Source organism: Pinus tabuliformis, chromosome 8 (assembly GCF_031772625.1).
Source record: "Pinus tabuliformis cultivar Carrire ecotype Pingquan chromosome 8, CPIR1, whole genome shotgun sequence".
In the NCBI taxonomy this organism is placed as follows: domain Eukaryota; kingdom Viridiplantae; phylum Streptophyta; class Pinopsida; order Pinales; family Pinaceae; genus Pinus; species Pinus tabuliformis.
This window is the reverse complement of record NC_142294.1, coordinates 661,624,637-661,768,815: the sequence shown is the minus strand read 5'-3', so window position 1 is coordinate 661,768,815 and position 144,179 is coordinate 661,624,637. Positions and strand designations below refer to the sequence as shown.

Here is a 144,179-nt window from a genome sequence, read left to right as displayed (position 1 = left end):
GAGAATATGATCCATCTTAGGTAAGGGATAGTTGTCTTTGAGGGATACTTGGTTCAGATTCCTTAAGTCCACACACAGCCTAATTTCACCGGTCTTCTTTCTTGTAGGGACTAAGTTGGAGATCCATTCAGAGAATCTGATTGGTGCTATGATGCCTGCCTTAAACATTTTTTGTACTTCTTGTTCCATTGCTGGGAGAAGCATAGGATTGATTCTCCTCAATTTTTGTTTAAAGGGCTTTTGATCAGGCTTGAGAGGGATAGTATGCTGGATAACAGAGGTGTCATAGGACTTTAGGTCCTCATAACTCCATGCAAAGACATCCTGGAACTCTTTGAAGAGGTCAATGTATTTTGGCTTTTGGTCAGGAGGTAAGGAAGCAGATAATTTAATTATCTTGGGTTTGTCAATTGTACCTATGTTGCACTCTTCAATGGCTGCATTCAAGGGCTGCATTTTTGGTTTTCTGGGAATATCATTTGAATCAAAGATGTCCTCTAGGGGAGTTAGGCCTGTTGGTAGAAAGTTGTCTTTCAGCTCTATGATTTCAGTTTCAGCATTGGCCACTTCCTCACAATTGATTGATTGAATTTGCTGAATGTTGTCCTTGTCGAAAATAGTTGGATTTAGCATTTGTTTTGCTGTCCTGGGTGATATTGGGTGAGTAATCTCCTGAAACTGTATTTGTGATTGACTTGCTTTGTCAAGTATTTGTGATTGACTTGCTTTGTCATTGTCAATATTTAGTCCTGAAAATTCTTGCTGCAAAGTCAAGAAATTGTTTATTTGCTTGTCATCATCAAACACTTGCCAATCATTGACATTGTTTGGGACAGATGGTCTGTGTTTTATCTCAGCTGTAAAACAATGATGGGACTCAAAAGGCAGCTTGCAGGTACTTGCAAAGGTGGCTAAACTATGAGCATGTAGATTGTGGGTCCTAGAAATCTTAGTGATCTGGAATTCAAAGAAGGAGTTTAGTACATCAGCAACAGCAGACCTATAAGACCTCAATCTTTTATCATTGGTGACAAAATTTCCCTTTACTTGTTGGATAACTAGGTCTGAGTCTCCTAGGATTGACACTTTTATCGCTTGTAGGGACTTTACTAACTTGAGACCTAGTAAGAGAGCCTCATATTCAGCCATGTTATTAGTACATCTGAAATTCAATCTGTAGGCTCTGCCTTCTACATAGCTATTTTCTTTATTGTGTACCCAAACTCCAGCCCCTGCTCCTAATTTGTTAACTGCACCATCAAATTCAAGGAACCATAGAATATCCTGTTGGGAAGGAGTTTTAATGATCTTTTCATGGGCTGGCAATGTGAGTAGAAGTTGTGGTTTTTCCTTTAGGTCGTCTTCTAGGACAGTTTCATCATTTGATTGGGTATGCTTGAGATTTAGAACAGCAGCAGTATCTAGTGTTTGATTAACTGCTGTTTCATGGGTGGTGATACTTTCATTTGAGTCTTTCTCTTGTATGAATATCTTGGTTTCAACTTCACCTTTTGAGGGAGTTGTGGTGTCATTGAAGAGAATGTATGAGTCTATGTCTGAATGGATAGCGTATATGGGAAAGTTTTGAGGCTTTTCCTCACTGCTGACCATGTATTTCATTAGTGTTTCTCTGTACAGTCTTTTTGGTTCCCCAAAAACAGAGATGGTGGCATATGACATGTCTAATTGTAGGGAACCTTGGAGTTTAGCTCCCCATGATCTTGATAACAGCATCCCATACTTAGGTGGGATATCAGCAACTACCACATCCATTAGGATTGTCTTATTTGGGTATTGAACCAAAGACACACATAAATCTTTTATGAGACCTAGGCACTTGACTTGGCTGGAATCAAAGGAAAACAGGTCCTTGTATGGTCTAGTTATGTCCAAATTCAGTCTTTCCATGACTGCTTTTGGCATGAGGTTGTGAGAAGCACCTGAATCAAACATTGCATTGTGTAGTATTTTGTCATGAATATGTAGGCTGACATAAAACGGTAGTACCCCTGTGACTATTGTTTTTCCATCCACTTCTAGGCCAAATAACACTTCTGGAGTGTCATCCAGCACATTGACATCATCTATGTTGCTGGTGAGTTGAAGGGACCTTTTGATCTGTAGTTTATAGATGTCATGCTTGGCTAGTTCCACGAGAGGAATAGCTATCTTTATTTTGCCAATTTCAGTTTCTAGATCAAAGGATTTTTCAGATTGGGTCCTGGGGTTATAGGTGACAGTCCTCTCCTTATTCATTAAATCTTCTTCTTGATTTTTATCTTGATTTTGGGACTTATCCTTTTTACTCATTTCTTGAGGAGAAATAGTTGAATAAGGATGAGAGGGGGAAGTGACCATAGGCTGCTGTTTTATGGACAGTGGTTCGGTGATCTCTTCAACAATCACCTCTTGTGTATGTGAAGTCATTTTGTCATTAGGTTCAATGACTATAACTCTTTCAGGCTATTGATTATCCTTTTTCTTTTCAGGCTGGTTAACATTTACAGTTCTACTCCTCAGCTTGTATTGTTTATGGACTTCATAAACAGCAGTGTCATAGCCTTGTTTGAAGTCAAAGGATTCACCTGATTTAGTTTGGAATAGTTTGATTTCATCATCCTCATGATCCTCTTGTGTTAAGAAAACTTGACTTTCACCATCCAGACCCATTAAATTAATCTCAGGATCTTCATTGGGCTCAGTTGATGTGGAAGTTTCTGCATAATTTTCTTGGAAAGGGGGTCTTATGTCTTGGTCAGCACTGGCCTTGCCAATGTTTGGGTTTGGATTTCTCCTAAAATTTGGATTCCTAGGAGGATTGTTTTGTGGTGCTTCCCATGATGCTTTTCTTTCCACTGATTCTACCCTATAACCCAATCTCTTCATACCATTAAGTATTGCATCAAGTTTTTGATCAAGGGCTGTAGGTTCTTCTTTGTATATGCTTCTCTTTTCTAACCTTGCCCTGTTTCTTTTGGCAATCAGGTTTGCCTCCACTGTGACAGCAGCCTTTTGAGCGTCTTCAAGGGTTTCAGGTTCTCTTTCCTTCAACTGATATGCCATGTCAGGATCAAATCCATCAGGGAATTTGTACAAGGCCAAATCAGGAGGAGGTCTTAGGTTTTGTGGTATTGCATTGTACACATTGTTGAATCTAGCACAATAATCCAGAACGGTCTCTTGCGGGCCTCTCTTGATTGTTTCATATTCAGCAAGTATGTGCAGGGGATCTTTCTTCTTCTCCCATCTGGTAGTAAAGGCTTGATACAGTTCATCAGGAGTTGCAATGGAGTTTGCATTCAGGGATCTAAACCAAGTTCTTACATCCCCGGTTAGGCTTTGGACAAACATCCTCATTCTGACACTGTCATCATCTATTTCATAGGTCTCAAAATGGTCTTGCATCTTCTTCGCATGCTGGACAGCTGTTAGAGAGCCATTGGAGTCAAAATACGAGATTTTGCTTTGGTAGTCTTGAGGTAAAGCTGCAGCATTAGCTGGTATCTGCAAGGGTGCATATCTGTTAGCCATATTTACAGGATTTAGAGGATTAACAGGGGTAGCTAGGATAATAGGAACAGCGGGTACGATAGGGGTGATAAGTGAGGATGAACCTAGAGTGTTGGTCAAGGGGATATGAGCAGTGGATGAGGAGGTGAGAGGAGAAGTTTGAGATGTGGACGGTGAGCTAGGGGAACTAGGGGTGGACCGGAAAAGGACCTTGCATGGAGTAGGGATGAGGCTGGGATGATCTGACTCTGAGGTCAAATCAGCAGGTTGCTCCTGCCTTTGCTGCCTCCTAATATTTCTAGGGATGGTATTTGGATTATCAACAATGATGGGTGGATTAGGGTTAGGATTTGCCCTGGTGTGCCGTGGATTTTTCTTAGGAGCCAGTTTCCAACCTGTTTTTTTGGGATTTTGTAGGAAGTTTTTATATCTGCAAGGACTGAGTGGAGATTTTAGAATGGCTATATATTCTCAGAGCTAAGATGAAGATTCCCTAAACAACCTCCTTCTTAAAGCTGTTAATGTGATGCAGAAACAGATTAAAGGCCTCTTCGCTGATTAGAGGCTTGATAGTAGCTATGAAAATATATGGTAATTGAAAAAACTCAAGCACTCCCCAGCGAAGTCGCCAATTATGTTAACACCCAGGGTGTTCCCTATGACTCCCAACGGAATACGGCCGGGGTAACCACTAACCAATCTTTGGATCACGGCTTCTAGCCAAACTGTGATCAGAGAGGGCTCTCTCTTTATGATTTGTCTCTGTTATGATGGTGTTTTAGGCTAGCTATTATGCTCAGGTTTTGGTTTATGTTTTGGTTGAAGGATTTCTTTTAGGTCTTATGATATAGTGTTTAGATAGTGTAATACCATTGGGCAATGGAGTCTGGAGTTGTGAAATGATCTGATACGCTGGATTGGCGGTGTTCAAACTGCAGGGCCTATTGTGTATTTTAGACAAACAAAATTAGCTTAAATGGTGATGTATGTCAACCAACAGAAAGCAATTAAGAATTTTCTATTAAGTTGGTGAGGTGAAGGTGAACACACTGCACAGGAGCAAAACTTGAATTCCTGTGACAAAGGCCACTGTGAAAGGTGTATTCTGAAAGTGCAGCAATTAAGAATTACACTTATCTAGATTACAGCTGAAGAAAACATTCATAAACAACACAGATTGAACTCAGGGTACTCAGTGAATAAATCCTGAAAGTTATTCTTTTTCCTTGTTGCTTAGTATTGAAATCAGATAACATATATGGATTTTAACAAAACAACTAATTGACAGAGAGAGATACAGAGACTTATTGTATGGTGAAATACACAGGAATCCAGCAGTTATCAACAGACACCAGAACGCATCCAACACCTCAGAAATCCGAGAAATTCCATTGCTTTCTTTATTAACTTCTGAAAGGATTACAGCATAAGAACTTCTTCAGGAGAAATCAACAACAACCTTTGCAAGCTCATGCGAAGGGGGCTTTATAGGAATGCGTATACAAAATATCTCAGGCATTGAGTCATCTGAGAGAGAAAATATCTTCATAAGTTTGTTCAGAAAGTAGAGAAGAAGTTATTACAACTTTAAATGCCGCATAAATGCCTTTTATGTCTATCAGAGGATAATTTGACCTTTGGAGATCATTGAGTCGGTTGAGCCGCTCTGCTTTAATGCTGATAAATGCGCCTTTATTTCTTGCTGCGCTATATTTTCTTGGCCCTGCCAGCTGTAGTCTTCTATCTCTGCTTTGTTGGCTGATCCATCTGCTGAGTTGGCTCAGCTTTAATCCGTCGTGCATGTTGATTTTGTTAAACTTTGCTTTGCATGACCACTGATATTTTTAAGAAACAAAATTGTTAAGTGACTCCCTGTTTACAAAATCTTCTGTATTGCGTTTGTCCACCATTCTTGCGTAGGGAGTTGATGCCTGAGAATAGCATCCATTGTCTCCTCTGCCTCTGTGTACTTGAAGAAATTGGGAGCCACCCCAAACAGGTGATTGATCTCATTCATTATAAAAAACAGATTCTCGACTCTGTCGTAAAGAGACTGTCCTGTGGCTGGCCCTGTTTCCTCTGAGGTGTTGGGCTTATCACTGATCTGGCTAGTGGCAAATGTATTGACCCTTTTGGCATACTGGTCATGTGTGAACAATCTCCCTGCGCTGTTCAGTAAGCCAGGGAGTCCTCTGCTTTCTAACACTTGAAACTTTTCCAAAAACTTGTTCACCTCAGTCTGCATATCCTGGGTTCTTCTCTCCAATGTCTGCACTAAGTTTCTCAGTGTGAGAACCCTTTTGACCATTTGGATAGTCTCAGTTCTGTTTGTAATTCCCATGGTAGCCAACTGAGAACTTGTTCTATGGTTAAGTACATTGATCATTCTGGTGGCCACTTCAGGCATATTGCCCAATGAAGCTCTTGATCTGTAAATCTCCTTCTATGCCTTTGGGATGAGCTCTAATTGCTCATGGATTGTCTCAATATATGGCCATTGCACATTGATAGATTGACCAATGTTAGCCCACAGCACTGTTTTAAGCTCAGCCACCACCTTATCTAACTTGAGCTCATTCTCTAGCTCTTTGATCTTGTCTTTGAGGGCTTTGATTTCCCTGCCCTTTTCTGCCACTTCTCTCTTTGATTTATCATGTCTGTCATTTACCTTGGCCAACTTATCCCTGGTCTCATTTAACTCTATCATTTGAGCTTCCAGGATTTGGATTTCATTCTTCAGCTTTTGCATATCCAGGCTTTGGGCCTGCTCTGTAGTTGTTGGCACTGCTGAAGTAGATGTTGCTGTCTGTTCAGTCTGTTGAGGAGGAGGAGCAGTGATAGGAGCAGTTTCCTCAAGATTTATGATTTGAGGAGGAGGCTGAGAGGTCTGACCCTCTTCTCTTTCTTTTAATGTTGCCTTTGCGGCCTCTGATTCTCCTAATTCCTCTTGTGCTTGAACAAGCTCTTTATAAATGGAGATCAACAAATCTGTGGTGTATTTCTCCTGCCTTTGTTGGGCTACCTCATCTGTCTGAGGGTGCATGGTGGCTGGGAGTTTGATTTTCTTCCTCATGGCAGCCATGTCAGCATCCCTCAACTTCAAGATTTCCTGTATCCCTGCAATATCTTTGGGATTATGCCCAATTTCGATGATTATGTCTTCCAGGGACCTTATTCTGTTGTCCTTCGCCTGGGATGATGCTTTCTCCAATTCCAGTTGAGAGGCTGTGGCATTAAGGCTGCTCTTTAGTTTGTAATTTTCTAATGTTTCATCTGCCAAGGAGGCATACACCATCTCACCAGTCTGTTTATGTAGTTCAATTTTGTCCATTGGGTGTATGTCTTTGGCCATGACCTCCAGGTTAGTCCTGAGATAATCTGAGGCAGATTGGGGTTGTAGTGCTGTGGGCAAAAAATGGCTCATAATCATTTTGCCTTCACCTACATCAAAAGCAGACATAAGTCTCTGCTGATTAGTAGGAGCCATGTTTAGCAGGTGATTGTACAGCTGTACTTTGATAGGATCATTCCTCCTTTTGATGTCTATAAATTGTTGTTTGATGCTTATTTGTCCTTCTTTTTGCTAGCTGGAGGAGCTGACCTCCCCTCCCATGGTCCTGTCCTGTTCCTGCTGGAAGGAACTTGCTGAAGCTTCTCTGCTGGGTGGGCCCATGCCCAATGCTTGTCTTATTGCTGCATCATCCTCAGAAAAGTCATTTAATCTTTGTCTCTTCTCTCCCTGGTTGATAGATGAAGTGAGAGGAGTTTCTCTATCCCTTTTTCTGCTTAAGTCCTCCTTCTGTGGAGTTTGGAGGACCGAGGCATCAGTGGTGACTTCTGGCCTAGGAGGCACTATGTTTTGAGCCTGTTGCTCAGTGGAAGTTGGGGTATCCACTACTCTTTCCTGCTGCAAGGGCTGTTGTCTGTCAGGTTGCCCTTCTTCATGCTGCCTTTCCTGCTGTTGTTGATGCTGTTGCTGCTCTGCTTGCCGCTGTTCTTTATCTAGCTGCTGTGGCTCTTTCTCCATTTCCTTTTCTTTTCCCTTCTCTGATATGTTTTCAACAACTTTTGTAGTTCGCTGTTGGGCAGTTGAGGAGGATGCAGCTGCTCCAATTTGTGTGCTTGGAAGTGAGCTCACCTGTGAACAAATTTCAAGGTCAGCCATCTTCCTTAGATTCCTTACTGCCCTCAGATTTAGCTCTTCTTGTGATATAGGCTCTTCTAGGGTCCCTCTCCTCCATTTGTCTTGATTAGCATATTTTTCAATGTGAGGGATAGTATGATGATCATAGGCAGACAACTTATATTTGAGCCTCCTCATTGTTATAAAATGATTAGGGTCATAGGGTGTCCATGGGAAACTTGTTTGGAGGCCAAGGAACTCAAGCATTCTATCTGCTTCCCTCCATCCTTGCTCCCTCTCGTTATAGATGAGATGGCCAAGTTGGCTTTTCACTTTTAACTGTGCCTTTTTGCCTTTTCCTGAAAAGTGAAGCACATCAACTCTGCCAAATTGCCTAAAGTACTCTAGGGAAAATAGCCTCATAGGCACATACTTAGGTAATCTGAATGGAGGCAAATCACACCCATATATCCTGATGATGGTGTGGTTTTGGTAGAAGTACCAATCCCCAATGCTGTAAGATTTGGACAGCTGAAGAATTCTCTGCATGTCATCAGTGAGTCTCGGAGGAGGTGAGCTCATCAGCATTGCCATAGCTGGATGGACAAACAGATCTATGAATTCACAGTAAGTGTATGGAGACTCAGGTGTAATGTGGAAGACAGAGGACCAATATACCACTGATCTGGGATTGCCTTGGGCATCCACTCTTTTGATTGAAAAATGAAATTTCTCATGTTGATGGTACAAGATCAAATGGTAAATGTAGGAGGTGTATCTGAACATCCTTTCTCTCGCCAAATTCATCAATTGCTCATGAATCTTGTCTGATATGTAGGTGGCATAGTCATAGCAGATTGGTGACTTGCCAGGAGTAAACATAAGCATCATTACCAGCACAGTTGCATCAATATGCTCAATTGAATTATATCCCAAGATGGGACAAATCATATCTGCGAGGTCTCTGCCCAGCCCATTGAGATATACATGACCAATTGGAGGGTACATCACAATCTCAGAGTTAATGTATAATTGATTAAGTTTGATAATTTTAGCATCTGTCAGTTTAGCCCCTTGTTGTATCAGGTTCACTAGTGACAAAGGGACCAACTTCTTCTAAGGGTTGAAGCAAAGCATGTCTCTGATAGCTTGAGGGGTAACATAGAAAAGTACTGCACCAGATGGGTCAACAACTGCCCTCTGAGAAGCATCATATTGTGCAGCACATAGGTGGATTAGTTCAGGGAACTGGTTGACCTGAGGGAGCTTAAACATAGGGAGGAAAGAGTCCCATATGCCCAATATATCTGTCCCATTTTCATGCTTGGCTTTCAATTCATTCAACAAATGAATGTGGAATTTGCTTCTCATAAACATTTCTTCTGTAATTTGGTAATCCATATCTGCCAAGGCTTGCCATTTCAAGTTCCTTTGAGGGGCATTCAGAGGCTGAACATTTAGTATTACAGGAGGGACTGATGGGTCCATGGATTTTCTAGGATTGTGGGTAGAGTTGCTATGCAGAGCAACACAATCAGGTTTTCTTCAATGAAAGATGTGAATTGTAGAGGACAGAGAGTGCATGGGAAGGTTGCAGCAATTGAAATACTGCTCTGAGCCAATAAACCAGTAGCAAGACCGAGCAGAGTGTCTACTGTGGTGAATTTGTTTCTTGCAGGTAGCTGGTTCACGATTGCGCGAACCAACGAGGAATTTCCACTAAATTTGCCCAATGTGGCCTCCTAAACGTGTAATGGTAGCACTGGTTTGGTATGAATGCTGGTACGGTGGAGTTTTAATGGCGAAATTGGCGTTTTAAGGTCTGCTCACAGGCTATACCCGGAATTCACGGAAAAATGGACTTGCAGAGTGAAAATGGAGAATACCTGGTGAATTTCGTCGGCTTAATCTTGCTAATGCGCGAGTGATGGACGCTCTGGCGATCTCGAAATTTCCTCAGCAGGCTGGTGCAAGTTTTATACGTAAATTGCATGCAGAACAAACAGTGCAGCTTTTGCCAAAAATAGCAAAAAACGCGAAATTTTCGGTCTAAATATGGATTTTGGCGATTTTGGCGCGTTTTTGTGCTGACATCAGCATGACGTCATAGGTGGGGTCAGGGTCGGATGACATCAGCATGACGTCATCAGGCCAGGTGGCGGGATCTGATTGGTCCACGGGGGTGGTGAGGTGGCAGGATAGGTCAGCCAATGGTTGAGCGGGAGGTTGACGTGACGGCATAAGTGGCAGTGACGTGGGGTGACGGGGAAATGACGTGGTGATGACGTAATGCAAATGGAATGGGGGAAACCAGAAATCGGAGGCGGTTTCATATCGCACCGCTTACGGTACGGTGGCGGTAAGTGTCAGTTGTACCTCCGATGAGCCGTGGAGGGGACGCGTGGCTATCGCATGACGTAGCCAACAATACGGCCGTCGGAAGATATCGCCCGGACAGAGGATCTGCTCCGATGCAGTGATGGCCGTCAGATCTGGGGGGCATGATCGGACGGCTATCGGAGGGTTGATGTGATAGGGGGATAGGGCGGGTAACCAACGGTCGTCGGAAAGGGTCCGATGCCTTGAGAGCCGTTGGATCTTCAATTCTTTAATCGGAGGGTCGTCGGGAGGACGAAGGGATCGACAGGTAAGGGGAGGGGCGGGGATTATTTTAATAATTATTCTGGGGATCTGTGTATGGGCGGAAAACTTTGGTATAGTGGGTTTTCGCGAATTTTCTGTGGAAATGCGCCCGCCCTTTGGACTTTAGGTAAAAGGAAAAAGTGGGTTTTCCATGTTTTTAGCCATTTGAAGCGGGTAAGGGTATAAACAAGGCTTTTTTAGGAGGTTTTATGTGTAAATGGGGGTTAAAAGTGAAAAAATGGATTTGTAAAGGGGAAAGGGGGTTTGGCTTAGGCTTATCACAATGACCAGATGTCATTTGATCCCTTTAGAGAACATATGGCTATAATGCCAAGGGGAGGGATATTTATACAAAATTTGGGGTTTATACACCATGGTGTTAATACTAGTAGGGGAAAGGCAATATAGGGGATTTACATAATAGAGTTAGAGTTAATATGGGTGGGGGGAGTGAATGGAGGGAGAAAATACTAAGTTTACTTGAAACTCACTTAGTTTAGGGAGTAGATCAAAATGAAAAGATTTTAGACAAGAAATGTGGCTTCTAAAAGATTAAGAACCACCATGAAACCATAATTTTTCCATGAATCTCAGCTGATGAGGGGATGTTAGTAAATGACATGAAAAAGGAAAAGGGAAGTTAGTCATGTTTTCTGTTGCAACTTGATGAAGAAGAACACCTTGTCAACTGATTGACTTTGCTCTGGTAAACATAGTTAACACATTTGCAATGGTAAAGATAACCTTTCTGCAACCCCAACTACTTACCCAGCTACTTGCCTAGCATTTTTTATTTCTTCTTGGAGGGTGCACTTGGACTTGCAAACCCTTACTTGCCTTTTCTTTTCTTTGGCTTTTTCTTTGTTTTTCCTATCTACTTCTACCCTTATCACTTCCAAGGTCCCAGATTAAGCTGTTGGGAGCCTTTTCTTCTCTACCTGAACTACTTGTCTGCCAAGATTAAACAGTTTGGACAGACTTCCTTTCTCTATTCTACAACTGCAAATTTAAACCATGGAATGATCCAGATTAGACTGTTGGACCATCCATCAAAATTTTAAGTCCATACCAAGCTATAAGCACAGATCAGACTCTCTAGGAAATATGTGATCTTTGAATTATCAAAGCAGAGCATATTTGGACCTTCCCTTGCCAATCATGAAATATGAAACCTATTGGTATAGGTAGCTAACACCTGCCACCCCACCTCGTCACTGCAAATCACGCATAAGCTTAAATACGCTGCAGTAGAAGCATCCACCACCTTTCGTTTTCATTTTCATCAACGAGTTCTCGACTGAAACAACTCACCTACCACCTTCAGAACATTGAAACAGTCGCTCTCTGCCAGTTTTTAAAACCCTCCCGCTTATCGGGCTTTACAAGAGCATTATCGTATTCTACATGAGTAAAAACACAATCTACAAGAGCTTTTCTACAGGAAACCCAGAGAGCAGTTTTGCAGAGGGAAAATTCGAAATTTTTTGCCAAATTCGAGCTCGAAACAAGGTAGGCTTAGAAACCCACTCTGCATGTGATATATCTACAAAAAGTGGTGGGATTTGAAACAAAGTACTGGGTTGAGAAGGGAAGGGAAAATGAAACAAAAGGCTACCTGTGCTTTTCTGAAATACATGTAGTCTCTCCATTTTACTCTCTGCACTAAAAGCCCATCTTTTTCTTCCCCTTATTCTCCTATAAAGAAGGGATGCAACCTTAGAAAATCAAAGCCGTAAAAAAGAAAAAGTGAATTTGCATTGGGTGGTCTGTCAAAGAAAAACATTGTCTTGCTTTCTGTGTTGTTTTTTTAAATTGATTTCCTCCAATAGCCCGAGAAGTAAAGTAAGGTTGAGAACAAATTTTGAAGGGCAGGAAAATTAAAATTTGTTTTTGGAAAGAAGAAACACAAAAAAAACCTCTCTCGTTCTAGAAAAAGCTCAGCTATTCCTCTATTTTCGAGTTGGAAAATTTGTTGCCTTCCTCCTCACCTGAGAATTTCTAGCAGTCATTGAACATCATGACGGGGGGTTTTATGAGAAAAGAGCCTTTGAATTCCACCAAATTGCATGAACATCCAGAAGTGGTAGCCATCTTTACCAGGGCAAATTGGATGCCTTTCTTTGAGAGAATTCATGGGTATGATGAGGAAGTGACAGAAGAATTTTTAATGTCTTTAAGACCCCATTCAAAAACCCATGCTACAGTCAGTTTCAGGGGTCTCAACATAGAGCTTACACCAGAATTCATCAGCAGAATCATAGGTCTTCCACTTGGGCTCCCCTGGAGCAAAGAAGAAAAACCACTAGGACAGGTTGCTAAAAAGACATTTTTCCAGCCTGAGGAACATCTTGTAGAGGATAAGAATGGGGTCAGAAGGACAAGTATACCTTATCCATGGGGTGAAGTCAGCTACCAGATCATGAAATATATCTCCTGTGAAGGGAGATACAATATAGTTTATGGTTATCATTTCAGATTATTGCATGAACTAAGATATGGAATGGACCTACCTGCATCTAGAAAACTCAGTCTGCCATATTTTCTCCTCCAATCTTTGATAAACTGTGGCACCAAACTGAATGCAGGAGTTCCAGACCAACTGGCTCACCATGGGCTCATTAAATTGCTAGTAGAAGATGCCCTCCACACATACACAATCCCTATAGCCTGGGAAATTTTCAGGAACATGACTAGAGAATATGACATAAAAACTCTCAATGATGACCTTAGTCCAACTGGCAGTGAAGAGGAAGAGTAGAAAGAGGAACTTGAGAAGGAAATCCATGAGGAAGCACAAAATATTCAATTAGAAGAAGAGAAAGAGGAAAAACAGAAAGAAGAGGAGAAACATGACACAACCACAGTTGAACATAAGGCAGAGAAGAAACCAGCATCAAAAGCAGAGAAGAAGAAGAGGACAAAAGTTGATAAGAAGAAGCCCAAGACAGCTCAGAAAAAATACTGCCACAGGAAAGGCAGGAACTCAGCAAGAAAAGGAGAAGACAACACCAGAGATAGCAGAAACAAAAACAGAAATAGCAGACACAGGAAAAACTGCAGAGGATGAAGAAGAAAAACAGCAAGAAGAAGTGTCTCCTGAGACACTAGCAAGAGAAGCAACAGTTGTTCTTGCTGCACTTAGCACTCCAGCTAAGCAAAAAGGGAAAAGAAAAAGACAGACATCTATGTATTTCAAAGCTCGAAGGAGCACCAGAATTAAGGTGGGCAAGCCCCAGCCACCTTCGAAAGAACCCATTATCATTGAGGATGCACCTACTGTAACAAAGGAGGAATCTCCCTCCAAAATCTCTATCACTTACGAGAGAGGGAGTCCTAAGACCTCCACCTAGAAGGAAAGGATCAAATTAATGGACTCTAAAGCAGTCCTACAGAAGGCACAAACCTCTCTACAGGAGACATTGGCCAAGCTCAAAGAAACTGAAAAACTGAAAAAGAAGGCAGATGAACAGTGCCAAGAGAAAGGTAATAAAAAAGAGATACCTAAGCCTGGATCGCAGCGTAACTTAGGCTCCTACTACAACCTTCTGGAAGGTGGGAAGATCATCCCACAAAAATTTGCAGTGCCTCTTTTCTTCGAACTAGAGAAGGAGAGAGTCAGGACCCACACTTGGATGCAGATTGCAAAATCCAAAGGGGTTGAAGATATAGGGCACATGGAAAACAAGTTGAGAGAGATGAGCAAAGAATTGAGCATGGTAAGGCACACAGAGAGCATCAGAAGAGCTCAACTGCAGGAAGAAAATGAATTGTTGAAAAGTAGCTACAAGAAAGGGAACCTCAAGGAGGAAATAAGCTGTCAATCTTGGAAGGACAGCAACAAAAAGAGGGACCCCAGGAAGATAGTGAGGCCACAGAGAAACAACAACAAGAAGAGGAACCATAGACAGATAGTGAGACACTGATGAAACAACAGCAAGAAAAAGAATCCCAGGCAGAAACTGAAGTGATAATTTTGAAAATGCAGCTATAGGAAAAGGAAGCCCAGTTAGCCTACATGGCCAACTGGACAATGGAGGCATTGCAGTGTAGACAACAAGCTAAATCATATGCACTGTATCTCAAAGATCAGTGGCTCCAATTTCAGATTAAAACACTAGCCCGGAGGGGCAGAATACCATTTCAGGATTATGGCCAATTTATGCATTTATGTGATCACAGTTCAGCTAAGGATAAAGCAAAGCTAGCAGAATTTTATCTACACAACATGGCACTTCCTAACATGAATTTATGGGATCCAAATGCTGCATTGGGAGACTTGCAGCTTATGCCTATGGAATCTTGGATGAGCCATGAAGAAAAGAGAGCAATGGAAATTCAGAAAATAATGGAAAAAGAGCTGAGTGAGCCCCTAATGATTAGAGCAGAACTAACAGACCCATTAGCTCTCATCTATGCCCACCAACACCTTGCAGTTAATCCTGAAGTTCTCCCTGACTATGTTGACAAGCAAGCACAGGCTATTGCTCATTTCGAGGACATGGAGAGATTGTTCGAGGATGACTATATCCATGCCTGCATGAGGAGATGGAATACATTGCCCCACAGCCTAAGGATCAGGGAGTATCACTCCCCAAACGGGATGAGGGAAGCCATGAGGAGAGTGCCCCTGTATAAGCACTCAATGAAAAATTTGAAAGCCAACTGGATTGGTCTTAAATTCAGTCCTCCACTGCTGCTAGGACTGCTGGAAGGAGTCAAGGAGGAGGAAGAACAGAAACAATGGGAGGAAGTGGATAGGAAAGCAGGTTTCCATGATAAGGAGGAAGACATCACATCAGAGGCTTGGGATGTCAGGGAATCTGTCAGAGCCCTTAAGGATGAAGAGTTAGATTAGTTGCTCAGAGGATGAGCAACCCATTCAACAGGGGGGTGATGATGAGCCCCATAAATGGGTAACTATACGGGCTCATTCTGCCTCTTATTTCAATTTAATCCACCATTCTCATTAGTTTGTTGCATGTTTTTGAATATATTTATGCTAATAGAGTGAATTGGGTTAGTCGCTTTGCCATGTAGTCTAATAAGTGTTTTATGCAGATTTTTTGGACATTTTCGACAAAGACAAGGAAAGCGAAACTCGACGAAAACAAGGAAGAGGACTTGTAGGGAGGATGTCTCCTTCATTAATGACCCCTTTCCTCGAATCCTCCATCAGTGACTCGGAGCACAAAGACCCACGTTGATGATTCCAAGGGGCAGTCGAGCAAGTCAATTAGGATTGTTGTTTATCTTCAGTTCTAGGAAGCTGAGTTCCTTGATTTTAGGGGGATTGTTGGAAGTCCCCATTTGTATAAATAAGAAAGCTTCGAGTCTCAGTAGGTTATCCAGTTCTTATTATATTTTCACACTTTTTTGTAGCACATCGGTCAGCTTATTTCTGAGTTCTTTTTTAGAACAGTTTATGTGATGTAATTGTTATTTTGATAAATGAAGATGAAACAGTTTTGAACCAGCACTGATTTCTTTCAGAGGGTTGAAGCTCTTCGGTTAGGGTCCAACCAAAGCTGCCCAGCACCTCCTTTGTGTATTTATATGTTTTTTCTTTCATTCATGAGTTAATTTCTGCTGCATAGATTTATTTTACTTTGTTAGAACAGGTTTCTTTTGATGGTTAGTATAGTTGTTTTTGTTTCAGTTGCTCAAATAGGTCGCTGCAGTGACAGAATAAGATTCAAAAAATCCAACAGCAGGTCTTGATTTCCTTTCTCTCTTCCTAGGACTATGATTTGAGGTCAAGGTACTACTGCTGCCACCAAAAACACAGTTTTTGCTCTTCCATGCAACTGCTAGTGTGATAACTTTGATTTGGAAAGGTTGATAGTAGTTTAGATTCACTTGCTTAGATCATTTCCTATTCATCTACCATAGTTCTCTCGCATGCTTTTCTGTTCATAGGTTACTGATCAACATTTTCTGTTTGTAGGTCAGAAATTAGGTCAAGCTAGACAAAATTCTGTTTTTAGTTCTTTCTTTGGTCAGTTTTGATAAGTAAATGTGAAGATCTCTTGTAGGACATCTCAGCTCACCATCCCTCCATAAAACAGCCAGCACCAACTCACTTCTCCTAGATTTCCCAACTCATTCGCAACATTTCGCTAATCTGCCCTAATTTCTGTGTTTTTTCCATAAAATTGTTTTCTTGCCATTTGAACAAATCCAACCATCTCATTCGTCCCTGATCTTCCTCGACAAGTTCTAGACACCTCAACACCTTCATCCAGCCTTCATTTCCCTTTTCCTATCATTTTTCCACCTTCAAAACTTTAGAAACAGCTTTCGGCCTCCTCCTATAGATCCTCCTGTAGAACCTCCTGTAGATCCCCTGCAGCCTCCTGTAGAATTTCCTATGAGTGATTTTTCGAAGTCTGATCACAATGGAAGTCTTCAGAAGGGTACTAGGGGCTTCTTAGGACCTCTCCACACCTTCCTCACCCTCTGCAAAAGCCAACTCCATCTTCCTTTGCCACCAAACCTTTGCACAATCATAACCAGATAAATCACAAGCATAATAATTTCACATAAAAACACTCAAAAGTACAAAAAGATGATTTCTTCTCATTTCTTTTCAGAAGTAGCTTGAATAAATGCAATTTACCTTTTCAGTAGTCAATGGCACTCATTTCATCAGTTTCCATCTCTTTTCTTGCAAAAGTAGGGTTAGTGGGTAAACTAGGGTTTGTTAGGGTTTGCATTTCATTTCAGTTTTCATTCTCTTTCTACAAATAGGATAGCCTCTGTAGAGTTAGCTTTCTTCCATCACAGTTAAAAGATTCTTCTGAGAACTCATAGAAGTTGGTTTGAGCTCCTAACAAACTTGCGCCAGCTGATCAAGTGACAGCCTGCAGTAAGAGCTAGTACTTGTGCATACAACATTGTCGCTTCCAAGTTTGTTACGAACTACCGGGTTGATAAAAGTAAAGAAGGAAGCCCAGGAGTTGCAGCATTATTGCTACAATACTGGAGCCCACCACTTATATCAGTGATATTCATGATGGAAACTAGCAATTATCTTGACAATATACAGTGATCACCAAGAAAGTGAGAGAGAAATCTATGTCATTGTCCTCGTGATAGTGACATAGATGGTCATACCTATGCTAGTAACAATAAGCTTGTAATAGTGATTGGCTTCGTACATTTGTGACTCTGATGATTGCTATGATACATTATGCTCTTATGATGATTGTTTCCGTTATCACAGTGACCTTGTTACAACAAGGATCTCGATGTATCGATTCTCATTACTTTGTATCTCAGTTGAACGATTGATGAACATCTAATAGAAGAAGAAGAATTGAATTTTGGGTTTTCCTCTTTGTGGAGTTTTTCCCTAGTCTCCGACGAAATCCTGGTGTCTCTCTATTTGTGCATGTTTTTCTTCTAATGTTCCTTTTTATTCTTTCGTTGCATTGTTGATGATATTGTTATTTCTACATAATTGCTATTGATGTTATGATGTTATGGGGTGAATGAAAGATATAAATGATGAAAAATTTGTTAATGCAATTATGTAAAGCAAAGAGCAATATAGGCTTAAGAAAGTCTAACAGGGTTATGTCGTGGTAAGTTTACATTAGGATAACCATCAAATTTCTTCAACGATGAGGTAGGATGGTGGCTCAACCTAGGAGAAAAAGAGAGAATCAATTGATATAAGTGTTGGTTAGAATATGCATATTCCTTAAAGAAGAACATCATAATGTTATGCTACAAGAAGAGGTAGATAAGAAGGAACAAATTCGTGGGTGCATGGAGGAATAAACCCATGAATCCAAAGTTCGGGTCCTCTAAAGGAGGACATGGTGGAGAATGGGCACGTTTGGTTTGAATTTCCAAAGCATCTTTACTAGCTACCCTATATGAAGCTACGTTGCCATTGCTAAGAAAGTGTGTAAGAAGGTAGTCCCATTCAAGGTGTGGAGAATAAAATGGGTTACGCTTGGGATATAAGTTACTAAAAAGGACCTCCAAGAAGCATTAAGCATGACAAAGAATGAAAAATCCCCTAGGTTGGATGGTCGACCATGTAAATTTTGTAAAAGTGTGGAATGTTGTTTATCATTATATGTAATGCATGCAATGGCAAGTGCTTTATGTAAGTAGAATGGGTGAATATCATAAAGGATTGATGAAACTTCCAAAAATTTAACACAAGATACTATCGGCTTATAATGCTTGATCATATTGTTTAATGTGTCTTATAAGGCTCCTGTCAAGGTCCCAGAATTGAGGATTGAATGTGTTGCAACATGGATCCTTCATTTGGAGTAAATTGAATTTATTTAAGGCTTCTTGGTTGGTCAACTTATAGTTCTCAGCAAAACCATATACACTAGCCATCTATATCATCTTTTTTGGTTCCCTTCCATTACTCAATTTGGACACTTGGAGAGTATGTTAAAAAGCTTTATGTGGTCTAAATTTGGGGGTGATTGATCACTTCCCGTGGGATCTTGAATCATTTATACGTTTCTCAAACATAGGTAATGTTTACTCATAGATATTATATTACAAGGGGCTATATTGTATGCTAAATGGATAGTGTGGTACTTATTTGGTGACAAAACATGGAAATTGATACTAATGCACAAAGTTTATGAAGGAAAAAATAAACTCGTGATCAAGGGGCACTTCATAATTAGTGATGTGATAGATACATTAGATGACTTCAACAATGACATTTCACATGTGTTGCAAAGTATCCTGGAAGAGTGGAAAAGAGGTTCTTTTGCATTCATTGGAAATGGCTTGGCAATAGACGAAGATCTAATTTTGCTTGCCACTCAATTTGCGCCTAAAAAGCAAAACTCTTCATCGTATATCATACCTCCCTAAAGGTTTGCTCAAAAATGGATTTTCTATTGAAGAGAGATTTGGGATGAAGGCACCACAACATGGAAGACTTTGCCTAGTCTCTCATATGAGTTTTGAATGTTACACTCATACCATCTAGTTGTTTTGGTAATTTAGTAGTTGATCCCACCCAAGGAGTTCTATATGCTCAATAGTCACACTAGAAACCCATCTCATGGGTTTGGAAATGGAAATATGATAAGCCCATTTGGGTTTACAAGTAATGGAAGTTCTCAAATAAAGAAGCAAAGTGAGAGAATCACCACTAGCGAGTGTGGTCCTTCAAAATCTCTTATAGGTTGAGAATATTTGTATGGTTATTGATCTAATAGGGTTTTCCCTCCAAGCATTAGTGGTAGAACAAGTTTTACCAATGATCCTTGTCAACAATGTGGAGATGTCAAAAACCATGAACCGTGTATTTTTTGGTTGCAAAGTGTGCTCAAAAGTGGTGTATTGATTTTTGAGGTGCAATTAAAACAAGCACAATTTTCTGCCAGATAATTACTTCCAATGATACAATTATATCTTTGGCATATTCCAGATCATTAAGCAATTACACTTTAGAAAATTTCAACCATAAATACAATAGGGCAGTAGAGATCATAGTAAAACAATGATGCACTAGATTTTGGCATCCTCTAAATTGATAATTACTTCTTATGATTTTTACATTAGGTTAATCTTTTCTTGTAGTATTTTCCAACATAAAGCAATTACATAAAGGAGCTCAACAGTAAAACAAAATATCATAAGGATCATAAAGAGAGAACCACACAATAACACAGTATTTACCCTGGGAAGAACCCAACAAACTTTTCCTTAGAGAAATCAGCAATTTCAACATAGATACATCAGTCAAATACAAGTTCAAGCAAGCCAACAATATAGTTAGATAAAACTTGATCCAGTGCCTCCTAGTCAAGTCAACATTTCCCAATAACTTCGGCATGCTGTTGTACCAATCAACTTGGTTCTTAGAAAACTCATCTATATTTCCTTGGGAATCTGCCTCAAAAATGTGCCTTAGAAAACTCATCCCTTTCTCTGCTTCAGAACTTTGCATATCCCTCTTTTTCTGACCTCGGAAATATTCCTTCATTGCCTCAAAGAGGTTTAACTTATTTGCGTCAGACAAATCCAAATTTCTTGCCTCGAGGGAGGTCGAATGGCACATATTTATAGTAGATTGTCTTATCCAAATGGGTGTGTCTATATTGGAGCCGACTTGACTAGGAGGACGGTCGACATGCCTTTTTGGAGCTAAAAATTACATTTTCAAAATTCAGATTTTCTTCTTATAAAAACTTACATGAAGAACATTTCAAATATTTTTCTCTTTTGACAATAGCATGAAGAACATGTATTACAAATACATCAATGATTGAAATAATAATTATGAAGATTTATCATAGCTACAAAATTCAACACTTCCTCTTAGCTAGGAAGGTATACATAATGACTATCAAATGTTCTCATGTTGACATGTTTCTCTAAGAAAAGGTTATAACAAATCCAAGTACCGGAATTGAGTCAAGATTTATGACACATGGTAAAACAAGTTACAATAATCAAGTCAAAAAAAAAAAATCAACACATGGTAAATCAATAGCATTAGCAGGGTACCATCATTCAAGTCAGTACCTTAGACCTATGGTATATCCTCGCCATAATTTGGGTCGATACTTCAGACACATGGTACATCCACACCATAATTTGGGTCAATACTTCAAACCTATGGTATAACCTTACCATAATTCAAGTCAGTACTTCAGATGCATGGTGTATCATTTAGCATCAACTAGTCACCATAATTCGGGTTAGGACTTGACACATGGCATCTGGACTAGTCTTGGTTCACCATCATTCATGTCAATGTCTTGACACATGGTGAATTGCCAAAGGCCACACTCTTATTAGAGTAATTTAGGGCTCGATGCTAAATGAGCCTGATGCTCTAGGGCCATTCTTCCTAATTCAGGTCATACATGACACAGAAAGAATGTTAGTCCTCTGCTGGACTATTCTCCCTAATTAGGTCAACGTACTTAACACAGGGATAATCTCCCTAATTCAAGTCAAAGTACTTGACATAGGGATAATTTTAGTCCACGATGTTATCTCATCAACACTCCCTCTCAATGAGAGAGGCATTCTCAACAAGTCCAAGCTTGTCTCTAAAGTATACAAACTTCGCTCAAGACAAAGGCTTTGTAAGACGATAAGCAATCTTCTTATCAGAAGAAATATTGGAGCTTCACTGCTCCCTTCTACATCATGTCTTGGATGAAGTGGTACTTGATATCGATGTGCTTTGACCTGTCATGGAATTCTGGATTCTCTTTCAGCTTCACATAGCTTTGATCATCACAATATATCACGATTGGCTAAAGCACATGATCAAACAATCCAGCGAGTAACTTTCGGAGCCACACTACTTCACAACTCGCCAAGCTAGCTATAGTATATACTACCTTGGCAATGTTGAGTGCAACAGATGAATGCTTCCTGCTCATCCATGGACCCCAAACTAAAGCAACCTCTAGATGTACTCTTTATGTCTTCAACATTCCCTTCCCAATCTGTATTTGTATAGTCATGTAGTTGTATTCACCATCCCTTGCCATAACCAACTATATCATGTCGATACTTCAACTTATATGAGAAACATGCCTTGGCTCATAAAATAGATCAGCTTCCTTTCATTTGGTTTATCGCCACAATTGCTTTCATGTTACCCTAACTAGGTGCTCCCTCTGCCACTATTGTCTTCCAACATGTTAGCTACCTAATCCGACAATGTCAATGACAACCATCATCTTGAACTCAGAGGTCGACACCCTCTGAACCTAAAATAAATTGTTCCCTTTGTTACAAAATCAATTTTTTTGCCACAGCTTCTCCCTCTAACACATGATTCCTTTTGCTTTCGTTAGAGACAAACCACATAGGTCATCCTTGATTCATCAAAAATACCAAGCCCAACATGGCTTCTTTAGATCATACAAAGCCTTCTTCAATCATGGGACATTTTCTCATGCACTTCAAATCAGTGATGTACACTTTTTCATCTTTATTGAGAGAAACAATTTTTGCATCCATGTGGTGCAATTTCAAAGAAATGATAATAATTCTAATAGAAGTGTACCTTACAATTGGAGCAAACATTTTGTCGTTGTCCTTTCCCTCTTACTTGGAAAAACTTCTATTATCAATTCTCACTTTGTACTTGTATATATTGTCAATTGTTAAATGCCAAATACTGAAGATCCATTTGGAAGTTAACATTGACTTCCCTTTGGCACAATCCAGGTATATTTCAAACTTGTTGATTTTCTTCTTTTGAACTCGGATCTCATCTAGTACAATATCTCGCAATTCTCTTGTGACATGCTTTGCTTCATTTCGACAGTTCTTCCTTCTGTTATCAAAGTCTTGGCAACCTTCAACATGTACCTGCAATCCTCTTTAGGAAGCCATGGAATAACAATTACGACTAAGCAAAGAATACAAAGATGAGAGACTAACTAATAGTAAAACAATAACAATAGTAATAATCAAAGAAGAGAGCCCTAAGGTACTTGTCTTTTGAGGATTAAGGGAGAATGTCGGCTCCCTCTTAATTTTAGCCTACCTGCATGAATCGTGTGACTTTATCATCTTCGTTCTCATCATTAGCGTGATGTCATACCTTCCACTAGGTTTTTTCTTTTAGCATAAACATTTGTCTTAGTCCAACTCTAGAGTTTTCTTACCAAACCCTAGGGTTTTATTATTCTTCAAATTAATCTAGGGTTTACACACCCTAATTTTGCAAAACTTCTTTTATAACCATCAGACTTCGCAATGTGTATCCAAAAACAGAGAGTCGTTCCATAGCATACCTAGTCACGTAGTGATCTTGACCTTTTCGAACTCAGATGTGTCTTATTCAAAGCTCTTTATAGCTTGCTAGGGTTTTCAAAACCCTAGATCTCCAATTTCATATCCAAATGTTGAAAATTTCGTCAACAATTATTCTTGATCCCTTCAAACCAATTGATTTGGATTCTTCGCAATCATTGTTACAGCAACAATAACTTGTCCTAGAAGACTGGTCAAGTAAAAATTCTCCTTTCATATCGAAATGTTTAATAGAGTTCCAATGCTTAAGCAATCAATGAGATTATACTCATGGCACAATGCTTCAGTAATTTTAGTAGTCAAAAATTGATTTCGACCCTTTCATAAGAACACTTGTAGATTTGCACATGACTTATTTTGGTCTTCGAACTAGAAGAGAAACTCGACCTTATATCCAAGATATGTTTTCATCAAATGACAATGATTTTTTCCTTAGTAGGATCCATACATGACACCAGCAATGCTCTCCCTTTGAGTATACCTGTTTGGTTTCTCATACTACTAAATATCTCTTATTACTAATGAACTCAAATTCATCATGGTTTCTACTAGAATCCTTTCAGGATTAGATCATAGTTTTGAAAACAAATTTGATGTACATCAAGCATATGGACAAAGATATTTGGAAAACATTTTCTTTTACCGAGGTTTCAAAAATAAACCTTTCAAACGAAAACATCGTAGGCGGTGATAGATACCTCTAGTTCCAAACAATAAATGACTTCACAATCCTTCTAACATATATATTTGTACTTTCCATGCCATTCACTTGTATTTGAATATCTCATTATTTATGGAAACAATCTTCTGAAAGAGATATCTTAAACTTATTCTGACTACTATCTTTAGGAAATTAAGGAACTCGATTACTTCAATCTGAAGATGACTTGGTCAATTTTGTTCTTCTTCAAGGGCTTGTTCAACAGAGATCGGATTTTGGCTACTGTGTGTATTTATACTTTCATCATGAGACTTATATTTATGCTACAACATGTTAACTTCAAGGCATTTTATTTGCATACAAATCCATTTTGATATCTTTGAGAAAATATGCTTATATTTCTATGTTTGTACCATTGTGTGACCTTTGTGCTTAAACTCATTTTTTACTTTCTTATTTGAGATGGTTCTTACACAAACAACTCTTGATCTGATGACATAAACAATTTATTGAATGATCCATATAATAATCTATTGTCTTTGGTATTCTTCGACCTATTACAACAAACCATTAATCCTAAGCTCTTTAATCTTCTTGCAACAAGAACGAGGCGATCTTGGCTTTTGAAGCAAATGTTTGATATTGCCTTGTCAACTTTCGGACCTCTGTCTAATTCCGTCCTAAGATTTTAATCTTCAACCTTAGGAAATCAGCTATGAGGCCTATCCAACCCATTCTAACAAACTTTGGGGTTCATATCTTGGTTTCTTCAAGACTTGTGGTCTTGGAACTTTTAACAGCAGAAATTTGGCCTATTTGGACTAGGCTCTGGAGCCTTCTCGACTTACTAATGTGTCTTCCTTGTCTTATTGAAATGGACTAAGGCTTAACTCTAGCTCAGACTTCGTAAAGAATGCTTCAGTATTTTTGGAACAATAACACGATAGACAGATCTTGGTATATATATGTGGTGATCCTTGTAAACTAAGGTTCCTTTTCTCTACAACAGATCCTTGGTTAAGCTTAATGATGGGTTACAATTATAAGACTTCATCTTACCTAAGGACATTTGTCTTTCTAAAAAATTAAACAGGACTCGAACCCTTTACAACCCTCGCTCGAACACAAGGCAAATTCTTATTTTGTTAAGAGGACATGAATACAGGACAAATCAAAGAATTTTGTCCTTTTTACAACCAAGACGAGTCTGCAGATGATAGATTAAAATTGCTTATTTTAGGACTTCTTTCACACAAGCTCTGATATCATGCTGAAAATTTGGGCATCCTCTAAATTGATAATTAATTCTTATGATTTTTACATTAGGTTAATATTTTCTTGTAGTCTGTTCCATCATAAAACAATTACACAGAGAAGCTCAATAGTAAAACAAATTATCATAAAGATCATAAAGTGATAGTCACACAATAACACAAGTATTTACGAAAACCCACATGGGGGAAAATCCAGAACCCTTTTCCTTAGAGAGATCATCAAGTTCAACAGAGATACATCAGTCAAATACAATGTCAAGCATACCAATCATATAGGTAGATCAAAGTTGGTCCACTACCTCCTAGTTAAGTCAACATTGCTCAATAACTTCGACACGTGCTTATACCAATCAACTCAGTCCTCTAAAAACTCGTTATCTTTCCTCAGGAATTTGCCTCAAAAATTCATCCTTCTTTCAGAATCGTGCTTCAGAAAACTCATCCCTTTCTATGCTTCAAACTTTCGCAAATCTCTCCTTTTCTGATGTCAAAAATATTCCTTGGTTGCCTCAAATAGGTCAAACTTCCTTGCCTCAAATAAGATCTGAATTTCTTGATTGGAGGGAGGTCAAACGGCACATATTTATAGTAGACTGACTTATCTGAATGGGAGTGTCTATATTGGGGCTAACTTGACTAGGAGGGTCGACCTGCCTTTTTGGAGCCAAAAATTACATTTCCAAAATTCAAACTTTCTTCTCATAAAAACCAACATGAAGAACATGTCTAATATTTTTCTCTTTTGACAATAGCATGAAGAACATGTTTTACAAATACATCAATGATTAAAATAATAATTATAAAGACTGGCCATAGCTATAAAATTCAACACAAGAGAAAAAATTATCTTGGGAAAAACCCAACAAATCTTTTCTTAGGAGAAATTGTCCAATTCAATCAAAATGTACATCTAATTTTCTAGTCAAAATGTCATCCCATTGACCATACCATATTCCAAGGCAAGCTAAGTCAAAAGAGAGAGAGAGAGTCAAACTTTCGCTCACAAGTCAAGCCTAGTCAAAGAAATTGAAATTTGGCCTTTTGCTGCTCCTAGTCAACTAAGGTCAAAGGGGCCAAATTTCAACTTTGTTGCTCCATAGAAAGATTCAATCAAAGTACTAAGTTTGACCTATAGTCAAAGCTAGTCAAAACAGAAAAAGTCAACGCCAAAACTTTGGTCCATAAAATTAATCAACCTTCAATCAAATATGCTAGAATATTTGTTCCAATAAACTAATGAAAGATTTAGTTAACGCACGCCAAAAATAATCAAATTCAATGCTGGTCAAATAGATGAAAAGTAGGTCAAAGTTCGCTAGTCAAATTATCTTCTTCTATGCGCATGTGAACATAAATCTTCTTCTCTTAAACAGATCTGAATGATGATCCAAATGAGGAGGTCTTGTTGTCAATTTATGTGTCATCTTGTGGGTTTTGACCAAGAGTTAAACCCCTCTACTTGGTGGGACCAACCTGTCAGATTTTGCGTCTACATGAAGAATAAAATATTAATTTATTTCTCTTTGACTTTGTTGACTTAAATACCGACTACAACTACAATATTTCAACACTCCCTCTTAGCCAGGGAGGTATTTCTCCTTGACTTCCACAAATGTACATATGATGAATAAAATTTCTCCATTCCAAGAAAAGATTTGAAAGAGCTCAGCTATGTTGATGAATCCATCCACCTCATGTTCTATACCAGAACCATGTGGAAAGCATCCACGCATCAGCATCAAATAGAGGAACTAGCTACCCACTAGTCCTTGGGTCACCAATCTACCAAGTTACTTGGAGTCTTCTTGAGAACCCACCTAACCCATGGTGAAACCACACCAATCTGCCAAGTCACCACTTGGAGTCTTGTCAGGAAACCCACTTGACCCATGGTGAAATTTGAGGCCATCTACCATTCCACATGTTGTCACATGCTATTAAATGGTAAAAATATTTTCCTGATGCTATAAGGCACAAGCTCAACCCATTAGCCAAACCCCATGGCAATATGGTCAGAACCCCACTGACCAGGGAGGCAATTCCAGGCCTTGATTCTAACTGGGCCAATCTCCCCAACCATATTACATGGTTTCCCGATCAATACCCATGACCTAAGGGAGATTATTTGCCCCTTGATGCTACAACATCAACACTCCCTTCAACCAAGGGAAGCATTCTCAATCACTCCAAGCTTGTCCCAAAAGTATGCCAACTTCATCCAGGGACAAAGGCTTTGTGAGAATGTTAGCAACCAACTCAACTATAGAAATACATAGGAGCCTCACTGCTTCTTTTGTACCACATGCTTTGACCTATCATCATGGTCGTCTTCCACACTTAATCAAACAATCTTGCGAGTAGCTTTCGAATCCACACTACTTCACAACTCGCCAAACTGTAATATATTAAGCTTCATATGATGTCAGCGTCCTGCTCATCATAGTATCCCCCAACTTGAATCATCATTCTCATCCCAATATGAATCTATAAATCCTTGCAGTTGTACAAGACATCTTAATCCATATCCAATTGTACCATGTCAATACTTCAACACATGTTGTGCCACATGCCTTGGCTCAACCATAAATTGACTAACTTGAACCCATTACCATAACTACTTTCTAGTCACCCTGACTGGGTGCTCCCTCTCAAACATGAACCACTTCTGGGAGAATCCTCTTACCACAAACTTTGCTTCGTTCTTCCCGTGCTTCCAGTTGTTACCAAAGCCATGGCATCCTTCACGATGTACCTGCAATCCTCACTAGGAGGGCCATAGAAGAACGATTATAACCCAGCAAAAGAAACAAAGACAAGAGGCTAACAAATAAAAACAATAATAATCAAGGAAGACATATATAGAGTACTTATCTTTTGAGGATTGTAGGGAATTATCAACTCCCTCTTGCTCCTTGCCTACTTGCAGAAATCACTGAAATCTATTTGCAATCTTATCAACCTAGTAAAACATATCCTTGTCCTTATCATTAGCTACTAATGCTTTTGTAGTGTCATTCTTGGATTTCTTCTAATGTGGATGTTCATCATCATCATTGTCTGCAGCTGAGGCATGATGCTTTCCCTTCCTCTTCCTATTATTATTTCCTTCAAGACACTTGTCTTGATAGTGGCCATACTCGTTGCAATGAAAACATTGAATTTTTGACATATCCTTCTTTCCTTGAGGGAGGAGGTCTTCTTCCTGCATTCCTTTGAAACCTTCCAAAATTTCTCCTTCCTTTGCCATCTTTAGAGTGGGCTGCAAAAGCTTGAGAGTCACCATCTTGAGGTCTTGGAATCTTCCCCTTTGAGACAAGTCTAGATTCCTCAAGTACATGAGGTCCATAATTCCTCAAAACTTGGAATATCCTTTCTGCCACAAATACTAGATGCAAATGAATCCCATGAGTCAGGCAAACCATTAAATGTTGTAGTCACAAGTTCTATATCAGAAATAACTTCATCAATAGCTTGAAGTTGATCTCTCAATTGAAAGATCCTCATGAAATATGAAGCCACAAAATCATCCTTTCTCATTTTAACATCATGAAGTTCATTCTTCAAACATTTTTCTAACCAATGTTGATGGTGTCAATGTTTTAAAAACCGTTTTGAAAAACCGGTAACCGGTCAAACCGGCCGGTTAGCAAGCTGGCCGGTCCGAACCGGCCAAAAAACCCGGTCAGACCTTGCCTTTCGCCATTTTTGGGGCCCTAACCGGTGAAAACCGGCCGGTTTAGGACGGAACCGGCCGGTTTGTATCAAACCGGCCGGTTTAGGACGGAACCGGCCGGTTTGTATCAAACCGGCCGGTTTATGGCATGCCCACCGATTCATGCAAAAAGGCGTTGGTGGTTTGTGGTTTAGGGGTTTTGGGGGGGAGGTAAAGGTATTTTCCCTCCAAAAACACCCTCTCCAAGCTATAAGAGACCCCTCTCACTCTCATTTGTCTCACACAACTGATTTGGAGTGTTTGTGAGTTTGTTTGTGAGCTTGGAGAGTGTGGAGTTTTTGCTGAAGTAGTCATCTTGGAGTTGGAGTTGGAGCTATTTTGGAGATAGTGTGTAGCTGTCAGTGGAGTTGCCATCTTCAAGAGGAGGCTAAGGGAGCTAGTTTGCATTTCCAGGTAAGGATTTGCACTTGATAATTCCTCATTTGAGTCTGTTGTCCATGAATTTTTTTTTTGTGTTATAAACTTCTCACTTCTATGATCTATCATGTATGCTATAAACTCTCTAGCTCTATGCTATCAAATTTTGTAGCTTGAGCCTTGCATGTGCATTTGTTTTCCTACATTTATCTTTGGTTTTCCATTTTGCTTAGCTGCAATTTTTTTTTTAAATGGCAGATTTCTTTGCAAATTGTTATTATTTCAAGCAAACATGGCTCCAAAAGGAAAGGACAGTGCATGGGCTCATTGTGATGTAATTGATGGAAAAATGATATGCAAATTATGCCATAAATCTATTGGAGGTGGGGGTATTCTTAGGTTGAAACAACACTTGGTTGGGATAAGAGGCCAAGTAAAGCCATGTGATGCACCAAATGCACTGTTAGGTCCTATTAGGGCAAAATACATTTCCAAGCTTGAAAAATTTTATGAGGATAAGGCTAGGGAGAAGGCCATCCAAGATGACATTGCAAGGAAGAGGGAATTAGTTGAAGCCATGAAAGAGAGTGGGTATGATGATTATGAGATTCAAGACTCCACTTCTATCCCTTCCACCAATGACCCCTTTCACTATGTTCATCCTTCTATTGGCCAACCATCAAAAGGAACAAAGAGAACAAACATCCAAAGTTATTTCTCATCTTCTGCCAACATTGCCTCTTCTAATCCCACTTCCTCCCAGCCAAGTTCTCAACCCACTTTGAATCAACATTGGAAAAGACAATGCAAAGAAACTTCTCACCAATACATTGCTAGATGGTGGTATAATTCAGATATCCCATTTAATGCTGCTTGCTCACCTTATTACCAAGCTATGTGGGACTCTGTTATCGCTACAGGAAAGGACTTCAAAGGCCCTAGTATGCATGACTTGAGGAGAGCTCTTTTGCAAAAAGAGATATCTTCCATTGATGAGTATTTGGTTGATTTTAAAGATTCATGGCTCAAAACAGGTTGTTCCATTATGTCAGATGGATGGTCCGATGGAAAGAACCGCACTATCATTAATTTCCTTGTTTCTTGCCCTCAAGGAACCATGTTTTTGAAATCAGTTGATGCATCTGATAAGGTAAAGGATGCAATCCTTCTATTTGAGCTTTTGGATAATGTTATTCAAGAAGTTGGGGAGCAGCATGTTGTGCAGGTCATCATTGATAATGCCTCAAACTATGTTCTTGCTGGAAAGATGGTTGAGGCCAAATATAAGACCATATTTTGGACTCCATGTGCTGCACATTGCATAGACATTTTAACTTAAAAGGTTTACCCACTTGCTTATTATTTGTCATATTTTTTGTTGATATAAGACCAGAGTTTTGGTGGATTGCTCATTTGAATAATGTGTGGATTACTAGCCACAAGTTTTTGAATGGTTGGTAATTTTTCAAGCACTGACAACTAAAGCCATACTTTCCAGTAGTGGATTTACAGATGAGAAGTGTCCAATTTGTGCCTAAGCTAATTCATTTATTATCTTATGAGAGTGTCAATGTGCTCCACAGCATTGGAAACAGATTCAGCAGAAGTACTTATTGATGAGCAGCAATGTCTGGTGATCCCATCTAGCTCATTCTTTCGCATTATGTTGCATGTGCCATTGCATTTGCATGACAGCTAGATTCTCCCTTCAGAAAGTTTGTTGTAACTGTATTTTTTTATGGCTCACTAGTATTGTCTCCTCATTCCAAAAGTTATGGCAATACGAGATTTGCACCCAACGTTAACGTAGAAAGGTGTTTTTTATCACGAGGGATGCCAAAAATGTGTCAGTGTCTGCATATTCAGACCAATACAGAAGATATTGATTGTATGTTATTCTGTACACTTTTACATATCATCCCCTGTTTGTACATGACTCTAATATGTACTTCCACAAAACAAAAAGCAGAAAATGCAAGCACCCTCAAATGCTTAGCCCTAAATTTTTTTATTGAATAGATGCAAACAAAATTAAGAAAAACTTAAGCCATCTACTATGTGACCAAAATTAAGGAACAAGTTTATATTTGCAAAGTTCACAAGAGAGAGAATAGCTAGCTCCCATGTTTGTCAACTCGCCAATATGGAAGTGGCTTGAAACTGTAGTAACACAAATTTAAATTAGACAGTAAAAGACAGCATAATAAAAGCATAAGTTATCTCCAGTGGTATAAACATTTGTGATTGAACATGATTACCCGAGGCATCAACCAGAAATTAAAAAAAAAAAAGTTAAACATAGCAAGTTAAAGCAACCTGCAAATTCAGAACATTTGCAAGTCTGCCAAAGTCATCTCCGATTCTCCGGCAGTCACTCCCTTCTCAAGAAGATGCTTGAAATTTACGTTACAAGTTACTGGTAGCAATGAACAATTGAGATGAAAACTGTCGGTTTCTTTCATCTTACATGGGGCCTATTTAGAGATATGGTCATGTTAAGGAAGCTTATGTAACTAGTTTAATTGAGTCATACAGTAAAATTTGATACTCCAACCATTGACATTAACTAAGCATAGATCCAACTTAACCCCAGATCTATTAAGCACCAAGAGGAATCCAAAAATGCAAGTGCAAATCTCTGGCTACTTAAAAGATGCAGGATTAAGATGTATGTATTCTTTTTTAATTTACTGTATGGTAAAAAATAGTCTCTTTTTCAATTTAATATTATACATCGAACTTTGGCCCACTTTTCACGTTAATTTATTAGCATTATACACGTGACAAGCATCTCTTCCAAGTTCCACCCTGCGCTGTAGGAGCACCTCATTTCTCTTGGTGCAATCAATAACATACAAAATTTCATTGAAAAATAATCATATCATTTTGTTTAATGGCTGCAAACAGGGATACCATAAGCAGTAGCAATGCCTTCATATTGCTGTAAAATCTCTTCACAATCAGTGTCTTGCCAATGGTGTTATTGACCTTCAAAACATTGGTTTATACAGGATGTGATTTTATAGGCTTTCCAAACAATTTCAATTTCAAAAGATGCTGGCCTGAGTCTCAGAAATGACTATAAGACAGCTCCTATGAATCTAAAGGGAAAACTGATAGTGCCTGAGAAAATTTGACACCAATGCAAGCCCACATGTGCACATATATCCATACATAATGACACCCAGTAAAAGAAAACAAAAATGTCATTAACAAAAGATCACAGTGCAAGAGGTGGCAGGTGTGGGGTGTGTCCTCATTGATCCCGGAGGAAAAGAGGAAAGTGACTATGCTTGGGAATAAGGAGTTGCCTCGAAGAGGCAGAAGGGAAAGCAATCTACCAAGGTCTCCAAAGGGAAAAAGCACATGTGGCCATATCATGGTTGTTGGGAACTTGCTGATTATTGTGAGGCTTCTTCTCAGCCTTTCAACTACCTTTTTGTGAGGCTTCATAGAATAATTCAAAGATCTTTGGACCCAGATAAGAAGTTCAACTCCATATCCTTTTTCCAAGCACTCCAATCTCACAATAGAAAAGCCAACCAAATAGTCAACAGAGCAACAAATATGAATAATATATGTTGAGCATAAAGGGGGGACCTCCTACCCACACACCTATTTACTGAATTTATTAGATATAGGAAAGACACAAGGCAGAGATGGGCAAGTGGATGTGCATGGTGCGTCAATAGGACGGGGCAACTAAACTATTTATTTTGCCTCCTCTGTATTGTATAGAACCAGCAATAATAAGATAGGGGGTGGAAAGAGCCTCAAACCAGTGTGGGATCTCTCAGCTCCAGCAACATTCTCCTTTGACTGCAGAAGTACTGGATTGGCTCTGGTCTCAGTACAAGTCTGCAACAGTGTTGAGAAGGCACTCAAACCCGTGGGGAGGTCTGTGGTTATATTGTTGGCATCGTTGGCTATCACTCTTACCAGCATTAGCTATGGCTCACCGCAAGAACAAATGCTACACAATAAGTGAGTTAGCAGAACACAGACAGCATGTGCAAAGATGTATGAGAAGGGGCTGGAAGATGCCTAGCATGAGGTCACTAATGACTCAATGAGGCCCTGAAGTGAAGTACTTAGCAGACTAGCTGGGAGCAGAATCTGTGAGGGGAAACTCAGGAAAGAACAAGACATTTTAAGGCAATGGAAGTACAATTTCGGGCTATGCAAAGAATGGAGTGAGCCATAGATGACTACATGCAGGGGCAAGACCTTCGCAGTGATAAAATGAAGAAAAAACTTGGGTGAATGGCTGCCAAGGTGGAATACATTGAAAGGTCACAACTCAATCCTACCAGAGGCAACATGAACATCACTCCCCCGCCAGTAGGTAGTTACTTCATTTCTCAGGTGGTCAAGCAGGATCTAACGGAAGATAATGCCATCCTGGCAACCAGCCCAGTGGCAAAGGCACCAGGGGAAGCAGAGGCAGGATAGCTGTAGAATTTTAGGTTCAGGAAGGGACTCTTCATATACCAGTTTTTTAATTTCTGAATGCATGGCAAATTATAGTTGCTCTTAGGCCAAGTTTGTTCTGCAATACACTTGTCATTTCCAATATTGTGGCAATATAATCGATAGTACAGATTCTAGAAGTTATTATCAAACCAAAGTTGGAATGGAAGATAATGCCATCCTGGCAACTAGCCCAGTGGCAAAGGCACCAGGGGAAGCAGAGGCAGGATAGCTGGAGAATTTTAGGTTCAGGAAGGGACTCTTCATATGCCAGTTTTTAAATTTCTTTTAATTTCTGAATGTATGGCAAATTATAGTTGCTCTTAGGTCAATTTTTTTCTGCAATACACTTGTCATTTCCAATATTGTGGCAATAGAATAGATAGTAAAGATTGTATTAGTTATTATCGAACCAAAGCTGGAAATTTTGATGCAGGCTAAAGCCATTTTCCTATATATTTCTATTATTATGCCATACAGTTCAGCCGTGGCCTCTTTCTAATACAAAATAACCCATTTCTCATTACAATGCAAGACAATTTAAGCATGGTATCCTATAACTTTCATTAAATAAAAGTTCCCATTTGATTGCCAAGAAAGCACTTTCCTTTCTGACATAACCGAAAGGAGGCCATTTAGGAATTCCATGCACTGAACATGAGAAAAATTTTATTAGCATTGAATATAATGATACATTTTCTTGACCATAAAAATGGGAAAAAGAATAGATTTCATCTTTTTCAATGAAAGCGGCACTAGGCCGTCCAAAATTAATTGCCTAGCTGAGGTAAAAAATTACAATAAACAATGGCTTCCCCCTTTTCTGGAGACAATTCAAAAAGGCAATACAGAGATTGCATCCTTATCAAGCATTCTATGCCATTGGCCTTACCATTATAAGCCTGTCAATGAATAAGTTGCCCCTAATAAATATTATTTAAAATACTGCCTCAACTAACCACAGCACCTTTGTTGCTGGCCTTAGCTTTGCGCTGTCTTGCATTAATTAATCTCTTCTCCCTGCTGTGTCTTGAAGATCCCCTTCTGCTAGGGCCTCTTGAGCCTTTTACAGGCACCTTGTCATCTGATGATTTCCTGGATGGCACATCCAATGATTTATTGGTTGGCTCTATCACTGATTTCTCGATTGGCTCTATCACTGATTTCTTGATTGGCTCTATCACTGATTTCTTGTTTGGCTCAACTGTTGGCACTGGAGGAGACATTCTAGAGTTTCTCTTCTCCAAAATATCCCTATGATAAGCCTGCAATATCAATTATAACAGAACCATTTATGCATATAAGATGATAAATTCCAGCGAAAGAATATGAGAGCAAAATGTAAAGCAGAGAGAGAGAATATCCATCTTGTATTGCAAAAAATATCATTTCGGACAAAACCTTAGAAGCTTAGACAGATGCAAGGGCATAAAGATGAAAACTTGACAAGATGCAGATACATATGCAGGCACAAGCAATGGAGATGAAGGGAAAGACTTTCTTTGATCTGAATTTGCTTTCATCCCTTATATGAACACAATAAAATGAAAAGATGTTATTCAATGAATAAAGCAACTACCTGTACGACGAAATTCCGCCGTTCACAATCCAAAAACATATTGACTCTCCAGCTTACTCTGGCCATAACTTTATCTCTCACAATAGCAAAACTGATCTGATCCCTTGACGTGAAACGATCAACTTCATTAAACCACAGACACGTGAACAAATTTGTGATTGGTGTGTGTTCCCTTATTATGACACAGCCTTCAGGAACATCTGCAGAGTAATCAAAACTAATTTACTATGACTTCGTGCCATTTAACTGCAGGCCACAATCAGTTCAAGCATCCATAAAATGCAGCTAACTGTTAAACCCTCTATAAACAGCCAATCTTAAAAAATTGTCATAAACATGAGAACAAAAAAGCTCAAGAGACATACGAACCACTTGTTATTGGAAATTTGGATGAATTGTAATGAGTCAAGCCTTCCCTCCGGTAGAACTCAACTTGAGCATCAATAGATGCATTATCATACTTTCCAGCAGCTTTGTTGGCCTCAGCTTCTTCAAAAACATCAAAGCGTCTGTAATGTCGAGAAATAGCAAAAGTATCGCTGCTTCGCCAGAGAAATCTGTGCAGATGGCATCCAAAAAATTACCAACTTTCAATCACTGTCCATCTTAGACTACCAAAAGTCTCTTAGTTTGTTGCAACTAAGGGCTAGAAATTAGAATGTTACATTGTTACACAAGCATTAGCATATCTGTTTGGAATAAAGCAGAGTCCGAGCTCAGGAATATTCTCGTATGAAACTAAAACAAGGTGATGATGCACATGAGCCCTTTTGCTGGGCAATTTTGAGTTTTGGTGATTCTCCTTTGCTTATTCATTTCCTGTTTTCTCTCCCTGTGCCATTTGTGTGTGAACTGCTGCATATTTCTGATGTATCAAGCAGTTTAGCATAAATCATAGACAAGTAAAGATGGAAATTTTTAATAGCTGTTAACAGAAAATTGTGTTTTCTTAGTTTTTTAAGAACAAGAGGCAAAAGAGGCCCATGTTGAAGCCTGTGACAGCTACTATGCAGATCTCTGCCGAAAAGTGGCCAGAACAGTTACTCCCTTTTGATGGAAAAGGGCTTGCCATTGAGAAAGGATACAGAGATGACATTGAAATGGGAAAGAATATTCATTGCAATTGATGGCGCCAGGCCAAAGCCAAGCCCTCTTCCTACTAGCAAGAATGAAGTTCAAGAGTTGCAGGAAGAGGATAAAACAATGTCCATAATGGGAATCGCACTTTCTGATCATATTCTGATAGACACCACAATCAGAAGACCAGCAAAGAGAGGTGGGACTATCTAGTTCAAAAATATGAGAAAAGTTCAGAAGTAATGTACCTCCATACAAAGAGTTATGGGAGAAGTATATAAACAGTATGAATGATGATGCCTTTTCACTCAAAAGATTTATTTTCCCAGTTAACTGAGCTTAAGGTCCCAAAATCCGATCAAATTCTGATTTTATTGAATTCCTACCGCCATCATTTTATGCTTCAAAAACAGTTGTGGTGAAGAAGAAAATCCGAATTTTCAGATGGCTGTTGATGCATTGCTATGAAAAGGTGACGTATATAAACAGTATGTGCGATGATGTCTTTTCACTGAAAATATTTATTTTCACAGTTAGTTGTTGCTGGGGCTGACCTTAAGGTCCTTAAATCCCTGCAAAATCTGATTTTATTGATATCCTACCAACATCATTTTATACTTTATGGTAAACAAAGAAAATCTGAATTTCCAGATAACTGTTGATGCATTACTAGAAAAATAAACTCATAAAGTTGATGCTGCAAGTGATGGAAATGCTGATTCCTATGCAAAGAGAAAGGAAAAACAAATGATTAACCTACAAAGCCAAAGTGAAAGCCAATAACAAAAATGGGTGCAAAAGAGAGAAAATAAAGAAATCACTGCAGTAATGTTGTTGGAAGTGAAAATGAAATGCTCGGGGAAAATTGTAGGAGCAAAATTTTCCTCATGGGTTAAGTTTCCAAGTTTTTCTCCAAAAATATTATTCGCCAATTTCCTTTTTTTTAAACAATTCACCAAAATTTTATGTGATAAAAATATTTTAATACAAAGATCCCAAAAAAAATCTATGAACTATAAAAGAGAGAAAAATAAAAAATAAAAATAAAATAAACCCTTAAATTTTTTAATCTTTTTATGAAAGAATAACCAAACATTTTATAGTTGCATTTCAAGACTTACTAAGATTTGCTAATTACACTTCAAGATAAGTATGGATTCTTAAAGTTTTCCCTCCAAATGCTGCAGTCTCATCTTGCTGTCTCCAGAAATGAACAAGATTGAGCTCTTAATGTCGACATGAAAAACGCCAAGGACTTGCATGAATATTACAAGACTTTAGACTCTAAAGCAACACAAGACAAGCAAAAAAAAAATGATGTAGTGTTGGAGAGTTGCAAGTTTGCTTGAATGTAACAGTCATCTAGACTATAGACTTGGGCATATTAATAGTCAATTTTTTACTTTAGATTACTTCATGTTAAATTGTTGGATTAATAACTTAAAGTACACGTAAATCATTTTAGGGTTTATGCATTTAAGTTTTGTGCAGTTAGTGTTTGTGTATTTAAGGTTTATGCCATCTCATTGTTATAAAGAGAGGGTTTCTCTCTTTATTTTATATTGAAGAATCATTTTCTCTCTTTTGGTTCTCTCATGTTCTTGATTTTTTTGTGTTTGATATTTCATAATATGGTATAATAGCCACAGTGACAGAAAGTTGAAGTGAAGCAAAACAAGGGCCTAGGGACCACCAAGTTCAATGATGGACAGAGGGGACTTCATTTGATACACAATGAAAAGCTGAAAGTATTTTGGACCAACTGAACTAGGTATTGTTTTTCTGGTTTAAAAGATGAGCATTTCCTTTGTTCAAGCCAACGTTAGGGTCAGATTTTAAGAGAGAAAACCTGCTTTATTTTGATTTAAAACCAAATTTATTTATTTTCACAGATTAAAATCAAAAGAGAGTTAGAAACACTATTTTGTAAGGTTCAAAGGAAAAAAGTTTGGGCAGCCAACCACTGCCTGGGGAGCATGTACAAATGTACAGAAAACCTGTACAGACGAATCCATATCACTGAACGGATTGTACAGCACCCATACCAAAGAGGGAAAAAAGGAAATTTTTATCTGTTTCAGATCTCAGATAGTTTCAGCAGAAATTTGACTGTTCTGTTTCCAGGGTGAATTTCTGCCATTTTTTGTGATCTCCACAATTTTTAGAGGGAATTTTTTCTGTTTAAACAGTTTCTTAGCAGATTTGTGGCAGATCTATGCTTTTTATACGTTGTCTTTTCTGAAATTTCTCTGGTTTCGGTGAAAATTTCACTGACCAGCGGCAAATTCAGCAGTTTGGAAGAAAACTATAGCTTTGCTGGGCATATTTTCAACAAATTCAGTGGGACTCTTGCTGATTCTCAGCAGTATTCAACCACTACAGCCATTGTGGGCATATTTTTTGTTTATTCTCCATGATCTACAGTTTGAAAGAGAAAAGTAGAGTTCAGAAAGTTCAATATCTATTTCAGCACTTTGATCTCCAGAATATTTGATAAAATCAGCAGTTTGTCCAAAATCATGTTGGAGAGTATCCATAAATTCTCTGGTAAAAATTATAATACCTGGAAAAACTGTATGTCAACCATTTTTTAGTACATATGTCTGGACCAAATGATGTTGGGAAAGGAAACTTGATCAACAACAGTGAGGAAAGGGCAAGACAAATTAGATGAGGAAAATATACATAGTAATTCTCATAAACCTATTTATGATCGATGAGATGTACCATGAAGGATGCTGCAAACATATGGAACAACTTGAAAGACTTGCATGAGGTCTTCGACAAAGGCAGACCCTTCATATTGAAGAATATATTGCTTTCTATTAAAATGAATGAAAATGAATCTATACATGAACATTTGGCAAAGATCAAGGATATTAGAGAATAGTTGAATGCCACTAGGCAAAAGATGGAAGAAGACAACTTGGTGGCAATCACTCTTAACAGTTTACCAATTGCATTTGAGCAGTTTAATGGAACACGCACAAAGCTCTTTACAGAAGACAAGTGGAAAACACAGTGTGGTAGTGAAAATATACAAGCAAGTTCAAAACTAGCATCGGCAGCAAACTTCAATGGCCAGGGCAAGTTTGCTAGAAAAAAAATATGGAAGAAACAGTTAGGGAAACACAGATGAATCAGGTAATCAAAAGGCCTCCACATGTCATTATAGTGGAGAGGTGGGCCATTAGAAGTTTTGTAGAAAGAGGTTGTGGAATGAGGAGCACAACCAAGGAGGATCACAGAAGGGAAGGCCCATGTTGCAGTACACTAGGAAGAGATTGCTCTCTTCACTTTCATGGCTAAGATAACAGATCATGGACAGTCAGCTGCTTGGTATATTGATTCTAGTGCATCATGCCATTTCACCAATATACGTGATTGGTTTGTCAACTATGATGTTTATGTTTCATATGTGGTTCTTGTTGGTGGGGGGGGGGGAGTTCAGAATGCAAGGCAAGGTAAATGTACAGTTTACCTTGGGAGGTAAGCAATTGGTCTTCCTTAATGTCTACAATGTGCTAATCATGGAACAGAATCTGAATTTCCTTTCAATAAATCAAAGTATGAAGCGAAGCCCCATTTACATGTCATTTTCAGTGACCATAAATGCTACATGGTTGACAAGGGCAGCAAGAAGACAACTGCTTTTGGTATTGAAGATAAAAGACTGTTCAAGTTGGTTGATAAAAAGGAGACCAAAGAAAATGCTTAGATTGCCAAGAGAGTACAAAAAAGTTAAAAACCAATACACTTTGGCAACAAAGGTGTCGACATTTGAATTTACAGTATCGACATTTCTCATTTCTCTTAAAAAAAGGTCAGTGGAAGTTCTTCCAAAGGTTCAACAACAACAAGAAGGAAACTGCAAAGGTTTTCAGCTGGGAAATTGCGAAGCTTATCAATTGGGAAAGTGGCATCAAACTCCATTTGATGAAGGACAGGCTTGGAGAGACAAGGAGGTCCTTCAGTGGGTTCATGCAAATGTTTGCAGTTTATGAAGACAATATTAGTCTCCAATGCCGGGTATTTCTTATTGTTTATAGATAAATTCACTAGAAATATGTGGGCCTATTGATTAAAATTTAACCTGAAATATTTGTTGAATTCGAGATGTTCAAAGCAATGGTGAAAAAAGTATATGGGTTGCACTAGACTTCTCAGCTATGATAATGGTGGCAAATTTTGTTCCAAGGAATTTAATAACTTTTCTACACAAGTTGAAAGCCATACACTCCATAGCAAAATGAAATTGTAAAGAGGCGTGACTGCACTATTGCAGGGCTGGCATGTTGTATGTTAGAAAACAAATCTGGTGCTGAAGCAGTGCACACAGCACTATATCTAGTTATTAGATCTCCACCAAAGGCAATGCAGAAGACTCCAAAAGGAAGCATGGTCTCAACAAAAACCACAAGCCATCTTAAAGTTTTTGGTTCAGTTGAATATGCATGGGTCTTCAAAGAACAACAAACCAAACTAGATCCCAAAAGAAATAAATTAATGCTCACAGGGTGCCATGACACACACAATAAGTTAGTTGATGTCAATAGTAACAAAACAAGGTTTAGTTGAGATGGCCGTGATTGATGAGAATGCGGAGCTGTTTTAGATAATTTGGGATCTGAAGATTTTCAAGAATGGGGAAGTTTTGACTGCCAGCTCAGATAGGAAGCTTGTTCAACCTCCAGCTTAAGGTGAAAGAACTATAAGGATGAGTATCCAGAAATACCCAATCAGAAAGCCATTGCAGATAGCCCAAATCACCAAATTGGCAGTGTTGATTTGGAAAAAGAGGATCCTAAGAAGAGACCATAAAGGTGAAACAGCACCATTGGAAAAGTTCAACTAGATGAGATGAGGGAAAAAGGAAGACCAAAAAGATGTCCAAATTCCAATATGGTCCATGCTGTGATTGTAACATTCATGACCTATATGAAACTCAAGAATATGAAAAGGCCAAAGGAAGACCGGAATGGCAGAAGGCCATGTAAGTCGTACATGAGGCTCTGATGAAATATCAGACATGGGCTCCTAGTGATATACCACCAGGGTAGAAACCCATTGGTTGCAAATGTGTGTATAAAGTCAAGTACAAAACAAATGGGACATTTAACAAGCACAAGGAAAGATTGGTTGCAAATGGCTTTTCTCAGAAAGAAAGAATTGATTATGAAGAGACCTTTGCTCCCACAGCAAAGATGAGCTCTATCTATTTAATTCTAGGCATGAAAGCACAATTTGGCTGGTAACTATACCATATGGAAGTGAAGAGTTTTTCCTCGATGCGAATTTGGAGGCATAAGTATACCTGTACCAGCCACAGCGTTTTCAGGTTCAAGGGAAAGAATCTAGTTTGTCGACTAAAGAAAGCTCTCTATGGCCTGAAGCAGGCACCCAGAGCATTTATGTCAAAATCAACGAATATTTGGGTGAACAAGGGTTCCAAGTCCCTCAGATCTCATTTTTTACATTAAAAGCATTGGAGATGATGTAATTATTATGGTGATACATGTAGATGACATCATCATCATAAGAAGTGAGGCTACGGCAATTTTACAAGTACAAAATCCAATTTATGTGAGGGTTTTGAAATGACTAGTTTAGGCCTCCTACATTAGTGTTTACATGATAAGTTTGGCAAACAAGTAAACATATTTTTGTTCCAAATACGAAGTATGCCAAAAGTTTGTTAAACAAGTTCAAGAAGGCAGATTGCAAAACATAATCTACACCTATGGAGAAAGGGCTGAAACTTTCAACCAAGTTTGACTCTAAAGTAGTTAATGAATCAATGCTTGATCTATCGTACAACCTCTAGACCTATATTGCGTTATGAAGTCGACTACATCTCCTGATTTGTGACCGTTCCAAAGATCGAACATTGGACAGCAACAAAAAATGTTCTATGATATGTGAAAGGAACACACTCTATGTGGCACACACAAAGAACATCGGTGACTTGGTTATTCAAATTTCAGACTCATATTGGGTAGGATCAATGGATGACAGGAAATCCACATCAAGCAATGCCTTCAGCCTTGGTATTGGAGCAGTTACAAGGACCTGCAAAAGCAACATGTTGTGTCCCTTTCTTCTATTGAAGCAAAATATTGAGCAACAATGGAAGGAGATCAAAGAAATGCTTGGAGATACGAAGATCTGATCTAACAAACCTACTCTATTGCAGGGTTGCAAGAGAGCACTACCCCCCCCCCGTACAAATCCACTCCCGAAGTGCGCTCCTCTGGAGAATGCATCAAGAGCAACCCCGAGAGTGCGCTCCTATAAAAAAAATCATTCCCTACCCTTTAGGGAGCGATAGTGGGAGGGATCGCTCTCATACTACTCTCGTTCCGGAGCGAAATTTTAAAACGGGGAGCAGTATGGGAGCGATCACTCCCAACCGTTCCCAAGTGCAAAAAAAGCGCTCCCATCAGAAAAAGGCGCACACATTTTTTTTGGTGGAGGGAGGGGAGGTGCCAAAAGAAATAAAAGGCCTCCTCCCCTCCCACAATGCATCATCTGCATGATTGAGAACGCAAGAGAGGGCTTTTGGAACTTGAGTTGAGGAGGAGAATGAGAGGAAGATTGAGAGGGTTTGAGCTTGAGCAGCTTGCAAGGGAGATGGAAGACTGTCATTTGAGAGAGCTTGGGATTGAAGGCACCACCATTGGAGAGCCAAAGAGGTAGGATCTAATCCCATTCTTTTTTTTTGTATGTAGAATTTGTGTTTTTTATATGTTGAATGAAAGATGTTCTCTTCTCCTACTCTTTCTCAACTCCCATTCCTCCTTCATTTTATTGCAAGCAAGAAACTATAACTCCACCAAACATGATGGGTATATGGCTTGGCATTTTCTTGTTGGTTCTTTTTATTGTTATGATGGTGTTGGGGAGCAAGAGTGATGAAGATGATGAGGAAGTGGGTAGTGGTGGATTAGGAAACCCTGGAGAAGAGGAGTACCAAGAGGAAGAGGAGGAGGAGGATAATGAGAGTGGAGATGATGATGGAAAAAAAGCCAAGGTAGACCAAACCCCTTTGTGGAAATATGTTACTAGGCTTTCAAGAGGGAAAGGGGGTAGAACCACTAAATTTAAATGCCCCCATTGCAAAATCAGATACAATTCATATACCCATGCCAGAAAGCATCTCTGTGGGAAAATGGCATGGGATGGAACTAAGCAAATAGGAATCAAAACCTGTGGAAGTGTGTTAGCACAACAAAGAGCCAAATAAATAAGGGAAAAGGAGGAAGCCCAATGCAAATCTAAAAGATCAAAGGGTGACTTTGAACATGACACCACTAGCCCACAATCACATAGGCTAAGAACTCCATCAACTAACAACAAATACCCATGGTACTGGATAGAAAGGCACAGACACAGACATCCCTTTAAGGCATAGAACCATATCAAATTTCCTTGATCAAGGGTGTAGGGATGATGTGGATGCAAAAATTTTCAAGTTTCTCTATGCATGTGGGATACCATTCAATGTTCTTCGCTCACCTTATTGGCATGAAATGGTTTCTGCAATCAATGATGCCCTTAAAGAATACAAGAGCCCTGGGTATGACAAAGCTAGAACCATGGAACTCGGTCATGAAAATGCCAAAATAACAAATACTTTGGGTAAATTCACAAATGGTTGGAATGACTATGGGATGTCCATTGTATCTGATGGTTGGACAAATGTAAAAGGCAAGCCATTGATAAGTGTTCTTGGTGTGTCTACTACTAGTGTAGCCTTCCTTTCATTGCATGATTACTCATAAAAGTTCAAGACCGCCATCAACATTGCACAACCATTAATTCAAATAATTGAAAGTATTGGGCTATACAATGTCATCCAAGTCATCATTGATAATGCTTCTAATTATAAGGACGCAGGAGCAATCATTCAGGATAAATACCCAAAGGTGTTTGGTTAGGACAATGAACCTTTTCGTGCATGACATTATTAAGATCAAGGAACCTCAATATAGATGGATTGGTGACTTGTACAAAGGAGGCAAGAGAATGATAAAATGTATTACCAATCATAGGAATACCCACGATTTTTTCTGCAGCTAGTCAAGGTTGGAGCTATTGAAGCTTGGGAAGACTAGATTTGCTAGCTATTACAGTTTACCTCACCTTCGGGCGCCCTTTTGAAGGTAAGAGAGTCATTGGCTCATGGTATCAAGTTCAAATTGGCAGGTATTAAAGGTCAAGGCTCCAACTGCGACTAACAAGGAAGCTTTTGAAGAGGTGGAGGACACAGCTCTTGATGATTTGTTTTGGGCACGTGTCAGGGATGTTTTGCAATACACCAAGCCCATTTATAACATGATTCATTTTGCAGATACAGATGCACCAGTGATTGGGGGGGTGTATGAGCAAATGGATAACATGTTGGGGCAAATAAAAGATATTGTTTAGCCCAAAGATCCCATCTTGTATGATCATATTCACAAATATGTGTGTGTATAGTGGGATAAACTTAATGTTCCACTACATGCCTTGGCGTATATCCTTATGCCAAAATACTACTCTCCATCTTGGTTGGGAAAACCTGCACCTAGGGGTGGGGTTAGGACCAAACCCCATACAGAGCCAGAGGTACAAGTTGGGTATATGGCAGCATTAGACAAGCTAGTCCCTAATAGAGAGGAGTGTGCTAGATTGCATGGAGAATTAGGCAAATACGTCAGTCAAACTGGAGTGTTTGGTTCTTTGCATGCAATGGAAGATAGGGACAGAATGGATGTTGTCACATGGTGGAACATGTATGGTTGTGGGGGACCTTTGGAAAAAAATTGCAATAAAAGTGTTTTTACAGGTTGTTAATACCACTTTTGCAAAGGGGTGTTGAAGCACCTATAGCTTCATTCATAATGTGAGAAGAAACTGCCTCCATGAAAATCAGGCAGAAAGCTTGGTTTTTGTGCACCAATGTTTTTAAAACCGGAACCGGTGACCGGACCGGTCCACCTAATGAACCGGTTTACCGACCGGAACCGGTCTAACCGGGACTGGTTTGGTCTAAACGAACCGGTTTTAAAAAAAATACATTAAATAATTAATTTTTAATGAAACAAAACCATTTTTAAGATGTAAAACCATGATTCCAAGCCAATAGAGACAAAATATGCAAAGTTTACTCATTTATATACCATGCAAAGGTGAATATATCAAAATGGCACCGAGTGCAATACATATCATCGACAAAATAGCAAAATACATAAGAAATGAGGCTCTAAATGGCCTATAAAGTCCAAAAACAATGTTGCAAGCTATGAGGCCATTGGCCTACTACAAGTCTACAGTGTACACATGATCAATCATCAAGTCCATCACCACTACTAGACACAGGATCATCATCAGGAGCTACATAGACATCAAAATTGTTCAAGCTTGGCAATGTATTCTGCCCTAATAGGACCTAACAGTGCATTTGGTGCATCACATGGCTTTACTTGGCCTCTTATCCCAGCCAAGTGTTGTTTCAACCTAAGAATACCCCCACCTCCAATAGATTTATGGCATAATTTGCATATCATTTTTCCATCAATTACATCACAATGAGCCCATGCACTGTCCTTTCCTTTTGGAGCCATGTTTGCTTGAAATAATAACAATTTGCAAAGAAATCTGCCATTTAAAAAAAAATTGCAGCTAAGCAAAATGGAAAACCAAAGATAAATGTAGGAAAACAAATGCACATGCAAGGCTCAAGCTACAAAATTTGATAGCATAGAGCTAGAGAGTTTATAGCATACATGATAGATCATAGAAGTGAGAAGTTTATAAGTATAACACATTAAAAAAAAATTCATGGACACCAGACTCAAATGAGGAATTATCAAGTGCAAATCCTTACCTGGAAATGCAAACTAGCTCCCTTAGCCTCCTCTTGAAGATGGCAACTCCACTGACAGCTACACACTATCTCCAAAATAGCTCCAACTCCAACTCCAAGATGACTACTTCAGCAAAAACTCCACACTCTCCAAGCTCACAAACAAACTCACAAACACTCACAAACACTCCAAATCAGTTGTGTGAGACAAATGAGAGTGAGAGGGGTCTCTTATAGCTTGGAGAGGGTGTTTTTGGAGGGAAAATACCTTTACCTCCCCCCCAAAACCCCTAAACCACAAACCACCAACGCCTTTTTCCAAGATTCGGTGGGCATGCCATAAACCGGCCGGTTTTCACCGGTTAGGGCCAAAAATCGGGCAAATGAAGGGTCTGACCGGGTTTTTAGGCCGGTTCGGACCGGCCAGCTAGCTAACCGGCCGGTTTGACCGGTTACCGGTTTTTCTGAGCAGTTTTTAAAACTATGTTGTGCACTATAGCTTGAGGTTGTTATCACATTATTGTGAGCAGGCTCGTGCTGATAAATCATATATGACTTGGGACAACCACCCAGAGGAGGATAATTTGGAGGATGGAGCTATACATTTAGAAGAATTGGAAGCGGAACTTTTGAAAGATGATCATGAAGCAACAGCAACAACAGCAGCGACCATGTCACCCCCATCATCTAGTAGCAGTGCTCGAGTTCCATAAGCTTTGTTGCCACCTCCATCTACAGCCTCACGTGGAGGTCATGTGCCTTCTAGTTTTGGACATGGTCGTTCGACTATGCGGGAGAAGACTCCCACTAGACCATGAGAAAAGAAATTAGAAATTTCTCGTGGCAAGAAGAAGAAGTAGATAATAGATTTACTTGTCTTTTCTAGTTTCTAGTAGTTTTTATAATTGTTGACTCTTTCATATTTATTATGATATTTTTTGTAAACAATATATGACAATTTAAGTTTGAAGTTTGAAGTTGGCAATTATAACTCATTGGTAATGAATTATGAATATGATGCTTTGTGAAAGTTGAAAGTTGAAACATTTCATTTCATGTTTGATATTCTTTGTTATAGTTTGGTAATGGTAATGGTTACAAGTACAACTTTAGTGATGACAAATGTTATATATTGAATTTTGAAAGCTTGAAACTTTAAGATTGATGAATCATGAGACTCGATATGTTGTAACATGTAACTTGTGGACATGTGGTTGATGAAGATTATAACTTCTAGATGATTGATGTTATACAATTTAATCCATGGTTTTACGTTTTTTATATCTAATTCATCATTATGCATGCTTTTGTTGGCATACTGGCATACCCAAGTAGCCATGCTCTATTGCACTATGATAATCAAGGAGTTCTCACGCTGACAAAGAATCCAGCCTTCCATAAGCATACCAAATAAGTTGACATTCGTTGTAACTTCATCCAGCAACATGTAATGATCGAACAATTCAGCAGAAATACTATCCTACAAGGATCATACTGTTGACATTCTCACCAAATCTTTGGGTCCAAAAAAATTGCAAAATTTAGGAACAAACTTGGTGTATTTTTTAGATTGACCATTAAGAGAGAATGTTGGAATATAAGGTCATCTGGACTATAAACTTAGACATATTAACAAAGTCACTTTTTTACTTTAAACTTGATTGTTGTATTAATGACTTAAAATACACATAGGTCATTTTAGGGTTTATGCATTTAGGGTTTATTCATTTAGGGTTTATGTCATCTCATTGTTATAAAGAGAGGGTTTCTCTTTATTCTAAATCCAAAATTCTCTCTTTCAGCTCTTTCTTGTGTTCTTGGTTTCTTTGTGTTCAGTTCTCAAAATAAAGTCCCCTCTTGCAAATGTGGGAAGTGTTAAACTGCAAACAGTGTTGCATGTACCAATTTGGTAAGAGAATTGACAAGTGTTGCAAAATAACATGTTTACATTTAAGGGTTGAATTAAACTAGCAAAATTTCATTGTGAAGAACCAAGCAAGAATTGTTCTTTTACGTGCTCCTGGAGAAGGGAATTAATATGTTTAAAAGTTATAGTCATAAGTCACATTATCTAAAGAGGGGTCGCTACACTTTAAATCAGGTGGCTGATCCCCGAGCTTCCACCATATGGAGCCAAGGGTGGATGCAGGGAATAGATTTACATTTGGATGAAGAATGGCTGGAGGAATGGGAATCGTATAGGAAAGACCTCCTCAACTCTTCAGTCAGGTTCTCAGACTCTCCGGATGAACTTAGATGGGTCTTTGCCCAAAATGGACTTTACTCTCCAAAGATGGGGTATAAATGGTTGATGACCCAAAAAGGGTGGGAAAACCCGGCTTGGTGGGTTAAACCGCTATGGAAGTTAAAAGGACCAGCGAAAACAAGACTGTTCTTTTGGTGTGTCCTGCTCCAGAAAGTTCCTACTTGGGATTTTCTTCAAAGACGAGGAAGGATTGGTCCTGGATGGTGTCCCCTCTATAAAGATAGTATCGAATCAGTTCATCACCTGTTCCTATTCTGCCCTTTTAACTCTAGTCTGTGGACTGAAACGTTAAGGTTACTTAAAATCCCTTATAGATGGGAAGGGCAGGGGATTTTGGAAGCTTGGCAGAAGTGGTGGAATGAAGCTTCAAATGACAGAGAGAGATCCATTCCGCTTCTCATAACTTGGGGGACGTGGCTTGCTAGGAATCAAGTCATCTTCAAGGACTCTGTCTTCCCGATTGGAAGACTGGCTGCAGAAGGAGCTGCTATTTATGATAGTATCCCTGTTCCGCAAGCTACTCCTACTTCCAGGTTGGTTCGGCAAGAAACTATAAGATTTTCAATTCCGTGGGCTTATTATGACAGGGCCTCAGACATTAATGGACGTTGTGGGGTTGGTTTGATAATTCATCTTTCAAAGGAAAAGATTGTTAAAGCTTCGGTTGGTCTAGGCCAGGGTTCCAATAATTTTGCTGAGTTGAAAGCCCTTCACCTCCTTCTTTGCTGGCTTGTCCTGAGGAACGTGCAAGAAGTCTAGATTTTCGGGGATTCTATGAACACTGTGAGATGGTTTAATGGGACGCAACACTGCAGAAATTTCATATTGCTTCCCCTGCTTAAAGAAGCTACCCGTCTAAAATGTCTTTTCACGGAGCTTTCCCTTTGTCACATCTTCAGGGAAAGGAACTTTGAAGCAGATCGCCTTTCCAAAGAAGGTGTCGAACAAGACATGGGGTCGTGGACAGTTTTGGAGGAGGAAAATGGGGTGGTTCGACCTCTCGAACAGCCCATTTTCGATTAGCTCTCTCTTTTCAGAAATTTGTTCCTGTGCTTTGTACATAGTTGTTTTGTTTCTTTTGTTTTTCACTTCCCTGTTCGCTGAACCTCTTCAAGTCTTTCGAGTTGTTTTCCTTGTAAAAGGAGGCTCGGATCGACTTGTCTTCCTTTCGCTTTTTCTTGTTTTCTAGAATCCTTCTCGTGACTACGCTGGATTCTCTTTGGACGCTGTTTGCTCCATTGGTTTTGCGGACCCTCAATTTCTGCCTTCACAAAACCCTCTCCTGTGTGCCATCCTCTGATGGATCCCGGGAGGTGTGCGCTTTCAGGTCAGGTCGTCTGCCCTGCTTCTACTGAGAGTCCGGTGAGATGTTTTTCCAAAATGTATTGCTTTCTGTCATCCAAATGGGACTGACGCGCTGGCTCTTTGCCATCCAGATGAGGCTGTAGCACTGGTTTTTGTATCAACCAGCTGAGACTACTTTCTTCTTCCTATTATAAGGCAAAGAATGAGTCATTCTGAAATGATTTGCATATGCTCTGTAACTCACTATTTTTATCAATCGATGGTTCGATTTTTTCAGTGGAAAAAAAAAATAAGTCATATTATCTACTCTAGAAAATAGTTCGAGGTTATCACATATGTTTGGCATGTGAATGTCAAAACTATATTAGAAATGGGAAAAGCAAAAACATGATAGATGGCATGACCCTGAAGAATGGTACTAAATTTGGAGTGTGAATCTTGTGCAATTGGAAAACAAAATAGGAAGCCCTCACATGTTAGAACTAGAGCTATGGAGTTGTTAGATTTAGTACATACAAATATTTTTGGTGCCATAAATGTGGAGTGTATTGCAAGGGTGAAGTTTCTTATAATTTCCAATATGCCCCCAACTTTTCAATACCCAAGATCACAAGAGAGAGTAAATGCACACTAGGGACATGTGAAGACACCTCACGAATTTTAAGAAAATCCATAGGGTGCAAGTAGTTGTTGGGTCCCTAGCATGGGGGGCATCTCTAAATTTTTGAAAATAATTAATTAATTAATTAATTAAAAAATAAGAAGAAAAAAATTTCCCAACAATAACAATTCATCCCATTTTAATTCATCATTGTCCAATGTACTAAATTCAAATTCCTAAATGATACAAACATGACCCATCAATCACCATTGTTATTATCACATTTCACATTGGAACAATGATACATGCACATCAAAAGTTCAAATTTATAATTTACAGCAAAATAAAATACATTGATTCAAATTTTAAATAGTACTAAGTATATACTCAATAGTAGATAAGTATGACATAGTAAATCAAAATTACTCAAGTAGTAAAGACTCAAGAGTGACGAGTCAAAGACTTGTTCATCAATATCTAAAGTCAAAAGTTTAAACTGAAAAATAGCAAGGGCCAATGGAGAATAAAAGTAGCTACAAGAAATCAACATCAAATTAGCATCAAGAAATCTATGCTATTGATTGGTCCACTACGTCAATTTGTTCTACCAAGGTAACAAGACCATCAATGGGAGTGTCACTATCTAAGTCAAATTCACTCACATGAGTAATCAATGCAAATCATGACTCGCTCTCATCTCAAAGTTAAATGTTAAATGACTTGTAAAGGTCAAATAAGAGAGATGTACAAGTAACAATGAATTAGGTTTAATAGTTTACCATGTTTTTTTGTTTTTTTAAACATTTTTTATGTTTTTTACAAGTTCTTATGCTTTTTAGAAAAAATATTTCAAGGTTTGGGGATGGGGGAGATGGGGACCACAAGCCTTGCTTTTTGCAAAATGTGTCCCACTTTACGAGAGAAGGCTCCCACAAGGCCCTTTCTCGAAATGCATACTGCAATTTTCCAAAATATTTAGAGTTTGTTTCATGGAGTTAGGCAAAATGGGGATGTTGTAAAATGTTTCAATAAGCAGCCCCCCATCCCAGGGGTGAGGAAAAGAGGGGGCCACACCCCAAACCCTACAAGACACATCCCTATGCAACATTGAAATTTTCATTGATGATTTTAGCATAAAAGCTTTATTTTTACAATTTAAAGCAATGGCTATGTTGTTGCAAAATCTAGTAGGCCTTAGAGAGGGGTACCCTACAAAGCTATAACTAGACCAAGTGACAACAATGAGGTAATGGCCCACTGTCGCCACAGCGAAAACCCCCTACTCTTTATGGACTTTCATCAACAGGAGGAGACCCAATATAGGGTCACCTATGATGGATATTTTAAGAATGAGGGTATTAGGATGACTCTTCTAATAGAAAGACTCGGCTTAATCACAAGGCTCCAATCAATGAATGAAGGCAATTTGCTTTCCTTAGAGAGACCAAATTTGTACAAAAGAAGACCTAGGGCTTGATTGATAGGTTGATAGTTAGGATGGCCAAAGGTCAAGGTACGAGGAAAGGGTTTCCCACAATGTTTTCCAACGAGGACAAGGCACATGAAACTCTCAACAAGCCCCTAAGTTGAAGCTAAAACCAAACTAGGGTTTACCCTAGGGAAAACAACTAGCAAAGGAAATTATGGACGAAATTGAAGTGAATGTTGACCAAAAGGAGTGATTGTGTTGCAACCACTATCATCTTGATGTTTAAACCCTCCAACACCGAAAACTCATCTTCCCTAGGAATTCAGACCGACCCCTAGCTTAGCCACTTGGCCTTCAAGGGATCAAATTAGGTCAAGAAAGAGAGATAAAAAAAATTGTGGATAAAAGGTTGAATTGATCACCAACAAGGAAGACTAGTGCCTAGTCCTAGGGTCAATGGAGTCTATGGGTTCTATAGACCACTACGTGTCAACGACCCATAGCAGTACACCCCTTTTTTTTGCAAAAGGGATAGCAATTGATCGATGTTTCTATGTCATCTAGCTATCATCATCAGCCTGACTTCCATGATGTTATGTAAACCCTTTCTGTATGTGTATAATGTAAATAATCTTAGCAGATTTGTGTCATGTATGTAACGACCTAGGTAAGCCTACTTTTTTAGTGACGATCTCCATTCTGGGAGGTTTTTGGTCTCATCGATCCATTCTCAGATGGTTGGCAGAGTTTTCCTCCAGTCTTACCCCAAATCTGGAATGGATTGTGTCACTAGGATCTTAGGCGAGCCCTAGTGTTCTAAATCGAGTCTATGTAAAAGTAATTTGGGAATAATCCTAACTATCTGGTTAGAATATTTTATTACAAATTGCTTGGTCTATTGGTTTATACTTGTGTCGCAGAAATGGGTAGTCTGTGAGGGTCTATTACAAATGGGTTTCCCCCTTATGATGTAAAAAATATGAAAATCATGATGTAAAGTGTCTTGAGGGTTAGAAAAATAATTTATCCCCACATAGGTTAATTAATTAATTTTTTTGCCAAAAAATTAATTAAAATCCTAAGCCAAAAATTTAATTAATTCTAGATCCTAGGTAAGTTTAAATTCTCCAAGGGCAAAATTCGTCAGTCCTTAAAAATTAAATTTTAAAAGGTCCCGGGACTAAGGTAAATTAATTATTTTGCTAAATTTTAAACCTTTGATCCTTGGGGGTTATGTCAAAGTCAATTTTTTTTGGGAAATTAACTCAAAAATTTAATTTTTGAGTTAATTAAAATGCATTTAATGAAAATTTTCGAATTTCCCCAAATATTTAAATATTTCGACAGATAAGATTAAAAAAAAAAAATTATATTCATCAACGATCGAGATTGCTTTGACGAAGATCACTTGAACTAGCCATTGGAGGATTTATCTTTAAATAGGAAGTCATTTGTCAATCAATAAATCCGACCTTTGAGTTGTGTGCTTAACAAGAAGCTCTTGTGTAATCTTTTTCTGGATAATAAAGAAAGACTTTGGGGTTAAGTTCTATTGGTGTTACTCTTCATGGGAATACTGTAAGATGTGTTGTTTTCATGCATAAATTTTTCTAAAGCCATTGATGGTAGCTTCTATAAATCAATGAATGAATTGAAATTTTCATGAGCAAAATTAAGCTCAATAAGTAATACAGAGATATTTACAGTAATAGAAACATCAAGTTTCTATTAAGAAATAAAAAAAACCAGTTTCATCTTAAGAAACTGCTAAAAAGATAAAAATAGCAACAACTACTAAGAATGAGCATTAAACACTGAATAGTGTTATTCTAATACCCTCCCTTAATGCTCAATCTATTTAAAACACCAATAGACCCTTTGAATTTTACAAACTTATCAGTACCAAGACGCCTGGTGAAGATGTCTACGGGTTGCTCCGTTGTGGGAATATATCGCAACTGAACGGATCCGTCTTCAACAAGCTGGCGAATGTAGTGGCAATGGGTTTCCACATGCTTTGTTCGTTCATGAAAGACTGGATTCTTGGCAAGTTTGAGCACTCCCTGATTATCACAAAACAAGGGAGTAGGACCTGTCTTGGAAACATGCATATCCGCAAGCATACGTCGAAGCCAAACTGCCTCACAAGATGCCTTAACTGCTCCTCTATACTCTGCTTCTATTGAGGAGAGAGCCACTGCCTGCTGCTTCTTACTAGTCCAGGTGACAGCACCGGATCCTAGATTAAACACATACCCAGCTGTAGATTTACGGTCATCAACCGAACTGGCCCAGTCAGAATCTGTGTAACCACTGAGTATAGGATTGGAACTTCGAGTGTATAGGAGTCCATAATCAGGAGTGCCACGCACATATCGTAGCACACGCTTTGCTGCTATCCAATGATCAGCCTTAGGAGCTGACATGAAGCGGGAAATGTAGCTCACTACAAAATTGATGTCAGGTCTAGTGGCAGTAAGGTAGATGAGGTTGCCCACTAATTGCCTGAATAAAGTTTCATCCACAAGGGGGAGGATGACTGAGCTGAAAGTTTGAGCCCTGGTTCCATAGGAGTCGTGGCCGGTTTGCAATCCTGCATTCTGAACCTGTCCACAAGATTTTTGGCATACTTGGACTGAGAGAGAAAGATGTTGTTCTCAGTCTGCCAGACTTCAACCCCCAGACAGTGATGAAGAAGTCCCAAGTCTGTCATATCAAAGGTGATGCATAAGTCTTGTTTGATCCCAAGGATCAAATGTGCAGAACTGCCAGTAATGATAAGGTCATCCACATAGACAACCACAAACAAAATATCATCACCAGTATGCTTGATATACAGGTTTGCATCAGATGGGCTCCGCTGAAAGCCATGATATGTCAGGTACTGATCAATTTTCATCTACCAAGCCCGAGGAGCTTGTTTCAATCCATAGAGTGCTTTAAATTATCTACACACTTTCTGTTCTTGACCGGCAACCTTGAATCCTGGAGGCTGCGTCATGTAGACTTCTTCCTGTAAGTCACCATTTAGGAAAGCACTCTTTACATCCATCTGATGAACTTTCCAATTGAACTGAGCTGCTAGGGCAAGGACAAGCCGTATGGTACTCATCTTGGCTGTAGGAGCAAAGGTCTCCTCATAGTCGATGCCTTCCTTCTGTGAGAACCCTCGAGCCACAAGACGAGCTTTATACTTGTCTAGGGTTCCGTCAGCTTTGTATTTCACTTTATACACCCATTTGCAGCTGATGGGCTTTTTCCCTGCAGGAAGATCAGAAAGGGTCCATGTGTGATTCTTCTGAAGACTCTAGAATTCAGCTTCCATAGCCTGTTCCCACTCAGATGTACCCTTAGCCTCTGAATAGGTTTGAGGCTCAAAAATACTGTGTAGGTTAGCCATAAGAGCAAAATTTACTGTAGACTGTTGTTTGCTCTTATGTCTAGAAGTTCTACCTTCAAGGAGCTCACTATCCCAGAGATCACCAATGGTTTTAGCCCACCATTTAGGCCGAAGAGTAGAGGAACCAATATCAGGAGGAGGGGGAGAAGGCTCAAGAACAATAGGAGCAGCAAGAGGAGGGTTATTTTCCAGAGGAAGCTCAGGTAGTGTATTATCAAACACTGATGCTGCATCATCCCTCCCATCAGGTGGACCTACCGGAAGAAGAACATTGTGAGGCTGATGCTCAGAACACTGCTCAGAAGGAGAAGACTGAAAGAATCCTTTGTCTTCATCAAATACTACATCTCAACTGAAGCTAAGACGACCAGTGGCTATATCTATCAGCCTATAGGCCTTGTGATGATCATTGTACACTGTCATCATGAGTTTCTGGCTTTTGGAATCCAACTTAGATCGCTTAGCAGCTGGAATCCAAACATATGCAACTGAGCCAAATACTTTGAGGTGATTGATCTTAGGCTTACGGCCAGACCAAACCTCTTCGGGAGTCTTCCCCTTAACAGCCTGAGTAGGTGATCGGTTAAGAAGATAGACAGCAGTGAATACTGCTTCAGCCCAGAATTTGTTCGGAACACTCCTGTGTTGTAACATGGAACGAGCCATTTCAACAACCGTACGGTTTCGACGTTCCACAACACTGTTCTGCTGAGGAGTATAACAGAAGTTGGAAAAAGCAGAAGAACAAAATTCCCCCCCGTTATCTATCCTAAGAGTCATGATATTACAGCCAGACTCTTTTTCAACTAAGGTTTTAAACTTCTGAAAGGTACTAAATGCATCAGATTTATATTTTAGAAAATACACCCACATCTTTCTACTGAAATCATCTACAATAAGCAAAAAATATTTGCAACCAGTAATAGAAGATGTATTCATAGGACCACAAATATCAGCGTGAATTAACTGGAGTACCTTAGATGTGCGCCAAGATTCTCCATCCTTGAATGAAGACCGATGTTGCTTCCCAGCTTGACAGGCGCCGCATACTCCCAACTGCTGAGTCTGAATATCAGGTAACCCTGACACAAGTCCCTCCCGAGAAAGCTGAGACAGATACTGCATGTTTAGATGCCCATATCGTTGATGCCACAGAGGGCTGATGGGAGAAACACGAGCTGCTAGAGCCACTTCTGGTGAATCACCAGTGTCAAGAAGCCTGTATAGACCATGATCCTCTAGGCCAACAGCAACCGTAAGACTAGTCTCCCTGTCGATAATAGAGCACTTGTGCACACTGAACACTACATCAAGCTGAGGAGAGTTCCTCATAATCTGGCTAACAGACAGCAGATTAATTTCCATACCAGGAACATAGTACACATTCAAGAAGATGAGTGTGCGCCCACCAAACTGGATCTGAACTGTACCTCTGCCAACCACTGTGTACTTTTCACCTCCACCAAATACCACGGAATCACTGAAAGGAGAGAAGTCAATAAACCAGTCACGCCTGTGAGAGAAATGGCATGATGCACCAGAGTCAATGTACCAGGCAGAAGACGGGACATGATCTGAAGCCCTTTTAGAAATAAAGGCGTAAAAGGCAGAATCTGTCTGCTCGGAATGTTCTGCAACATTTGTTGTCTGATGGGGCCCTCCCTGTTTCTTTTGTTCAGGAGCAAACCTCTATCGGCAATCTTTTTTCATGTGGCCGAACTAGTGACAGCAATTACACTACACACTCTTCTTCCTAGCCAGATCAAAAGGCTAAGGCGAACCTTTCTGCTGAAAGGACTGAGAGGACTGATATTTGGCAGCGAAAGCATTTTCCGAGGACACTGATGAAGCACTACTACCAAACTGCTGTTTCCAATGATCCTGCTGCAGGAGTTTGGTGCATAACTCTGGAAACTTCAGATCAACATTTGTGGTGGTAATGTTGAGTGTTTCTATTAAGCGTTCATAAGATTTCGGTAGACTTTTCAGAGTGTTGACTACCATATCTTCTTCCTCCATGGTCCGACCAATGGCTTCGAGCTGACCTCGAATGTCTTTAATCCTATTAAGATGTTCCTGTAAAGACATATGTTCATCCATCATGATGGAGAACAGCTGATTCTTGAGGAAGAAAGCTCTGCTCTTGTCGGATGTCTCGTGCAATTCCTTAAGATGTTGCCAAATTTCAGCAACTGTTTTGCCGGAAGGAATCTGCAGTAACTGATCATCAATGACCGAAAGTTTGAGAAGCATAACAACCTCTCGATTTTGACATCAAACTTATCTTGATCGGTACCAGTTGTACCAGGACGGAGCTCTTTGGCCAAAACAAGCTGGGCGAGACGCCTATATTCGAAAATGGTCAACATTCTCTGTTTCCAGATGTTATAATTTGTGCCATTAAAGCGCTGACTGCCTTCCAACATCAGATTGGTTAGCGAAGCCATCTGCACGTTTCCCAAGACACAGAAAATACCAAAGAAATCCGGCACGGATTTTAATGCAGATGCCGGCTGATCTTGGACAAAAAACTGACAGGTGCTGGTGTAATAGAAAATATAACCAGAAATCGGTCTGAGAAGCGGGTTCAAGAAATTATATATAGCACGATCTTTTACCAAAATAACTTACTCGGCAAAAATCCTCACAGGCTTTCAGCAGTACCCACAACAAACGAATATACTCAAACTTGATACGTGATACCTGTTACGTCATCTGCCGTAAGAGCTCCACCACGCAGCAGTCTCTTTCACACATCTGTTTGAACTGAGAATGAGAATGAAGCTGTACCCCCCAGCAAGAAATCACGCCTAGTGACACAAGATTTATCCACAAATTTTTGACTGTTTGTGGAGAAATTGCGGACTGCACGCAGTCAAAATACGGCTCACCAGAAATGTCATAAAAGAAAACAGTAATACAAGCAAGATTCAACTCTAGGAACACGAATCAATTCCTAATTATCAACCCCTGCAAACAAACTCAGTCGAATGAGGTCCCTGGAAATCATATGTGGACTGATAAATTCGTACAGGAATGGATGCCTGCGTTCTGCGAATCGTGACCATCAATTTCGTTGGCGATTCTGCCGTTGACCTCTTCAAATGAAATAACAAGAACGAGAAGAAGAAGCGTCGGCCCGGATTTTCACTGTTAAGTGCAGACAAATAATCAGCTTCCACGCTGCCAACATTGAGGACAAAGTGGAGCACACCTCTGGGAAATACAGTAACGTCCACGGGATAAAGAATATCGACGTGTGATACACCGTTAACCGTCCCGGAGAAGCGTCAAACTTCTTTCGATGGCTCGAACGCGTGATCTCTCGACACCCGCACCACTGATTTCCTTGCTACCAAAATTGACGCGTGCGGATCTGGTGAGAAAAGTCGCAATGATGTCCCCCGTGCCTGAACTGAAGATAGCCGGAACAGCTTCCGCTGCCACGTTGACTCCCAGCCGTAGAGAAAATTTTTACGCAGAGAACAGCGATGCGCTTAAGAAACCTAAGCACGCAGCATTGACGAGAGCACCAGCAGAGAATGCAGCCGCTCGGCGTCTGCAGACAGATCCACAGGCTATACCCTGGATTAAATTAAGTTAAATTAAATTAAATTAAATTATTAAATTATATTAAATCAAAATTAAATTAAATGAAAACATATTAAATTAAAACAAAAATCATAATTAAATTTAAATGTAAATTCAAACTAAATTAAATTAATTATAAATTAATTAAAAACCTCACCTTCATCAAAACTTGTCGGCTCCTTATACTACCAAACTTAACCTTTATTTATTTATCCTCATCTGTGTCTGACTTCTTCACAAATCTAAATCCTGATGATGAACCACAGAGGATGGTTCGAAACATTGATGCATAAAATAACAAAATGCGATGGATCCGGAAGATATAACACATAATGCAGATCGCAGAAGTCTCAAATCCATTATAATACAGAGATATTTACAGTAATAGAAACATCAAGTTTCTATTAGGAAATAGAAACAACCAATTTCATCTTAAGAAACTACTAAAAAGATAAAATATAGCAACAGCTACTACGAATGAGCATTAAACCCTGAATAGTATCATCTAATATTCTAAAGAGTGATTTGAGTACATGTATCTTGCTTAGTTGCTGGGGTTTGAATAATAATCTAAATTTTGAACGTAATAGTAGGCATCTCTATTTGTCTGAGTTTTATTATTATTTTCTCACTCTATTTTTAATGGTTGGATTGAGTTTTGTAGGGAAATCTTGATTTAGAATCCTCGGGCGTTAGGTGAAGTTTTCTGTTGGACCAATCAACTCCTGATCTGTGTTTCCTGAAGAACCCAGCTAAATTAGCTACGGGCTTATCATAAGATTTTTGGTTGGTAAATTTTGTGATTATTTTTCTAAATGGTTTTTTCTGGGTTTTAGTTTTTATCATTGTATATATTGTTTGGATGTTTTCTTGTTGTCATGCAGCGACAAATCTGAGGAGGAAGTTTGTGTAAAGTCCAGATCTAGGCCCTAGAGGGTAAGATCTAGATCTTTGGAGGTTTATCAACATAATTTTGCAAGGACATTATTCAAAAATTTTGCAATCCAAGGGTTTAAAAAGTTTTAAATCTGGAAATTTTCATAAGGGTTTAATGGATAAATCTGAAACAGAAGCATGTCATTTTAAAATAAGATTTTCTGGGAAATTTTCTTAGGTTTTGGCTACCATTTTTCTCTTGTCTACTGTCGTATTGAGCCTCCAGAAAATTTCATTTTTTTGTATACGTTTTAGGGTTTCTGGAAAAATTCTTTGCTACATCACTCTTCCGCTACTATACCCCTCGCCCTCCTTGCTACTGCATTTTCTTCCACTTATGCATTGCTACCAGCATTCTTGGCCTATGTTTCTCTTTCTGTCCCTTCCTAGCCCGCAACCTTCATTTTCTCATGCATTCCTCGAGCTCCCCATCACCAACATGCAGCCTTCCCTCATTTCTCCTTCACTACCGTCGATCTCCCTCTGCCCGTGGCCCTCATCTTCTATGTACCCTTCTCCTTTCATTTTGTTGCCCAAACCCGCGTCGTCACTTTCCCTCACGTCCTCTTCCCCAGACTCCTCTTCTCGTCCTGTTGCGTCTCCCAGCTACAAACCCTCCTCACCCATCCGCGTTTCTTGGCCCTCCGTCGCTGCCCTCATCTCGCTTCCGCAGACCTGCAAAAACACCATCGAGCTCCTCTTGCTGCCATCGATGCTCAGCTCCCGCCGTTGTCCAAACTTAAACCTGCACACACAACAAACATTCAAAAAATCGATTTCTCTTTTCTATTCACTTCACTTAGGTTTAGGTTTCACTTTTATTTTTATTTGTAATATACGTAGGGTTTAGTTAGTTTCGTTGTTTTATAAAAATAAAAGAATATAAATCTACCTTTTTGGTTAAGTTTCATTTTGATTTTGTTTTAATTTGATTTTTTTTTTTACTTTGGTTAACTTCTAGATTCAATTTTTTATTTTAATTTTGATTTTTTTGTTTTGATGCTTCTCCTTTTCCTTTTATTTGTTTTTTATGACTTCATTTTGATTTTTTTTCATTATTTTGATTTTGTTTATAAAAAAAAGCATTATAAATTCTTAAAAAAAAAAAAAAAAAAAATTAAAAAACATTAAAAATTCTAAAAATTAAAAAATAAAAAATAAAAAAATCTAAAATTTGAAAAACTAAAAGAAAAAACATTTAGAAAATCTGAAAAAACTAAAAACTCTTCATTTTTGTGACTTTAGAATGGCTAAGGAATTAACTTAAAAGAGGATTTGCGCTTTCACATTAAAAATTTTAATGTGGCCTATGGCCCATTAAAACTTCAATTTATTAACACTTGTGATTTACTTTTGTCACATTAAAAATTTAATTTCTTCATTTACCACATTAAATTGATTGCCTAAAGGATAATTAACATTCAATTTTAAAGTTCCTTGGTGTCATTGGTGTTAAGTGTAAAATTTTGATTTTTGTGGTATTGATTTCTCTATTGGCAAGTGCGATTAATGTTTTGAAAATTATATTGGCTATAGGAGAAAGATAATTAATTCTAAATCTGGGTTATTGAAGAAAATCATTTTTAATCTAGAATCATTGCTTAGCATTTAATTTTCATAATTCTTCATGGGATTTAATTGCTAGAATATATTGCAGTTTTGAGCGTTTACATTTAATCATTCATGATCGTCACCTTCGCCAAATTATAAATTCTAATAACTTGTTCTCATTTAATTTATAGTTAATTGAATATTAAGGCACTGGTCTATAATCATCAATGTTTTAAAACTCCGACTCCGACTCCGACTCGGTATCGACTCGGCCGATTCAATTTCAATGACTCGGTCGTTGTAAAAAATACATTAAATATTTATTTTTATAAAAACACATAATTTTAAAGATTTTCATTCATGTTTCCAAACACACAGCATTAGAATATAGATAGAAGATAACATATGATCAAAGTAGGCTCATGAATATATCCATTATATCAAAATGGCACCCAGTGCACTGTCCAATACATACACGATGATGATATAGAGATCAAAACAAAAACACATAACCAAGGAGGCTATAAATGGCCTCTACAATCAAAGTTTGTGACCAGTACTACTCGCTACTGCTAGAGTTGCCAACATCATCTGGCTTAGTGTTACTTGGGAGCGGGAGCGAAAGTGGAGAGTGAGAGCGAAAACGGGAGCGGGAGCGACATTTTCAGAAGCTCCTGGTTTGGGGGCGAATCCCGGAGGAGTTCGACAACCAATGTCATAGAGGGATTGGTGCTCTTGATTAAATACGAGTTCCATACCCTAATACATGACAAAATTCAATGGAAACATTGCAATCCTCCAATCCTGAAATCCTGGAAAATTGATAAGTCTGTTGGATGTTGAATGAAATCTAAAATTCTACTTTCTCCATATGAAATCCAATGAGGCCGGAACCACTCTCAAACATCCTGCGTCATTTCATGGTAATGTTAAAAATTTAAGTAAAAAAATGAAAATGAAGATTAAGGAGAATGTCACTTTTACTTTAAGAATTTAACATTACCATGAAATTTGAATATCATATCAATACTAGGAGAGGGGAATGGACCCCAAATAGCACTTAACCAATTTAGAAAACACCTTGGAGTCCACAACAATCAGCTAAATGTTAAAAAGTTATAACAAAAAAAAAAAAAAATAGAAAAATCGTTGTTTTTCTGGGTGACTGGCCAGATTTAATGACTCGGCCGAGTAGATGCAAAAACGGCCGAGTTGACCGAGTCATGACTGACTCGGTCGAGTCATGCAATAACTCGGCCGAGTCAGTCATGACTCAGCCTCCCGAACTGGTTTTTCTGTCGGGTCATAAAATTCTTCAATGACTCGGATCAACTCGACCGTTTCGAATTCGATTCGACCGAATTTTAAAACAATGATAATCATTTCTATCTTGTGGTTGTGTCTTGGTTGTATTAGTGTTTAATCTATTCATCTCAGTTAACCAAGACTCATTTACATTCGTCAAGTTGTCCATCTTTAAGTCTCCTAGAGCCTGTGTTCCATAGGCTATTCTCATTCATTCACCTTAGGGACTACCCCCCTGACTTGTCTAGGAGAGAGTCTAAACGAAGTAAGGATTAGAGTGACAGCCCTTACTCTGAGTGTTGTCGCGGTGCCTAGACACTTTGTGCGACAACATTTTTTGGCGTCGTTGTCGGGGATAGAGTTTTTTTATCCTTGGTCCTCACGACATTTTTCTAATCATCTCATCTTTTCCGCCATTCATTAGCCCGTCAAGTGGCACAACATTTTTTGGCGTTGTTGCCAGGGATATTTTATTCTCAACGTTTCAATGACATTTCCTCATCATTTTTCTCATTTCTCATCTCTCATTCGAGCCGGCAAAGCCAACACTTCTTGGCATTGCCACCAAGGACCAATTTACTGGACCTTGGCTTTGCAGCATTTCATATCATTTTTCTAGTGTCATTTCGTCTCTTCATTTCTCACCATCCTAACTCTCATCATCTCTCATCTAATCCTCTCATCTTCACTTTCTACACCTGGACATTCCGGTTGGTTTCCTGTTTGGGTGGCAACTCCACTTATTCATTTATTTAATCCCAAACAAGGAGCCCTCCCTGAATATCCATCTGCCTCCATCCACTAACTTTTTAGTTTCACCTTTGGAAACTTTGTGAGAGATTCATGCTCAAGTGGCGACTCCACTTCTTCCATTTCTTACAAGAATTTTTGCTAGAAGCTCGCTTCTTGTAGATGTTTTGATTTTCTTGAGCAGGGATCTCTCTCTCTGATATCCATTTGGCCCATCTTTTTCCCGTTAAACAAGTCATCATGGATTATGACTTGTTTGCTCCTTGTGATTTTACTAATATTCAGGGAGCTCCGCATGGTTATCCTTCTTTTTTTGGTGACGCCATCGATGAATTTCCTCCTTTTCAAGGTAACAATGCTTTTACTGTCGAAACTCACCTTCAAAATGTCAGCCTCTATATAAGCAAGTGTCTCCCATATTCTAAATATGAAGATGTGAAGATGAAGATTTTCATTCTTACCTTATCTGGAGATGCTTTAGATTGGTTTGTTAATTTCCCTAATAACACTTTTGATTCTCTACAATCAATCATTGATGCCTTTGAAGATAGATATGGAGATAAAGAGTTGAAGTAAAAGTAACTATAGAAGTTGAAAATGATTTCAAGGAGTTAATTCAAATGGTTAAAGACATACAGTTAAAACACGCTCAAGTAATCAAGAATACAGAAGTTAATCAGGTTCAACTTATTAAAGATATGAAACTTAATCAAGCAAGATTAACAGTTGATCATGCCATGGAAATTAATTCTATGCAAAGCAAGTTATTAACTCTAGAGAAAAGATGACGATCATGGAATTCAATCATTCAAATCAAGTCACTGCCACGGAAACAAGTTATCAAGAAGAAATAAGTTTGATTCAGAACAACTTGTCAACTATGGATGAAGAAATGACCATCATGAGATTTGATTATGATAATCAATTAGCTACCATGCATGCAAATCATAAGAAAGAGATAAACTATATGCAAAATTTCTTCATGGGCATGAAAGCAAAGAATGATAAAATTATAAAGGACATGGAAGTTGGTCAAATATCTCTTCAGAATAGATTATTGGCCATAGAGGAAAAGCAGGTACCATATGTCATAAATATAGAGGGAATAGATATCATCGAAAACAGATTAAAAATAATGGAAGTTAATCATTCTAATCAGATGTCCATTATTCAAAATCAAATAAAGGCTATGCAAGCTAATCATGTCACTCTGCAAGAAAGATTTGTGAAAACTAAACTCAATCAAGTGAAATTAATAGTAAGACATACCTAATAAATGAGTTCATTACATAAGAGGCTGGAAGAGAGGAAATCACAGGTCTCGTCTTGTTGTGAATATCCCGAGAAAGAGGCTAACTCCATTAACGAAGATTTAACAAAGAATGACATGATCAAAGGAGAAATTTAAAAGATCAACTTATAACTCATGACACCTGTGAGTCTGATCCATCATTCTTGCAGAATGAAGAAAGACATGTCACGCATATCTTACATACTTCATCTAAGAGTTTTCAAGCTGAATGTTCCACATCATCAGTGATACAGCGTGCCACAAAGAAAAAGCACAAGAGAAAGAAAATGAGAAAGCGATTTGATGCTTAAGATGGCCGCAAGCAGCTTGATTTTTGGATAGGAAAAAGCCCTACCATATGCAGGATTAGACATGGCACATCTGAGAAACAGCCAACAAATTTGCCTAAAAGCAGGCAAATGCTCAGAATGCACTACATTGAACACATCTGATGCCATGGGGCATCCTTTGTATTGTATTCCTAACCCTACACCCTTTTATTTCAGTATTTTATTTTCATAGGTAGATGTTTTTCATGTTATTAGGATAGTTAATAAATGAAGAGCTTATATCTTTCCTGTGTTTAACGTTATATGATGATTTTTGGATGGACGCTACTTATGTTATATCATGTGTTGCGTGGATGCAGATTCTGGATTCTCACATTCCTACGGTGCAACGTGTCCCCAAATAGAGCGAAATGTTGACCACTACGTGTCAACGACCCATAGAAGTACACCCCCTTTTTTCACAAAATGGATAGCACTTGATCGATGTGTCTGTGTCGTCCAACTTGTAGGAATTTACAGGGTAAGTTCCACAGAAGAATACCAAAAGGACACCGCTCACAACCAGATCTCAAATCAATACACCAGTATTTTTGACGTGGTTAAAACCCTCAGAGTGCAAGGAGGGAAACAGTCCACGGCCTGTCCCAACGTGGGTACAGACAATTTATTAATCAAAGAATGAAAATTTACATAAGCTTCTCTCATGCACGGATTACCCGAACAATGACCCTCCATGCGCTTTAAATAGAACTCATGGACCAATCGGGTGTCAAGCCACGGATCAAGTGTCGGTAATACCGAGGTGAGAGTGAACCGTCGGATCACTACATATCGTGACCGTCGGATTGTAAGTTACAAAATGTACAACGGTAAAGAAACACACTTTACCTAACTCTAACCTAACTCTATACTAGACCAAGTTGAACTTAACTATATCCTATGTGTCGGAATATCCTAACATCCCCCCTTAAGAACAACTTGGGATAGGATTGAAGGATTTACAAATATGACACAATAGGAGAAGGAAGGAGGCACTAGAGCCTATCCCCCCTTAGTGACAACTTCCTGAACTCCAAGCATATATCGAAGTTTAGTGAACTTCGCCTCTGTGAGAGCCTTTGTGAAGATGTCTGCAACCTGATCATCTGTTGGACAATATTGCACTTCAAGAACATGGTCAAGAATGAGCTTTCTGATGAAGTGCATGTGTAGTTCAATGTGTTTGCTGCGCTGATGCTGGACTGGATCTTTGCATAGCTGAATGGCACTTTGATTATCACACCAAAGTGTGGTTGGATGCTGCTGCTCAAAGCCAAACTCTGATAGGATCTGACGAAGCCACAAGGCTTCCTTACTAGCTTCCACGGCACCACGATACTCTGCTTCTGCTGACGAAAGAGAAATGGCAGCCTGTTTCTTACAAGCCCATGTAATAGGTCCTGAACCAAGAGTGAAGACATAACCGGCAGTAGACTTCCGATCATCAAGGTCACCAGCCCAATCAGAATCAGTGAAACCAACTAACAGAGGAGCTGCTTTGGCACTGTAATGAATCCCAAACTGTATTGTACCTCGAACATAACGAAGTATTCTTTTAGCTGCTTTCCAATGACTTTCACGGGGGTTTTGCATAAAACGAGCAACAAGGCCAACAACAAAGGAAAGATCAGGACGAGTATGGGTTAAATACAAGAGTTTTCCGACAAGTTGACGGTATAAGGTAGCATCAACTTCAGGAGAAGTACAAGAGACTGAAAGTTTGACTCCAGACTGAAAGGGAGAAGGGGCTGGCTTACAGTCTTCCATGTGAAAATGACGAAGAATATCACAAGCATACTTGGACTGGGAAAGGAAAATACCCTCTTGGGATTGCAAGACTTGAAGACCGAGAAAATAGTGTAAGTGTCCTAAGTCTGTCATTTCAAATTTCTTTTTAAGGCTGGACTTCACATGGTTTATAAGGTTGGGATCACTACCAGTAAGAATAAGATCATCAACATAAAGAACAAGGATGATGAGAGAGTTGCCCACTTTCTTGGTGTAGACAGTATTGTCAGAATGACACCTAGAAAAGCCAGATTCTAAAAGAAAGCTATCCATTTTGGCATACCAAGCTCGAGGAGCTTGCTTGAGGCCATAAAGGGATTTCTTAAGTCGACAAACTAGGCTGGAGTCTGTTTGTATGAAGCCAATGGGTTGTTCCATATAGATTTCTTCCTGCAAGTCCCCATGCAAGAAGGCAGATTTAACATCCATTTGATGGACTTCCCATTTTAAAGAGGCAGCAAGGGAAAGAACAAGGCGGATAGAGTTCATTTTGGCAACTGGAGAGAAGGTTTCAGTGTAGTCAATGCCTTCAACCTGTGAAAAGCCCTTAGCAACTAGACGAGCTTTATGTTTATCAACTTTCCCATCTGGTCCATACTTGGTTCTGTAAACCCATTTGCATCTAACAAGTTTGCGTCCCTTTGGTAGAGGAACAAGATCCCATGTATCATTTGTCATCAATGAATGATATTCTTCATTCATAGCTGTTTCCCAATGTGGATGGCCTGAAGCTTCTGCAAAAGTGTCAGGATCATGATTTACTGGAGCTTGAGCCAGTAAAGAAGAGGCTCTTTCAAACTGAGAACGTGTACGTCGCTGATCTGTAGGATCACCGGCAAGATCACCTGCTGCATCCCGAGTAGCACGGACCCATCTTGGAAGTTGAGGATCCTGAGAAGGTGGGGAAGGATTATCATCCTCGCTTTCATCATCAGAAGAAGAAATGTTTTCAAAGATAGAAGAGATAGGAAGAGGTGGCACATCCGCCGGACTAGGCTCGCAGGCCGATTTATTTTCATCAAATTTTACATCTCTTCTAATGATAACATTTTTGGACTTAAATGGAATAAGTCTATAGCCTTTTACATCTTCAGAATATCCAACAAAAGTACATTTCTCACTCTTAGGTTCTAAGGCTTTATGCTTTTCATCTGGAATATGGGCCCATGCTTCACTTCCAAACACACGAAAGTGACTTACATCTGGTTTAATGGAACTCCAAGCTTCTTCTGGAGTGATATTCTCTAGAACCTTAGTAGGAGTGCGATTGATTATATAATTTGCACAATTAATTGCTTCGGCCCAAAAACTAAGACTGAGTCCTTTAGATTGCAGCATACAATTAGCCATTTCCTTTAAAGTGCGATTTTTCCTTTCAGCTACACCATTTTGTTGTGGAGTGTATGGAACAGTATGTTGCATTTGAATTCCATTTTCGGTGCAAAAGTGATGAATGCATTTTTAACATATTCTCCACCATTATCAGTTCTTAGCTTAAGAATTTGATGTCCAGATTGTTTTTCAACGAATGCTTTGAAGGCCAAAAAGGTGGTAAATACTTCGCTCTTGAGTTTTAAGAAGTATACCCAAGTGCGTCTAGAGAAATCATCAATGAAAGTTAAGAAGTACTTGCAGCCAGAGAATGAAGCAACAGGAAGAGGACCACATAAATCACTGTGCACAAGCTGTAAAGGGGCTGAGGCGTGCCAAGAGGCACGTTTGTCAAAACTGTCCCGATGATGTTTTCCGAGTACACATCCGGAACAAACACCATCTTTGCAAGATACCATAGGAAGACCTGTCACCATGTTTTCTTTACATAGATGCTGAAGGGAGCGATAGTTTAAGTGACCATACCGCTCATGCCAAAGTTTGCTCACTTCATCATTATGAGCAACAAATACTGAGGGAAGATGGGATGACCCAAAGTTGTGAAACTTATACAACCTTTTGGAATCATCAGCAAGACCAGTAGCTAGAATCTGTTTAGGATCTTTTAGATCCTTGATTACAACATCATGAGGTGAAAATTCAACAATTTTACCTTCACCTGAATGAGTTATCTGATAGACAGATAGAAGGTTGCAGGATAAGTTTGGAACACATAATACATCATTGAACTGACCATTGTCTAGATGAACAGTTCCAGTCCCTACAACATTAAGAGATCTATCATCACCAACATATATATTTTTGGTGTTACAATCATTTAAAGAAGAAAACATGGCTTGGTTTTTGGCCATGTGACAAGAGGCTCCAGAATCAATGAGCCACTCATGAGAATGAGAAGAAGATACATTTAATGCATAACCAGACTGAGATGATTGACGATGACATGCAGAAAATGCCGTTCCGGAAGTTGAAGTTGAAGTAGGCTCCAGATGGATGTTATGTTTCTTCATTGCGGCTTCCAAGGCTTCCATCTTCTTAAAGCATTTAGATTCTAAGTGGCCATCTCGATTACAAAAGTTACAATGTCTATCAGTCTTCTTCCATTTGTTTTTATTGGGCTTATCATATTGCTGAAATGATCTTTCATCTTGAGGCTGAGTTGGTTTAGGACCATTCCTTTGAGGATAAGACTTCTTAGGATTCTTTGAATTTGGATACTGCTGGGCGGCTAACGCTTTTGTGGAAGAGTTTCCAAGATTAAGAAGACCAAGGTGTAAGAGTTTTTCTTGTTCTCTTATTAAGGAATCACAAAAGGAGTCAAAGGAAGGGGGCTTGTAGTCTTTGCCTTGACAAATGAAAGCTTCCCTGGTAGAATGGAAAGTGGAAACAAATACAGAGTAGGCTGGTCCTAACTTAGTGAGGATGGAATAAATAAGGTTACCATCATCTTTCTTAACTTTAACACCTTCCAAGAGATATCTAAGGTTCTTGAATTTTGACAAGAAATCTTCAATGCAAGAAAAATTATTAGGATCCAAAGTAAGCAGCTCATTTTCAAGTTGATGGGATCTAATTTCATTTTTAATCCCAAAAACTTTAGCAAGTTTTTCTAATGCTTCATGAGGAGTTTCAATTTCTGCAATGTGGAATCTAAGATCAGGAGAAACAGACATTCCTATCAAGCCACGTGCTTGATCTTGTCGATTTTCCCATTTTTCGGCCTTGTCTTCATCTTTGGGTTTCTTCTCTTGGTCTGTGGCTATTCTGAAGAGACCTTTACTTCTAAGTAAATCTCCCATGTAGGCTACCCATTGGAAGTAGTTAGTGCTGTCAAGAATGACTTGGCATGGACTTTCCATTTTTGAAAAACAACTGAAGCTGAAGATGCTGAAAGTAAGTGGTCCAATGGATAGATCTCGAAAAAATAGGCGGTTTTAAAAAAAACGGCTCTGAAAAAGGCTTCCGGATGAAGAAGTTATGGCTTTTTGAAAAAAATTTGTTGACGTTGCCGGCAAAGTGCGCGAATGTGCGGGAATGAAAAAATCCGCCCCCACAAAATGGAGACTTGAACCCAAGACCTCTACTCTCTTAAAAGGTCTTTGAACCAATTGATCTATACAAAATATTTGAGAGAGAGAGAGAGAGAGAGAGAGAGAGAGGGGGGGGGGGGGGGGGGCCTCGATTTGCGTGCTTGCCTTGGGAAGACTCTTTTCCCCTACAAAACACAAAACACAAAACCCAACACGAATATCCAAAGAAAAACGAACCTTACGGCTCGAAGTTAGCTTTAGCCAAAAAACTAGAAATTTAAAAAAAATCTCAAAGTTAGCTTTTAGCCGAAAAACTAAATATTTTCCTCAATGTTTCTGATTTTCCGAGATCACACTAAGGTGCAGGGAAAAGAGCATACGCATGAGAAAAATCCTTTCTTTCTGTTTCTGATTTGCCCAGATCGCACAGAGTCGCAGGGCAAAGAGCATACGCAGAAATGAAAGGTATAGATCCGGGAAAAAAAAAGGCTAAATAAACCGAAACCGAAATAAGCAGAGAGAAAATGACAGTAAACTGCAAAAAAAAACACTGTATACCTCCCGATCTGAAAAATGACGCAGCTAGGGCTACCGGAAACCTTTTCGCGTGAAACGAAAGGGGTTCCTCACTGAAACAGATGCTCCGAATGCAACAGAGCAGTCCTCTCGGCCCGAAAGCAGTCAGAAACAGCAGATCTAGGAAACGACAGCCGCATGCAGTTCTACCGGCTTCAGATTTGGATCACCAACGGACGCGGCCCTCAAATTGCTCTGATACCATGTAGGAATTTACAGGGTAAGTTCCACAGAAGAATACCAAAAGGACACCGCTCACAACCAGATCTCAAATCAATACACCAGTATTTTTGACGTGGTTAAAACCCTCAGAGTGCAAGGAGGGAAACAGTCCACGGCCTGTCCCAACGTGGGTACAGACAATTTATTAATCAAAGAATGAAAATTTACATAAGCTTCTCTCATGCACGGATTACCCGAACAATGACCCTCCATGCGCTTTAAATAGAACTCATGGACCAATCGGGTGTCAAGCCACGGATCAAGTGTCGGTAATACCGAGGTGAGAGTGAACCGTCGGATCACTACATATCGTGACCGTCGGATTGTAAGTTACAAAATGTACAACGGTAAAGAAACACACTTTACCTAACTCTAACCTAACTCTATACTAGACCAAGTTGAACTTAACTATATCCTATGTGTCGGAATATCTCATCAGCCTGACTTCCAAGATGTTATGTAAACCCTTTATGTATGTGTATAATGTAAATAATCTCAACAGATCTGTGTTATGTATGTAACAACCTAGGTAAACCTACTTTTCTAGTGACGATCTCCATTCTGGGAGATTTTTTGTCTCAACAATCCATTCTCGAATGGTCAGCAAAGTTTTTCTCCAGTCTTACCCCAAAGTTGAAATGGATTTTGTCGCTAGGATCTTAGGCGAGTGCTAGTGTTCTAGATCAAGCCTATGTAAAAGTAATTTGGGAATAATCTTAACTATTTGATTAAGTTATTTTATTACAAATTGCTCGGTCTGTTGGATTATATTTGTGTCGCAAAAATGGGTAGTATGTGCGGGTCTATTACAAATGGGTTTTCCCTCTTACGATATAAAAAATATGAAAATCATGATGTAAAGTGTCTTGTGGGTTGGAAAAATAATTTATCCCCTCATAAGTTAATTAATTAAATTTTCTGGCAAAAAATTAATTAAATTCCTAAGCCATAAATTTAATTAAATTCTAGGTCCTTAGTAAATTTAAATTCTCCAAAGGCAAAATTCGTCGGTCCTTAAAAATTAAATTTTAAAAAGCCCCAGGACTAAGGTAAATTAATTATTTTGCTAAATTTTAAACCTTTGATCCCTGGGCGTTAAGTCAAAGTCAAATTTTTTAGGAAATTAACTCAAAAAATTAATTTTTGAGTTAATTAAAATGCATTTAATGAAAATTTTCGAATTTCCCCAAATATTTAAATATTTCGACAGATGAGATTAAAAGAAATTTTAATCTTCATCAACAGTCGAGATTGCTTTGACGAGGATCACTCGAACTAGCCGTTGGAGGATTTATCTTTAAATAAGAAGTCAATTGTCAGTCGATTGATCCAACCTTTGAGTCGCATGTTTCACAAGAAGCTCTTGTGTAATCTTTTCTGAATAATAAAGAAAGACTTTGAGGTTAAGTTCTGTTGGTGTTACTCTTCATGGGAATACTGTAAGATGTGTTGTTTTCATGCATAAATTTTTCTAAAGCCATTGATGATAGCTTCTAAAGAGTGATTTGAGTACAGGTATCTTGCTTAGTCGCTGGGGTTTGAATAATAATCTAAATTTTGAACATAATAACAGGTATCTCTATTTGTCTGAGTTTTATTATTATTTTCTTGCTCTATTTTTAATGTTTGGACCGAGTTTTGCAGGGAAATCTTTATTTAGGATCCTCAGGCGTTAGGGGAGGTTTTCCATTGGACAAGCCAACTCCCGATCTGTGTTTTCTGAAGAGCCCAGCTAAATTAGCTACAAGCTTATCATAAGATTTTTTGTTGGTGATGCATGAAAAAAATAATTTTTTGTGCGTCATAATGATACATCTAGCTGATTAGAGCCTGCAGTTTGTAAATTTTGTAATTATTTTTCTAACGTGGGTTTTTTCTGGGTTTTAGTTTTTATCATTGTATATATCGTTTGGGTGTTTTCCTGTTGTCATGCAGCTATAGATCTGAGAAGGAAATTTTTGTAGAGTTCAGATCTAGGCCCTGGGGGGTAAAATCTGGATCTTTGGGGGTTTATCCACATAATTTTGCAGGGACATTAATCAAAAATTTCGTGGTCCAAGAATTTAAAAAGTTTTAAATCCGGAAATTTTCATAAGGGTTTAACAAATAAATCTGAAGTGGAAGCAAGTCATTTTAAAATAAGATTTTCTGAGAAATTTTCTAAGGTTTTTCGCTACCATTTTTCTCCTGTCCGCTGCCATATTGAGCCTCCAGAAAATTTCGAATTTTTTTGTCTACGTTTTGGGGTTTCTAGAAAAATTTGAATTTCTTTGTTGCATCACACTCTTCTGCTGCTATACACCTCGCCCTCCTAGCTGTTGTGTTTTCTTCCACTTATGCAATGTTGCCAGCGTTCTTGACCTGCGTTTCTCTTTCTATCCCTTCTTAGTCCGCAACGTTCCCTCATTTCTCCTTCACTACCGTCGATCTCCCTCTTCTGCCTGTGGCCCTCATCTTCTGTGTACCCTTCTCCTTCCATTTCATTGCCCAAATCGGCGTCATCACTTTCCCTCGTGTCCTCTTCCCTAGACTCCTCGTCCTGTTGCGTCTCCCAGCTGCAAACCCTCCTCACCCATCCGCGTCTCTTGGCCCTCTGTCATTGCCATCATCTCACTCCCGCAGACCTGCAAAAATGCCATTGAGCTCCTCTTGTTGTCCTCGATGCTCAGCTCCTGCTGTCGTCCAAGCTTAAACCTGCACACACAACAAACACTCAAAAAATCGATTTCTCTTTTCTATTCGCTTCACTTAGGTTTAGGTTTCACTTTTATTTTTAGTTGTAATATACGTAGGGTTGGTTAGTTTCCTTTTCATTTTTTTTTTTAGCTTTGGTTAAAAGTTTGATGTTTTATAAAAATCTACTTTTTTGGTTAAGTTTCATTTTGATTTTGTTTTAATTTGATTTTTTTTTACCTTTGGTTAACTTCTAAATTCTTCTTCTTCTTTTTTGAATTTTTTGTTTTTATGCTTCTCCTTTTCCTTTTATTTGTTTTTTATGACTTTGTTTTGATTTTTTTCATTATTTTGATTTTGTTTAAAAAAAAAACATTAAAAAATCTAACAAATTTAAAAAACATTAAAAAATCTATAAAAAAAATAAAATCTAAAATTTAAATAATAATAATAATAAAACACATTTAAAAATCTAAAAAGTTTAAAAAATCTTCATTTTTGTGACTTTAGAATGGCTAAGGAATTAAATTAAAAGAGGATTTGCACTTTCACATTAAAAAATTTAATGTGGCCTATGGCCCATTAAAATTTCAATTTATTAACCCTTTTGATTTACTTTTGTCACATTAAAAATTTAATTTCTTCATTTACCACATTAAATTGATTGCCTAAGGGATAATTAACATTCAAATTTAAAGTTCCTTGGTGTCATTGGTGTTAAGTGTAAAATTTTGATTTTTGTGGTATTGATTTCTCTATTGGCAAGTGTGATTAATGTTTTGAAAATTATATTGGCTATAGGAGAAAGATAATTAATTCTAGATCTGGGTTATTGAAGAAAATCATTTTTAATCTAGAATCATTGCTTAGCATTTAATTTTCATAATTCTTCATGGGATTTAATTGCTAGAATATATTGCAGTTTTGGGCATTTACATTTAATCATTCATGATCGTCACCTTCGCCACATTATAAATTGCTCTGGGTAACTTGTTCTCATTTAGTTTATGGTTAATTGAATATTAAGGCACTAGTCTATAATCATTTCTATCTTGTGGTTGTGTCTTGGTTGTATTAGTGTTTAATCTATTCATCTCAGTTAACCAGGACTCATTTACATTCGTCAAATTGTCCATCTTTAAGTCTCCTAGAGCCTGTGTTCCACAGGCTATTCTCATTCATTCACCTTAGGGACTACCCCCCTTGACTTGTCTAGGAAGGAGTCTAAACAGAGTAAGGACTAGAGTGACAACCCTCACTCTGAGCGTTGTCGCGGTGCCTAGACACTTTATGCAACAACAGGTTCTTAAAATTGATTTAATCTTTCAAAGGAGTAAGGACATTTTGATGCCCTAGAACCAAAACCCTGACACCTTCGTGGGGGATCAAGGATCACTTGGGAAAGCTAACATGAGATCGCCATTGTCATTCACATATCATACTATGACTAATGCATGCAATAATATGACCTAGCTTTCATTCAATTGATATTCAACAAAATTAGGGCAAAAATTTTAACCTAGCTCATTAATTAATTCCATACATTAGAGATGAAAATAGAAATTTGCAATAAACATGGCACTTACAATACAATATGCATGAAGCGATCAAATTATCGATCCAAAGTGACTTCTCCAAATACAAGAACAAATGCTCAAGACAAATTTCGCTCCATAGATCACATCTTTCCCATTAGAACAAGAGGCCGAAATCTCCAAAGAGGTCGAATTCACAAGTCCAAGTGATGATGAATTTACAAATGATCCTCTCCTTTATTTATATGAGGAATAATATGTAATTAGCCTAAAATCCCTTAGGAAAACAAGTAAAGTCACAATGATGCATTGGGTTACAAGTCAACCCACCAGCTTAGATCAAAAATCACATGATTTGCCCACATGTGTGAGTTGCAGGGCTAAAAATGTTCATGTCATGCCCAAGGGTGTGTGTGATGCCCTCCTGTTGCCTGGAGTCACATGGCCCTCAATACTTCACTTGTGGGTGTCGATATACTTCTCAAATGACTTGGGTACCTTTGGGTAAGGTGCCCAAATCCTGGGTTGATGAACCCCCTGACAATTACAACATAAAGTCTAGTGCAAGCAACCAATCATTAGGTACAATAATCACTTTTGCATCTACATGAACCACGCTTGAATGTAAAGGGCCATATAATGCTTCAAATAAGGCTTACCTTCCAAAATTGAGGCTTTGAACTTGCAATGGTGTTTCCTCCCTACATACGAATGGCTAAAGGACAACCCTATTAGGTGTTTCCAACCCCCACGGGGAAGTAATATTTCCTCAGTTCACCCTTCAACTGATAGGTATTATGTGAATAATGATGGTACGGTGAGGAGAAGACTTCATGGCCAAGTGCAATGGTCAAAGGGACGAGCATGATGGAGATCCACATCCTATGTGTATCAATGTGAGGAGGGAGTAATTGTGGATACATGAGTTAACCAACTCAATCTTTGTTTTTCCACCCCTCTTGTGCGCTTTTTACTTTTGCTTGATTTTTCTTTGTATTACTGCCAGTAGCTCAAAGGGTTAGAGCTTGCTTTGTATAATGTACAGCAGTAGCATTACCCCTTAATGATGAGGCAACTCATTGCCCATCGGGATTGGGACATGCAAGGGTCTCTTTCATGATGTGTAGGAGCAATATGGTGGTTAGGAACTGGGTGATGGCCATAGTAAGTGAGGTAAAGCTCATGCTAGGCTTTTGCCCACGTGCTAATGTGTATGTACCAACCATCTTTTGAATTTTGATATTCCTTCTTTTATTTTGCTAGTGGCCATTATATGTTTTTTCTTTTTCTTTTAGCTGCTTCAACGTCCAGGCCCTACCATATGTTAATTGAACCCAAAAATGGAGGTGGAATAGGGGCTTGTAATGTAAGATGGAGAGTGGTAAATATGGGATAAAGATATATGGAACATGCTATCTCAATCAAGGCTTCCCGAGTAGTGTCCCTCCTATACCCATTGGGCCATTAGGGGAGGTCCCACTAGACGAGGATCGAAAATTAGCCCCCCATTTACGGTGAGGGAACAAGATCACGGTCAAAACCCCTCCTCCCAGATCACCCCATAATCCATATCAAAAGTCCATATACAAACAAGCATAAGCACCCGATTACAAAATGAATAAAGTACCTTTTGATCGGAAGCCCACCTTCATCCACATGTTCTTGCCAGATGGATGAGAAGGCATATGATTGATGCAGGTGGCAGAGATAAAATGGCACGTCATAAGCTAGTGGTGCTTGTCAAGGGTTGTTGGCTAGCTAGTTGGATGTGATGTGTGAGAGAAAAAAAATTTCCTATGGGGTCACCCACTTTTGGTGGGTAACAGGCTAAAATGCGGAGTAGCCAGCACATCAAATTGTTAACATCATAGAATGCCAAAATTTTACTAATGGAGTCGTCAAGTCATTTGGCAAGCATGTAGGAATATTGAGGTAGTCTACGACTCGATACTTCCCTAAGCAAAATTGTGTTTGCTAAAAGGAAGAATAGAACATTTGCGGAAGCAACAAGATGCATGTAGTTTAAAGTGGACTAGATTGAACGTATTGAGCAAAAGTTGTTTCAATGGTGGCATATTTGTAAACATATTGTTCAATGTGGCAACGAATGGTAAAACTCTAAAGGAAATATGGACTATGATAAAGCATAATATTTAGCATCTTAAAGTTGTTTAGGCATGTTGCATGCATGCAAATACTAGAGGAGAAAATAAATAAATTATGCCCAAAAGGCTTCACGGACATTTTGGTTCAATGGGTGATGGGGCAAAGGGATATACATTATATGATCCCAAATTTTCAAAGATACACATCACTATAGATGTGATCATTGATGAAAGTAAAATAGTTGGGAAGAAAGGTTAAGTTCAATGGTGAACGTCTTGATGGGAAAAAATTTGTATTGCTTGAAGAATCCAGTAGTGATCAACAAAAAAGAACTTTAAAATGTTCAAGGAAATGAATCTGAATATGAAAATAAAAATGTTGAAGAGATCAAATATGAGGACACATTTACTACAAGGGGAGTGCCCCTATTAATATATGAAAAAATGAGGTATGGCACAACATTGTTGGGAGCAAAAGCACAAGCCACCAATTTCCAAATGATTCTAAGCTCTAGAATCCAGATTTTAAACTGAAAAAGACAAGTAATTCTAGTATCTACTAAGTTTTCCTCTTGCTAGTGAAAGACTTTAATTACATGGGATTCAAAATCAATGATCACATCAATGAAAGGATGCACAAGACCAAAATGATGACCTTGTTCCAAAAATTGAAGATCATTACCATGATTCTTAGGTTAATGTTGGAACCACATGCAGTCAATTAAAAATTGATCTAAAGTAGTCCCTCGTAGGAAATATGGATTCTAGTTGGGGACTTGAATATCGAACATATGGGTATGTCATGAATTTACTCCATAACACAGTCAAGTGTGTTTCTTATATGGCAAATTTTGCAAAGAACAACACAAGTTTGAGGTTGGCTAAGAAAAACACTATGGTTGAGGTTAGTAATGTGTTCTTGGTGAGGACTACAACTAAATTGGACTAAGTGGATGATTCTTCTAAGGCAATGATAACAACATATAAGGGGTTAAAATTTGAAGGATAAGAGTAATTATAAATAATATATCAAACCCAGTTCATGCAATCGCAAATGTTAATAACCAGCTGCCAAATGGTATGCATGTTCATTTCATTAACAACCTGGCAGCCCCGACGTAATTGTGGCTTGATCCTCACATCACTTACCTTGATGACTTTGTATTGTGAACTTTATTTGGCCTATGCGACCATTATGATACGGGGTGTCGAAGTTGTAGAATTTTGTGTCTAGTTTGTAGCCCAACCCAGTTTTATGTTTTGCATGGTTTAATGCCCTAACCCATCATGATATACAAGATTGATAATTGCATTTACATGAAACATTAGAGCTATTCTATGTCACAGGGTTCATCGAATTTGAACCTTGAGGTTCGAAATATGGCGAACCCAAAAAGAAAAATCAAATTCGTGCAGGTTCGGCGAATCTGATAGTCGAACCTCAACGAATTCAACCTCAACGAAATCGAACTTGAAGGCGAACCTAAAGATGAACCTGAAGGCAAATTTTATCATTTTTTTTAATTTTTTGGGTGTTCGAGGTTAGAGTTCGGGTTGTTTTTGTCAGTTGTTTTAACCATGGGCAACACATGGTTTTCTCTTGTTTCGCTTCCTGCCAGTTAGTTTCCCACAGTGGCCACTAGTTTGGCTTTATTTACCATGGATGTCGATAGATTTTCACAATCCAACTTCAGTCTGAGTCTACTCGCTCTATTGTGCTCGATGTTGTCACTGCCTGTTGTATTTTCAGCAATTTCCTGAATTCAATTTCTAGATGTCCCCACCGCCTGGAGCGTGAAGTGAATAGTGGTCATGATTTGTCGCTCGTGGGTGCTCAATACTACTCATATAGCTTTATTGAAAAATATTTATAGTCGAACTTAATGTCGAACCTCATCGGAAAATTCGAATTCAAATCGAACTTAATCGTTGCCGAACTCAAATTCGAACTTGAACCGTGTGACATAGGAGCTACTCTACGATATTTTTTTGCACAGCTAACACACAAGATAAAATAGCAAGCACACACAATATTAGACACAGTGATTTTTGGTCAAATTGACCCTGGAAAAACCCCACAGCCTCTTGGGGAAAACCAGTCTTCTAAGGAGGATTTTAATTACTAGAGAAAAATTAATGAAAGTACATATTACACAGTACTTATCTCTTCCCTTATTCAGCTGATTTTTCTCTGCTGAGAAACCTTGAAATTCGTGCCCCACTGTAGCAAATCTCTGCTGCCAGCTATGCCTCGAATTTTGTGCTCAAACTCAGCAGTAATTCTCTGCCCAAAATTCTCAGATTCTGTGCCCAAAATCAGCAAGGAAAACTGTGCCAAAAGTCTGCTGGAAACCTCCCAGAAATCCATGCCCTGAGGCCGATCTGATGTCATCCTCGAAAAATACGCTCAGGCACTCAATTTCAGCACAAATTTATTGCTCCTCTCAGGATTTGTGCAGCAAATTTTCTCTGAAATCTGTCAGAAAAAACAGCCCAGAAGTCTCCTCGATTTGTGTGCCAGCAAACCTCCCTGAGCTCCTCGATTTTCGGTCCCTGTCTTCAGCCTTGGAAGTCGAGCTCTCCATATTTCTGGATATTCGAGTCAGCAGATTTTGTCTTCATTTCTCCTGCAAAGAGTCTAGGCTATGGCTGCCTCTTCTCTTTGGAAATTCTCCTTGCTCCTCTACTCAAAACAAGTTTTAATGAGCAAAATGATAGTCTCTCTCTCCTTTTGTTTGCTTGAGGAAAATCCCTAGGAATGGATGGCTGTGATTTAATCTTGAGATTGTATATTGGAAGGCCAAGAGTAATTCCCAATATTTGGAACCCTCATACATTGGCACCATCTCTAAGTGGCTTCCTAGTACTTTATAATGTTTTTTCTCCTTGGTCACTTTTTCTCTCATAAAGTGAACTTTAAAATATAAAGTCACTTAATTTTTATGAAGTGTCACATGTACTTTTTCCTCATAAAGTGATTTTATAACACAAGTCACTTTAATAATAAAGTACAAGGTACATTGTACATCAAAAGTACATTTTCCCCTCATGACTTAATTATAACGCCTCAAGTCCACCACAAAAGTTACTAAAGTGTCTTCCTAGGCCTAGAGACCAAAGACCATAGAAGACACTTCCTTGGTAACCTCCTCAATCTTTTAACAGAAGTACAATGTTCTCTCCCTGCAAAGGATGAGGCTTGCATTAGCGCCAGAACCTGTTTATACTCTGGTGCCATTATATATTCGCCATCAGCTCACGATCCATTACCAAAAACGACGGTTATGGTTCATTTGTTCTGCAATCACCATGTCCATAGCGCTCCTGTTTTCCATGCACCCGCTCTTTGGCCTGCTTCTGAGCATTATTTGGCAATCCTAGCATTGGTCAGTGTGTCTCACCATTGGCTCTGCCTCTGGCCTCCCTCGCACTCATCCATTTGTTGTATGGGTAGGTACCGTCAATTGGCCATTCTGCTTCACAGTGCTGGTAAGCCCTTTGCAAACCTCAATCTGCTTCATTACCTACCGTCAGCTTCTCTAATTCAGTATATTTACAACTTCAGAGAAGGCAACCCTGAGATGAGCAGTCGTTTCGCTGAATGGCATTCAACTTTGTTAATGAAACAACCCTTAAGTTCAGAATTTCGTGGTGGTGCTCAAAGCTCTGGTTCATCTCTGCAAACTCTAAAATTCGTCTTGTGGCAGCACATGGATTGGAGTTGGCTCTCCATGACACATAGTAAAGGGCCAATTGTGGCTCGGAGGCAAGAATGGCAGAATGCGGTTAGTCTAACAATAAGTGGCCTCTACAGCTCGGCATGGAAACCTCAGTACATTGTTGGACACGAGACAGCAGCGTATAGGTTGCAGATGTTGGCACCTAGGGTGCAGACCAGTTCGAGGCTCCTCGCTACCAGCTCACCATAGCAAATCAGCTTTGCAAGTTCCATGGAGAACCAGGTTATCTCATGGCATACTACTTTGTATTAGATGAATATGACCAGTGACTGGCAGTTTTGGTTTAATGTAGAGAGCTTTAGAGCTCAAAGTCGGTCCTTTTGTAGCCCCTGTTTTAACATTAGACTTCATAGTTGATCTTTTATTATGTCTGTAGAAATGATTAGGAAAAATATTGGCAATCTCAAGAAACTCAATCTGTGGTTCTGGGTTGATTTCCCTTGCGGGCAGCCATTCTCATAAAGATATATCCAATGTAACATTTTGAAGCAGTAATAAGAAGTCGAGCATTACATAAAAAAACTAAGAGTTATGTTTAGGTTAATTTTTTGAAGGTGAAACAATTTTTTCAAATTTTATAATGGTAACTTCGATTGCTTTAGATTATTAGAGGGCACATTGTTATACAAATAGTTTTATGTTTGATCTTGTCAGGACGAATTGCAGTATAATCATCATTAACTATGAGGTATGACTTAGATCTAATCATTTTTGTAATACTAGACTATGGTATTGCCTCCTCATCTCTCCAACAATGGCTGAATGTAACTATGGCAGCCTTTAGTCTCCCCCTCCAAGCTCTCAGAAATCTAATCCTAAACAACTAGCAAGAAGCCCACTTAAAACCCTAGCAAAAAGATGAGTGAGATGAGTGATAGAATGAGCACAAACGAGTTGAAACGAGGTTTTTATACATCTATAAACCCCAGCCATGAGTTTTGGAAGCCTTACCTTGGGCCAAAAATTAATATAAAAATAAAAAACCCCAAAGCTATGAAAATCCATGGGAGTGCTTCAAGAGCATTGAGGAAGCATTCTTAAAGAGCAATTCTAGGGGCACTTCCACAAAGGCGAGGAGTGCAACTTTAATTCACATAGCGTGCTCCTGAAAAATGCTCTCGAGCAAGTTTGGTTTGACAACTTAATGGAACAAATCAATGTTTCATAAGTCAGGAATTTATTTAGATACTCATGCCTTACGGTCCCATCACTTTTTGGTTGTTCGACTCTTATCATTTATTTGTTAATGAATCTTTTGATTCGCTTAGTTCTAGATAAATTTTATCTATATCAATTATTTGGTGCAAGATGAGGACTTACAAATGCCACATTTGATGCACCAGTAAAAACTACTCACATTCTATGTCCAAAAAAGTACTACCAAAATCAAAACTACTCAAATTATACAACCAAAAATAGTATCAATGATAGAGAGGATTATTCCCAAGTTGAGGGAATAGAATATTCTAGAACAGTTTTTCCAATTGTGAAAAAGGTTAATGCAAGGACATTATTGACATTCGCAATGCCAAGTTATGTGACATTGGAAAATGAGCATAATGTGAACATGGGGAATCAAGTGTTTGACACAAAACACAGAGTGGTTGGGAGGAATAATTCTTATTCTCCCAAACCAAGTTCAATTCCCGCAAGGGACATGATGAGCTTTGTTGTAAGGCTTTGAGCCTTGTCGTTGAGTTTGAGTCATCCCTCAAGGACCAAAACATGTATATTCCTCTAATGGAATATAAAGGTAATTCTCATAAAGAATATATATATATATATGGGTTAGCTCAATCAATTTGAACAGTGTTCCAAGGAAAAGTTCATCCTAAGGTATTTTATTCAAGTCTAGTTGAGTCTTGTTGGGTTATCAACTACTACTACCATAAGCAACTAAGTCATACATGATCCAAATATTCCAGGAACACAAGATACAATAATTTCATTTATGCCCAACAAATGACCACTAATAGGTCAGTGGGATCGCTAAGTACAATTGTTTTAGCACACTTCGAAAATCCTATCATCATTTCCTCCAGTGCAAGAAACCGCTTTCTCATCCAAGGGAGAAGGGAATTGGGTGCAACCATTCACCGCTCCCCCAAAACATTTTGGCACACCCTCTTCCACTGTCATTCCCGTCTGCCCCGCAATCCATGTTCACCCATACAACCACCCTTTATGACATCCCCAGATGGCCCCCTAATCAAGTCACCTACCCCCATCTTCTTGTCACATGTTTTGGTCCTTGGATATATGATGTTGATATGGGGCATGAACACAACAAAGCAACAAATGAGGAGGGTTTTCCAACAAAGTTCCTCAAGTATGTCATTCAACCACTAGTCCAATACATCAATGATCTATTTAACCATGTGGTTTTCTTTGGATTTCCACTTGCATGGTCCCACCATAATATCTAAGTAGCAGGGCATGGCTTTGAAGGGGGTTGTGTCCTACATGTGACATGCTAAAACATGTGTTTGGCACAGTGCTGCGAAAATCGCGATTTTTTGAGTTTGGCCGCGCAGTGTTACTTGGGAGCGGGAGCGGAAGCGGGGAGCGGGAGCGGGAGCGACCATTTTCAGAAGCTCCCGGTTTGGGAGCAAATCCCGGAGCGATTTTTTAAAAATATATATATTTTTTATATTTTTTAATTTTTGATACATATATGTCAACAAAAACATGTAGAATGATGAAATAGACATAAAAAAACATAAATTGATCATTGAACCATATCACATCAATCATCTAGAAATTATAATCGTCATCAGCCTTAGTAAAATAATAAATTAAAATAACATTCAATTCAATAACATTTATCATCATTGATCACCAAAGTAACAAGTTGTACTTGTAAGCCAAGTTTAACCATTACAAGAAGTAATATCGAAGATATTTCTAAGTCCTAACTTCTAACTGTTAACATGATATGAAATGTTAAAAATTTATAAAATGAAACATGAATAATGAGATGAAATGAAACAACTTTAGTCTTTCACAAAGCATCATATTCATAATTCACAATCATTACCAATGAGTTATAATTGCCAAGGCCCAACTTCAAACTCCAAATTTTCATTGTCACAGTGATATAATGTTTACAAAAAATATCATAATGTCATAATGATATGAAAGAGTCAAGAGTCAAGAGTCAAGGACTCAAAACTCAACACTGAACAGTTATGAAAACTAAAGTGACAGGTCTAATAGAAACTAAAAAAGACAAGTAAACTGTAAATCTACAAGTGGCCCTTGCCACGAGAGTCTCCAGGAGTATAAGTAGGTCGTGGTGGTCTTCTAGGAGTCTCCCGCCCAGACCGACGACCAGAACTAGAGCCTCCACGCGAGGGTGTCGATGGAGGTGGCGACAGCAATGGAACAAGACTCGGGCCCCGAGAACTGCTACTGGATGGTGGAGGTGGAGGTGGCATGGCTGCTGCAGCTGCTTCAGCTTCATCCCGTACAAGCTCATCTTCTAGTTCTTCCATATGTACAATGCCATCCTCCAAATTGTCGTCCTCAGGGTGATTGTCCCAAATTTTATATGTGGGATCTTCATTAGCCCGATCACAGTAATGGCTCAACAACCTCAAATTGTAGTGCACATAAACCAAGCTTTCTGCTCGGTTTTCGTTGAGCCTGTTTCTTTTCACATTATGTATATAACTGTAGGTGCTCCAACACCTCTCTGCAGAAGAAGAATTTACAACCTGTGCAAGAACTTTCAATGCCAATTTTCGCAAAAGTCCGTCGCCGCCATATGTTTCCCACCATGTGAGAGAATCAAATTTATCTTTGTCGTCCATTGCATGGAAGTTACCATACAAACCACTGCCAGTGAAGTATCTGCCTATTTCAAGGCGCACAGCTGCACATTCCTCCCTGTCAGGCACCAACTTTTCTAATGCATCCAGATATCCTTTAGTTACCTCTCGATCTAAATGGGGTTTGGTCCTAACACCACCCCCTGCTGCAGGTTTGCCCAACCAAGAATCTGAGTAGTATTTTGGCGTAAGGATATACGCCAAGCAATGTAGTGGAAGGTTAAGCCTTTTCCACCGTTCACACACACAATCGTGAATCAGATTGTACAAGTCGGGATCTCTGTTATTAACAATGTCTTTTATTTCCCCCAACATGGTATCCATTTGCTCATACACCTCGCCAATCACTGGTTTGTCTGTATCTGCAAACCGAATCATGTTATAAATTGGCTTGGTGAAATCCAATACCTGTCTCACAGTTGTCCAAAACTGCCCATCAAGAGCGGCCTCCTCCACCTTTTCAAAACCTGCAATGTCAGCTACATTTGTAGCCCTTTCCTTTAACACCTGCCAATTTGGACTTGATACCATGCTAGCTAAACCCTCTCTTACCTTCAAAAGGCGCCTGAAGGTGAGGTAATAGCTACCAAATCTAGTCCTCGCAATCTTCAGCAACTCCAATCTCGAGTGGCTGCGGAAAAGGCCATGGGTATTGCTATGATTTGTAATAAATTTTATCATTTTTTTTCCTTTCTTGTACAAATCACCAATCCATTGGTATTGTTCATTTTTGTTTTTGACAATATCATGCAACAGAAGGTTCAATGTGTGAACCAAACATCCAGACCAAAATATGTTCGGGTATCTATCCTCAATAATTGCTCCCGTTGCCTTACAATTAGGAGCATTATCAGTGATGACTTGGATGACATTGTATGGGCCAATACGCTCAATTGTTTCAAGCAATGCTTCTGCAATGTTGATAGCGGTCTTGAACTTGTCTGAGTAATCATGTGCAGCTAGAAAAATGGGACCACTTCGGGACACAGCAAGAACACTTATCAATGGCTTGCCTTTTACATTTGTCCATCCATCAGATACAATGGACACCCCATTGTCAGTCCAAGAACTTGTCATTTTATTCAAAGAATGTGATATTTTTGCTTTTTCATGATCAAGGCCAACAGTTCTTGCCTTGTCATACCCAGGGCTCTTGTATCCTTTAGGGGCATCATTTATGGCAGAAACCATGTCGTGCCAATAAGGTGAGCGTAGAACATTGAATGGTATCCCATTTGCATAGAGGAACCTGTAAATTTTTGAATCCACATCATTCCTACACGCCTCATCAAGGAAATCTGATATGGTTCTACGGCGTAAAGATGATGACCCTGAGCCTCCATGTCCATATCCACTGCCTTGGGAGGATGCTGAAGGAGTTCTTTGTGAGCTTTCAAAGAAACCCCTTGATCTTTTTGCTTTGTATTGGGCGTCCTCCTCTTCCTTTATGTATTTGGCTCTATCTGCTGTTGACACCGCGTTGCAAGTTCTGATTCCTATTTGTTTCTCTCCATCCCATGCCCTTTTCCCGCAAAGGTGTCTTCTAGCACGGGTGTATGAGCCTGTGTAATCAGTGTTGCAATGGGGGCAATGAAATTTAGTGGTTCCACCCCCTCTCCCTGTTTCAGCCCTCTGAACATATTTCCACAATGGAGTTTGGTCTTGTTTAGTTTTTTGACCCTCATGTTCACCCTCCTCCACATCCTCCTCACTGGGGTTTTCACCTATTTGACTTCCTCCGGCTTCTTCATCCACCTCTTCAGTTTCAGGCCCCCTCCGTTTCCTACTCTCCACCACCATAATAACCAGAAAAGGGACCAGGAAGAGGAAAATGCCAATAAAAATCCCCAGGTCCATCGTGTTTGATGTTTGTAGGGTTTGAGTCTTGAATCTGCAAATTAATTTAGTTTATTGGGATTAATTCATTTAATTTATTAATTTAATTTAAATTAATGATCTTTAAACTCAAACAGGTAAATTAAACTAAACAAACTAACTACCTAACCAACTAAACTAACTAAATGATTAAGTTACTTACCTCTGCAAGCTTGCTCCTCGCTCCTTGGCACTTGCTCCTCGCTCCTCAGCTCTGGCTCCTTGCTCCTCAGCTCTTGCTCCTTGCTCCTTTGCTCTTCCTCAGCTCTCAAGCTCAAGCTCAATCTCATTGAAATGATTTTTTTTTGGCCCATTGGGCTTATAAACCAAAAAAAATTAGTTAAATTTTTTTGTTTTTTCGGGTCCGACGGAATTTTTTTCCGCCGAACCGCTCCCGGTTTTTTAAAATTCGCTCCCGGAGCGTTTTTTAATGCCCGGGAGCGATCAGGGAGCGATCGCTCCTGGGCATTAAAAAGCGCTCCGAGAGCGCGGGAGCGATCGCTCCCTAAAGCGCTCCCTCACAGACCAGGGAGCGCAAATTTTTTTACGGGAGCGCGCTCCCGAAAATCGCTCCCGTCCGGGAGCGATTTGGGGAGCGTGCTCCCGACCCGCTCCCGAGCCGCTCCCGCCCGGAGCGCGCTTCGGGAGCGGGTTCGAAAAGGGGGGGGGGGGGGGGGGGGGGGGCTCCCCCGCAACACTGGTTTGGCGATATTATCGCCCGATTTTTACATTCATTTTTTTCGCAAAAAATTGCGATAACTTGAAAAAATCGTGATTTTTTCGCGGGGGAAAAAATCTTTGAATATATATATATATATTCAAGATTTTTCGATGAGGAAGAAGAGGTGACACAACCTACCCAAGCTACCCCTATCACCAGTGGAGGACGTGGTCTACCCAGTGTTTTTAAAACCGGAACCGGTGACCGGACCGGTCCACCTAATGAACCGGTTTACCGACCGAAACCGGTCTAACCGGGACTGGTTTGGTCTAAACGAACCGGTTTTAAAAAAATACATTAAATAATTAATTTTTAATGAAACAAAACTATTTTTAAGATGTAAAACCATGATTCCAAGCCAATAGAGACAAAATATGCAAAGTTTGCTCATTTATATACCATGCAAAGGTGATTATATCAAAATGGCACCGAGTGCAATACATATCATCGACAAAATAGCAAAATACATAAGAAATGAGGCTCTAAATGGCCTATAAAGTCCAAAAACAATGCTGCAAGCTATGAGGCCATTGGCCTACTACAAGTCTACAGTGTACACATGATCAATCATCAAGTCCATCACCACTACTAGACACAGGATCATCATCAGGAGCTACATAGACATCATCTGGTTCAGAGTCTGAGGATGCCTCAGCCTGATCTGCAACCTCAGTATCAATGCCACCAATGACATCAAGGAGAGTACACAAGAATTTGCTCAACAATAAGCTCAGTTATGTATGATGTACATCCAACATTTAGCAGGTAAACCTAGAAGGTAGTACAAGACTCCCCAAGTCTAAAGATATGCAGACTAAGTCTGCAGGGGTCTTCAGTTTCCTTTACAATCAATCAATTCACACATTCATTGCTGCTCTATGACTGCTGCCTACTGCTATTCTCACTGCATCTTCCTTTTGCACTTCCTGCTCCCTCTATGCAACTTTTCACTGCTCCCACTGATCCAACTGTCCACTAACACTGTTGTCACTTGCTTACTCGTAATACCAGGTTACTGCCATCAAGAGGATTACTGTGTCATTGCCACTTTCACTGTCCATAGATCATAGCCATACCTCTCTGTCATGCTGCAGTCATCACTGTTGCACTGTTTGTGAAGTCACTGTCATGAGTCAAGCCATACAATCCTGTCATGACTCACTTGTGCTCATCACATTTTGTAATATTATAATATTTCTTTGTGACTTTGTCTTGTTGTGACATTGTAAGTTGTAACTTCTAGTACAATTTGTCGTCTAGTATAGTGTTTATCATTTAGATTCTCCAGCTGTATGCATGACTCCTATTTATATATTAAATTGGTATGTTGGGGAGTTACATAAGGTGTCAAATTTATGATAGGGTTCCTTTTCTATCTAAGGACCCTCGCTTCACTTTTAATGGATAAGCTATGTTCTCCAAGTTAATAAAATTGAAGTGCTTTTGCTTCCCATCTTGCTCCCACCTTTAGCTTATACCTATTTTGGCATCAGAGCCTAAAGATTAGGTCTCTTTCACTCCAGTTGGTCTATGTTTAGATAAGTGCTACAGTTTACTATATCCACATTTCTCATCCTGTCACTTGTTTTGTAGAACTTGGGTATTTGTTGGTGCCACATATCTGTGTATTTATCTACCATATTTGTAAATTTTCATCATGGGCATGAGCACACTGAATGTAGTACCGACTCTGATCACAGGTCACAAGTTGTGCCTAAAACCGGCCGGTTTGTTACAAACCGGCCGGTTTTGTCCTAAACCGGCCGGTTTTGTCCTAAACCGGCCGGTTTTGTCCTAAACCGGCCGGTTTTTACCGGTTAGGTCAAAAAATCGGGCAAGTGATGGGTTAAACCGGGTTTTTAGGCCGGTTCCGACCGGCCAGCTAGCTAACCGGCCGGTTTGACCGGTTACCGGTTTTTCAAAACGGTTTTTAAAACTATGGGTCTACCTCCTGTAGATCCTAGTTCTTCAACTTCTAGAGCACAGCAGAGTCCACTACCAACTCCACCTACATCTACATCTAGAGGGAAAGGGAAAGCTATTGCATTTTCTCGCAAGAGGGGCAGAGGAAATCAGTAGTATTAGACTTTAGTTATTTGGTTCATTTCATTGTATATGACATTATGACTCATGATATGAGATACATTATTATAATTTTTGTTGATATTTTGAGGCTGAATTGGGACTCAGGAGTCCGGACTTACTATTTAGGACATGATTCACTGTTATGTGCAATGTAGCACTAGAAATGATATTGCACATCTTATATGAAAACGAAGGTTTAGATAGGTTTTTACTTTTGGTAGTTGTAGAGTGTCGGGCTCTACAATCTGAACTAGGGTTTGAGTTAGGGTTTGGCCACTAGTAATCATGGCGAGTCATGAAGGAGGGAGTTATGCTCCCTCCTACAGTCAAGTAGCCACGAACAGAAGCAAGGGAGCTGATCTGCATCGCTTCAAAAAACCAGCAAAGGTGATAATGGAGGATATTAACACAAGAAATATCAAACCTCACGAACAGAAAGAAAATCATGAGGAAGATAACAAGGAGAAGAGGAAAGAGGGTAGCAGTCAGAAAGTTGCACCTATGAGTGCGACAGGGGTCTGTAAACCCAAGTTGACCATTATTCCTCGGGTCGTTTTAAGTGACCCAGTGCTACAGGTGCACAGAGATCACATGGTGGAACACGCGGTTATATGCAAATTTATGGGGATTTGGCCGACGGAGAAGGCCTTGCACGCATGGATAAGGAACCACTGGAAACCAAAGGGGGAAATAAACCTTCACCTTGGGTCCAAGGGCTTCTTTACGGTGGTGTTCACGAGCTTAGAAGATAAAGACAGAGTGTTCGAGGGAGGACCCTATTTTTACACTGCTATAGGCCTTTACATGCGACCATGGGTGATGAATTTTGTCCTAGAACGAGAAACGTTCACTTCGGTACCGGTATGGATAAGACTATACTCCCTTCCTTTAGATTATTGGTTGTCGGAGTCTCTAAAGGCTATCGGCAACAAACTAGGGCATTTTATAAAGATATCAGATGCGACTCTAAGAGGCAAATACACTTCCTTTGCCCGGATTTGTGTGGAAATGGACTTATCTGGGGCACTTCCAGACGAGATCATTTTAGAAGTGTATGATGAAGAATGGGTGTAGGCGGTGGACTATGAACATGTCCCATTTAGGTGTCGTAAGTGCCATGAACACGGGCACCTATACAGAGACTGCCCATCAAACAAAATGGAGAGCAACACAAAAACCACCACAGGCAAAGATCCTGAGGGTTTCACTAAGGTGGGGGGTAAAGAGAAAGGAGGAAAGCGGTACCAAAAGAAAATCAACGAGGACGGGCAACCGAGCCACAATAGTTTCAAGATCTTAGAAGACGAAGTTGGAAAACGAGGCAAACCAGGAATCGGAAACTAATACCAATGAGAAGGAGAGGGATGCTAACATGGAGGATATGCCAGAGAATAGCCAACAAAAGGATGATCTACCGAGTATTGTGGAGCTCAATAGGGACCATCAGATAACCCCAAGTGAGGCGGGAACGGAGGACCATGAACTACAGGAGATTCTAGAGAGGGAGAACTTAGATCTAGAAAAGTTTCTGGAGCAGGGTATTGCCAAAGGGGTTGACTTCCTGCCAAAAGAGGAGTTTGACAGGGTTCAACGGCTCTTCCTCTGGAGATCCCAATCGAAGGGTTCTAGAGTCAAAAGAAACCATGACAGCCAAGAGAATAGAGGGATGAAAACAATGGAGGAAACACTGGGGCACTCTTCCAAGAACCCGAGTAGGAAAAGAGGAACAAAAAGACAGAATGAGCAGCTGACTGAATGTGGAAAACTCATGATTAACTAAAGTAAGATGAGATATCTCACTAATTACTCCTTTACAAACTTTTCTTAAGGAAGCTTACAACCTGGAACATTAGGGGCCTAGGAAGTAAAAGGAAACAAAGAAATCTTAGCAGTAGAATAAAAGAAGAAAAATCAGATATGGTTTTTATTTAGGAAACAAAGTGTTCGATGGACAAGATCAGATAAATACATAGAAATGGTTAAGAAAGTATGAGTATCCAGAGGTTAAGGCAGATAACTCAGCAGGGGAGATTCTTACACTTTGGGATCCCCAAAAACTTGGAATCTTGGATGCAGAAGCATCCAGGAACTATCTATCGTTGGTGATTCAACCTTGGGGTGATAGGGAGATTTACATGATTACAAATGTCTATGGTCCTCAAAAATTAGAAGACAAACTCAAGCTTCTCACCTCCCTTGAGGAGCTGAGAGAGATATCCTGATATGCCCTGGATTCTGGCAGGGAATTTCAATATGATCAAATCTCTTACAGAGAAAAAAGGTGGCACCAGAACACTAGGCAGAGACTCCATTGCCTTCCAGAACTTCATAAATAACATGAGACTAGTGGATGCTGAAACAATAAATGGCACTTTCACCTAGAACAACAAGAGAGGAGGGGCTTCTCAAGTTGCCTCTAAACTAGATAGATTCATAATCTCAGAGGACCTCCTTCTCATAGGCATTGACATGTCAACTTTAATCCTTCCCTTTGGAGGCTCAAACCACTGGTCTGTCCAGCATGAAGCCACTTTTATGGGTACACCGAGGAACAGGCCTTTTAGGTTTGAAAAAGTTTGGCTCTCTCACCCTGACTTCACCAACAATATTGACAAATGGTGGATGGAAGAATTGCCCAGTCAAGGCCCTCAAATGTTCATGCTACAACAAAGACTTAAACACATCAAATCCAGACTCAAAGGTTGGAACAAAAAAGAGTTTGGTAATATTTTTAAAGCCAAAAGAGAATTTGAACAGAAACTCCAGGGGATTAATCAGATCATAATCACAGATGGTTTTACTGAAGAAAGGAAAACTCAAGTTGATTCTGTTCAAAAGGAATGGGAAGATAGGTGCATGCAAGAGGAGATTTTCTGGAGACAAAAATCGAGGGTGCAGTGGATTAGAGAAGGGGAAAGAAACACAAAGTTTTTTCATAAGTCAACTTTGGATCACAGGTCACATAACAGAATTTCATAACTCATAGATTTTCAAGGGAAAGAGCTCGTCTCCCACAAAGAAATGGAATCTGTCCTAGTACAACACTTCCTTAGCATTGCAAAGGAGCCTCTCTTAGACAGGTCACAGTTCATTAACAATTTCACAAAGTACATTCCCAAGCTTGTAACAAGGGAAGACAATCACAATCTTAACAGGCCAGTGTCTGAAGATGAGGTCAGTGAAGTTATCAATGAGATGCAAAATGGGAAAGCTCCTGGCCCAGATGGGTTCAATGTGGACTTCTTCAAAGCATGCTGGAAAATAGTCAAACAAGACATCCTTGATGTAGTGGAAGACTCAAGAAGATCCAGAACGGTTTTGAAGGCTCTCAATGCCTCTTTCATAGCTTTGATTCCAAAGCAGGAAAAAGCTATGACACCGGACAGATTTAAACCCATAGCTTTATGTAATGTGGTGTACAAAATTATGTCCAAAGTGATCGCTAACAGACTCAAGCCCCTTCTTCCAGCTCTTGTCTCAGAGGAGCAAACTAGTTATGTGGAAGGAAGACAAATTCTCAATAACATCATACAAGCTCACGAGGTGGTACACTCTCTTAAAAGCAATAAGCAAGCTGGTATGATCATACAGCTTGACCTAGCGAAAGTTTATGATAAGCTAAGTTGATCTTACATTAGGGTTGTGCTAAGAGATTATGGTTTCGACCACAACTGGATTAGATGGGTTATGGCCCTTGTATCCATAGCTAGTTTTTCAATCCTGCTTAATGGCTCGCCCTCAAGAACCTTTATGCCTTCTAGGGGTCTCAGACAAGGAGATCCGCTCTCCCCCTTCCTCTTTGTGCTCATGATGGAAGGGCTAGGCAGAGTGATAAAAATGGCAAGTGCTGAAGGAAGAATCCAAGGACTGAAACTTACCATAGATGGAGCTGCTTCAACTCACCAACAATTTGTGGATGACACTATGCTGCAGGGTATTCCCACGGTCAAGGAAGCCAAAGCTTTTAAACAAATCTTGAACGACTTTACTATGGCCGCTAGTACAGAGGTAAGCCTCGACAAATCAAAAGTTTTCTTTTTTAACACTAACATTGCTATTCAGAGGAACCTCACCAGAATTCTAGGGTTTCAAAGGGATCAGTTACCTTCTAAGTACCTTGGAATGCCTCTTACGGACAAACCTCTAAGCAGGGGAGTGTGGGAGCTGGTAATTAACAAACTTCAGGACAAGATCAGGAAATGGACATGCAGATCTTTGAATTTGGCAAGGCGCCTTGTGCTTACAAAGGTTGTCCTGCAAGCCATACCCATTTTCATGTTGTTAGCTCTTCCTACTCCTAAAGGAGTTATGCAACAGATCAGGAACATTCAAAGAGATTTTCTTTGGGGCAAAGGGGAAGAGAAAAAGAAATGGGCTTTGGTAGCTTGGGACAAGCTCTGCAAACCTAAGGCCCATGGTGGTTTGGGGCTTCATGACCCTGAAACCCTCAGCAGAGTTTCGGGTGCAAAACTTTGGTGGAGGTGGCTTAAGGAATCAACAACCCCTTGGGCCAAGCTTTGGAAACAGAAATATGCAAATAATTGGCAAGAGAGGGATCATATCCGAATGTCTGGGCTTATCAAGGGCTCCCACATTTGGAATCTTGCTTGGGAAAATAGAGCCATTGTCTAGCAGCACAGCTTCTGGGAGATCCGAGCTGGGAACCTGGCAAGATTCTGGGAGGACAACTGGCAGCAGGAACCAAACTTGTTTAGGGAAGAACTAACTGCTCTCAAGAATGACACTGACAACAAAGGTTTATGTATGGTAAGTGACTTATGGGATCAGGTGAGGAACAATGGTAAATGGAGAATATGGAAGGATCTGGGCTATAGTGAAGAGATCCCTTTGAAAGCTCAAGCAGGCTCTCTTGCTCTGGACTTGGAACAGAAGAAGATTTTGGTATCATCCTCATCTAACCAACTGGGATGGGGAAGAAACACAAAAGGTAACTTTAACCTCAAAGAGGCTAAACGAATAGCTCTAGGCTTTGATTATCAAAACACTGATAAGGTATAGAAGGACCTTTGGCAGCACCCGCATTGGAAGAAAATAAAGTTGTTTATATGGTTGGTTCAACAAAAGAAAATTCTAACTTGGGAAAATCTTCTGAAAAGGGGTTTTGTTGGCCCATCCAAATGCCATCTATGTGGTTCACAAGAGGAGATGATGGAACACTTACTCAACCTTTGCCCATTCACCTCTACCTTGTGGGATTGGATGGCCTCAGTCTTCAGGCAAACTAACAGAAACAGACTCAGTATTACCAACACTTTGAAGAATTGGGGAAAAGACTTCTCAGGCAATGAAATCATCAACAAAGCTTGGACTCTGGTTCCAGGCTTCATAATCTGGGATGTCTGGAAAGAACGCAATGGCAGGATTTTCAAGAACAAAACTGGCTCAACCCAGAACATTATTGCACAAAGATTAAGACAACTCAAAGACATTGTTGGAGCCCTTTTAGGCAAACCTCCTGAGGACCCTACTCCGCCCCAGGATGCTCGTATACTGTTGTAGTTGGGTCTCCATTCACTCGTTCCCCAGAGCATAAACAAGGGTGTAAGCCAGATAAATGTTGGTAAGGACTTCTAGCAACCTCCTCCTCATGGTTTCTTGAAAATCAATATAGATGGAGCCTCTAAAGGTAACCCAGGGATGGCTGGTTTTGGCGGGGTCATCAAAGATGAGCAGGGGTGCATAAAGGATATCTTTCATAGTCATTTGGGGACTGCCACTAATAACATGGTGGAGCTCATGGCCTTAGAGCAGTGCCTGGAAATACTGATCGAGTCAAATTTACATAATTCCATCATTGAAGCAGACTCTGAATTGGTTATTAATGCGGCCAAGAAGATATGTAATGGAAAAGCACCTGGAAAAGTTTCAAAACATTGGCGGCTTTTGCAAGTCTTTCAGCGCATTCATTCCCACCTACAAACCCTGAGAACGGTCAACTTCGTTCATGTGCGAAGAAAAGCCAATATGCTAGTTGATCGTCTGGCGAATGAAGGAGTGTTTTGCAAGGAAAGTTATAGCAAGTATGCTTGGGACTCAACACCCTCAGGGAAATTGCGTGATGATTGTCAAAAACAGGCAGCCAAAGACATGGAGTACTTCCAGACCATGAGGAATGAACAAGAAGGAAGACTAGTGGAAGCAGGAGAAAGCGGAAGCGAAAGTCATTCTTAACCGTTGATCCCACAAAAATGCTTAAAACAAAGCTATCTACAGGGGAGGGGCACTTGGTAAACAGCAGGCTTATTAGAAGGTCGCCGACCACAGATCTTGATAGCCTTCATCATCGAATGGCTATCGGGTGGGAAAGTGATCGAAGGTTAAGTATTCAAGTGGACCCGAAGATTTATAGATCAGCGGTTCATAATCTTCATCGGGTCCATAAAGAGGGTAAAAATCATGCTAGTTTCCGATCCGATATCTTAGAGGACCGTCAGAGCTATGGGGCCTAATCATATGGATATCGAGTTCTAAAAGTGATTGAAGGTTAAGTCTTAGACCGGACCCAAACATTTATAAACCAATGGCTCATAATCCTTATCGGATCTGTGAACCGGGTAAAAGGGGCGCATGTTGCCGAGGCGATATCGTTAGTGACCGTCGGATCTTACGGGATCTAGATCGAAAGGATATCGGGTTTCAACATGGGAGGAGGTTAAGTCCAAGAACGGACCCGAAAATTTATACATTGACAGTTTATTTACCCTATCGGCTCCGTAAAGCTGGCAAAGGTCGCGCAAATCTCCGAAGTGATTTCTTTAACGATCGTTGGATCATTGAGGGTCTTATTGAATGGCCATCGGGTTGGATAATGGGCGGAGGTTTAGGTGTAAGATTTAGGTATAAGGTTTCAGGTTTGTCTCGGGTTTTGCCGATGGTTAATCTTCATCGGGTTAGCCCTTGTTGGTCTTTACACTTGTAAAGACATGTAATATATGTAATCTTTCTTGTGGTTAATAGAAGGCTCCACTCTTACTTGACCAAAAAAAAAATTACACATCTTATATATTAGTTCTTTTATCATATTTATGTGTCAATGTATTTATTTTATGTTGTAGATGCTTTAGATATTTAAAAAATTGGAAAAAAAAAATGAATATTTTTGTATTTTACGATTTTTTCCTGATTATTTTTATGATTTTTTCCAATTTTTTCCCGATTTTTTCCCTTGCTGATAATATCCCGATAACGATAACTGCAAACATTGGTTTGGCATGTGTCCTAAAATAGACACATGTCAAACATGTTTCAAACACGTGCCCCAGACATGTCTCTAAAAAAGAGACTCGTGGGGCCCCTAAAAGGATTTTTTTCATTACATTTTCTCACCTTCACTTGTAGGGAAAAAACTCTCATGGTTTCTCATTGTGCAAATGATGTGTAAAATCGAGATTTGAAGGGATTCTAAGTTCTTTGAAGGTGGATTCACAAAATAGATTTGTCATTTCTCCAACAGCAACATATTTCTTGATTCATTCCACAGATTATGGTCCAATCATCAATTGCAGTTGGTACGGATCAAAGAAAGGGGAGGAGTGTCACTACTGATGTTACCCCCACTCCTTCAAGTTCATCTATCTCTGCTATTGTTCCATTTGCTGCAAGTGGAGCTGCAAGTGCAACTTCCATTGCTGAAGATAGTCATGCTTATCAAGATAGCAAGCTCAAGAAAACAAATAGCCATCATGGAAGTATGGAATGGCACAACAAAAACTTAAGGCAAAGCTTGTAGGGGGAGGGAATGTTCTTTGGACATGTAATTTCTGCAACACTCAATGTAAAAGCACCTACTACTGAGTTAAGGGCCATTTGTTCAGCGTGATTGTGGACTTGGAGCATCTAAAGCAGTGAATGTTACCAAATGAAAATAAATGGAAAGAGTGGATAATATTGGCATGGGGAAGATGGCAGCAGCAAGTAGAAAACACAACAATGAGGATCCTCTTGCATTCCTGAGAAAGCCATCAAACAGATTTGGGAATGGGATTGTGATTTAGCTAGCAAGAAGGAAGCTAGCTCCAAGTGGCAATCCAATGGGCAAGATCTTTCAACAAGAGATGTCAAAGGAGGTTGATCTTACCATTGAGTTATTTTTCTATCTCAACATCATTTCATTTAATGTTGCACAGTCTCCTTTTTCTCCTGGTTCACATAAGCTTAGAACCACATTGTTGGTAAGGCAAAAGAGAAAGTCGACAAAATCCTAGAACCCATTAAATCATTGTGGTCCTCATCTAAAATTAGTATTTTCTGATGGATGGACAGATGCACAATGCCATCCACTCGCCAATTTCATGGTGTCCTCATAGAATGGAATTGCCTTCTTGAAAGTGGTGGATGCTCTTGGAAAATAGAAGGATGCATAATATATGGTTGATTTCATTGGAGTTATCGAAGATTCTTGTGAGCAAGTTGTCACACATAATGCACCTATTTGCCATGTTGCTAACATGAAAATGGAAGCTAAATATCCATAGATATTTTAGACTCCTTGCATTGTTCATTCTTTGAAACTAGCACTTAAATCTTTACTTCTAATGTGGCATGGATGGGAAGTGTACAAAACCTATTGATGCCTCCATAATCTATAAAAAGCACACACATGTATCATTGTTGAAGATTGCAGATAGTTGGTTTGCCTCCCCAATCATCATGTTTAAGAGGTTGAGAGAGTCCAAGACCGCTCGTGGGGCCATGGTTATTTCAGAATTTTGGTGTTTTTGGAGACAAACAAACCAAACTTCTTCAAAAAAGGTCAAGAATACAGTGTTAGATGATAATTGGTGGGAGAGGATAGGTCTTACAATCAATTTCATGGACGATATTAGCGTTGCAGTTTGCAAACACAAACCAAACCTATCTTAGGAAATGTTTATGAGGAATGGGATTCCATGAAGACCATTATTTTGTAGAATGAGTGTCCTATGTATGTGACTTCAGTAGAGATTTTATTCACCACCATACAACATATTCTTATCACCGTGAAGGATAAGAATTGCACACCATTGCATTGCTTGTCTCACTCGTTGAATGTCAAGTGCTACAATAATGATTGGCTCAAAGTTGGGTCTTCACGTAGATTCCCTCTTCATATGGATGAAGAGATTTCACAAGGGAAAAAGGAAGCATTTAGAAGGATATATCAGGATAGAGCATCCCTTGATGAGATGGAAGAATGCTCATAGAGTTGTCCACTAGCACTACTAGATTTCGAGACCATGATATGCTGAGACACAAGAGGCTAAGAATCCATGTGCTTGGTGGGCAACTCATGGAGCAACCTGCCCTATTCTAACATTTAGCCATCAGGCTCCTCCCTTAGGTTACTTCATCCTCTTGGAGTGCATATGGGAATTTGTATAGTTTGAAGAAGAGTAGGCCTAAGTAGTCCAAGGCAAAGACAATTCTGTATGTGCCCTCCAACCTCTATCTTATTTACAAGTAGAGGAGGATTGGTTGAATGAAAAGACAGATATTTGGGTTGTGTTTACTACGTATATGGGTTAGGACAACAAGCTTGAGTTGGAAATAGCCAACTTAGATCATAACGAACAAGTGTTAGAGTCAGTCACTTTTGATGATGTTGATCCTCTTGGGGGTCATCCTCCACACTAAAAATGTAGATCTTGGATTGGATAGGGAGGAGGAGGATGTAGGAGAGAGAAATGGCAGTGTTAGTGATTTTGAGATGGAGGGGGACACTGACAATGATGAGCTACAAAATTCTTCCATGTACAGTTCTAGAATGTCCCCTATTTTGTATTTGCCACTAGCATTCCCACCTATAGTATTAATGACTTGATATTTATGTAAAACATTTTGCTTGTGATAGCATCAAATGACTTAATCAGAAAACTATAGTTAATGGTTCTAACTTCTAAGTCCTAAGCTTCTATTTTATGACATGTGTGTATTGAATATTATAATATACAATGTGTTTTCTCATCAATATCATTGATGTAATAACTAGTTGTATCAATATATTGTAAAGTTTTAATTTCCAAAAAAAATGGCTTTGTCTATATTACAAATACAAAAATGAAATATATATAAAATGTGCCCTATGTGTCCTATTTCCATGATCAAAGTGTCCTATATCAAATACTCGTATTCTCGTGTTCTTTGCGTCCCATCACCTCATGCCATGTGACTTAGCTATCCACCCAATCCACAAATTAGATTCTACTGCTAATCCAAATAACCATCAGAGTATCATGATGAGCCAAACTACATCCAAGTTTCACGCCACTATCCTCAATCAAAAATTATTAGAGATTCTTAATTGGGGACTTCAAGCCAAGGGACCAGGCATGTTTCCAATCTCAATACTAGACCATTTACCACATCTTAACCCTCAAAGCAATCATAGAGGAGGTAAGACACCATTCTTTGAAAGTCTTCTAATGTTTTGTCAACTTTCAAAGGGCATTTGACTTGGTTTCGATGGAGGCCTTGTTTTAGGGACTCAGAGACATCGGCGTCTCAATGACTCTCCTCACTCCAATCAAGGATCCCTATCAGTTTGTACTGGACCACCTTTACACAACACATGGTTTGTCAAATTTTATCAAGGGTACCATTAGGTGAAGTAGGGATGTCCTCTCTCACCCACTTTGTTTCTTATAGACGTAGATGGGTTTGAATCCTTTCTATAGGAGCATATCCAAGCTTAGTATCGATACCTCCTTCACCGTGTCTTGATATCCATCCTACACTTTGTGGGTGATGTGATCCTACTGGCAGCTAGCATCTACTCTAGAGGGTCTTCAAAGACATCTTGATGCCTTAACTATTTTTTGTGATCTTCAATAGTTGATGGTCAACCTTGGTAAAACCAAGGTTATGATATTAAATGGCTAGAAGAGTGTCCAATCAAACTTCCATTTCTACTTCCATGGTAAGGAGATTGAGATCACCAACAATTACACTTACTAGGGCATCCAAATTTTTGGACCTCGGATTAGTTTGAGACCAGATGTCTAGCCTTGGATCAACAACGGCTATGGCTCCCTAGCCCTTCTAGAGTGACAGTTTTCAACACCACTCTCAAGACATTCAGCCCAAGATGGCGCTGCTAGACAGCATTATCAAGCCCACAGTTTGATATAGCTCTAAAGTTAGGGGATTGAGTTTGTTAGAGGAAAATTGTTGAACTTTTGTAGCTATGGTCGGTCTTCATAATTGAGTTTTATCCCTCTAAATAATATAAATAAATGAGAATTCCTAGTCAGCTCTAAAAGAGAGAAACTCGATTTTTGAAATTCAAATTTTATGCCTCCACAATGTCAATTTGGCACTCCAAGAAGGTCAAGTCGACCAGCCTACTTGACACACCCATTCAAACCCATTAGTCCACTATACAAATGCAAATCGATCTCCTCCAAGGCGTCAATTCTGATCTCATCAAGACAAGATATCTTCTATTCATTTGTGCAAAGGATCAAGGAAAACAAGTCCGAAGTTGACCAGATCAGTCCACCATTGACTGAATCTCTTCTGAGCATTTTCGTTGGAAGCGGACTAAATTTCTGTGGAAGGACAACAAGCTAAAATCGGCCTAGTTGACTAAGAAGACCAAATTTTCCTTAGCAACAGTTTGACCAAGTTTGACTTGGATTATGTTGTTCATCTATTTGACTATACTTTGACTTGAAAAGATCATATTATATCTCTTGTTGAATTGAATAATTTCTCTAAGAAAGTGTTGTTGGGGTTTTCCCTAGAAGAGTGTTTTTGTTGGAAATAATACTGAGAGGGGGGGTGAATCAGTATTATCTAGCAATCTAACAAATCTTCCTTATTTGATCTTTTGAATTATTCTTGCATATCAGTACCATAAAATAATGAGCATGAACAAAGAAAATAGACAGTCACACCAAAGAACACAAGATGTAAGGTGGAAACCCAATGTGGGAGAAAACCACCTGCTGCAATATGTCTCTATCTTCTTTCAATTTAGAAACTTCTTTTACAAAGATTTTGTACTGGTGCAGTCCTTTACCAGTACGCAGGCTGCAACCTGCAGAGAGCTACAACTCTCTCTCTTTCTCGTTTTCAAGTCTACTCCTGGAAGGGAGCTACAACCCCCTACTTCTTTTCATAAAGCATCAGATGATCAACAAGTACATAACAGATATAGACCACTACAGATATCAGATCAGCAATAACAGAACTAACCCAGAACACCTTATCAACAGAGAAATTCAATCAACAGAACATCTTAAAACAGAGACGTCGTTTTTCCTTCTGTGGCCTGCGACCAGACGCAGTAAACCTTCTGCTACTCTGCGTCCACACGCAGATATCCTTCCGCTGCGCTGCGTGCCCACGCACTGTTCCTTTAACTGTTCTGCGTTCTGTTGCTTCAGGGACGCACCCAAAGATACTATCGCGCCGCGTCTTTTGCTACAGAGACGCACCTGAACACACTATCGCGTCGCGTCTTTTGCTTCAGAGACGCACCTGAACCTTGATTGCTCTGCGTCCCCACGCAGATCTACAGTCACTGAGCTACGTCCCAGACGCACCTGAACTTCGTCTGCCCTGCGTCCCCACGCAGATCTCCAGACTCTGCACTGCGTCCCGGCGCGCTTTTCTTCCACTGAACCTGCGTCCCTTCAGATATAAATGATATGAAAACTTCAGGACTAACCCAAACAGTCAGATCTACAGATCTGATCATGCGCCATAGAGATCACAGTCCATTAGAAGATTCGCCCTCTTAGATCTGGACTAGATCTCACCAAATAAGATATTCAACCAAAGACGGTGCTCAATCCAAATGAACTCCTTTGCTTTATATAGGCAAGCTCCTCCCCAAAACATGGAACAATACCACGAGCCGACACCATAGAAACACAAAACCGTCGGCTAGATACCACACAAGAAACCCCCACATGCTTTTTCTCTGCCTTGAAATGTGTGCACTGGGTGGACGCACCCCCTGAACGGCTAGCCAGCGTCGCTGGACGCGGACCCTGCATGGTGTACCTGTGGGTACGCACCTCCTGAACTGGTTTCCTGCGTCCTTCTTAATTTTCAACAAACTGAGAGCCTTGCCACTGGAGTTGCCATCACGTACAACATCTGTAACATACAGTCATACCAGAAAACATAATGCCAACAATCTCCCCCTTTGGACTTGATGGCAACCTTACAAACTTCAGCTTCATTCTCCCCATTTGACATCAAGGGCAAAGGGTATGCTCCCCCTAAGCTCATGCTCCTCCAGATCTGCAACAAATAACCAGAGATCCACCATGAAAGAGATAGAGACATATTGCAGCTATTTCCAAGATCTCCTTCTCCATAATGCCAACAATGCATTATGTGCTCCCCCTGAGCCTGTACCAACAATAAGAAGATGTTCAACAATAAGATGATGCATCAACAACCCCCAGCTTTTGCCTGAGGTATTCAAACGTGTCCCTGGGCAATGGTTTGGTGAGAATATCAGCAACTTGTTCCTTGGAAGGAACATACTCTAACTTGACTTTCTGTTCAAGCACTTGTTCTCGGAGAAAATGGTACTTGATTGGTATGTGCTTGGTTTTTGAATGCATAACAGGGTTCTTTGAGATGCTGATTGCACTTGTATTATCACATAAGATGGGGATTGGTGGTGTACAAGTGATTTGAAAATCCTGCAAAGTCTGCATCATCCAAAGAAGTTGGGTGCAACAAGATGCAGCAGCGACATATTCCGCTTCAGCTGTAGACAAGGCGATCGAACTCTGTTTCTTGCTGAACCAAGATACCAGTCTGGAACCCATAAAGAACGCACCACCACTTGTGCTTTTCCTGTCATCCACGCTTCCGGCCCAATCTGCATCTATATAAGCATGAAGAGTAAGATCTGTATCTCTAGGATACCATAAGCCATAATTTTGAGTCCCTTGAAGATATTTGAAGATTCTCTTTACTGCCTGAAGATGAGTCTCCTTCGGATTTGCCTGAAATCTTCCAACTATTCCAACTGCATGCATGATGTCCGGTCGGGTACCTGTCAAATATAGTAAACTTCCAATCATAGATCTGTAGGTTGGTTGATGTACTGCTGCAGATTCATCATTTGCACTGAGACTACATCTTGTGACCATGGGTGTACATACTGGTTTTGCATCTTCCATGCCATATTTCTTCAAAATCTGTTTGAGATACTTGGTTTGAGATAAAAAGATTCCTCCTTCCTTTTGTTGGATTTGCAAACCAAGGAAATATGTCAGTTCTCCTAGCAAGGACATTTCAAATTCTTTCTGCATGACCGAGGCAAAACTTTGACTCATAGCTTCTTCATTGCTGCCAAAAATAATGTCATCTACATACACAACAAGTATTAGCAATTTGTCATTTTCAACTTTTATATACAGATTGCTATCTGCTGAACCTTTTGAAAAACCTTGTTGATGAAGATATTTGTCCAATCGGTAGTACCAAGCCCTTGGAGCTTGTTTGAGACCATAGAGAGCCTTTTTCAATCGGCATACAAGATTTGGATCATTTCCAAGAATGAACCCTTCTGGCTGTTCAATGTACACTTCTTCTTCCAAGTCTCCATTCAGAAACGCTGATTTCACGTCCATTTGAAATACTTTGAAGTTTTGAAAACTTGAGAGAGCAAGGAACATTCGGATGGCCTCAAGTCTTGCAACAGGAGCAAAAGTTTCTTCAAAGTCTATTCCTTCTTGCTGCGCATACCCTTTACAAACAAGTCTGGCTTTGTTTCTAATTACTTCTCCATTTTCATTCAATTTATTTTTGAAGACCCATTTTGTTCCGATAACATTCTTATCCTTTGGTCTAGGAACCAGCTCCCAAGTGTTGTTCTTTTCGATTTGCTCAAGTTCTTCATCCATTGCTTTGACCCAACATTCATCTTTGCATGCTTCTTTCACATTTTGTGGTTCAGTAGAGGATAGTAATGCCAAATAGCTTGAGGCTTCTGCAACTGTTCTTCTTGTTTGTACACCTGCTTCTTTCTGCCCCACAATCTGAGATTCTGGATGATTCTTCTGAACATATCTGGATGGAGTTTTCTCTTCTATTCTTGTCTGCTCCTCTGGTTCTTCTTGAGGTTCTTCTTGAGGTTCTTCTTCTTCATCATTCTGTCTTTGAGGGTAGCCTTCATCTTCTTCGATATCTTCCCGATGTACTTGCCTAGGAATGTATCCCTTCTCATCAACCACCACATCAATGCTGTCAACAATTCTGCCAAGTCTTTTATTGTAGCACTTGTATGCTTTGCTATGTGGAGAGTAACCAAGAAGAATGCCTTCATCTGCTCTAGGTTCAAGTTTGCCAAGCTGCTCATCAGTATTCTTGATATAGCATTTGCTCCCAAAGATTTTGAAGTGCTTTACCGAAGGAGTTTTACCACTCCAGAGCTCATGAGGAGTTTGAGTGCTGTTCACCCGGACATTTGTCTTGTTGAGAATAATAACCGCAGCATGTGCAACTTCACCCCAGAAAGTTGCGGGAGTTCCTGATTCAACAAGCATAGCACGAGCCATTTGTTGGATTGTTCTGTTCATTCTTTCAACAACTCCATTTTGCTGAGGAGTTCTAGCTGTAGAGAATTCTCTCCTTATGCCATGTTCATCACAGAAATCGAAAAATTCATTTGAAGTAAATTCCCCACCTCTGTCGGATCTGAGGCACTTAATTTTGTGACCTGATTCATTTTCAACCAAGGCTTTGAAAGATTTGAATTTTTCGAAAGCTTCATCTTTGTGCTTCATAAGTCCTAACCAGACAAACCTGGAGAAATCGTCAATAAATAATATCAAGTATTCCTCTCCTCTAGGTGTTCTTTTCCTGAATGGACCACATGTATCTGTATGTACTAGCTCAAGAGGCATGCTAGCTGATCCTTCCTTCTCTAGAAAGTTAGTCCTGGTTTGTTTTCCAAACTGACATGATCTGCATATGGTGTTGTCAGGAATTTTGATATCTGGAAGATCGCGAACTGCCTGATATTTGCATGCTTTCCTTATTTGTGAGAAGCTTAGATGTCCCAACCTTCGATGCCATAACCAGTGCTCTTCATCCTTGCTCAGATAGCATTGTTGTTGTCCTTATTCAAATATGTACAGATTATTTGGAGTTCTTTTGCCTTTGAGTATTGTTTTACCTATATCAAGATCACGAACAAGACATCCATTCGATCTGAAAATAACCTCGGTTCTTTGATCACACATCTGGCTGACACTTAGAAGATTATGCTTCAATCCATCAACATACAAAACATTTCCGCCTTGACCTTTTCTTTTAAAGGAGCAATCCCTTTTCCTTTTATAGTTGCAGGAGTATCATTTCCAAAAGAAACTTTCTTTCCCTTTTCTAAAGTAGAATAAGATTCAAGTTTTTCTTTATCACCTGTCATATGTTTCGAACATCCACTGTCAATGTACCATAGATTTTCCTGTCCTTCTGCATAAAATGCTATCCCACATCTTTCTGTTTGAGGTTCCTTTATTCTCCATGTTTTGGTGCTTGTGGCTTGTTCCTTTTTCCGCTCTTGTTCCTTTTTCTCCTGAAACCTGCTCCTGCATTCAGAGTCTTCATGACCAAAATTATTGCAAATAGAACATTCAACTTCATTTTCAAGAGCCGAAAAGTTGTTATAGGTCCTTTTTGTAATCCCTGTCATACTTCTTTGTTTTTGAGCCTCCCTAGTCATGATTGTTTTATATGCAACACATTGAGCTGCTTTGTGACCAAAGTTATGGCAAGAAAAGCATTGTCCATTGAAGAAGCTTCTGCGGTTATTGAATCTACCAGCCAATTGATTGTAATTTCTATTTTCATCTATTCTTGAACCAAACTGAGAAGATTTTACCTGTGGCTGGTTGTAGCTTTTGTTCACCCTTAAGATGGATTGCCCCTGATAGTTTTTGTTTGTAATTCGTCCCTGCTTTACCTGATTATCTTCATTGTTCTTCTGCTCATTTCTTCTTGCTGCATCAAGATAACTTTTTGAGGTGGATGCTTGAGAGGTTTCTCCATTATAGCCCAAACCTGTCTTGTTTAGAGGAGACCGCTGCACATTGATAATCTCATCCAAAGTTTCAGATCCTTTGACAAACTTAAGATTAATAGCTTTTGTTTTCTCAATTTCTTTTCTGAGACCAACAATTTCACCTTCTAGTTTTTCAAGATGTTTTTCCTTTTCATCAATTTGAAATTGTAAAGTATCAATGATCACATTCTTTTCTTCTATACATCTCTTGAGTCTAGTAATTTCATCATAGAGATTATCCACATCTACAGCATCCTCATAATCATCATCTTCAAATGCCATTAACAGCTTATATTTATTACCTTGTTCATCTTCATCACTGTTTGATAAGCCATCACTATCTTCATGGGTGTAGTAGCTTTTCTTATTTGTACTTTGTTTCTTATTCCATCTAGCAGGTTCCTTTCCTTTATCCTTATAAGGACATTTTGCAGCATAATGACCTACTCTTCCACAAGCAAAGCATTTAAAAGGTAGCTTACCTCTGAACCTCCCAGAACCCCTTTGAAGATTTCTGACAAAGTTTGATTCTTCTTCCTCTTCTTCTGGAACATGGCTTGCTTCATAGTAATCTTCTTTGCCTGATGCCTTAAAAGCAGCTTCCCTTCTGTCTGATGGACCTCCCTTTCTCATTTCATAAGCAGTTAGAATTCCATGTAGCTGAGACATGGTGAGAACACGGAGATTTTCCTTTTCTTCTATTGCAGATACTTTAGATTCAAACTTGGGGGATAATGATCTTAGAATCTTTTCAACTACTATAGCCTCTTTTATTTCTTCACCCAAATTTTTCATACAATTAACAATCTCATCTACCCGAAGAAAATAATTAGCCACACTTTCATCATTATACATCTTGAGAGTCTCATATTGAATCCTGAGAGTTTGAAGTTTAGCTCGTTTTACCTGTTCATCTCCTTCATAGCTCGTGACCATTTTGTCCCATATCTCTTTTGCTGATTTGAAGTGCATTACCTTCATGAATTCTGTTTGGAATATACTTCCTAATAGAGTATTGACTGCTTTTGCATTTGTTTCATACTTCTTTTTCTCAGCTGGATCTGTAGGAGTAGCTGAAGGAAAAGCATAGCCTGTTTCTACAATGTCCCAAACTTCTGTACCAAGAGATTGAAGATATGCAGTAACTCTTACCTTCCAATAATTGAAGTTTGTCCCATCAAAAATCGGTGGCCTGATTGATGCTTCTCTCTCGTAGTTGCTCATGATGAACGATCTACCTTCAAGCGATCAAGCTTCTCTGAAGGACCTGCTCCGATACCAATTGTTGGAAATAATACTGAGAGGGGGGGTGAATCAGTATTATCTAGCAATCTAACAAATCTTCCTTATTTGATCTTTTGAATTATTCTTGCATATCAGTACCATAAAATAATGAGCATGAACAAAGAAAATAGACAGTCACACCAAAGAACACAAGATGTAAGGTGGAAACCCAATGTGGGAGAAAACCACCTGCTGCAATATGTCTCTATCTTCTTTCAATTTAGAAACTTCTTTTACAAAGATTTTGTACTGGTGCAGTCCTTTACCAGTACGCAGGCTGCAACCTGCAGAGAGCTACAACTCTCTCTCTTTCTCGTTTTCAAGTCTACTCCTGGAAGGGAGCTACAACCCCCTACTTCTTTTCATAAAGCATCAGATGATCAACAAGTACATAACAGATATAGACCACTACAGATATCAGATCAGCAATAACAGAACTAACCCAGAACACCTTATCAACAGAGAAATTCAATCAACAGAACATCTTAAAACAGAGACGCCGTTTTTCCTTCTGTGGCCTGCGACCAGACACAGTAAACCTTCTGCTACTCTGCGTCCACACGCAGATATCCTTCCGCTGCGCTGCGTGCCCACGCACTGTTCCTTTAACTGTTCTGCGTTCTGTTGCTTCAGGGACGCACCCAAAGATACTATCGCGCCGCGTCTTTTGCTACAGAGACGCACCTGAACACACTATCGCGCCGCGTCTTTTGCTTCAGAGACGCACCTGAACCTTGATTGCTCTGCGTCCCCACGCAGATCTACAGTCACTGAGCTGCGTCCCAGACGCACCTGAACTTCGTCTGCCCTGCGTCCCCACGCAGATCTCCAGACTCTGCACTGCGTCCCGGCGCGCTTTTCTTCCACTGAACCTGCGTCCCTTCAGATATAAATGATATGAAGACTTCAGGACTAACCCAAACAGTCAGATCTACAGATCTGATCATGCGCCATAGAGATCACAGTCCATTAGAAGATTCGCCCTCTTAGATCTGGACTAGATCTCACCAAATAAGATATTTAACCAAAGACGATGCTCAATCCAAATGAACTCCTTTGCTTTATATAGGCAAGCTCCTCCCCAAAACATGGAACAATACCACGAGCCGACACCATAGAAACACAAAACCGTCGGCTAGATACCACACAAGAAACCCCCACATGCTTTTTCTCTGCCTTGAAATGTGTGCACTGGGTGGACGCACCCCCTGAACGGCTGGCCAGCGTCGCTGGACGCGGACCCTGCATGGTGTACCTGCGGGTACGCACCTCCTGAACTGGTTTCCTGCGTCCTTCTTAATTTTCAACAAACTGAGAGCCTTGCCACTGGAGTTGCCATCAAGTACAACATCTGTAACATACAGTCATACCAGAAAACATAATGCCAACAGTTTTCCCAGGGTAAAAATTCTTGTCTCTTTATGATCCTACTGTCATTTTTGTTTCTATTGTTGAGATCTTCTATGTAATTACTTAATAATGAACGTGAACTCAAGAAGAATTAAACTAAGAAATCATTAGAAATAATTATCAAATTAGAGGGTCTTGAAAATCAACATGGTATCGGAGCATGGGTGAAAGAGCAACCCTAGAAGCCCTAGTCCAAACTCTGACTGAAAGGAGGATGATCACCTACTAATATTTCTATTGACTCATGTAAAGAGAATTTGTTAGGTTTGTTCACACATCCAAGGAAGTTGAAGCTCATAAGGTACCAGCAAAGTTCTAAAGTGAAGGAAGAGGGTTGAACCCTAGATTAAGGCCAAATGCCCTCAAGCCCAATCTCAAATGGACAAAATGACCTTAAGAGGACCTAAGGGCCTCAATCCTAGAACAGGTAGGCCTAGTTCTTCCAAATTGAAGACTAAAATTACCTGCCAAACTTGCATTAAAAATAAAAAACCCTAGTTCAATTCTCTATTGAATAATACATCTCTCTAATGAGATCAAGATTCATATTGTTGGAGGACAAGTTTCATTAATCTGAAATTATCAAGAGGTCAAGACTGTTGAAGGTCATGATCCATTTCTTTGAAGATCGAGTGCAAGATTATTTGAAAATCATTATCATATTCTAAAAAGAACTCTGTGAAGGCCGAAAACATCTTAAAAAGGACGAGTTATCTCAAAGTTAGAGTTGTCCTTGTAAAGCCTAAACTATTCCTATTGCTACCATGGTTTTAAGCAAGGTTGAGATGCCTTAGATGACCAAACAGAAGTTGTTGATAAGGATAGTCTATTTGAAGAATTCTAATTGAAAGTCCAAATTCTCAAGGAGGGTCGAAAACGTCAAACGGTTCATGTTGTAATTAAAAGGAGGATCAAAGGTAACCTCAGGATAGAAGACCTCAATCCAAGCGTCAGAGAGTTAAAGCCCTAAGTTTTGGCCTCATTCCATCTGCTACATGGCCAAAGGGCCTTAGGATTAGGTCGTAGAAGAGGTCGAAGCGCCTCAGTCAATGAAGTCTGAAGTGCCTCAGTCACCTGTTCTTCAATATATTATATTAGTAAGCTAATTCTTTGCCCATGAAGTGACATTTCAAAGATAAAATATTAGTTATCATCTCTATTTATTAACAATATTGTATGTCTCAAAGTTTGAAAGTCTAAAGGACTCTATAGCTTGAGGTTTACACAACATGCAAATTGTTACTTTAGCACATTGTTAATATATTTGATTACAATACTGAGGCCCAAATGCTAGAGTAAAACATGTGCACATAAGGCAATCAAAAAATGAAATATGGGATCACTGTCATCAATGCACACTTAATGTTTCGCCACCAATACATAACAACATGTTGAGGATTCGTTCATGGAGCAAGTTTCGCTTGAATGCCATGTGCAAATTACAAGCCTTACAAAGGTTATATTGAATCACCTTACATTTGCTTGATTGATTGATAACATCACCTGGTTGACAATGTCATCTCATACGAAGAAGCATGGGGCTCCATGTCTTGAATTATCCCGTCTTCTATTGACTACATCAAGAACTATTTGTCATGACAAAATTTGATGATCTTACTTGTCTTAGGGTTTGTAAACCCTATAAGACATGAAAGTTGATGATTCCATTGAACAAAGAAAGGCAAGAAACTTGCAGTAATGACTTATGATGATGACGAAGATGGTGAGCTTGCAAGCGGATTTTGCAAAGAAAGCAAGGATAAAGACAAAGTTGTCAAATTCCCTTCATTCCTCAAAGATAAGTATTTTATATCTCTCTTCCTTAATTATTATTGTTTTACTATTAATTAACCTCTTGTCTTTGTTTCTTTTGTTGGGTTATAATCATTTCTTCCATAACCTCCTAGTGAGGGTTGCAAGTACATTGTAAAGGTTGCCAAGGATTTGGTAGCAAATGAAAGCATTGGGAAGAACGAAGCAAAGTTTGTCACAAGAGGATTCTCCTAGAATGATTTGTGTTCAAGAGAGAGAAATTGTACTGATGACTAGAAGAGCTCCTAGTTTGATGGGAGCAAGCAAGCCAACAAGTTTGAAGGATGTCATTGTGATGAGATCTGTGGAGAGTCACTAGTGATGGGAACATAGACAAGTACAAAGCAAGGATTCTCCCAGGCAAGGTGTGAAGTCGCTTGCTTGACTAAAGAGAGAGCAAGGTTCTTTATTTTAACAACTCCCTTATTTCTCAGGTTATATGTTATCAACCTATTAATGTAACTGTTGATTTTGTTATAAACCTATTTCTTTTACTGAAAGAAAGGAGTGTGCTCTCAATGATCAATAAGAGGATTAGTTAAAACATGCTTATTGCCCTTTAAAGGCATGTTTTTACGCTCAACCAATCCAAACGTACATACTTAGCTTCAGCATACACCTCAATTTGGATATTTGCTCCTTATCACGACTATCTGAATTCAGTCAGCTCTCCCTGAACTCCTTTACCATTTTTTCTTCAACTACTTGACCCAACTTGGAGATGATCCTGAAACACCTAGATACCACTACCCAAATTTAGACACTTAAATATGGCTAATTGTATTCAACTATGATCATGGGCAGTTCCCTAACACTTAGAGAAGTGTGGCTACTTGAGCTGAGAGAGGAATGAAATTGGAGATTAAGTAAACCTCTAATAGGCATTTGTGTTTGTCCAACACTAGTGGATAAACCCCCGACGTCGGCAGCAGAGGCACCTATCTATTTATACCTATTTGTTGGAATAAGCACTCAACCCGTTTGACTAGGCGAGAGAGACATATTCCCTCGAGTTTTGGGTGGGATGAAAACCCTTACCTACCACTTGGCCAGCTAGCTAGACTCCATCCTTACCGATGCCTTACCACTTTTGGTCGGCTATCAATACTCCACATTTTGCACATCCAGGTTCACCAAACTCTTTATTACCCTATTATTATAAAAGCTTTCCCTCTAATGAGCCAGTAGCGTTATCGTTCACCCGTTGATTCGGTTGCCCATGTTTTTGACCCATAACCTGTTGACTCAGAGCGTCTAGTCGCAAATCCATACGCAGATTCAGTTCGTTGTCCAGATTGAGTTTAGTGACAGATATACGGCATAGGGGGTCAATAGGCTCCAACAGCATACAGGGATTACTTAGTAATGGGTAGGTCGTAGGGGGACGCCACAAGAGGAACGAACGAGTAGCGTCACTAAGTTAGTCTTACGCCAGGCTATCGAACATCGCTCAAATGCGGATCGCCTAGAGTGACCCATGCGGAAAGATCCAAACGAACGAGTAGCGTCACTAAGTTAGTCTTACGCCAGGCTATCGAACATCGCTCAAATGCGGATCGCCTAGAGTGACCCATGCGGAAAGATCCGAAGCAAATCGACTGAGCGGTGTGACAAGGGCGCTTAAACCGGAAACTGAATGAATGGCTGATCCAAACCGACACAGAATATGGTATATGGAATGAGCCAGAAATGAAAGAACGAAGTAGGCCCGCTCGAAAGAGCTCGACAAAGCAACCCCCGAGCATTAGGGATCCAGAGTTTCGCGCAGGACTGGGGATGTCTATATCCCTGCGTTACCTGGAACACGGTAACACACCTCGGATTTCATACTGTTAAGTTATGGTATGTTCTATGCTTATAACAATTTACTTCATTTTCTTATTATATTCCACCGATTAGCAATCACATGTACATAAAGTAAAGTGCAGATAGAACATTAAACGATCGACAGAAAACAAGCCAAGACAAGAGACACAAGATGTGGCGGCTAGCCAGGGACAAACCCCACAATGTGTGGGGAAACCCTTTGATCAAATCTTCTTTTATCTTCAATAATTCAGCAGAGAGAAATAGTACAATAAATCTGATTCATATCAGCAGTAGCAAACCCTAGATCAGTAGCATCAGCATTAGCAGCTTCATTATCAAACTAGGGCAGACCATATCTCACAAACCGACAATCGGATTGACTTCATTCCACCACCAAAAGTTTCGGCTTCCAGAGGAGGTTCAGATGAACCTACAACGCAGTTCAGATGAGGAGATCTTCTAGGCCACGCAAGTCAATCTTTACTTCTGCAGTTGCAGCTTTAGTTTCAGCAGTTTCCGGCTTCAAACTAGGGCAGTCGATATCTTGCAAACCATTCGTCGGATTGACTTCATTCCACCACCAAAAGTTGCGGCTTTCAAAGGAGGTTCAGATGAACCTACAGCGCAGTTCCAAAGAGGAGATCTTCTAGGCCACGCAAGTCAATCTTTACTTCTGCAGTTGCAGCTTCAGTTTCAGCAGTTTCCGGCTTCAAACTAGGGCAGTCGATATCTTGCAAACCGTTCATCGGATTGACTTCATTCCACCACCAAAAGTTGCGACTTTCAAAGGAGGTTCAGATGAACCTACAGCGCAGTTCCAAAGAGGAGATCTTCTAGGCCACGCAAGTCAATCTTTACTTCTACAGTTGCAGCTTCAAATTCAACAGCTTCCGGCTTCACATGTGTGAGAGAGAGAGACCCATTTCAGCGCAGTAGAGAAGAGACTCATATCTGCGCAGTAGAGAGAGAGATGTGATGAGATGAGTGAGTCTAAATGAGGAAAAGTCCTCTTATATTTATACACAACGTTGGTGGGTGAATAGATGCGACTGTTGGGCTTCTGAGCCTACATGAGTTGTAGGTCGACTTGATAATAATTCCATAATCAAAATAAATTCATATCTCAATGAATAATTATCGGAATTGGATGATCTTTATATCAATCCTACACCTCTCGGCAAGAGGAATCTAATAAAAATATTATTAGCCATGAATAAGATGACCCACATGAAGTTTTGCCCTGGTTGCCAATTTTAACACTCCCTCTCAACCATGGAGAACTTCATCTGCAATCTGTCTATCAGTCGTTACTATTCATCCATCAAATGCACTGCCTTGTACAGCCTGACCCTTGCCCTGCTCTATTTTGCCTATTCTGCTTTGTCTTGTTCTGCCCTGCACTAATCTGTACTGTTTTGTTCTGTTCTGCTCTGCTCTTGCATTGTTTTGTTCTACTATGCTTTTGTCCGAATTATGAAGAAGAAGAAATGATCAAGGATGTATCATACTGACTCAAAGTCAGTCTTAGAGTATGTACCAACCCAAACCAGTCTCAACCAACCCAAAGTCAGCGTCATATTGAGTACAACTCCAATGGTCCCAGACCAATATCATCCTCCACTGACTCAAAATCAGTCTCAGAGTATGTACCACTGATCCCAGACCAGTCTCAACCGACCCGAAGTCAGCGTCATAGTATGGTACAACTCCTACCACTGGTCCCAGACCAGTATCATTGATCCCAGATCAATGGAGGTCATCCTAGCGTAGGGAGTACGGTAGTTACAACGATGCGTCCATCGGTACTACTATGGTCCCTAACTTCATTTCCCTGCTCATTGATCAGATGAGAGGTACTTCCCATGAGTCCCAGACTGCATGGGTAGGATGCCTCGACAGGAGAACTAATCAATCCTGTCCTCACAGGAGAACACATCAATCCTGCTACAATTGCCATGGAGAACACATCAATCCAGGCCTGACAGGAGAACACATCAATCCTGCTACAATTGCCATGGAGAACACATCAATCCAGGCCTCACAGGAGAACACATCAATCCTACTACAATCGCCATGGAGAACACATCAATCCAGGCCTCACAGGAGAACTAATCATCCTGCTACACAGGAGAGCGAATCATCCTATTCCACAAGAGAGCGAATCATCTTGTCCCACAAGAGAGCGAATCATCTTGTTCCAGTGTGCACCACCAGGGGAGGGTGAGTCACCCTGTGGTCGTATGTTGCTCCAGTAATAACCGCAACCCCTCAGAGCTCCCAGAGCTCAATGTATGCAACATGCAGGACCCTTGTACAAGGGTTTCGTACCGACTCCAAGTCGTTTGGGAAAATCACAGATTAGATCTTTCCTCGAGGCTTTGACAAGGTGTATCAACCTGTACATCATCTTAATGCGATGGAGCCTCCTTGCTCATCAACTTACCATATCCAAGATGATGTCTATCTGCTGGAGCAATCGACGAATACGGGATTCCTCAATAATCGAATCCCACCTCTCGTTGTTATAGAGAATCACAGTGGTATCCAATGTAAATCCAAACAGCTCACTGAAGAGCTTTCGCAACCAAACTACCTCACACGAGGTTATGCTAGCAACAATATATCCTGCTTCGGCGGTGCTCAAAGCCACCGCCTTCTGCTTCCTGCTCATCCAGGATATCGAAGCAGATCCCAAGGTGAAACAGCACCCGGAAGTGCTCTTACGGTCCACCACACTGCCTGCCCAATCAACATCAGTATATCCAAGTAGTCTCACATCTCCGGCAGTGTATCTTAATCCATGAGAGATTGTGTCCTGAAGACATCTCAGAAGATTCCTGGCATCAAACCAGTGAGGCTCAACCAAATATGAGCTCACAATGCTAACTGCAAAACATATGTTCGGACGGAGGTTCACCAAGAACATCAATGCGAATGAGTTTTTGAAACTCAGAGGCATTTCCCAAGTCTGGTCCGACATCACTACCATATGACTTCTAAAAGTTAAGATCCTCGAGGTAGTCACAGGCTTGCAATCCATCATACCGAATCTTTCCAATATATTTACCACATATTTTCCTTGAGATAGGAAAATTTCCCTTGGCTTCTGCCACACTTCAAGTCCTTGGTCCTTCATTTCAAATTCAAAAGCCAGCTCCCTCTTACATTTGTGAATGAGAGGGTCTGCACCTATTAGAAAGAGGTTATCCACATACAATACCAGTATGAGAGGCTTGTCATCTTCAACCTTAAAGTAAAGGTTAGGATCGGCTTCACTCCTAGTGAATCCCAGCTTCATCAAGTAGCTATCGATCCTCTCATACCATGCTCGGGGTGCTTGCTTCAACCCATAGAGAGCTTTCTTCAACCTACATACATGAGATTTTCGATCATAAATCTCAAATCCTTCGGGTTGCTCCACGTAGACCTCTTCTTTGATCGAGCCATGCAAGAACGCAGTCTTGACATCCATCTGATGTAGGTTCCATCCTTGTGAAGCGGCAAGGGCTATAATCGAGCGGATGGTCGTATATTTGGCAACAGGTGCAAATATCTCATCATAGTCTATACCTTCCTTTTGGGAGAAACCTCGAGCAACAAAATGAGCCTTATACTTTTCCGTGCTTCTATCTGCTGCATGCTTTATCTTGTAAAGCCATTTTGAAGTAACAATTGTCTTGTCCAGGGTCTGGGAACTACTTCCCAGACATCATTCTCCATAATAGACTCATATTCTACGGTCATAGCATCCTTCCATACTTGATGCTTGACGGCATCTGAGAATGACGAAGGCTCATTTTGTATGATCGTGCTCATGATGGTCAAGTATCCTTGATACCTATTAAGTTTCTTACTTTGACGGAAGGTTCCTCAGGGTGCAGCATGTCCTTTAGCATCATCAAGTATCCCCCTAAGCCATGAAGGCCTCTTCCTAGAAGAGGAAGGCTCATGTGGATGAGAATCTATCAGATCCATGGGTTCTTCTACATCAGCATTGATTCATCATCCATTTCTTTCGGTTCCCTAGTGTCGGCTTCTTGAGAGCTCCTCAAAGTCGGAAGATTGATCACCTTGTTGAGAGCCATATCTTCGTCAAAGGTGACATCATGACTAATTATGACTTCCCTTTGACCGGCTACATAGATTCTATAGCCTTTAGTATTTTCACCATAGCCCACGAAAATTCCCTTCTTTCCAGATGCTCCCAATTTATTTCTTTTCTCTTTCGGCACATGAAAGTATACAAGGCTTCCAAAAATTTTAAAATGAGAAACATCAGGTTTCTTACTGGTGAATTTTTCTTCAGTTGTCTTGGAACCCAATGCTTGATGAGGGCATCGATTTTGTACATATACGGCAGTGTTTGCAACTTCAGCCATAGAAACTTAGTAAGACTTTGATCATGTAGCATGGCCCGGACAGCTTCCATAATTGTGCGGTTCTTCCTTTCTGCCACACCATTTTGTTCAGGAGTATATGGTGTAGTAGTCTCCCTCTTGATGCCAGCCTCTTTACAAAAATCATGGAACTCATTAGATTCATATTCAGTCCCATTGTCAGTTCTTAAGATCTTGATCTTCTTTTCGGTTTGATTCTCGATTAGGGCTTTGAAGTGTCGGAACCAAGGGAACACTTCATCCTTCTTTTTCAAGAAGTATATCCAGGTCTTTCGAGAATGGTCATCTGTCCTCTTCTTTGATTTCCCGCATTCCTTTTTCCTTTGTTGTTGAATTTTCCATTCCTTCGATTACCATGAGAGGGATTTTGATCATCGTCACGGTGAGAGTCCTTTCTATCAGGGCATTCCCTTGCATAGTGACCTGCTTTATTGCAAACGAAACATCATCCTTTTCTTCCACCCTTAAATCTAGCCTTTCTTTTCGATTTAGACCCAGAATTATTTCTTTTCCTAGCATGAGAAGAAAAAGCAGCAGGAGGACCTTTAGGCAAGGGCATTTCCTGCTCTTCTACCCTTGTTTGTTCTTGAATGCATCTAGCCATTAATTCCTTGAAACTAGGAATTACATTATTGTTCAGAAGAGTAGTCCTGAACACATACCATTCAGATGGTAATCCTCCGAGAGTTGTGAGTGCCATTTCTCTGTCAGTAACGGTTTCCCCAATAGATAGGAGATCGTTCTTGATCTCGGTGATTCTTAAGAAGTATGCTTGCATACTTTCATCTTTACCCTTCTTGATTTCCCTCAACTTATTTCTAAGAAACAAAACTTGATTTGCATCATTAACTTTAAATAAACTCACCAGTCTGTCGTAGATTTCCTTGGATGTGTCTAGATCAGAGATGTAGGCCACCAAGCGCTTGTCGATAGAGTCCCGGATGATCTTCTTTGTTTTGACTTCTCCATTTTTCCATTTGTTCCAGGCAGCAGTAGATGCATTTGATGAAGGCTCAACAATATTGCCTCTTACATGGTCCAGCACTCCTTGATCTTCAAGGGTTAGATCGATAGACATCTTCCATCCGTGATAGTCAACTTTCTCACGGAGCTTGTCTTCGGCAAGAAAGAGTGTTGAGGACCCCATAGTTCTTTTAGGATAGCCTTGCCAATCTTCTCTTCAATGATTGCTCGGGCTTTGTCTTCACCTCAGCTCTGATACCATGTTAAGTTATGGTATGTTCTATGCTTATAACAGTTTACTTCTTTTTCTTATTATATTCCACCGATTAGCAATCACATGTACATAAAGTAAAGTGCAGATAGAACATTAAACGATCGACAGAAAACAAGCCAAGACAAGAGACACAAGATGTGGCGGCTAGCCAGGGACAAACCCCACAATGTGTGGGGAAACCCTTTGATCAATTCTTCTTTTATCTTCAATAATTCAGCAGAGAGAAATAGTACAATAAATCTGATTCATATCAGCAGTAGCAAACCCTAGATCAGTAGCATCAGCATTAGCGGCTTCATTATCAAACTAGGGCAGACCATATCTCACAAACCGACAGTCGGATTGACTTCATTCCACCACCAAAAGTTTCGGCTTCCAGAGGAGGTTCAGATGAACCTACAGCGCAGTTCAGATGAGGAGATTTTCTAGGCCACGCAAGTCAATCTTTACTTCTGCAGTTGCAGCTTCAGTTTCAGCAGTTTCCGGCTTCAAACTAGGGCAGTCGATATCTTGCAAACCGTTCGTCGGATTGACTTCATTCCACCACCAAAAGTTGCGGCTTTCAAAGGAGGTTCAGATGAACCTACAGCGCAGTTCCAAAGACGAGATCTTCTAGGCCACGCAAGTCAATCTTTACTTCTGCAGATGCAACTTCAGTTTCAACAGTTTCCGGCTTCAAACTAGGGCGTCGATATCTTGCAAACTGTTCGTCGAATTGACTTCATTCCACCACCAAAAGTTGCGGCTTTCAAAGGAGGTTCAGATGAACCTACAGCGCAGTTCCAAAGAGGAGATCTTCTAGGCCACGCAAGTCAATCTTTACTTCTGCAGTTGCAGCTTCAAATTCAACAGCTTCCGGCTTCACATGTGTGAGAGAGAGAGACCCATTTCAGCGCAGTAGAGAAGAGACTCATATCTGCGCAGTAGAGAGAGAGAGATGTGATGAGATGAGTGAGTCTAAATGAGGAAAAGTCCTCTTATATTTATACACAACGTTGGTGGGTGAATAGATGCGACTGTTGGGCTTCTGAGCCTACATGAGTTGTAGGTCGGCTTGATAATAATTCCATAATCAAAATAAATTCATCTCCATGAATACTTATCGGAATTGGATGATCTTTATATCAATCCTACAACTCTCGACGAGAGGAATCTAATAAAAATATTATTAGCCATGAATAAGATGACCCACATGAAGTTTTGCCCTGGTTGCCAATTTTAACACATACCGAAGCCCGAACCTGGCACAGCCTCATGGCATCATAAGACAAACGCCTCAGGCGATTGAGCCATCTCCATGAGTAAGCAAAGTGCATGACAGATGAGTTGTGCTCGCGGTAGTGGGTGAACCAACACGCTAGGTTCTGATCGGACCATTCAATTGGGAAAGGAATTGGATAGGCTAGGGACCATCCGTACGACCAGTGATAGAGGAAGGCCTGCTCTCCATGGTCGACGCCTTACCATCCGATAATGCTTCTAATTGTAAGGCAGCAGGAGCAATCACTAAGTATAGATACCCCAACATTTTTTGGTCTAGGTGTTTGGTTCACACAATGAACCTTTTGATGTATGAAATTATTAAGATCAAGGAACCTCAATACAGATGGATTGGTGACTTGTACAAGAGAAGCAAGAGAATGATAAAATTTATTACCAATCATAGCAATACCCATGGGCTTTTCCACAATCACTCAAGGTTGGAGCAATTGAAGCTAGGGAAGACTAGATTTGTTAGCTATTACCTCACCTTCCGCGCCCTTTGAAGGTAAGAGAGTCATTGGCTAGCATGGTATCAAGCACACATTGGCAAGTATTAAAGGACAGGGCTCCAACTGTAACTGACAGGGAAGCTTTTGATGATGTGAAGGTGACCACTCTTGATGGTTAGTTTTGGGCAAGTGTGAGGGATGTTTTGCAACACACCAAGCCCATTTATTGCATGATTCATTTTGCAGATACAAATGCACCAGTGATTGGGGAGGTGTATGAGCAAATGGATAACATGTTGGGGCAAATAAAAGATATTGTTTAGCCAAAAGATCCCAATTTGTATGATCATATTTACAATTTTGTGTGTGCACGATGGGATAAACTTAATGTTCCACTACATGCCTTAGCATATATCCTTATGCCAAAACACTACTCTCCATCTTGGTTGGGAAAACCTGCACCTGGGGGTGGGGTTAGGACCAAACCCCATACAGATCCAAAGGTACAAAATGGTTATATGACAGCATTAGACAAGCTAGTCCTTGACAAGGAGGAGTGTGCTAAATTGCGTGGAGAATTAGGCAAATACTTCACTAGCACTAGAGTGTTTGGTTCTTTGCATGAAATGGAAGATAAACTAGATGTTGTCACATGATTGGACATGTATGGCGACTAAGGACTTTTGACAAAATTGGCAAAAGAGGTGCTTTCACAAGTTGTAAATACTTCTTCTGCAAAGAGGTGTTGGAGCACCTGTAGCTTCATCCATAATGTGAGAAGAAACAACCTCAATGGAAACCGAGCAAAAAGCTTGGTTTTTGTGCACTACAACTTGAGGTTGTTGACGCATTATTGTGAGTGGAATCGCGCTGATATATCATATCCGACTTGGGACAAAAACCCAGAGGAAGATAATTTAGAGGATGGAGCTATACATCCAGAAGAATTGGAAACAGAACTTTTGAAAGATGATGATGAAGCAAGTGCAACAGCAACAGCGATGCCACCCCCATCACCCAATAGCAGTGCTCTAGCTCCACAAACTTTGTTGTCGCCACCTCCATCTACATCCTCACGTGGAAGTCATGTGCTTTCTGGTTCTATTTTGAACATGGTCATCCGACTATGCGGGAGGAGACTCCCAGTAGACCACAAGCTTCTCATAAATTAGACATTTCTCGTGGCAAGAGGCCCAAGCAGTAGGTAATAGATTTACTTGTCTTTTCTAGTTTCTAGTAGTTTTTATAATTGTTGACTCCTTCATATTTATTATGATATTTCTTGTAAACAATTTATGGCAATTTAAGTTTGAACTTTGAACTTTGAAGTTGGCAATTATAACTCATTGGTAATGAATTATGAATATGATGCTTCGTGAAAGTTGAAAGTTGAAACATTTCATTTCATGTTAGATATTCTTTGTTATAGTTTGGTTACTTGGTAATGGTAATGGTTACAAGTACAAATTTAGTGATCAATGATGACAAATGTTATATATTGAATTTTGAAAGCTTGAAACTTTAAGATTGATATATCTTCAATCATGAGACTCGATATGTTGTATGTTACTAACTTGTGGACGTGGTTGATGAAGATTATAACTTCTAGATGATTGATGTTATATGGTTTAATCCATGTTTTTATGTTTTTTATATCTAATTCATCATTCTACATGCTTTTGTTGACATATATGCATCAAAATATATAAAAATATATATTATATAAAAATTCGCTCCCGACCCGGGAGCTTTTGAAAATGTCGCTCCCCACTCCCGCTTCCCACTTCCGCTCCTGCTCCCAAGCAGCCATGTCCCCCATCAAGGGTTACCCAATCATATTGCCAAGGGTTACTTGGCTAGTGGGTTGAGTGAGTGCCTCATAGCATCGAGCAAGTATTTTTACCATTCAATGACATGTGACAACATGTGGGAATGGTAAATGGGCCCAGGGTTTCACCATGGGTTAGGGGGTACCTGACATGACTCCAAGTGACGACTTGGTAGATTGGTGATCCAAGGACTAGTCTTGTGTCAGGGGGTACCTGACTAGCCAAAGGTATTTGGCTTATGGATGACTAGATCCCTTGCAAAGGATATGTGACTAGTGGGTAACTAGATCCTTTGCATGATGCTGATGCAGGATGCTTTCCACATGATTTTGGAATAGAAAATGAGGTGGATGGATTCATCAACATAGCTGATCTCTTTCAACCCTTTCTTGGAATAGAGAAATTTTTCAACAAGAGAACATTTGAAGAAGTTATTATGAATACCTCCCTAGCTAAGAGGGAGTGTTGAATTTTTGTAGCTATGGTCAGTCTTCATAATTGAGTTTTAGTCTTCAAAAGAAGAAAATTTGATTTTCGAAAATCAAATTTTATATCTCCACAATGTCAAGACGGCACTCCAAGAAGATCAAGTCGGCCACAGCCTACTTGACACACCCATTCGGACCCATTAGTCTGCTATATAAAGGCAGATTGATCTCCTCCAAGGCATCAATTCAGATCCCATCAACACAAGATATCTTTTGTTCATTTGTGCGAAGGATCAAGAAGGAAAACAAGTCCAAAGTTGACCAGATCAGTCCACCATTGGCCGAACCTCTTCTGAGAATTTTAGTTGGGAGTAGGCCGAATATCTGTGGACAGGACAGCAGGCCAAAATTTGGCCTAGTTGACTAGACAAGACCAAATTCTCCTGAGCAGCAGTTTGACTTGGCTGTGGACAGTTTGACCAGGTTTGACCTGGATTATGTTGCTGGTCTGTTTGACTATACTTTGACTTGAAAAGATCAGATTGTATCTCTTGTTGAATTGAATAATTTATCTAGGAAAGGGTTGCTGGGTTTTTCCCTAGAAGAGGGTTTTCGCAGGGTAAAAATTCTTGTCTCTTGTGTTTGGCTGTCTCTTTATGATCCTACTGTCAGTTTTGTTTCTACTGTTGAGATCTTCTGTGTAATTACTTAATAATGAATGTGAACTCAAGAAGAACTAAACTACAAAATCATTAGAGTGAATTATCAGATTAGAGGGTCTTCAAAAATCAACAGGAATTGGTTTAGGACAGAGAAGGTTCAAGTTTTCTTGGTCTGCCGCATCATCCTTTGCAAGAGGACTGTTCCCCAGCACACTCTTCAAGCTAAGTGAGCAGCCCACCCTTTCAGGGTCGAGGCCATTTTCACACTGATTCGCCTACTTTAGCAAGTCTGGAGCTTCACCAATTTAGCAGTTTCTCTAGGGAAAAGAAGGGTGAAAAAGAGGCTTACCCATGGTTGCTTGGGATATATACAGCACAATAAATACTCCTGAATGGCTGAATACAAATACAATGAACGCAGACAAAAAGAGAGTTTGCTATAGTAGTCTTACAATACCCTAGGCAGCATCCATGCAACATGTTTAACTCTTGCTAACATGCCCACCTTGGGACACTTCCCTGTCAACAAGGCATCCACTTTTAACCATTTTATCCTATACTGTCATATACATTTCTCTCAACATGCACCTAGTGCTTCCTAATTCTGAAAGACTATCCTTGGTTAAAATATCCACTTTGGTCAAAATTCAGGCATCATTCGCATCATTTACTAGTGATTTATTTTTGTAAAAAGAATTTGCGATGTAACACCGTACCTGAAGTTCCAAATATCTCACTATCATTTAGCTATGGTTCCCTATTTCAAACACATTTAACCTCAATTAACAGTCAAACCATACTTAGGGCTATAACACTTTTATTAATGGGAAATTTGTCTTTCATGTGTCAATATGTTAACTGAACATCCATAAAACTTGGTGTTTCACCCACCGAGCCCATAACCTCAATTTTCAATTTTTTTGCCTGCTCTTGACAACTGTACTTTATAAGAAAGAAAAAAAATGAGATACACCACACTAGGTCAGCATGTAACAAGTAAACCAATATTCCTAGAAAGCTGAAAAATAACCGATAGAATAACCTACCTCTCGAGAATTTGATATGGGTCAACTACAAGCTCAAGCTTTCCATCGAGCCATAAAGAAAAACGCACATTTGGAAAAAGCCTGTGGAGCAACAACTTCGGAATCTGCAAATAAGAACTACGATAAATGGTATAATTCAAAAAAAAAAAAAACATTAAAGTGCAGCTCAGAAAATCAATAATTTGCCCAAATAAAAGAAAAATGACATTTACAAATTCTGTAAATAAATGCATGTGCATTAGATAGCACAGTAGCACAATTTAAACAGACACATGAAACAACACTATTTCCAGAGTTCCTTCATTTTATGGTGTTTTGAAGTCTCCCTTGTATTTCACTCATACGTCGTGTTCTCTATTTATCACCAGATTTCACATATTCAGAAATCAAGACAGCCTTAACCCCAATACTCAGACTGCTCACTCTAGTTATCTATGTGACCAGTTCAGACATCACCACAAAAGTAATATTTCTTGAAAGAGCAAGCCAATATATTTTTCATCAATATTATTCAATAAATATATATATATAGATTTTAACCCGTACAGAAATTATCTGTATACGAATTTTAAAAACAGAAAATAAACAATGGCGAGAGCATAACACATAAAACAAATATACACAGATTTTTCCCTGAATCCCAAAACCGGGGCTACCAGATTGATTTTTCATTATGTTCCTTTCAATGTTACAATACATATATATACATGCAAAAGCATCCATAAACCCCAATCCATTAACCCTGGATTAGAACATAACCGTAATTCCCTTGACTGGATCTATAAAATACCATGGCCCGAAAACCATCGCGTCCAAAACCATGTGGGAAATCAATGCACAAAACCATAGGTATGTCCACCCACCTAATATAGGGTCCAAAAAAATTTCCCGGGGTACTACCCCGGACCCCAGCAGCGCCCAGCGCAACATACAGGAGGGGCTACCGCCCCCCACACATGGGCTAGTCATGGAAAGAATATAACACAACCCAACATATCCTACCCTGATGGAAATGACATCCATTTTCAAGATTGGAATTTGGAGGAGGATATCTAAAAACTTGAAGCCAATTTTTTGGATTTGATGTTGCTTCTTTGTCTAGCTATTTAAGTTTCTCATATGATGCAATTATGATATGGTAATATTCTAAGCAGAGTGTGCTACAGTTAGACTTGTATGTGTACAAGAAGAAGAAATGGTGAAACAAAAAGATTTACATTTCCCTTGCACCTCTCATTCATTCTGCTGAAGTGTTGTTGCCTTTGAAACAGGCAACAAAACTGTTAAAAAAGAACTTGCATATTAGATTTTAAGCTTCTGTGGAAGTGTTGTTGCCTTTGAAACAGGCAACAAAACTGTTAAAAAAGAACTTACATATTAACCATCTAAGCTATACAGCGTGCCTCTGGCAGCAATCAAAATCGACAAAGTTCCTTGCAAGGATGTGACCATAGTGTAAATTCCAACCTTCATTGAATCTAATAGTGACAAGACGCCAATCAAACTAAATCGCAATGGGATTAACATCAGTGTCAAAAGTTTTTCTTTGATGGTCATATCCATCTTTAAAGGCAGCTAATTGCCGTCACGGTTTGCAATCACACAATGATTATATGCATTCCATTTAACATGAAAGTAAAACAATAGGATAATAACAAAACCATAAAAATCAAACGGTCTGTGATCTAAGGTATGGTATGCTTGGAGAAAATCAAATATTTTTATTGATGTCCAACAAATGACTACAAAAATAGGTCAATGAGATTAAAAGCATACATCCATAGAACTCTGCTAAGGTTTGAATAATTGTGAAAGGTTTGCATGCAATCATCATCCTTTCTGCAGTTAATGCACCAAGAGGCCATTCTACAGCCTAGTACGAGGGCAATGCATGATTCCATCCATGTTCAACATGGAGTTGACAGGCGTTCTTTAAAAAAAATACTCCAAATAAAAAAAATGTCGGCTATAATAAAAACATAAGTGAATATACATATTTGGCTAGATTTAATTAAAAGCATTATAAAACATTAAATATCCCTCCTATTGTGCTAGCTCGATTTATTTATTTTTTAATATTACAGCCCAGTATGAAGGAGATGTGGTAAAAATATTTCACTTTCACTCTCATAGCCATAAATTATTATACGTGAATACATATATTTGGCTAGATTTAATTAAAAGTATTAAATATCTCACTCTTATTGTGCTAGCTCGATTCATTTTTTTAATATTACAGGCTACAGCGCAGTATTAAGGAGATGTGGTAAAAATATTTCACTTTCACTCTCATAGCCATAAATAAAATGTTTCGATGTTTATATTTTATCTCAACTCTAAGAGATAAGGTAATTAAAAGTTAAAAATAAAAAATAAAATCTTATATTCACCTTAAAAATATTTCAATATAAGACTTAAATAAAAGTTTGAAATTCATGTTAACTAATATATTTCAATATAAGCTTCTTATATATGTATGTATAGAAAGAGAAAGCACACACATTTATACATGTTGGTCATAGTAAAATATTTCAACACCCACAAGGAAGAAATAATTAGAAGTAAAGTAATTCAATTTCTTTCCTACTAAGAGAAGTGTAATTCATTCAATTTTTAATATAAAATTGATATGTGATATTCAAAAAATACTATTACTAACAAAAATATTCAATGTAGGTCATAAATAAAATATTTCACTTTGCAAGTTTAAATAATATTGGCATGTATTTAAAAATATATTAATAAAAGCAATAATATTTTAATATGGACAATGTAGTTTATAAATGAAATATGTCCATGTCCATGTCAAGTATAACATTTCAATGCCAACTATATATATATTTGACATTGAAATATTTTATTTAATATATATATATATAAAGCAATTAAAAATTTAAATTCTTATCACTTAAACATTTTAAAACATTTCACTAGTCTCACAAGTTTACATTTTTGCCGGTATATTTTTCGGTTAATTTTGTCTAAAATCTAGCAAAGATTTGTTGGAATTGCAAATTTAATTTTTGTAGTCTACACAATCCAAGTGCTTGAGGGGACTTTCAAGGCATTGTATCAATTTATGCATTCAAAAATGCAATTTAAACAATGAAAAATTACACATGGTGTAATAAGAGATTTAATCCCTCTCGACACTTGATAAAGCTATGGTTCTCTCTCTCTTTCTCTCTCTCTCTCTCAAGTGTCGAGAGGAATTAAATCTCTTGAGGTGCAAACCCTTTTTCAAGTTTTGCACTCTAAAAGAAGTTTGCATATCAAAAGAATTAATCCCTCTCGGTGTTTGGTAGATCCGTGGTTAAGATAGATCTATATTGGTCATTAAATCTTACCATATTATATTTGGCCTAGCTGGGCTGACCGGCCATGGCCACTATCACAAGGTTTCTTGGGGGGGTCTAATATGGCTAGCCCTACCCCAGAGAATGTTGTTGTTGCTTCTAGAAGTTCAAACAGTATAGGAAGCAACAATGGTAACTGGAATAATTTTACAAAATCCAAGAAAGGATCCCGCAACAATTAGAAGAAGCCATGCTCTCAAAGTACAAGTCCTATTTTAACTCCTTTGGTGGAAGGTCAATGCATGTGGATGATGCAAGCACCTATCTAACCATCAACCTATCTGGTTTGTTATTTTGTAGATAGCCAATAAGATGTGCATCCATGGGACATGTTTCATCTTGAATGTCTTGCAGCTACAAAGCCACAGTTGTATTGCATGTATCAAAACCATTTGGAATTTGTTTATCAAGCTTTGAGGTAATGATGGGTGAATTGTTCCATGGGAGGATGCTATTACAAGAACAATAGCCTTTTTTTGTGGCTATGGCCACTAGATTGTTGTTGAAAGGTGCAATCAAAGCTAGGTCATCTGAAAAGGGTTTGAAATTGTGTCTTGAGCCCTTCAACATAACACTTTTGATGAAAAAAAGCATGTGGGTAGCCAAACTCTGCCACGTTATGAGGGTTGATGACATTCACCATGCCAAGGGTGCCCAATTTTGTGCTTGGTTGTAGTAGCATAAGACAGGAATATGCCCACTAAATCCTTATTTAAGGCACTGGCAATCAAAGAAGCAAGAAAGAAGATGTCTTCTATTAAGACAAAAAAAAGGGACTGATCATCCAAGCTCTAATTGAGCAAGAGATTGTTAATCATTACAAGATGGATTTTCAATTTCAAGGTGTTAATGTTGAGCAAGAGGCAACCAGGCAGCATTGCTTCAACATGTTCCCTGACAAGGTCAGAAAGGAGCAAAAGCACAGGTGTGACTAGAACATATCCCTAGATGAATTCAATGTTGCTCTAGGTGTGATGAATGATGTCAAGCACCCTAGCTGGCCAATTCCCTAGTGATTCTATGAGGCCAAGTAGGACTTTGTCAAGACAAACTTGTTGAAGGCATACAAAGACACGATAAGGAAACAATAACTTGGGACTCACATTGCTCTGGGTATCATGAAATTCATCCCCAAGGTAGAGGACATTGCTAATGATGAGTTGGAACTTGGACGTCAATTACTCTAGTTGAGAATTCATATAAAATCTTGGCTAAGGCTCTGGCTTTGAGTATAAAGCATATCTTTGCCAAAATAATCAAGATGAAGCAAACAAGATTCATCTGAGGCAGATGCATCCTAGAAAATGTTATTGTTGTGTGGGAGGGTATGGAATGGCTTCATGCCTTTGGCCTTGGTGCTCTTTTCATTAAGATCGAATTCAAGAAGGCTTATGACCAAAGTAAGTGGTCTTCTATAATTTTAATGATAAAGGTCGTGAGCCTCTTTTTTATTGGAGTTGTTCAAACATTTGTCAAGGCCTATGCTTGCATGTCCATCAACAAACGAAAGTCTACGGATGGTGGTTTGTTTCACTCAATCATACAATGCTCCCACTCATGCTGATTGTTAATTTTCTTAAAACTCTACAACTACTTATAGATGAATTTACTGAAAAATCAAGGCAACTGAAAACTAAAACCAAGTTTAACTTTTACCAAGATACAGAGTTTATTAACATTCAACATGCAGTGGAAAATAGTTGAGATAAAAACACATGCACACACAAATTTGACACCAGTGTTTTACCTAGGAAACCCAAATGGGAAAACCTGCATTCATTGTCGTGGGCTTTTATTGATTGTTTCTTGAGCAAATAGATCTTTTATAAATTTAGTATGTTGTTACTGCAACCAGTAAATAACCTCTAAGAAGGCTCTCACAAATCTCAGCCCCACAATTGTTCCCGGCCTGCTCCTTGATCACTAGTCTTGAACTTGAGAAGATGCTCTCGGCCCTGCCTCTTTATATCGGCCTGCACACAAATGTTTCCTACTGAAAACTAGTATAGGCTTTCTCTTCAAACTATGATCTTTGCTCCTCAATCAATGCGCTCTGCCAACAAGAATTATCCAACATTGTGCCTTCGTCCTCTTGTGTCTCAATAGATCTTCAATGCATTCAAGGAGGCCAAGTTCGAATGGTTGTTCACACATGTGCAACGAGTTCCTTTTGCCAATTAACTAGAGCAAGTCTCAATTACACTTGGATTAGCTCTCAATTAACTGGCTCGAGTTGCTCCTTGATTTCCTCTAGTTGTAAACTTAGTTAACTGAGGACTTAACTCGTCCTCTCTTCAATTGTCTCTGAAGTCTTAACTCATCCTAACTGAACTTGTCCCTGTAGTCTTAACTTGTCCTCATTGGACTTGTCTCTGCCACCTCATCCGGTAGTCTAATTGAAGAAAACTCCAACGAACTGAAGCCCCAACACTACGCATGCAATCTATTGATGACCATTCCAATGGAACTAGAAATCAATTCATCACAACTGAATTCTAACTTATGAATTCGCATTCATGTTAGAGAAAGACAATTTAAAATCTTTACTGGCTAAGGCACAAGTCAGAAGGCCTTCCTTCAATACATTTTATTAGAGTTGTTCAAACATTTGTCAAGGCCTCCACTTGCATGTCCATCAACAAACAAAAGTTTAAGGACGGCGGTTTGTTTCACTCTAATATACAATGCTACCCACTCATGTTGACCTTGTATGTAATGGTTGCGAAGTTGGTATGGATCTAATTAAGCAAATCCCACTTCCTAATCCTAAAACAATGAAGTTTTTGAATGGCCATTTGGCCAACAACTCCTTCCATACTAGGATGGAGGAGAAAATCTCTTGGGACAAAACAATTGAATGTTTGGAACTTTGCATACCTTCTTGTTAGCATCAAGCACAAGCATTCATTGGCTCAAAACTCAAAGCTCTTGGCAAAGCTAATGCCCAATGTCAAACTGCCTTGCAACCCAAGGGTGGTCCTAGATTCAATGGAGTGAAGTTTTCATGTTCATTCTTCTCCAAACAATTTTGGGAAGTAGTGGTGCAAAGGGTTGAGAAAAAAGATTGACAAATGGGTTTGATGAGGTCAAATTTGATCAGCTTGATGAAGGTCTGCAATTCTAAAAAGTCAAAAGAAGTCAACTTGCCGTAACCAAACAACAGACAACGATCAATGGAGCAGTCAAACGGCACCTCTTGAGCTTGGTCAAAGTCAAGGATACTCGACCTTCCTTAGTGGTCAAACAGCAACAAAAACAATTAACAAAATGGCAATCAAACCTGGTCAAATGATGAAGTCACCCTACGGTCAAAGCAATCCTCCAAGAATGCGGTCAAACCTAGTCAAATAGCTCCTCTTGCTTTGGTTTTTGTACCATATAAGGCGGTGTGCTAGGACAGATCCTTCCTTGGTCAAAATGCAGTCAAACAATCCCTTCAAAGTCCAAAAGTCAATGTTGGTCAAAGTCTCCTCAAAACAGAAAGTCAACGCAGGTCAAAACAACTCCAAGAATTTGCACGTGTCGAAGAACAGTTGCCTCAGATGTACGAACCAATCAGACGAGGAGAGAGAATGATGTGTGAGTGATGTGCCAAATGAGGTTGAGAGTCTATTTTATTTATATGCGTTGGAGGGGGATCAATTTCTCTAATTTGACCCCAAGCCAACCTTGACCAAATGTGCTCTTGTGGGCTTGACATAAAAAACATATTTCTCCTTGTCCAAATTTAGTGCTTCCACAGTCAATTTTCGTCCTCTCGAAAAGAGTAATTTGTCCAATAATCATCTTAGGCCAATGAGCTAACCAAAGTGGAATTTGGTCCAAGTTGCACATTTTAACACAAGTTCAATCCATGACCAGAAAGCATGCTTTGGAAGTTTTTCTTCGATAGTGCATAAACCAAGGCTAGGCAAATAATCCCACCAACATATATGTTTGAAGACACTGATCACTACTTCTACTCAAGTAAAATGTATTGGCACATTGTGGTTCAAGGTGCATGATAGGCTTTAGAGGCCATTGGACCTTTTTTGTTATGGAGAGATCTCTCCTTACAATCAAGTGTATGTTTCACTGATCATTGCATATGGTGGCCCCCCTTGTTGTAGAATGAAGGAAACCTATCGATCAAAACACCCTAGTTCTTGTAACTAGGATTCTAGGGCCAATGATTTGTTGGACAATCAAACAAGGGTTTGGCTTCCACAGTGAGAGCTCTAGTAACTTAAAATTGGCCGGGCCTAAAAAGATTAGGCTAGAATGAGTTCACACACTAATCGCAGACACTCTCTTCCTCAATTTAGGCTTGCAATCACCCCAAGCCTGGTGCAAGACTGGCAAAACAAGCACCATATAGTTTTCATAAAATATAAGCTCACTTTTGGCTACAAGTGTCTCTATGCTAAGCCTTTGCTCGAGGGTTGTTTGAACAAGATTTTGCAAGTCAAGTCCACGCGAAAAACCTACCTCTTTCAATGATGAGGCCTTTGGAAGCTAGCACTAGAACCAAAGAAAGTTTTTTCATTCAGACTTTAGTGTGGGGGGTCCACCCATAGATAAATAACTAATGTAACTAGGAGTCCAAAACCTTTGTTGTCACCAATATGAGCAAGCCAAAACCTTGAAATGCTCGTTACAAGTTTGTCATTAACCAAGTTCACTTGGGCGTAAGTAGAGTCAATGTGTTGTCAATATCTTCCTTGGGATATAGAGTTCCATTTTACTTGGAAACTTGTTAAGTGTTTTATTCTATAAAGGAAACTCAAGTAAGTAGTACTTAATAATATAGAGCCTTCATGAACTTTCTCGTGGTGAACAGTGCACTAATTTGTGCAAGCATATTCTTGCAAATCACAATGCAAGTGCAGAAGATTCAAATGGAAATGGTGAATTTACAATAGCTATTAGAAAATTTGGGGTGGGGCCCACTCCAATATGAGCAAGGAACCACCTGGCCCCTTTCATGCCCAATCATCCCACTAACACCCTGGAGACAACAGAGTGCACCACAAGGCTAGTGAAAAAAATTGTGAGAGGCAGGAAAACAAGGCAATTCACACCCTTCCACTACACAATGACAATTTTTCATTTATAGCACTGGTCATTTGGAGACTCCACAACACTTCAAGCCAACAAATCATGGTTGGGAGAAACCTATGGCTAATGTGAACCCTTAGGTTATTGGTTGAGGACCAGCCCCAAAGATCATGATGAGCCACAATCAGTAGTTGGCTTCATTATTTAGCCTTTCTTTTTCAGTGTTCGACCTTATGATTGTTGCTTTTTTGGATCTTTGGATATTCTAGAAATTTGTTTGGTTGTGGCTATATGTATCAGATGTTTTGGCCTGTAGCTAGCCCACTTTTTGAGTTTCTTTTATACATCCAATGCTGGTGGAGGCTGCACACATGGCCTACCTTTTTCTTGCGTAAAGGTTAAGTAAATATTGTTTATTAGTAGTTAAAGAAAGCTTTTTATGTAGACCAAAATAAAATTTCACTCGTTGTACTTCATAACAAATTACAGATTCATAACAGAACAGTACATCAAGAAACTTAGAAAGGTGCATTCAATGATAACTCAGACATAGGTTGTGGTTGTCTATAAAATCCATCCCATAATATCAGTGATCTCCACAAAAGGATGTAGTATATTTGACCCCCTAATCTCTGTTTCCATTTATCAATGTGATGCTTGATTATAGGTAATACTTACACACTCATGTTGGGTTGGGGTCAACATAGATCAATTGATATATATGAAGGCTAAAAGATGTGCAACAAATTATGGCTTGCTTCTCATCTATAATGAAGAATATGAGTTGCAACCTTCTTTAGTGTATTGCAAGCATTATAAGAAACCCATTTTATGGAATATCATTTGCAGCAGGAAAGTAAAACTCTGTTTCAAGCATACCTTCATTTGTATTTACAGACCCTTCCAACCAAAGGGTTTGAGACCTTCTGGAGGACTTCTTGAATATCTATGCCCTATAATATCTAAGGTTTGCCTCTCAAGAAAACCCACTTTCTATATTAGAAAATGGATATCTATAGTTTCAGTTCTTGAATCTTAAACCCATTTAAACCCTGAAATTGATTTACAACGTTAAACCAATACAGTAATAGAGCAGAACAAAAGAGTTGCCATATTAAAGAACGTTAAAACAACTCTAGGAAAACAGTGGTGGCAAAATTCCCAAGTGTGTGTTTCAATGTGAAAGAAGCCAGAATCAAATCAGAAAGTAAGGTGGAATGGATAAAAACTGTGAAATTATTAAGTGATTTCTTAAAGAAAACAAAAGAGTTACTATGTTTTCCATGCTTCTAGAGGAAGAGTTGGAAGATGAGCTACATCAGTTTGAGTTAGTGGTGCAAACTGTCCTGGGAAACATTCTCAAAGAGTAGGTTTACTCACACTATTATGAAGGTAACAAAGGATTTTATTGTCGCCAATAGCACATTTTATTGCTCATTATAATTGGAAGCAGGAAAATGGGTAAGTTTTGGAAATGGAATGGATTTTCGAAACCACACTTTCAAAATTCCAATGAACAGGTAATCAACATATCTATAGTTATACATAGATGAACATGTATGAATAGGAAAGAAATTTTAACTTGTAATTGATAACAAGGATCTAATACTGCTAATCTAAAACCACTTGAGGATGAAGAAATACACTTATCAGAATCTTTCAAATGACACAAGTTTCTACTCACTTCCAAAAAAAGAGCTTCTAAAATCATAAACAACAACAGAAGAAACGATAACTAGATCCCAAACTTCAAAGAAGGTACTTATACGCTCTGCCTCTATAGAGTCCAGAAAAAAGAAGAAGCCTTCTTCAAAGAGACACATACATATGTAGAATTAAGAGACAAAGTATAAAGTGACCAAGCTTCCTGAAAAATATATTAAGACCACTATTTCATGGCTCAGCCGCATAAAATTTAAAAAAGGTCTTTCTACAAGGGGACTATTCAATCCCATCCATTGTCCAAGTAGCTTTGAAATGAGATGCCCTTTAAAAGGCAACAAATATGAGGGCAAATCTCATTCTCATAGAGGTGATCCGAATCGGCCTCATACAATCCAAGTTCAAAATTTCACTGGTACTAAATTCTAAAACAGAAAATGACGTTGTACTCTATGATGAGAGAGAACATCCATTTGAGAGTCAACTGTATGCAATATCTTAAAAATCAGTAACAACAACCTCTCAGACTAATAAAAATCGAATATGCAAACAAGAATAACCTAATGTAGAAAACACAACCTTTCTTTAGTCTTTAGACATGATATAACCTGCCATTTTGCTTCCAGCTTGATAATTTTTGTGTGTTTCAAGTTTCAACAGTCTTAATACAAGGGATATCTAGTAGCAATGTACAGGTTAATAAATGGCCAAAACTCTGACTGGCTTCATGCCATTGTCCTACACATTGTTTTCCTCTTTCACTGAACTTCAAACGTGCCATTATATTCTTTATATGATCAGTAAGAATTATTGATTATTTATTGCACGCAAGGGAACACAAGAGGCCATACCTTTCCATTGCGTCGTGAATCAGGATAAGGAAGGTTATGAACAACCACAATTCTCCACAATCCAATCCTCTTTGAATCATCCAAGGCAGAAGTTTTCCTTAAGAAGGATTCTGTTTCCTCATCAATAAACATGAAAAAGCAGATGTCTCGTTTTGCTTTCTCACTAATATTTTTTGGCTGTTGTAACTCATCATAGTTGCCTGACATGACATAGAATACGTATTAACCATAAGCACTATATATGAAGTTTCTTTAGGCTACACGCAATTAATAACCAAGTTAAAATACTCTCCAATGGAGAGATATACCAAATATGGCTGAAGCAACAACAATCCCATGGCACTGCGCCATATCGAAGAGATCCTTTTTGTCAATATCAAACCCAGTTGCATTGCCTGGTGTACTTCCTTTTGCAAATCTGCAATAATGTCCAACAGCACCAAGTCATTTTAATCCTTCATAATAACTAACTGTTCAGTGTCTTCAAGCTCCATTGATACTTCAACCTACATAATCGGATGCTATGAACCCATCCAAAGCAAGCAGTTATTTTACATTCTCTAGATACCAAGTGGAAAAAGCAGAAGCTTACCCGCAGTGCACATGCATAGACTCTCGTATGTTGAAATAATCTTCCCGCTGCTTTAATGTTGGGTAGCCCCCAAAGTCAGAACCCCCATTCCCATGAGTTGCCATGGCAGATACCCGCTCTGTAACATATGTTAAATTATTGATAATAGGAATATCGGAAGGAATGGCAGGCATGAGCTGTATTGCCTTCTCAACCGGTAGGTAGCAAACTGGGCATGCTGTAAGAAAAAAATATATATATAAGCATCCAACAACTAACACAGAAGTCTGTGTAAATTCAAAAAGATAAAAATTTGGCAGCGAAATGCATGCTTTCCTCAATTTGAAAAATATAAAAGCTGTCACACAATTGCTCACTTTGTTTGCCATTCATCTGATTCCAACTACATGCTTTTAAAAGTAAAGACTGTAACTTACGCCGAGGTCCTGTTCGTTTCTTGTCAGCAGGAGGAGGTGGTAGAGAGAAGTGTTGGCATGGATGGCCTGATGGAAGGGAAGTAACTGGAAGCTGGATCGTACTCTTATTTCTGGGTAACGGCATAACAGAAGAAGTATTATTGACTTCAATAGGAATCCCTAGCTTTGCTGATTTAGGCGAACCAATGGGATGGCCTGGGTGACCGACCGGACTCTGTCGACTAGCGATGATCGTCATGGAGACCGTGGCCGGATATCTGCCCGGAACATCCAATCCCAATTCATCTCCGTCTGAAACACAGTTTACCAGTAACTGTTTAAAAATTCATCATGCAATCTAAGTCTTAAAATAAGAACTAAACCTAAACATTTTCCAGATATTCTACCCATCCCGAAGCATTTTGCTATCCAGATCCATTTGATTTGAGACTACCCATCACAGCCTACTCGTCACCAATGTGAGATTGATCCCAAAGACACTATTTCAACCAATCTACTGCCTAATTTTATCCAGATCGATGAAATCGCTCTGATTAAGTCAAATTGAAACAACTACCCATTTCACATGTCATCAAACAAATGCAGAGAAACCCAAGTGACGAATCCCCAGTGTGGTGCATTGTGGTTTGGGTAAAAGCATAAATCAGTCAAATTATAGTACAAAAGCTCATAATCATCCATACCTTTATTGAGAGTGAACAAGAAGGAGATGAATACAAGTAGTGAAACCAATACCAGCAAAGCCATTCCAGCCTTCCTCCTACTAGCAGTTCTGCAGATCCAGACACCTAATCTCTCCCTGGGGCACGGACTGACACCCACCTTGCCTATTTTTCTCGGATGGAGAGGAGTGCATGAAGATATTACAATACTTTGCTGCTGTTGAAGCCATTGAAGTGATCCAGTACTGTTCGAGCGCTGACCCAATCCTCCGTTCATGATGGTCCCTTCTTCACAGATCGCCCTTTCATCTCCCCACATGCATTAACCATTCACGCCTCACACTCAGAAATTTGTATGATTGGGATTCCTGCCCCCTTTCATCTCCCCGCATGCATTAACCATTCACGCATCACACTCAGAAATATTTATGATTGGGATTCCTGCGCAATGCAATCCCTGCACCAATACAATTTAGGTTTCTCTCGTGCTCTTCTTCTCCATCATGCTTCATTGATCACGAATTCTCAATCTCTGACCCTGCGAACCTCTTCTTCTCCATCATGCTTCATTGATCACAAATATCTCAATCTCTGACCCTGCGAACCTCTGCGCTGAAAGACACAACGTGATTAATTGGTTATTAAATCTAACTCAGCGCAAGAAATCAAGAAATATGAAGTGGGTCAGGAAGGAACAGAGCTGGGTATTGTGAAAATGTGAATAAACATGCTTCGGTGCTTAATTTTCCCCCTTTTCTACCCCTTTCTACATTTCTTTTAAAATACGTGCTACGGTGACGGTTGGAGGGTCCGCTTTGGATTTTAATTCAACCCAGCATTCTCCTGTGTTGGGATTCCTCTCACCTCACAAATTTGTTTCTCCTCTTCGATTCGCTATTTCCTTAACCTTTGATTTTGATAGGGCACTCTTGCTGATCTTACCTGGATGATCTTGCTTGGATTTCAGTTCCAGTTGCTCCTACGAGCATTAAATTCAATCCAACCCCAGAGCCTTCAGAAGCCCATATGGAATAGAGGCCGGTAGTAAATTGGAACTTTCAAATTCTCTTGATAAAGACTAATCCCATTGTTAATTTACCTCTTATTCCGTGCATGCTTTTTTAATTCTCTTGATGAAAATCTATTTGCATGTAATTTTACCGCTAATAAAGGCTAATTCCATTGTCAATCTACCTCTTATGCTGTGCATGCTTTTTAATTCTCTTGGTGATAACGATTTGCATGTAAATTTACCGCTAATGGTAGCTTACTTTTTAAAATTCCGCAATAAGTTTTTTAATTCGCTCACGTTCATGTTAAGTTACCACTTATACATTGACTTGCTTTTTTAATTTAGTGCAACGTTGTTCGAGTCATTCTATAACGTATAGATATTTCGTTCTCTCGTTATTATTAATAAATTTTCCGTAAAAAAACTAAAAATAGGGAATTTTTTTTGTTAAAAAGAATATGCATTCTTATGAAATTGTATTGGGCTATTTAGAGTCCAATGAGAATCAATGGTGTGGTCAACGTTAAGTGTGATCCTGTGTAATTTTGATAACTTAGATACTCTTTGATTTTGATAGTTTTGATGCCCCTTGGTCATCGTTTCTTAAACCACAAGTTAACAAGAAGAAAAAAAATAAATTATGTAAAAGAAATTGATAAGAAATTTAAATGAAAGTGTTATCAATATTTTATGTTTAGTCAATCAATAATAGGAGCGTGTTTGAGTTAATTAAGTGTTAAAAATAAGTTCAATGCATATGTAGCTTTTGAAAAGCAAATGGAGTGGTGTTAACAAGCTAGAATGTTCCACCAAGAGTAGGGGGTCTCCCTAGTGTGAAGTTTCAATTAGACCTCACACCATTTGGGATAAGAGCCCCATCCAGTTTGTGGGCCCGACTGCCACCATGTGTGTGTGTGTATTACTCTTCGCTTTCAAGTGCAAAGAAATAAGTGAGACCAAGTGTGAAATGCTTAAAGAATGAGGACAAGATCAACCCCCCATTAACAAACTTTCAAAACAAAGTACAAGGACATATCAGCAGACTAATAAGAATAGTATGCCTCAAGAAGAATCATTTAATTAATACCATCTTAAGGCACATATGTTGGAGAATGTAGTAGAGTAGCTACTGAAACAAATTCTTCTTAACCTTGATAATTGATTGTGAACTTTAGTTATCTTCTTATGTTTCTTTATTAGATCTATGACACCCTCCTCCCACATCTACCCAAGTAACCAGCCAACCGGGGTAAACATGTGACGAAGAGTTACTATGATATGATTCAACTCCCCATGTGTCAGTTAAGGAAGTGTAACCAACGAGACACACTACACAGACCTTCTAGACCTACTACAAAACCCCCAGGAGCCATCCAAACCTTCCAGGTGACTAGCCCCTGAGACAAACTAACTTTTTTACTGCATTAATCCCCCAATCGCTCCCATGACATGGGCATGAGTGTGACTGGGACCCTCCAATCACTCCCACAGCATGGGTATGCCTGCAACTGGGGACTTTCCCAAGCAGTTATGTGCCTACGACTCTGAATTTTGTGCCACTTTTTCAGGCCCAAGGCTCAGGTCACTGCCCAGAACTCCATGACACTTCCAAAAATGAAAGATAATAGTGGAATAATGATACAAATGTAATTACTTAAACAAGGACTTGACTGGACCCCTACTAGCCATGATAAGCATTTCGTCAAACATGTCACAAATATGCATTCTACAATTTTAAACAACAGATCTGAGCACAGGGGTCTCATACTTATCTAAGAATCACTAAGAAGCATTGATGCCTCACCACAATAATTACATTACCATCTATTTAGTCACATATTCATTGTACATTCAATGATTAACCAAAACACGATTAGAGCCATACATTTCACTGTCATAAAACTCATTCATAACCAACATATAACCAACAGAAATATCAAAGAAATAATAACCATGTAAGCCACATATAAACAAGTATATTTACCCATAAAGTACCAAGGAGAAAGAGAGTTCTTATTGATGATTTCATAAGCCGACCAGGTATGGGTCTTCGACGAACCACCCGAGTGCTGACTAGGTTGAACCAAATATTTCTTTCAGCAAGTCACCTTCGTGCCATATTCCAAGCATTAATGTGGAATCTCATAAAACAAATCAATCAAAACCATCCAGGGCTTCCAAAGGCCAAACCACCTCAACCCTCGACCAATGATTCCACCTCACATTCGGACATCACTAACCATCACCAAATTGATCTCTACCCAATTTGTCCAGGGCTCCAGAGCGTTTGTTCCAACCCGACTTCCAAGACTAATAACTCAACCCACGACTGTTGTTGGGCTCCAGAGTGTTTTTCCAACCAAGGCTTCAAGGCTAGTAACTCAACCCACAATTGTTGTCAAGCTCCAGAGTGTTTATCCAACCAAGACTCTAGGACTAGTAACTCAACCCATCAAGGGCTCCAAAGCATTTGTCCAACCAAGGCTCCAAGACTAATAACTCAACCCAAGCTATTACAAGGCTCTAGAGCGTTTGTCCAACCAAGGCTCCAGGACTATTAAATCAACCCAAGTCGTTACAAAGCTTCCAAAGTATTTGTCCAACCAAGGCTTCAATAACTAATAACTCAACCCACATCCATAAAACAAGAGAACCAACCAGAAAACAAAAGGAAATGAACCCACAACACCATGGTTATCTAGGAAATGGCAAGGCTAGGCAAATCCACTATCAATCCAGGCAATCCTCCATGCCAATGATAATTCTTAACCAAGAAACCACATGCATATGTCATGCATGCCAAAACTAGTGAGGAAAACATACATGCAACTCGACACCTGCAAGAAAAACTCGATGTAGCTACTGATCTCGATGTCCTCTTGCACTTTCTTGCTCTTCCTTTTCCTTCTTGCTGCAAAACTCCAAGTATGCCACACTCCTCCGAGAGTGATTCGAGAAAATCTAAGTGTCCAAGAGTATGAGAGACACAGAATAGAGAGAGAGCTCCAAAGCTTAACTGGAAAAAGGTTACAAACTGATCCTCATAAGCCTTTTTATCAATGAGGCCTCTATTTTCTTCATTTTCCATTATTTTCCTTCATTTTCCTCCTCACGTGCAACCTATGACCTTTTAGCTTCTGTTTCTCCTATTTTCCATTATTTTCATAAATAAGATGCCAATATATGCCTCATGTCTTTCTAAAGCCTTTGTCATTGCCTTTTCCAATTTCCTTAGCCATTAATTAACCACAAGTGATCCCCGTCACTATGTTTTGGCCCAACATTATTCTTGGAATACGTGTCCCATGATCAAGGTCTTATTTTACCTTTATTAATTTTACATGGATTTTTAACTAGGGTTGTTACATAACAATCTCCCTTGGGGGAACACTATCCTCGATGTTTAATGATACCTACAACCACAAGACCATTGTAAGCAAAACATACTGCCCATGGAGCTTTATAACTTAACTCGTTGCAGTAGTTACAACGATCAACATGCTGAGAAGCAAACCAACATAACAACATGACAACCATAATGACATGACACCCATATCGCTTATTGGAGCTTTATAACATATCTCATGGTGGTATTTACATCCATACACATATGTACATACACCAAAACATATACCAAGACATTTTCTCAACCAACGAATAAAGAAGGATACATAGCCCACATCTGATTTGCCATCTCCCATGTAGCTTCATCAAGCCCAAAGTGCTTCCACTGCACTTTAACTAGCTCAATTGTTAGGTTCCGGAGCATGAGTATCTTTCTCTACAAAATGCATTGAGGTTCTGACTAGAATTCTCCTTTTGCCTCCACCTGTAATACAGATCAGTCAATCACATGATCAACATCTTTAACATACTTCTTAAGCAATGACACATGGAAAATATCATGGACTTTCATTGCCGAAGGTAGTGCAAGTCGATAGGTTGTTGGCCCAATCCTCTCAAGAATTCTGAAAGGTCCACAAAACCGAGGTGTCAGCTTGGCACATGATCTAATCCTCAAGGAGTTCTTCTTCAGTTTGATGCGCAAGTACACTTACTCCCCAACCTGAAAATCCTTAAACAACTTGTTCTGAAATGCATAGCTCTTCTGCCTATCCTGTGCTGCTTTCAAATTCTTCTTGATTACTTGCATTTCCTATTCCATTTCCGCCAACATGTCCAATCCATTCAACACCTTGTTTACTAGATCACTCCAACTAATGAGAGTGTTGCAACTTCACCCATACAAGGCCTCAAATAGACTCATCCTCAAATATTCCTGATACCCATTGTTGTAAGCAAACTCTACCGTTGGAAGATACTATTCCCACTTCTGTTGTTGATGCATCACATACATCCTAAGCATGTCCTCGAATATCCTATTGACCCTCTCAATCTGTTGATCTATCTGCAGATGATAAACCGTACTGAAGGCCAACTTTGTGCCCAAACCTACAAACAACTCCTTCCAAAACTTGGAAGTGAACTTCGCATCCCTATCTGACACAATCTTTTTGAGAACACCATGCAATTTGACCACATCCCCGATGAAGACTTGTGCTACATCATTTGCTGAGTATGTAGACTTCAGTGGACTAAAGTGTGTAACCTTTGTCAACATGTCTACCACGACCGTGATGGAATCATGTTCTCTAGATGTCCTTGGTAAACCTGTGATAAATTCCATGGAAATGACCTCCCATTTCCACTTTGGAATCAGAATCGGTTGTAGTAGTCCACCTGGATGCTTACACTTTGCCTTCACCTGTTGACAATCCAAGCACCTAGCTACGAAATCTGCCACATTTCTCTTCAAATTCGACCAATAGTAAAACTTATTTACTGTTGTCAATGTCTTCTAATAGCCTAGGTGACCTGAATATGGTTTTGCATGAAACTCCCTCAAGATCACCTTAAGTTTACTGTTGTCTGGCACATATATCTTGTCTGTAAACTTGACCAATCCATCTGTCATGAGACAATAGTCTACATCCTATTCACCGACCTGTACTTGTACCTGTACCACTCACTGTACTTATACATGTACATGTACCTGTATCTGTACTCTACTGCAATCTGTGTCTAAGCTCCATATACTTGACATCCTGCTGACCTGCCTACAAGATCCTATCCCATAAATTTGTCCCATGGAGCTCATAGTTTCTATATGATTTACCTGTATCCACCTGCTAAGAGCATTTGCAATCATGTTCTCCTTACCCTTAATATACTTGATCTCAAAGTTGAACTCACTGATTGTACCCAACCATCTACCTTGTCTGCCATTCAAATTTGGTTGGTCAAATAGATAACTCAATCTAATGTGATCACTCATCAATACAAATCGTCTACCCAGAAGATAGTGCCTCCAAATCTTCAATGCACGAATGATCACTACCAACTCAAGATCATGTGCCAGATAGTTCTACTCGTACTTTAGTTTCCATGACTCATAACATACAACCCGTCCTTTCTGCATAAGGACTCCACCCAGTCCTCTCTTGCAAGCATTTGTACATACCACAAACAATTTGTCGTGGTCTGTGATCTTTAACGCTGGAGCATGTGTCAACAATTGTTTTAACTGCTCAAAATTGGCTACACATTCCTCTGTCCATTCAAACTTCTTACCTTTCCTTTGCAATGATGTGATAGGATAAGAAATTTGTGAGAAGTTCCTGATGAACCTCCTATAATACCCTGCTAACCCCATGAAGGACCTTACCTCATCCACATTCCTAGGAGCTGCCCACTCCATGATAACTCTTACCTTTTCTGGATCCACTGTTATGCCTTCCTTGGAAACCACATGTCCCAAGTAATGTACCTTAGTCTAAAATAAATTGCACTTGCTGAGCTTAGCATACAACTAATGCTCTCTCAACAATCTCAATATTGTTGCTAAGTGTTTGGCATGCTCTTCTTCATTTTTAGAATATACCAATATATCATCAATGAACACAATAACAAACTTGTCCAAATAAGGACGCAACACACTATTCATCAAGCACATAAAAGTAGCTAGAGCATTAGTCAAACCAAATGGAACTATAATAAACTCATAATGTCCCTATCTAGTCCAGAAAGTTGTGTTGTAAACGTCATATTCTTTAATGTGTACCTGATGATATTTGGATCTCGGATCAATATTAGAGAACATTGTTGCTCCCTTCATCTGATCAAACAAATCATCAATCCTCGGCAGTGGATACATGTTCTTGATGGTCACTTTGTTCCACTGCTTGTAATCAATGCACAACCTGAGAGTACCATCCTTCTTCACAAATAATACCAATGCGCCCCATGGTGATACACTTGGCCTAATGTATCCCTTGTTGAGCATTTCCTTCAACTGCAACTTCAACTCTACCAACTTCGACGTGCTCATCCTGTAAGGTACCTTAGATGTTGGTGTTGCCCTTGGCACCAACTCAATAGAAAAGTCTACTTACTTGTGAGGTGGCAACTCTGAAATCTTTACAGGAAATACATCCTGAAACTGTTGTAGAACTAGGTACCTTCTCAAAACATTTGCATCCTCAACTTCATTTCC

General features: G+C 39.4%; 1 protein-coding gene across 5 annotated transcripts; it reads right to left on the bottom strand.

The window, feature by feature from the left end:
* Window positions 1-34,195: 34,195 nt before the first annotated feature.
* LOC149237329 (strawberry notch protein (DUF616)) lies at window positions 34,196-137,700 on the bottom strand. Of its 5 annotated transcripts, none has more exons than XM_089372628.1 (10): window positions 137,557-137,700; window positions 136,636-137,226; window positions 135,953-136,243; window positions 135,537-135,753; window positions 135,253-135,362; window positions 134,945-135,144; window positions 124,039-124,142; window positions 35,497-35,684; window positions 35,128-35,327; window positions 34,196-34,813 (listed from the first exon to the last, which is right to left on the bottom strand). In XM_089372628.1, exons 2-10 carry the CDS (start codon window positions 136,931-136,933, stop codon window positions 34,499-34,501), a joined length of 1,923 nt encoding a protein of 640 aa, XP_089228754.1. In that variant the 5' UTR covers window positions 136,934-137,226; window positions 137,557-137,700; the 3' UTR covers window positions 34,196-34,498. The 5 variants fall into 5 exon arrangements, with proteins under 5 accessions (XP_089228754.1, XP_089228757.1, XP_089228756.1 ...); XM_089372631.1 differs by having other exon boundaries at window positions 136,636-137,221; window positions 137,557-137,685; XM_089372630.1 differs by having other exon boundaries at window positions 137,479-137,609.
* Between the last annotated feature and the right edge of the window lie 6,479 nt (window positions 137,701-144,179).

Excerpts from the sequence above, each read along its gene's own strand:
- LOC149237329 (XM_089372628.1), bottom strand. The coding sequence starts at position 136,933 with ATGTGGGGAGATGAAAGGGCGATCTGTGAAGAAGGGACCATCATGAAC. Across the intron at positions 124,143-134,944 it reads ATTCACGACGCAATGGAAAG|ATTCCGAAGTTGTTGCTCCA; the intron begins GTATGGCCTCTT and ends TCTTATTTGCAG. Across the intron at positions 34,814-35,127 it reads GGCGGAATTTCGTCGTACAG|GCTTATCATAGGGATATTTT; the intron begins GTAGTTGCTTTA and ends TTGATATTGCAG.